The 101,719-nt window shown below is 38.5% G+C and overlaps 9 protein-coding genes and 2 non-coding genes across 22 annotated transcripts; 6 read left to right on the top strand and 5 right to left on the bottom strand.

The window, feature by feature from the left end:
* Positions 1-5,513: 5,513 nt before the first annotated feature.
* Positions 5,514-16,469, top strand: LOC112566433 (synaptotagmin-like protein 5). 2 transcript variants are annotated; one of them, XM_025242634.1, is made up of 9 exons: positions 5,514-5,763; positions 7,611-7,702; positions 8,842-8,910; positions 11,013-11,197; positions 11,555-11,657; positions 12,413-12,574; positions 13,432-13,658; positions 14,512-14,720; positions 15,388-16,469. In XM_025242634.1, the coding sequence occupies exons 2-9, from the start codon at positions 7,685-7,687 to the stop codon at positions 15,531-15,533; spliced, it is 1,119 nt and encodes a 372-aa protein (XP_025098419.1). In that variant the 5' UTR covers positions 5,514-5,763; positions 7,611-7,684; the 3' UTR covers positions 15,534-16,469. The 2 variants fall into 2 exon arrangements, with proteins under 2 accessions (XP_025098419.1, XP_025098420.1); XM_025242635.1 differs by lacking the exon at positions 8,842-8,910 and having other exon boundaries at positions 5,521-5,763.
* Positions 16,470-21,952: 5,483 nt separating this feature from the next.
* On the bottom strand, positions 21,953-30,146 carry LOC112566431 (protein arginine N-methyltransferase 3-like). The gene is made up of 13 exons (XM_025242633.1): positions 29,994-30,146; positions 28,966-29,255; positions 28,697-28,805; positions 28,208-28,438; positions 27,650-27,890; positions 26,865-27,030; positions 26,011-26,198; positions 25,400-25,478; positions 24,940-25,045; positions 24,473-24,660; positions 23,994-24,131; positions 23,541-23,628; positions 21,953-22,158 (listed from the first exon to the last, which is right to left on the bottom strand). Exons 1-13 carry the CDS (start codon positions 30,004-30,006, stop codon positions 22,049-22,051), a joined length of 1,947 nt encoding a protein of 648 aa, XP_025098418.1. The 5' UTR covers positions 30,007-30,146; the 3' UTR covers positions 21,953-22,048.
* Positions 30,147-30,269: 123 nt separating this feature from the next.
* On the top strand, positions 30,270-36,889 carry LOC112567031. 4 transcript variants are annotated; one of them, XM_025243488.1, is made up of 2 exons: positions 30,270-30,288; positions 34,265-36,889. In XM_025243488.1, exon 2 carries the CDS (start codon positions 34,266-34,268, stop codon positions 35,487-35,489), a length of 1,224 nt encoding a protein of 407 aa, XP_025099273.1. In that variant the 5' UTR covers positions 30,270-30,288; position 34,265; the 3' UTR covers positions 35,490-36,889. The 4 variants fall into 4 exon arrangements, with proteins under 4 accessions (XP_025099273.1, XP_025099270.1, XP_025099271.1 ...); XM_025243485.1 differs by lacking the exon at positions 30,270-30,288 and adding an exon at positions 30,295-30,592; XM_025243486.1 differs by lacking the exon at positions 30,270-30,288 and adding an exon at positions 30,295-30,654.
* On the bottom strand, positions 36,644-52,720 carry LOC112567030 (cold shock domain-containing protein E1-like). Its single transcript, XM_025243484.1, is given in 19 exon segments — positions 36,644-41,118; positions 41,542-41,705; positions 42,411-42,598; positions 42,868-42,976; positions 43,472-43,598; positions 43,995-44,167; positions 44,662-44,706; positions 44,708-44,784; positions 45,322-45,457; positions 45,823-45,966; positions 46,058-46,229; positions 46,452-46,621; positions 46,878-47,088; positions 47,688-47,845; positions 49,414-49,574; positions 50,184-50,280; positions 50,677-50,817; positions 51,155-51,497; positions 52,587-52,720. Coding segments are annotated over 18 exon segments (2,460 nt in total). The 5' UTR covers positions 51,191-51,497; positions 52,587-52,720; the 3' UTR covers positions 36,644-40,967.
* Positions 52,721-52,802: 82 nt separating this feature from the next.
* LOC112567034 (charged multivesicular body protein 2a) lies at positions 52,803-59,290 on the top strand. Of its 4 annotated transcripts, XR_003099723.1 has the most exons (8): positions 52,818-52,910; positions 53,678-53,778; positions 54,538-54,717; positions 55,045-55,224; positions 55,362-55,492; positions 56,139-56,200; positions 56,464-56,647; positions 57,271-59,290. XR_003099723.1 is itself a non-coding variant. In XM_025243493.1 (7 exons), the coding sequence occupies exons 3-7, from the start codon at positions 54,550-54,552 to the stop codon at positions 56,586-56,588; spliced, it is 666 nt and encodes a 221-aa protein (XP_025099278.1). In that variant the 5' UTR covers positions 53,049-53,257; positions 53,678-53,778; positions 54,538-54,549; the 3' UTR covers positions 56,589-59,290. The 4 variants fall into 4 exon arrangements, 3 of the variants coding, with proteins under 3 accessions (XP_025099279.1, XP_025099280.1, XP_025099278.1); XM_025243493.1 differs by lacking the exon at positions 52,818-52,910 and adding an exon at positions 53,049-53,257 and having other exon boundaries at positions 56,464-59,290; XM_025243494.1 differs by lacking the exon at positions 53,678-53,778 and having other exon boundaries at positions 52,803-52,910; positions 56,464-59,290.
* A 449-nt stretch (positions 59,291-59,739) lies between these two features.
* Positions 59,740-72,732, top strand: LOC112567035. Its single transcript, XM_025243496.1, is given in 20 exon segments — positions 59,740-60,323; positions 60,616-60,683; positions 61,322-61,468; positions 61,792-61,883; positions 62,261-62,429; positions 62,790-63,161; positions 63,164-63,295; positions 63,640-63,855; positions 64,184-64,259; positions 64,508-64,547; positions 64,808-64,973; positions 65,263-65,581; positions 66,243-66,376; positions 67,304-67,383; positions 67,672-67,962; positions 68,329-68,416; positions 68,861-69,020; positions 69,397-69,480; positions 69,854-69,921; positions 70,802-72,732. Coding segments are annotated over 20 exon segments (2,970 nt in total). The 5' UTR covers positions 59,740-60,313; the 3' UTR covers positions 71,060-72,732.
* Positions 72,733-73,738: 1,006 nt separating this feature from the next.
* Positions 73,739-79,175, top strand: LOC112567033 (autophagy protein 5-like). 3 transcript variants are annotated; one of them, XM_025243491.1, is made up of 8 exons: positions 73,739-73,843; positions 74,710-74,881; positions 75,601-75,734; positions 76,236-76,314; positions 76,528-76,690; positions 77,256-77,347; positions 77,664-77,772; positions 78,121-79,175. In XM_025243491.1, the coding sequence occupies exons 2-8, from the start codon at positions 74,771-74,773 to the stop codon at positions 78,261-78,263; spliced, it is 831 nt and encodes a 276-aa protein (XP_025099276.1). In that variant the 5' UTR covers positions 73,739-73,843; positions 74,710-74,770; the 3' UTR covers positions 78,264-79,175. The 3 variants fall into 3 exon arrangements, with proteins under 3 accessions (XP_025099276.1, XP_025099274.1, XP_025099277.1); XM_025243489.1 differs by having other exon boundaries at positions 73,792-73,946; XM_025243492.1 differs by lacking the exon at positions 73,739-73,843 and adding an exon at positions 73,961-74,196.
* Positions 79,176-80,678: 1,503 nt separating this feature from the next.
* Positions 80,679-82,969, bottom strand: LOC112566610. Its single transcript, XM_025242871.1, has 3 exons — positions 82,765-82,969; positions 81,711-81,856; positions 80,679-81,399 (listed from the first exon to the last, which is right to left on the bottom strand). The coding sequence occupies exons 1-3, from the start codon at positions 82,815-82,817 to the stop codon at positions 81,173-81,175; spliced, it is 426 nt and encodes a 141-aa protein (XP_025098656.1). The 5' UTR covers positions 82,818-82,969; the 3' UTR covers positions 80,679-81,172.
* Positions 82,970-84,083: 1,114 nt separating this feature from the next.
* On the bottom strand, positions 84,084-84,284 carry LOC112567382. The gene has a single exon (XR_003099815.1). It is a non-coding gene; the product is annotated as a U2 spliceosomal RNA (small nuclear RNA).
* A 2,846-nt stretch (positions 84,285-87,130) lies between these two features.
* LOC112567390 lies at positions 87,131-87,249 on the top strand. The gene has a single exon (XR_003099821.1). It is a non-coding gene; the product is annotated as a 5S ribosomal RNA (ribosomal RNA).
* Positions 87,250-90,062: 2,813 nt separating this feature from the next.
* On the bottom strand, positions 90,063-93,383 carry LOC112567294. 3 transcript variants are annotated; one of them, XM_025243933.1, is made up of 5 exons: positions 92,450-93,383; positions 91,417-91,547; positions 90,974-91,042; positions 90,681-90,844; positions 90,063-90,409 (listed from the first exon to the last, which is right to left on the bottom strand). In XM_025243933.1, the coding sequence occupies exons 2-5, from the start codon at positions 91,545-91,547 to the stop codon at positions 90,267-90,269; spliced, it is 507 nt and encodes a 168-aa protein (XP_025099718.1). In that variant the 5' UTR covers positions 92,450-93,383; the 3' UTR covers positions 90,063-90,266. The 3 variants fall into 3 exon arrangements, with proteins under 3 accessions (XP_025099718.1, XP_025099717.1, XP_025099716.1); XM_025243932.1 differs by lacking the exon at positions 92,450-93,383 and adding an exon at positions 91,791-92,414; XM_025243931.1 differs by lacking the exon at positions 92,450-93,383 and having other exon boundaries at positions 91,417-91,765.
* Positions 93,384-101,719: the final 8,336 nt, after the last annotated feature.

Raw genomic sequence — 101,719 nt, 5'->3', positions numbered from 1 at the left:
CGTGCAGAAGATAATCGTGCCAGCACAAAGCTTTGTCTCCCCTCAGGTGCTGCAATGCATCAGCAGATTTCGTGCAACAGGCAGGTGTGGTTTCTCCCTCTGATGTACATGCGCGGGTTTGGTCTGGCCCCAGTGTACACGAGGGGCGTTACTATGTATTCTTTGATCAGGAATTTCATGAGAAAAGGAGATAAAGATACTAAAAAATTGGGGATGAAGCATGTGTGTCGAACAGAAATGAGTATTAGTTATAGCCATGGTTATACATCTTGAGGCTTGAAGGAAAAGTCTCAAAGGAGCGAACAAAAAGTCAAGATAAAATGACAATAACATGCCATGAAATACAAGTTTGTTCTATACTGAAGGTGGCCAGGATGTGTAAGAGTTGCTATTGTAGACGTGCTCACAGGCAGGAAATCAGAGAATCATAAGAATCAGAAGTGTGAGGCTCATAGTGGAAACAATCAGTCAGCATCATGGGCAGGCGAGAGCAGTTTGAGGGAGAGTCATTTTTCTCTTGGTACGCAGATGGTGAATCACAGAGACCCTTTGGCGCTCTGGGGTCCGAAGAACGAGTTGCGACACGCTGCAACTGTTCTTTGCGGTGTACGTACAACATCGATACATTTAATGCAATTTCGTAATCTCTAACTCCATGAAAGTGCAATGAAGATTATCTAGAGATAGAAAGAGACAGGATTGTTAGATGATGACGAGGACAGTGATGATACTAGATTTGCAATGAGCCCAGGTTGTTCGGGTCAGATTGCAAGCACATGCAGTTTAAATGTATGAAAAGCAGAAGACAAGAACGCTATTTTGCATGAGAAGGGTTTGTGCGAGGCAAATAGGAAGCAGAGTACGAAGTCACCAAGTGAGGGAGGTTATGCATCGAGTCATGGTGTGAGGTGTATCAGCTCTGGAAGCATTAGCAGAAGGTATTTTGCGGTAGGGATGTCCGGGAAGTGGAGGAAGGACAAGGCGGAGACGTTAGCAGTAAGGTGAGGAACATCCAGGCTCAGTACAGACGAAGCCAATACATGGAACTAGTCGGCTTAAGAATGGAGGTGAAACATTAAATTTCCTTCACAGAGAAGGAGGATGAAATAGCTCGTCTCAGCGGAGTGAGGCTTAATGATAAATTGCGGAATGAGCGAAATGAAAACAGTGATCGAGAGAGATATTTTTAAAGGTTCTGTGCAGGCAGGGCGCCCGTGAAGCAAAAAATGCTTTGATGATGAAGATAAAACCTTTTGTTTGCTAAGCAGTTATCTACGTTACTTGTCGAGAAGAATATTTTACACGACACAATAGAAAATCAACCGGCTGTCATTATCACACTCGTATGAGAGGAATTAATTGATCACCCTGTCATTATCGATACTATCTGTTGAAGAAGAGACAATGAGCGTGAGTGACACAGCCTATTGAAATGATATATGTGTTAAAACTGGTACGGAGCCAGAACTAAACTTAATTAGTATCTTCATAGAAAGAGAAGTCTAATGACAGATGACGCAAAGAAGTTCTTGTAGTCTGTGGATACGACAATGGTCACATACCAGAGAAGATAAAACCCCTTGTCACAGGTTAAAGATGGCTACAACATCCATTGCCAAAACATGGTGACAGGAGTGCAAGGATTAAGTACTATGTGTGGCAGAATGTCACAGCAGCTTTACAGGCAGGGTGACAGAATACGACTAGGGTGCCACAGAACATTTGCTGGAAGAAGTCGGTGCAGCAGCAGGAACTTTAGGCTGATCATTATACATACAATATGCAGAAAAATGAGCAGACTAAGGACATCGCGACAGATTCACAGGAGCTGCCTGCATTTGCTCCCTAAACTCCGCTTGACTCAGGTGATTTTGACAATGAACCTTTTGCTGCTAAAATTGCTCCATTGGTAACTGACTGTATCTCAACGGCATTTACTACATAGAGACACCTGCAAACTAACAATACGCTGCATGACGTAGATCATGCCTATATGGAGATGAGAATGGAAACACATAACTCAGGCCTGCGGTTGCATAGTATCAGTCGCTTTAGAAGTACAAATAGACTTCAACTACCAAGTAAAAATGCGAAAACTTTCCAACATCTTAAGCAAAGTACTGCACAAAAGCTTGTGCAAATACAGCTAGCGATTTCAGTGATGCAGACCCAAACCATCCAACTAGAAGGTGTGCTGAATGCAAATTGCATGTCAGGTGGGAAGGTTCTGCGTCTGTGCTAAAGCAGGCCTCAAGGTGCATTTGACTCTGTCAACCAGACATCTGTTCCATTCTAACCAAAACCCGCAGAGCAAAACCTCCACGCTGCTGGAGTGTAGTTCTTGCTACAGAAAAGCTAACAGTGTCTTGTGAGTTTGTACAGATACTGTCTCTTCCTCGTTTTGATTCATCGCTTTAGTATCATATTGTCTTATCTTTTATGTTTTCGTATGCACTTTTCTGTAATGTCTGTTGGCATTGACAAGGGCAGCCAGTTGGAGATCTTTATGCAGAGTACTTTGTAATAAGTCTCACCTCATAGGGACAACTTTTCACATTGAAGTTTCCTTGCTAAACGTCTCTCCTTGCTTCTGCTGATTGCTCTTAATGTTACGTAAGATATTGTCTAACCTTTGAAAAAAGGTGTACTGTCCTTAAGCAGGGTAAGTTATCTTGTAAAGGTAAACTATAGTTCTGTCCAGTGCGTGGAGTACAGCTTCTTGATTTGCGGGTAACATGTTGAATGACCCAGAGGGTTGATTTGACTCTGCATTGAATGACAATCAGGAATGCCAGCCATCACTACATAATAAAGTGACAGACTTATTACTCGTCCTGATGGTGGAATAATATTTGTTTTCATGGTGAGACTAAATGGAAAGGATCTCGAAAATATGTTAAAGATAGAAAGAGAAGATATCAGTCAGACAGATCCCAGCAACCACATATGTTTATTGATGCCGAGTTTGGCTAGAGTAAATTTCTCCCATGTCATGGTCGGTCACTTTGGAAGGCTAAGATGAGGTAAGTCCATGAAAGGAAAACAATCTACAGCTGAAGTCTGTCTAGTAGAAGCTTTAGGACAGTAACACTGGACCCTACAATCCTTTTGTTTTCAGGTATTATTAGAGTATTGATAATTCATCTGATCCCAGTTGTTTTTTGTGGGTAAGAGGGGTAGTATTAAAAGTTGCACCTGACTCCTGTCTAAGCAGAAACCTAAACATCTGTTAGTAAGCATTTGTCAACTGAGAGAATTGCATAGAGATTCTGGGAGAGGTTTACTACACATGACAAGGTTTGCTCTAATCCACTGCAGAGGCTGTCTGTGCTCACTATTTTATTAGTAGAAAGGTCATATTTAGATGCGTTGAAACTAGAACTAGTAATTTTTTAAAGAGATAGCCATCTAACAACAATATACTTGTTGAAGACTGCTTGAACTATATTTCGCCCCGCAAACCACACCCTCCCGGCGCGCTAACACCCCCACCCCAACCCCCCGACGCTACACCCACCACCGGCATTCCGCAGTGCAAATGACATAGTATGCTTGCTGAACAAAGGATAATAAGCAAAGCTTTTAAACTTCATATCAGATAGAGTATATAACAATACAAACTATTAACAACATCTTCTTAAAAATAACATGTAGCATTCTACATGTCCTTCCATTGTTGTCTTTATTGTAGAACAATGATAAACAGCCTTGAATTGTACGATCTGCATGCAGAAAGAAAAGAAGGAGTTAGAAGTTTAAAAATGCCATAGAGAGAGCTAAGAGAGGATTAAAACTGTTACTTTAGGTTTAGTCATAGAATTTCAAAACGGGGGTTAAAAAACTTAAGTGTACAGCAAGGTGAAATTGCACAACTGAGTAACAAGAAATCATAACATAGAAATAAAATATATGCTTGCAAGGCGAAAAAACCCAAACACAAAATAAATCAGGATAAAGACAGAGAGGCAGAAGAACGGGGAGACAAATGTTGTGAGAATTGAATCTTGGTACTCTGCAAGCATGAAGACAGAAGTAAGCCAGGAAAACAGAGAGAGAGAAGAGAGAGCATGGTACTGAGCTGTATTTTTGAGCGTTAGGTCAGTCAGAGATATATATATATGAGTGGAGCAGAGAAAATGAGAGGGGAGCGAGAAGGTATCTGGATATAGCTTCATGTGATCAGAGCAGATAGACGAGTGGTTTAGAGACTAGCATCTAATGAAAGGCACACCAGTTCACGTTTGTGTAGTGCAGATCACTTCCCTGGTTTGACCCAGCTGGAATGCGGTACCTGACTCCAAAGAGGGTTGGGAAGGTAGGGCAGTGAGGAGAGGGGAAATGGGCCACCCTCAGGTAAAGCTGGCTCGAGAACAGTGAAGTCTTGAACACCTCACTCTCTAACAACCGAAAAAATCATGGGACAACCTTTACCTATTTTTTCATGTGATTAAAGATATAAACAGAGACAAACTCAGGCACTGCCTTTATTATCAAAACCAAAGTCCAGAAACTCAGTGTAGTATTCTTAGCACAATATATTTGAAATCTGAAGACCAGAGACTCCGAAACAAGGCAAATAATTGGTTAAGACTAAGGCAGACTCAGGGTAAGAGGATGTACAGATACATGTAGATGTAAATGGTTGCATGAGTTTTTATTTGTATAAGTGGACGGTGGGGAAATGCTAGTTTGCTTAAGGTAGTTTGAAAAAAACAGCTGAGGATAGTTTATAGAGTAAATATGTAGAAAAATGTTTTTTCTAGAAATAGTACATATAGATTCCTCTGTGGTGTGTGTAATATATTATATGTCTGGTGTGTATGTTTTCAAACTTTTTTTTTTGGAAAGTAGCTTTTACCTATTTGGTAGTAGTGAGGGCTTAGGCTTATATTTGTAGATTTGCATGCAGTTCTAACATTTTTATTCTTTCTGATTTTGCATTATATCTTATCAGTCCCTCTTGATTTATGTTATAACTTTTAGTTCTTTAATTGGGAAAGGCATTTAAAAAGTCTACTTATGCATGACTTTGTATCATATATATTATTATAGTTTGGAGACCATGCATGTGGAATTCTGAAATCTTTTTGTCCATCATTGAGTGAGCTGGTATGGGGTCTAGCATGATCTATTTTTAGGGTTGAGCTTGTACTTGTGAAACCATGCAGTGCAGTACAGATTCTCTTCAAATGGTCACATAATTCTGACACTTGCTTGATTCACAACCTGTATATAGAGTGTTGTTGAAAAAGTAAAGTATCTCTTTGTAACCTTCTATAACAGATGAAATGAAGTGAAATGTAAATAACACACTTTTTGTCATATTTAACGAACTTATCAACCATAAACATAATGATTATGCATTATTGTTTTGATTTCATGTATTTTATGAAAGATGAGTCTAGTCACCAGCCATCAGTAGTAAGAAATCAAGAAATACTCTTGGAATAAAAAATAATAGTAATAATGGCCGCTTGAGCAAAAGAACAGTCCTGTTCAGTAAAATTGGACTAGTTTGCTTGTTTGGTTTGTTACTTTATGTGCATCATTTACTGATTCCTTTTGTGCTGGTCAGATGTTCCTGATGGAGCAGAGTCACAGCAAAAATTACCTCCAGATATCAGCATCTCAAGACCGGTGGATGCAGACAGTGCAGGGAGTGAACACTCTGGTTCACCAGAAAAGAGAAGCTCCCCACACCGCAACAGTCACTTGTCCATCCCATCTGCGGCTACAGGTTCACAGTCAGGATCTCATGATGAGGTATGTGAGGTGTGGTGTGTCAAGCAGATGTTTCAAAACTGTTCGGGATTGTCTCTGACCATGCTGTGAAAGTTCTTTGTAACAGGTGCCGTACTTCTGTATCTGCGTGTGCGTTTAGTATATGGCTGGTATGTTGCCATATGTTAGCATTCAGTGGACTGCAATCTAGAGCCATTCTTGCAGCTTCTGTGTGATACTCAGTAACAGGAGCAGATAGAGAGAGAGCAAGATTTGTTAGGGCTGTGGATTGTCCTTCCATGCAAGTGCATCTTACACGCACTTTTGCTCTTATACACTGACACATCCACTGACTAAATATTCACATACTGTTAACAAGAATATTTTTTCTGAAATAATTTAAAAATCAATTTAGTTTATTATGGCTAACAGAGAGGATCAATAATGCTATTGTATTTATTACTCAAACTTAAATGTGGTCATTATAATAATTGCTCAACAATTTAAAATAGTTTGTCGCAGGCTTTAATCTTCTGATCAGTCTTAAAACACATTCCAGTTAATGATTTGGTGTGCAGGTTTCCCAACCATAAAATTCAAAGGGTTTGCAGAACCCCTTGTGGAAAGTTGTTAGTTTTCAGAATATTGCTGAGTGGTTTTATCCATTTTCTTTCCACCTCTACCACCGCCTCAAAAACAGAAATATTGGATGTATTTTTTACCAGTAGCCAGAAAAAAAGTGCACAGCATGTATTTTTTATTTGTTAAAATTGTTATGACTTTTTATACTGATGTCATGTCTGATGCATGTAAAAAATTATCACTGATGTTTTATAAGTAGCGGCAAAATATCGCAGTTCATTTGTGGTCGATAACACATCTTCAGATGGAAAACACTGTGTGTGTGTGCATTTTGCTATGCATGTTTGTATGCATGCACTCCTATAAATTAGGTGTGTGCATGCCTGTATGTATATTCTCATATTAGATTGACCAGCTTTAAACAGGAAAGGAATTAGACTTCAGATCGCAAAGTAGTGTTGAAGCATGGTAAAGAATAATATCTTTAACAATCTGGTTACTAGTAGTAATGAACACAGAATCCAGGTAAAATGTGCGATAGAGGTGGTATTGTGTCAGTGGGCAGTGTGCTGTTTGTCATGGCACGACATACCAGAAGATTAGTGTGGGATGATCTGTTCAAAGTATGACAGCTTAATGGTTTTGTCTAGTGCAAGCAAAACATTAGCGATGGCAATATCTTTAGCTGGCAAGTTATAATGTATACGATTTATGATGTTACATAATACCTTGCTAAAATATTTGCAATCAGAATGAAACAATTATACTGTTAGATCCCCATTCAATTTTGATAACAGATATACACATTAAGTCCTAATGGTGAAGTATTTATGCATTTGTAGTCACTGTTATGCAATGCAACAAAGTAGTAGTACAATTCTTTGTAGGTGCAATAAGCATATACAGCATTTTGTTTGTCAGCATATGGTGTGCTGTGCAGTCTCATTTCAGCTTTGTAACGTAGTGAGTGTACAGTGCATGCTTTTAGCCTAGATTATGCCTCAAAGCAGCTGTTTCTCAGTCTCATGGGTCTGCATAAAGGCTAATATGTGTCAAAAATATTCTTAAATCACCTGATATGCTAATCCATTTTGTCATAAAGTGTTGAAAAGAGTCGAAGGACAGTATAGAGCCCGTAATTTGCATACAATATTTTGTCTTTAGTTCTGGACAAAGTGAGACTGACAAGCTGCTGCTGCTGTGCATTTTTTAAATATATATTTTATGCATTTTGAATGTTTCTGCTGTCATGAGATTGTGTGTTGTAAGCACTTTGTTGTCACACTGAATGCATCCATGATTCACAGAGGTCTTTCGATGATGATGATAATAATTGATGAGCTGATTTGCCAACCATCGGTCGGGTAGCAGATTGAGTGCCATGCGTAACAACATTGGTGTAAGTCTTTGAATTGAACTAATTATTTTTGTTTATGCTTGCTTTTAGAGCTACTAATGTTCTTTAGAGCAGAAAGTTACAGTGATGAATAACGATAAGACTATCAAAGTAAGTGATTGTCTTCTGAAAGGATACTTTGATATGATACCACTAGATATAAGTTATGGAGTATTTGTGCTTCAACTTCATGAGTTGACTGGTAAAAATAATCACATGAAGATTGCTAGAAATACTGGATTTTATGGGTTTCACAGAACAGTAATGGTTATGAATATGTGGGGAATGTAGCAGCATTATCTGACTCTATCATATTACAAAAGAACCAAACAAGTGGATAATTCAATAGTGTACTCTTCACAAATTCTCTCCAGAGTTAATTTCCAATAATAGTAGCCATTATTTTTACTTATTTGTGTTGTCCCAGGAAAAGCTCTCCTTATGTTGGGTTCTACAAATCAAGCTTGGCTTCATTTACAAAGATATCTTGCATAACTTCTGTCCTTTGCTTCCAACTACAGAAAAAAATTATATTTTTTCACTTATTTTCACCCCACAAAAAAATGATCAGTTATAAATGTTAATTCTCAAAAATACATGTTGAGCCTTTCTTCAAATAATTTTTTATCAACACTCGTTTCTAATTTTCATAGTTCATTCACAAATGTTGGCCATTCTGTCTTTCTGTAGCATACTGAAAGGAAAAGTCATTCAAGAAAACAAATAACTTGTCGTAAAATTTGTAATTCCTCCTTTGTTTTGATGTGCTTATGGTTTGTAGGATGTAAATATTAAAATGATCAAGGTATGTTCCTAGACCTTCATTTGTAGTTATTATTGGAATGCCTGTATGAAGAATTTGTGTTCAGGTAGCAGGCTATCTTCAGTTGGACTACAGTATATGTTTTTGCTTATCACTGGTGTCGTTCCTAGTTTAGTGCATCACTGGAATACCCAGTGGTGTTTGCAAAAGAAGTTAGACCAGAAACAAATAATTTTTAATGCTTCTGAAGGTAAAGCCCTTGAGCTGGGATGAAGAAATGACAAATGCAGCTTTACTTGGCAGGCCTTTAGTTCCTCCATTTGTCTAAGCATTCAGATGTATAAAATGTTTCTGTGGTTTTTATCCTCTTTGAGTACAGTTTGGAGACAGTCCCTATATGCATGGTTGTTTCCTTTCACTTGGGTTTCCACCTAGAGACAAGGATGTGGCAAGTACTCGCATGATGTTGATGGTAGCTGTAGGAAGCTGTTGTACTTTGGCATTTGTGCCTTCATTTGAGTATACTATACTACCTCCCATATCCCAGCATGCAGTATTCAACATGGAAATATTTAGATTTGCAGAGATAGATGTCTTGTTTAGGTCCCTGCATGCTTCATGTTTTTAGTAACTGCATGATATTTACATTTGTTGCATGAAAATTAGAGCAGCACAAGAACGATTCCCATGAAAGTGCATTTAGCCACAGACTGCCATTCCTGAAACATGTAAAACTAGAAAACCTGACCTTAATGTGGTGTTTTAGTCTCTACAGTTTAGCATTTCTTGCTCGTCAGCCATGTGGAAGGATTTTTGGAAGAGAAGTGTAAACAGTGAATGCTGCATTGGGCTGAATTTTGCCTTGATGTATCTTATTTGCTGATTAATTTCATGGATAGAATTTAAATAAGTTTGTGCATTGTAGAGTAATAGACACTTTTCCATGGCTGAAACTAAAATGAAAACAACTGCCAGAGCTGGAGAGCGCGCTAAGTGGTCAACAGGTTTTGTAGAAGGCATTATAAACCACAACCCATAAGCTGTTGGTCATCCTGGCACATCCTGTCTCTGAGACTTTGAAGCACATCACGTTTGACGTTGGCCACAAAATATCACTTGTAAGGCTTCACTTGCCACATTTAATGGTAGGTGTGTATCATCCCTCTATAGCCCATATAAAAGCCAGCATTCAGAAAAATGAATGACCTGTCTATACAAGTTCTGTCTGGTGTGTAATCTGATGCCAGGTGTTTTTTCCGGATTATTAGACTTTGTAGTGGATACATTTACTGTGCATTCCTCAACAAAGCATAGTCAGCCATCTTCACCAGTCATTTTTTTGTCTTCTGTTCTTCCATGTTTCACTTCCAAGAGAGGAATGAGAAGAGATACTTGCACAGGTAAAATCTGAGGAGCAGCTTAGACTGCCAACTGTCTTCTTGATCAGTTACTGCTACGGTTTCTACAGCAAACTTGTGTTTGTGGAACAAAGGGCTGCATCCAGCTATTTGAGATTGTCTCTTTCCCTTTGACTATAATGTTGGTACATAAAGCAATAAAAATATTATTAACTCTTAGGGAAGTTTATTGCTTTTGACTCTTTGTGTATCTAACAGCTATATTAACCATTTTCACTAATGTTTATTGGCTTTCTGTGTTAACTAGCTATAATAATTTGAAGCTTCCATAGCATCATGGATCCATTTTAGTTGCCGGTAGTTTGCTGAATTTTCAGAGGCTCTTTTGTGCTATTTATGGACACAGTCTGATCTGTCGGAGTGTTTACAGCACTTTTCATGGCTAGCAAGGGATTGTATGTTTCGTGTGGTGTACGTGGCTGTTGGCAGGAAACTCTGTTGGAAATAGCACATCACTTTTGACTTTGTGCACAAATGCAGCAGGTTAAAGCTTTAATGCCTGGGCAATTCTATTTATAATGCCTTTGGAGTCACAAAGGTATGCTGATGAAATTAAAGTTTGTTGTCTAAAATTATTTTCATGATAAAGGTTAGTTTGGATTAAAGGGAAAATCTCGGTGAGCTTTGAGGGAAAAGTGAGAACTTTGAAATTCAAATGTACTCCTGCTGAAACACATTAATAAGAAATTATATTTTGTAATTTAAAAATGTATGATGACAGCAAAGGTCCTTATTACTTCTTCCAACTTACATTTTTTAAAATTATTATTTTGGAACTGTTTCATAGGATTTTCTAGGAGCAAAAAGGGGAATAATTTATTGTCCCCACTTGGTTGGATGCAGTCAGTATAATAAATTGACAGATAATTTGGTCATCATGAGTACATCGGAAAGAACATTCCTCCGAGTGTAAATGCTGGGAAAAAAATCAGTGAGAGATTAGTAGTTACATTAATTCATTCAAATGCAATAAATGTTCGGCAGTGATTCGTGAAAGTCCTTCCCCTTAAAATTTTTTGCAAAACAGAGAGAGATAAACAGATAGAAATGTAGAGAAGTGGATAGGTATGGCAGGTCAACAATCAACACAGGTATACATGACATCCAGCTGTCTGATCTGCACCTTCTACAGGACAGCCGTGAAAGTCTGGCAAGTGTTTACAGCAATGCTGGGGAGATCAACTATGGGCGCATTCCAGTAACAGGAGACATTGTCTTTGGCCTGGACTATGACCATCGTCACTCTGTGCTGAAGATTGACGTGAGGAACTGCCAGAACATTGCGCCTGTGGACACAAAACACAACCGCTCAGATCCGTAAGTGTGGCAGTGCTCGTCATAGTTGCTTTCAGTTGTATTCCTGAGTGATGGATTAAAGCATACAGTTCGCTGTCATGCTGACAGTGTCATGACTGGGCAAAGCTTAGTAGATATCATACATTGTTATATTGAAAGTTAAAGATATGTTGTATAGGTATGTTGATATTTATGTTCAGGTTCTTTATTTATCATTACTGACTGCCCCTTGTATCAGGCTGAATTGAACTTGCCTTAGAGTGAGGAAATGTACCATATAAATCCTATTATTATTATTTATGTGTGAGTGTGTGTGTGACGGATAAGTTTTTACCCAGAAGCTACTCACAAAGCGTTATGTTTTCTGTCCTTTTTCAGCTATGTGAAAGTGTACCTACTACCAGACAAAACTCGCTCTGGAAAACGGAAAACAAAAATCAAGAAGCATACCCTGAACCCTGTGTTCAATGAAGTGCTTACAGTCAGTATAAAACCATTTCTGTGCTTAACAGATTAATTTTAAAAACATATTCACTGTGTCATTAGTAAGGTGACCAGACGTTTCGGGGGCGAAAGCGGGACACGTGCCGATGATGGTGTCGTCACCGTCAAAGAACACCGAATCAGCGTACGGTATTCCGATTTTTAAAGACAACCGGGACATTTGATGGACTTGCCAGAAAGCCAGAAAGCGGGACATTGGGCATCCGCCCGATGAGCAGGCGGGACACGAGGTCAAAAGCGGGACTGTCCCGCCTAATGAAGGACGTCTGGTCACCTTAGTCATTAGCAGTTTTTGTAATATCACACCTTCCTTTGTAAGTTCAGTTGGACTAGCCTGATTTTTAATCTGACATAAATTAAAATTGTGAGGAAATTTTGTATTAAAACTGGCAGAAATTTCGTGTGAAAAATTTAGTCTTTTTTAAAAAAAAAATTGCTGCATATTTACAGGTATAATGGTTGATGTACGCTCTATTTAACCACAAAGCTATCTTGTCATTCACTGCAAGCATGTTTTATTGGATCAAAGACTTTAAAAAAAAAATTTCTGTTACGTTTTGTAGTGTCTTTTTGAAAATCCATGTTACTTTATTTCTGTGAAAGAATTCAGTGGTGTAGTTAACAGTTGTACTAAAAAAAGAATCATGTCTACATAAAAGGCTTACAAACATGCACTCTGCCACTGTTTAGATTTGGCTGCCTACTTTACAGAAGTGACTTGCTATTTTACAGTACAACATTTCTAGAGGAGAGTTGGAAAATCGAACTCTGTGGGTGACAGTATGGCATAGTGATCGATTTGGACGGAATGATTTCCTGGGAGAAGTTCTGATTGCTATGGACACTTACCGATTTGACGATCCATCCCCTTGCGCATACTCTCTGCAGTCACGGGTAAGATTTGGAAGAAAATATGCCATTCACTTAGGTTAGCATTAAAACACCATCTTTTACGATCTTTGTACCAGTGCAAACAGTGCCTCCCCATCCATGACACATGGGAGGTGATTGTACAATCAATTCCACTCCTGTCAACAATGTGTCGTGTGGTCCAAGTATTTTATTCCTTCACCAGTTGATGGTAACGGCTTGGGTGAAACATACTATAGCTGATCTTTGCTCAGAGGATGGGATGTTGCTCTCACATATATGTCTCTCTCTTTTTTCTAACTGTTCACATTTTTTCCATCCTCTGGCCCTGTTATATTCCCCTAAACCATGTGTGTGTGTGTGTGTGCATGTGTTGGGCTGTAATACTATACACATGTTGGGCCATGCTATTACACACATGTGAACACAGGTTTTTCCCCCAATAGCTGTATCTTTGAACAAATGTATGACAGAGGTTACTGAGTGTAAATCTTTTTTTGTGAGCGCCATTATGAGGGGGAGATGTGGTATGTACATATAAATCTTCATTATTATTAGCCCCTGGGTCCTAACTGCTAGGCTGGACCTGGGGTATTGTGCACCTTAGGGGAAAGTTATATTTGTATCCTTAGAGCTGCCCTCCTCACCCACCCCTTTTCTGCCAAACCACTGATAACACATTCAACTAACAATAACTCTGTTTGTATCATCAAATTTAAAATGAAAATAACTGTTAAACACTACATACACAATTATATCTTTAAGAGATCTTATGTATATTTCACCTATAATTTCAATAATTTATTGAACTATAGCTGTATTTGTTTTCATTGGTGTGATATGACAATGGCAGTCACAGATCTACAATTTCTACATTACAGGCACAAGAGTCGGTGGGGGAAGCAATGCAATACAAGGGGGAACTCTCTCTGTCATTAATGTATGTCACACCGGAGAAGGTTGCAGCAGCCTCTCAGAAGTCCAAGTCCAAACTAAAGAAATCAAAATCTGCAGCGGAACCTATGGGAGAGATTCACGTCATGATCAAATCTGCCTCCAATCTCACTGCTGTGCGATCCAATGGCACTTCAGATCCCTTTGTGAAGGGGTAAGCTAATATTACTAAGTTTATGAAGAGGTAAGCTATTTCTCTTAGATTCTCTTCCTTTACGTCCCAGCAAGACAACTCCACTCCTTGTCTGATGACCGTCTCCTAACTATTCCTATCACCAGAATAACAACACAGTTACTGTGCAGCAAAACTATAGAATTCATATCCACCACCTAACCGCTGTTGAATCCTTTAAATGTGGACTGTAAACACAACTCTTCCTTAAGCATTACTCCTAACAACAGTCCACATAATGCTAGTCCTTTGCTACACACTTCCCCCTCTTTCCCACTTATTACTACTTCCCTGCTCGTCTTCCTTTGCAAAGTCAGGACACTCTCAGTCCTTGTTACTTGGATCTTCTTTATTTTAGATTTATCATCAGTACTGTTGTTGATCCTTTCATCGTTCATATGTTGTTTGCTTGTTCTTCTGTCCCTTAAATGTTGCCCATGTATTGTTCTTGTTCTTAAGCCCTAAAAGCATTTATTATCATTACTAAGTTTGTGAAGGGGCTAGCTGCTATTACTGAGTTTATTAGGGGATAAACTATTATTACTAAGTTTCTAAAAGGTTAAGTTAATTTTGCTTGTCTTGAGAGAGTATGCTAGTATTGCTAAGTTTGTGAGGGTGTAAGCAATAGTACAGTATATTGCTAAGCTTGTGAGGGGGGTGGTGTTAGTAAGTTTTGCTAATACATAAGCTGTTACCTCTGTTACTGTTGCTTCTAAATGACTGTTTAATTAGAGCAGCTTAATATGATGGAAATGTGTGCTTATCTGACTATTTTAGTTTTTCTCTTTCAATTTCTGAGGGTCATTTTTTTCAAGCAATTTAAATATTTGTCCAGATATCTGTTGCCTGATCGTGCACGAAATGGTAAACAGAAGACACCAGTAGTGAAGAACACTGTCAACCCAAGCTGGAGCCACATCCTAGTCTTTGATGGTATCACACCAGAAGAAATTCCAGAACGCAGTCTGGAGTTGACAGTCTGGGACCATGAGAAGCTTGGTACCAATGAATTTCTGGGTGGCGTTCGACTCAACACTGGTCTTGGTTAGTTTGACATCCACAGCTTTGAGACATCCGATTTTAATTTTTCAATTAACGTTCAAGTCTTGCTTATTGTGGTGTGAATGCTGTATTAGAGAAAAATCTGTCTATGCTGCTCTGTTCAGAATTCTTTAGTTGGTCAAGCATTTCATGGCACATGCACAAGCAGTAGCAAATCTGCATGACAGTGTAAGTTTAATAAAATAAATATACAAGTGACAGAAATTTAAAGAAAACAGATTATGTTGAAAAAATATGTTTCACCAGAATTCAACAAACAGAATTTGAATAAATCAGCCATAACACTAGCATAAATGAAAACAGATGTGCTTTTTGCACTGAATCGTGCCGTCATGTTTATAAAAATAAGGCTGGTTCAAAACCAAATGCTGGGGGTGTATACTGTTTTTACTCTGTGCAAAAGTAAGTAGGTTTTGTGAGGGATTCAGATCAGCTGCACTGATCTGAGGCTGTGCTAATTTTATTTCTGGTCAGTTTTGAAGTAAGATAAAGATTTTCTTTGTATTTATTTTAAGCTCAGTTAAATTAAAGATTAAAAAATAAGTTAAAACAGCCCCTATACAGAAAGGAAGTGGAAAGAAGGGTTGCATTGTTTAAAAGTGATGGGATGAGATTGCTCATTTCTAAAGTGATGAATGTGATGATGCAGGTGTGGCAAAAGGTCTGCAGGTGGACTGGATGGATGCCCGGGGAGAAGAAGCCATGGCGTGGCAAGCCATTATGGAGCGTCACAATGTTTGGATCGATGCACGTCTTCCACTTCGTGCCTCTATGGGTAAACCTTCCAAAAAATGATTGGCTTTGCTTGCTCTGGCCTTCTTGGATCTTAGTGGTGACCTACAAATAGTTTTGATTCCACAAGAACTTCTGCTGTTGAAGTCAGGGACAATTTGTGTGCAAGAAGGCATCTTGATGATGAAGGGATTTGTTTAGGCATGTGGATTGGAATCAGCATGCCTTTAATTAATTTTACATTTATGCAAGACAATTCTTTTGTCACAAGCATTTATAACAACACACCTGATAACACTTTTATTTTAATCAAAGTAAGGTTCATGTGCTGAAATTTTTGTGCTGAGTTTTGCAGTATGAGAGATGCTGCCTGGCAGAAACAAAACCAACCAAACAAAAAGTATCAGGCTCCAAGATCTGAAATGTTAATGCATTTAGTAGTATACTTTGAAAAAATTCAAATCGAATTTAATCCAAAAACTTCTTCTGACTTATCAAAGTATTCAGAGCAATTAAACACTTCTAAATATGTTCAGCAGCATTATCCCACTGTATTACTGGTCCAGAGATCATTCATCTTTTGATTTCTGGGCCACAGAGCTATTTGACTTTATATCAAAAGAAAGGCCACAGATGGAACGGGAGTGGTACAGAACAGTTGAGTATCATCGAGTGGTTGTACCTTGCCACAATGCAGATCTCATGCCAGGACTTGGTTTTGTAGAGTGCCAGTGCATGTGTGTACAGAGATATCAGCCTTACTATATAGAGCTCATGAGACTAAATAGCAGACTCAGTTTTTGATGCATAGTTTTGCTCAACCTTGTCATTGTCTATCCTGTGTGCATGACACTCCTTACATTTCCAGAATAATATTAGTGATCCTTGTAAAACTGGCTTACGTATTAACAGTAACATTGCTAACATTATCTTTGTACTGATTCTGGTGTGAAAAAGTGCTGTAAATAAAGTTTTCCACACCATTAGAAGCGAACATTACATTTTTGTTGGTCGAAATACCTTTGGAGAGACTATAGCTGCACAAATATTAAGACTGGAATCACTTTTTCTTTATTTCTCGTCATGCACTAGTTCAGCATGGTGCAATACCATAGATGTCTTTGACCTGACTAACCCTAAAGCGGATAAGGGTAAGGGGAAAGAGACAATAGAAAATCAGGAGAATCTCTGGGCCAGTGTAATAATATCTCACTTTAGTAGCAGTAATAGTCGTCATTTATGAAAATAAGCATTAATGCCTGGTCTGTTACCAGACTACCATGTTTATTCTTTGCTGTTATGTGATATATTTCTTGGTTGTGATCAGTGGAAATAGACCGAGTTGAAATGATACATTCCAAAGATTAGGAACCAATTTGAATGTTTTTCTTAGTGCAGTTTTGAAAAGAATGTTGGCTTCTTAGGTCATGAGGAAGCTGCTGGGCATGCGTGCATGTGCTTGAACATGTCTCTGTATGAGAGAGAGGAGGGTTGGGGGAAAACATTGATGCATGGGCATGTTTAAGATCAGATTCATGCAGTGAGACTTCTGTATTCAAAAAGAAATAGGCGCATGATACAAGCACTCATTTTGACTTCAGTTGTCAAAATCTACTCTACTGATGTAAAGACTGCATTCTGTTTTCAATTATCCCCCACCACTCCCCAAAAGTCTGAAAAATATGTTGTGTGGCGTGCCTGTACACAATGAGTGGGCAGACAGGGATGCTGCATAATTGGCAGTCTAATCAGAGGAAATAAGAAGCAAGTATATTTGTTGCATGTCGTACTAAAGCATACTGTGCTAGATCATTTGTTTTTGCAATGTTTATGCATTTATTATACTTTTCAATATTTACATAGAATGCAGAGCAGATACCTCACAAGTACCTGCTCCATGAAGTATTGTTCTGACACGCAGCATGCAGTAAGGCCATTCATCTTTCTTGTCTACTTTTCAAATGAAGGGACTTGTGCATAGTCTCAGGCCAATGATAATGTTGTAAATGATGGGGTATTCACAAGAGACATGTGTTAAAGTTGGCCGTTAAAGCTTCAAAAGTGATAACTAATCCTAGGGCTTATTCTTTTGAAATCCATGAGAAATTTGGCTGCTGTAAGCACTAAAATCATTGCCTGAAGATTAGTGAGCCTGACGAACCTAGAGCCTTTGTTGGCACGGTGAACGTGCAGCTAATTTACTTTTGCTGACTGTCCGGTTGAGCGTTGGACAGATTGTACAGACATCATTTGAGACTAGTCTCACAGTCAAACTGTTTGCGTCATTGGGGATAGTAGTGTTTCGACTGATGTTTGTAGTTTCTGCCTTTCCAACTGGTGGAATAATTATCAGAATCTTCACCCGAAGAAATCTTTTGTGTGGAAAAAATCCAGTTTTGTCACTGTTGTTTTCTTGCTACCTTGTCACAATCTTATACCAGAATGGGCAGTAGACCATAATAATAAATCTGAAGAACCAATCTCCTACTCTTTACTTTTTAACACCCCACATCCTTAGTTGCTTCAGCATCCCATTCGGCTGTTTGCATGATTTAGCATGGTCTTGCTTAAACCTATTCTTAATGTCAGCATACTTTGAGATCTGTGAGGCATTGCCATACACATTTTCATAAGTTGTAGTGTGCACAGCATGCCAGTTGTACACACTTCCTAATTATCTTTTGAATCCTCATTTTGTTAGAACATCATTTTACTTATCTTATTTTCGCTAGGATGTTGGATATGGAAATAAATCATCTGATTAATTTTAAGAATGTGATAAGCAGCAAGACAGGAGAAGATGAGAGTAAATATTCCATTCTCTAAAATATTTGATTCACTGAAAAGAAAGAGAACATGATCATTGTGAAATTTGAAAGCTGAATTCAGCATTACAGCAGCAAAACAGCATGTCACTAACCATGTTTTATGAATAAATCCTTGTTCAGAAATTCACTCCTGATGGCTACTGACTTCTGAAATCCATCAACATCTTGGTGTCAAGAACCCCTTCATTGCTACTTAAAATGATGTTCTGTAAATCTTCTTTAGTAATTGGAAAACACAAGCTTTGCTGTGCTATTGTCAGTGGCTTTTTTCCTAGCTTTCAGTGTCATCAGTTTGTCTGCTCCATGCAAACTTTATTGCTCTAGAAGAGCTATCATTTTTACCTATAACACTGGTTATTTTAGGGAACATTTTCAGGTTCATGTAGGTGTATAGAGGGGAGGTTATTTACAGTACTGTGCACAGTTTAAGATTTACCCTTCCTGGATTTTTTAAAAATTTGCACATAAAATCCTGATCATAAAATAGATTTTTTCTTTATAAATACACGCTCTTCTTTTATGTAAACTAAATACTTATACATGTACAAAATAAATTATGGCATATATTCATTATCTTTATTTCCATTCCTTCTCTGAATTTCAGAAATGCTTAACTGCAAAATCTGTTCAGAGTAATTCTTTATCATAAGGTTGGTCTGTCCCCCTGTTTTATGTTAAAAGAATTTTTTTGAAAGCTCTTGCTTGGCTATGGTGATCTTTGTGTAAACATCATTTATTCTGCTGGGAAATTATTGTACAGTTTGTGTATTCCTAAAATTCCCTAGGGGAGTATTTATTTTTGGACAGATTCCTTTATTAACTATGTTTCAGGAAAGTAATCTTGCACGTGGTCTCACATTTTCTTTTGAAATCTCCAGTGATTATATCCTAAGCCATGAGATTTGCCATATATACATATACAGGCAAACTAGCTGGCGCCTTCATTGCTGTGCAAGATATATAACATGCAATATGTCACAGTGATTACATATCTCTGTGCCCAGGATGATGAAATGAACTTTTGCATGGGTATTTGTAATAATCCTTTTTTTCCCCTTTTCTGCATTTCTTGCTGAAGGATCAAAAGAGGGTCGGTGTAAATACTAATTTCATTTTTATTGTACTTGTATATTCCATTTATATATACATAGGATGTAATGTGTTGGCACATTTGACTAGAAAGCCCATGGGAAAACACTTGTTTTTGTCAACTGCAAAATTTCCTTTACTGATAAAAGCAGCATACCTGCTAATGGGTGAAATCAGAGTACCAAAAAAAAAAAACAAACTTTCAACAAATATATGCCTCTTCTCGTCACTTAAATCCCTATAACACACACTGTATACAGTTGAGGACTTGTAAAATCTACTCTTAATTGCCTTGGTAGTTTGCCATAAAGTAGCTAGACCATGTTGGCCGAGCACTAAAAGTGAGGTAGATGTCATTTATTGTTCCAATGAATGCAGCTAAAGGACTGTAATATTATGATAGCTACTCTGAACTGCATGAAGTTGGGACTTCTTTAAGAATTCTGTCATAAAATATAGAAAGCTGAGCTTGCACTTGGCAGTCTCAATCATTAGCAAATGATTAGCCTATAGAAAGATTATGGAGAAGAAAAAGAACCAGCAAAAGTTTGATGCTGTTTGGCAGTCACAAAGATAACCATGACTCTGTTACATTGACTGCCACTTTATAAATTTCCACCTGCCTGACAACCTCTCTGCGTGCTTAAGTTCATGAATGCTTCCCATTTGTAAACCGTGGAAAAGTGTTTGGAGAGTGTGTGGCCAGCCCCACATATTGTCTAGTTTTAAAGTTCACTACATTTCTATGACATCACAAAAGTTTGTCCATCTTTTGCAATGCACCAAGTGTGCTTGGCTTGTGGAGAAGCTTGACTGAAGAATGTTAGGCAACTTGATTTACCAATGAGATAAAATGTTTTGAGCGTCAAGGTGCGAGTGAATTGAGCTGTTTTTCCACAAGAGGAAAAATTCGTGTTGGGTAGCAGAATACTTAAGCTTTTGCATTTTCTGTGCCTTGCTGTTTAAGTTTGTGTATGTTGCATAGTTTTAAAATTAATCTGGAAGTTTGAATTATGCAGCAGAATAGCTTTTCCACACAGCATCATGGTTGTCAGGCTAATTGTAATTTTAAGCAGTGAAGACTGAAACATAACAGATAATCCTTTGAAATGCATATGGTTTTGAATGGAATTCCATAAGTAATTCTGCATTTGGCATCTGTTAACGGGGCTGACTGCTTTGTTGTGATGTAGCCTTAATTGCTGGCTAGGCGTAAAACACCTATTACCCCCCCCCCCCCATCTCCGTGAGTAGTAACTATACAAGCTTCAAAATGTTGTAATCCTGTTAACTGTTTATATCTTTCATTTAATCCTGCAAACACACTGATAAGGAGGTAGCCTGGTTACCCCAGTAAAAGACTGTACAGATATAGTAAAGTCTGAAACCCCTGCAAATCAGGACCACGCAAATTGACAACTTTGAATGCCAATATTTGCTCCCTATTGTGACCTTTGCAATGCATTCTTTCATGCCATCTTTGAGAGCTTAACACTGACAAATGTGCCGCCTATCCATGGGCCTGCCCTGCAGGTGTCACCTTCCTTAGTCTGCGAGGCGACATTTCTTCCCATCATGCAGTGGACTCCAGATTCCTAATGGGTATTATGAACAGAGAAACTGCTCGTTTCCTTCTAATTACTCTGTATATATGTAAACGACCATTAACTGAAACCAATTTTGGTAATTGTCTCATTGTGGGATCTCTGGTTTTACAAGACTGGCATTGATTTTTAAAAAAACAAAACAAAAAAAAACCACACCTTTTCTTCCTTCATTTCTTCAGATCTTTATCATCTTGAAAAGGACTTCATGGAAAATGATGGAACGTGGTGTATGGAAAATGAAGCGTATTATGTGAAAAGTATTGTATGGTGGGTGTCTCATTCACTATTCTGTTACTATGACGTTTTTGATGTACAAGATCTCTGTATGCTCTATCCTTAGTTGTAGGTCTTGCCACCTTTTCTCACTCATTTGAGCAGATATTTTAAAATGCCAATTACACTGTGCCTTGATGCACTTGCAAAGTAGTGGGACTTGCAGGAGGGAAGTGGTCATTGGTGAGAGAGGTATATCTGTGCATTGGCTGTTTTCTTTTTTAAAAACATGTACTTTTGATGCTTTTTCAGTCTTGATGCTGAAACTATAAATGTATACATACAATAGAAACATTGTAAAAAGTCTTTTCTTAAAACGGACTATTAAACTTCTAAGAATCATCTGACTTTGGGGTGCATTATGGTATGTTTCAAACATCAATACAGCTACAATATTGCTAGATCATTAATACATCTGCTTACCTGAATTTATGAATGTCAATATGCATTCTCCCTCTGTCAGAATAAGCCTGTATATCTGTGCACCTTGCTTCAATAATTAGAAGGTGTAGTGAATAGTTCTTCCATGTTTCCAACAAGCTCCTTTCCCAAACATTACTTAAAATAAGATAGTTTTCTCCTGCTCAAGAAATTAAAAAAAAATTAGATAATGTACCCAAAACTGCAGCTTATTAAAAGGGTGATCACATTAAAAGTCTTAAAATAACCAATAATAGTCAAAAAGTACAGGCAAAATTGTTTATTATTACATACAGTCGAGACATTAATTTAGAGGGTAAATATTTAGATGCACATCATCAAAGTTCATTCTTTAAAAAAGTCACTCCATGAAGTATTCTCTAGCCTTGCCATTGAGTGTAAGAAGAATCACAAGACTACGTGGATCCCGGCGATTTTTCTTTAGACGTATGGAGCCCTCCACTTTTGTTCCTGGCAGCAAAATAAAGAGCAGAATGTTTAGTCACCAATGCAAAACACAGAAGTGTTTGGGAGTTAGACACAGTCTCATGGTGAAGCAACACAGGAAGTGTTGCGGTAGATAATAGGAAAACAATTCAGTATACTGTTAAAAGATAGTTATATGAAAGACTGCCCTGAAGACAAAAAGCAACGAATAGAACCACGGACGTGTAGAGGTGGACTGCTGTCTGCGAAGACCACCGCTTAGCCCTTTTCGAAGTTCTCCGCTGTTAGTCTCAGCAAGACTAAACAATGAATGTGACTAAACCGGAAGCTTAGTATACACCAGCCTTGTACTAGTAGTAAACTGGAAATAAATCGTCTGCAAACAGTCTATGAATACAAGTTCGTGATAGAACTCTGAGGATTTAACCAAGTACAAAATGCAGTCTGCTGTGTTGGTTTTACCCAATCTCAATGTCACCCAGGACTTGCATTTATTCTTTCTTGTTCTCTATGACAGTGGTTCTCAAAGTACTTCAGACTAGGGACCACTTTACTGAAGTAAAAAATACTCTGTACCATGAATTTGAAATTTAAATTGCCGCCTTTGTTTCATTACAATTCAAAACTAAATGTACTTTTCTGACAGTATTATAGTAATAATGTTTACACAAATTACACATTTTGCAAAGTACACATAAAAAGTAAAAATACGGAGGTGCACTGTGTTACTAAGGGTAACAGATGACGCAGTTAAATGATGCAATGCTCGCGCTGTGACATCGAGACTTGGTAGTCAAGCGCTTTATGGGAAACAAGCAGATGGGCATTGATAAAATTAAAACTAATGTGAAATCGATACTGGACTAATTAACATATCTGGTGATTTAAACATCACGTGGACCACCTGATTTGTAAGCGGCCCACAAGTACCACACTTTGAGAACCCCTACTCTATGGTGTCTGCAACTCTCATACTGTGAATTCAATAATAATGTGAAACGAAACTAATCATGATATTTAACCTACATAAAAAGTTACTGAAAACGGCTCTATGCACTAAAATATTGACTGGTAAAATAATTTGGGCAGGCCTTCCCTGAGGCCTGTACATGGGGTCTTTGTCACCATCTGGAAACAGCAGATTTACTCAACCCAGACTGACAACGGTGCTTCATGAACATGAATTTATACCAAGATATGAACACAATTTATAAATAAAGACTGTACTTTCCTACCTTAACTTGAAAATTTAGAATGTTACACATGCATAAGAAATGTGATAAGTCTGAAGTGGGCACCCTAAAACAGTAAGCACACCTAACTTGCTTGGCAATTCTGAATGAAAATATCTCTATGAAGGCATGAGATGTAAAAACGATGACAGTTCAAATACAAAGACAACAAACCTTTTGTCACAGGCAGTGGCTGGGGTAAGAGAAAAATAGTCTGTTTCCAGTGTGTTGGAGTACTGGCTGGCCCTGTGCTAAAATGTATCTGTAAAAGAAATAACTGAACTAAAAGTCGCCCAAACTAGCAAAGGGATTCCTAATAAACATGTTCTTCATTCTCCTCAAGCTACATCCAGCCCAAGCTTCAACAAATTTTTCATGTTCTTTGCAAAACTGACATATGCAGATTTAGAAGTCTTAACTATGATATAAAAATGAACAATCTTACAACATCTAATAGACTGTGGGAAAAAAGTGTGTGTAGGGGGCAGAGTTTGTGGGGTGGTAACTCGCTCCAGATTCACTAAGAATCCAGCTCTAAGCTCTCTACATACACAGCAGAAATACTAGTGAGAAAAAAAAGGAATGCTATTCTAGACTATAAGAGATGAAAGTTAAGAATAGTTTTACCTTCTGGCTGCATTCTGATTCAAAACCAATGTCAAAATAACCAATAACTGCTGTCATCTGTCCTTCACGATGACATTCAAGAGAAAAACTGGCACTGAACTGCAGGTCATCTAGTGAACAGGTGTTAACATCGATCCCCTTTGGAGGTGAAAAAAATAAAACAAAAAATATATATACCATAACACAGTTTTTAATTACATTTGTGATTTCATCATGTAAAGTCATGTTTGCCAATTGATTCCATAAAGATCTTGCCTATTTTGGCAAAGCACGTAAAGACTGTTTAAAGGTTGTAGAAGGTGAAGTTCTATGAGCGCCTGTTGGCTTTCTTTACTCAAAACAATGAGGTAACACACACACTAACCCACAAATCTAAATATCTGGACACAGTTACCCCCAAAAAGAATCTTCACTTCTGCTGTATTGCATTAGCCTGTGACTATGCTAACATAAGAACTATACACCAACACCTGACTCACTTTGATGCAGCAGGGGTCTGTTAACAACTTGCTGCTTGAAACAACTTCTACGTCTGCTTCACAGTAGACCTTAGTCTTCAAGCAGGTCATACGGAATCCATAAACGTCATTCCAACGCCCAAGACGTCTCTGGTGCATCTCTTGATCATCAATGCCCACCAGTGACAATGTGCACTTGTCTGGGTACACTGCATACAATAATCGCCATTGTTTAGGCATTTTATGTCAAATGTATTTAGTAATGGTCTAGGACTTCACTTTGCAAACAGATGGACACTAGAAGCGGGGGCAAAAAAAATTAAACCATCTTAATTGATGAAAAGTGTGTACACCAAACCCAGCAAATCTTTAGGGCAAAACAGAGAACTGTCCTTGTAAAAATAAGAAATTGCACAACAATAGGTCAACAATGGCTAGCAGCATCACTTTGCAACCCTTTTCTCACAACATAGTATGAACTGACTTACCACAACCCCCTGGTTTCAGAAAACGATCCCTGGCAACCAAAACAGTATCCAACATGGACTCAAAAAGCAGAAAATAGCCCATCCACTCAGACACAATAATATCCACCTGTAAAACCAATCAAAATACTTCGTTTGCTCAAGTACACTAATGTCAAGGTCAGCAATCAGAAAAAGCAAAGAAGAAACACAACTATGACAGCACTGAAAGTAGTACCAGCAAACACAGCTGACAGAATGGTCATCTAGCTGCAAATGCAATGGACTGTAAGGGGTTACTGTATTAAGAATGGGATGAGGAAGGTGGACCCCAACCCTCTTTCTGTCTTAATAACCACTGCAAATGGTGAGTATGGAGAGTTCTCTTACTGACTTCCATGTAAGCTGAAGAAAAGCTTCAAATGTTTTTAGAACACTAAAGATCTATTAACTGCTTTATGGAATTAAAAACACACTTATATACCTTCTCAAATTCTACAGGAAGTGTGATATCTTCAAGCCTTCCTTTCAGAAATGTTATTTTGTCTTGTAAGCCGTTCTCCCTTAAAGACAAGAGAAACACTTAATTCTATAGTCATGCATCACTTAATGGCAGAGGTACATTCTGAGACATGCCTCCCTATGTACCTTCATTGTTATGCAAACATCATAGATCATGCTTACACAAACAGCAGTGTTTATTATCATTGCCAAGTATTATGCATGTACATAATAGTATATACATATACTAAACTTTTCTTTGACAGGAGGATTTCTACACCAGCATAATCACAAACACGAGAAATGTATCATACTACAATGCTGCATCCGCTACAACAGGAATCTTTTTTAGCTCCATCATAATCATATGTAATCACAATCATATACGTGTACCATTATTGACAGAAATGCCATTATGTAGGGCCTGACTGTAAATAAAGTATTTCCCTGTGGATAGAGGAAAAGATAGACTCCAAGACTTATTAAGCAAAGTAATAACAAGCAGGATAGCTGGTAAAAAGAAAACAATGTACATGTACAATGTGACTTAGCATTATTCAGCTTTTTGTTTAAAACAAATCACAAATACGTTACCTTGCAATATCCATAGCTTGATATATGATTTCTGATTGGTCCACACCAATCACATGACGTGCACCTGCTTTGACAGCAAACATAGACAGAATGCCAGTTCCGCATCCTACATCTAAAACTACTTTGTCTTTCAATATGTCTGAATTCTTTAGCATGAAGTCTCTGTAACTCTCTGTTCTCACTTTGTCCTGCCAGAAAAAGACAAATGGCAGCATAAGGTACTAGCATATTAAAAACAAAATCTGGTCAAATTGTGTAAATGTCTGTAAACTAAAAGAAGAGTTAAGTGATAATTTGAGACAGACAGCAGGCAAAATCAGTTTAACATTTTCTTTTTTCAAACTAGGTCTGCAGGTAAATGTTTTCACAACTGATTGAAAGAGTTTGTCAGTTACAATAAGCAAGAATTTTAGGCTAAGCAATGCACTGACATAGCACTGTCAAGTTCAATTTCTGTTTCTTTTGAGAACTCAAAGTTTCCTTTGTACCAGCTACTTTTTTCACTTCCTTAACACCCATAACAGGTCCTTGTCTCTTTACTTACATCATTAACAGAAAAATGCATTCAGTTTATGCACGGATGGCACAAAAGTAAAAAATAAAAAATCAACAATTTCCCATCCATAGCATAGTACGAGACCAATTGTTTTTCAAATTCTTTCAAGTGCAACAAAACACACCACTGGATGCTTAATTTAGTTGTTGAAGAGAAGTAGTTTACAGCAAACTTAATTCCTGAAAAAAGGGTCAATGGTTCTTCCTTAAGAATCAATTTCTCGCATATAAAAGCTCAAACTGACTGAGGAAGATTTAGATGAAACCGAGACAGGCATAACTTGCAGAACAATATCTACCTCAAGCATTTCTGTGTGTATGCTGATACGAGCATACGATGAAAAGTATGCATCATCTTCATCCACTGTCAGTTGCTCAATGGCTCCAAGCTGTGTTTTGCCTTCATCCCTTTCTGCATCCCCAGCTCCCCCTGATCCGGACAACACCAGGTCTCTAGCCACAGCCCTGCAGAACACAATATGAAATGACTCCCTGTTATTTCTCTAACGACCAATCTTGGTGCAGACTCACCCAAGTGGAGAAAATTCAGATGTGATCTGTGTTTTGTTTTATATTCCCACCTAAAAAAATCTGAAAATAATAAACCAACTTAAAAAAAGTATTTTATCTTTTGATCGGTAGATGATTCATAAAGTGAGAATCATTGATAACTGCTGATATATCAAACAAAATCACCCCGAATCATAAAATAATGCCACAGATTGCTGTTTGCTCAAAATATAAATTTGTACCAGTAAGTGCTAGAGTTTGGTTTGAGACATTATATACTAGTCTGAGAGCTATTTAGCTGTTTTTCTTACCCACTCAATACTTTTTTTTGATGAAGACCAGCTATGACCACATGCTTCATTTACAGGCATGGACCTCTTTAACACCATGCCTTAAAGTCACAACACATAAAACAGAATCACTTAAAGGGGTGCATTTTGGATAGGGATTGGGTGATAAAATATATCATCTAATTAACCTGTTACTCAAGTCTGCCGTCTCATCAGTATCACCATAAATCTGCACACACCTTTATGAAAGCATGTAAGCGCACACACACACACACACGTTATACCTTAAATGCTCTACATCACACAACAACCGTTGCAGCTCTGCTTCTGCTTGTACTGCTCTGGTTTCTGCTTGTACTGCTCTGGTTTCTGAAGCATGAAGTCTCTGTATGAGTTCATCTGTAACTGCTTGTGCACGCAAGCTCAGTTCTTCTGTTGTACTTGCTGATGTACAGGAATGGGTGCCAGAAAAAGATTCCGGTTGCTGTGCAACATTCTGATGTCCAATATCTTCAGATTCTCTGTCTAGATAAAAAAGAACCACCAAAAAAAAAAAATTAAATAAACCAAACAAAAGATTAGGTTGTATCCAAATAGTATATCCAAATGAGATCATGTTATCAAAACAGAATGCAGATCTCGGATGATCTCTCTCTTGCTCTCTTCACTCCATCTGTGTGAGGGATTATAAACCTCCTGAAACATCTGTGACTCCTCTTAAGAAAGAATCTACAATCAACAACATCTGGGGACAGCATTTTTCACAAATTTAGATTTGATCACATGAACATAACTTCTATGTCTCAAAGCTTTCACAAACTTCAGCTAGTAAAAGAGCTTACTGGAATGTTCAATGATTAACTCTTTATCACACAGCAACCGTTGCAACTCTGCTTCTGCTTGTACTACTCTGGTTTCTGAAGCACGAAGTCTCTGTATAAGTTCATCTATAACTGCTTGTGCTTGCAAGCTCAGTTCTTCTGTTGTACTTGCTGATGTACAGGAAAGTGTGCCAGAAAAAGATTCTGGTTGTTGTGCAACATTCTGATGTCCAACATCTTCAGATTCTATGTCTAGATAAAAAAGAACAACAACAAAAATTAATCAAACTAAACAAAAGATTGGATTGTATCCAAATAGTATATCTAAGTCATAGCATCAAGGCAATGCAAAAAGAATTTTTATAAATATGAATGAGATCATGTTATGAAAACAGAATGCAGATCTTGGAAGTTACTTTATTGCCAATTTTATGGTGTCCCTAATCCAATCAGAATGTGAAAATAGAACAATATAAAAATTGACTGCTGTACCTAACAGAAACGACTCACCATACTGAAGAAGAAGATCATCTGGATCAACAGGTTTCATGTACATATCATTCTCCCATGGTGGCTTGATGCCAGGCTGAAGTTGGTTCAAAAAGTCAGCAGATGGTGTCTTCAAAAATAAATAACAAAACATTAAAAATTCAAAAGTTATTGCTTCTATTATCCCCCATCCCTCCAACACTATCACTCTTCTCTACTGACACAGTAACATGTGCAATAATATGTTTGTATTGCTCATGGTGCAAGGTATCTCAGAAAATGTAGCTTACCTTAGAGCGGATAAAATTTATGAGTTTGATATAGCCTATGCAGTCCAGCTGCCAGTGTTGGCAAATTGTAAACAGATTGAAGTTGTGCAGCTTCTGGCAGTGAAAGAAAACATCCTCTGCTGATTCCATGATGTTGCTGCAGAACAAACATTTGACTGGCCCTTTTGTCAAATCTTCCCCATCACAATCATCATCCTGGTCATCTTCGTCATCATCTTCCCAATCAACATCCTGAGTGTTCATGGGCTCACCATCCTCTAGAGGAGGCATATCAAGCTCCAGTGTTTCATCTGTTAAAAGTTAACAAGCTACGAAATAAAACCAACAAAGTAAAATCTGTCAAGTTTTTTTTTTATGACAAAGCTGCACACTAGACACAATGTGTGACAATACTATGATGACAATGTCAACATATGAATTTAAAATGTCGCTCCAAAAGCAAACATAAGACAAGAAGGATTTCTAAAATACATACTTAACATATTGTCTATATAGCATATAACCATAAAGATTCAGTTAACTTCACACTCAAAATAAACAGGGCACCCTTGAAATTAATAGGGAATTGGTGCAAAAAAACAAGGTGTCTTTAATCAACCCATATCCAGTATATTCAACAGGTCCCACCGCTAAAAATAAATATAAAATAATGTATTAAAAAAATACGGGTTTAAATCACCTTTGTGCGGAATCTTTGAGTATGAAACTTGTCCTAAAACTTAATACCGCTGTGCTGTTAAGTGCATTCCCACCTTCATATCATAGGTGTATTCAGACTGATTTAAACAGTAACTAAATTTTCGGTATTTGTGCGTTTCGCGTAAACTGCAATCGTACGTGAAGCAGTGTATTTGTTTTTGTCACAGGGGAGCGAGCGACACTATCGTCGGCACGCTTCTAATTTTGTCGTTTGACGTCCAGGACCATTTATTTTGCAATGATACTGATGTTTATTTCATATCTACGTCTGCAATACAAAAGCTGCTAGAAAAAAACTATAATGTAATCAACAACACGTGGAGTCTTACCCGAAGAAGCCATGTTTTCTTCACGAGGTCAAGGTTAGAGTTCAAGCTTTCGGTTCTACCAAGGCCGTTTATACGTGGACTGCTGTCTGTCTGCCGAGACCAACGCTTAGCCTTTTGCGAAGTTCTCCGCTGCTAGTCTCGGCGTGCCTCAATAAAGAATGTGAATAAACCGGAAGCTTTGTGCAAACCTGCCTCGTTTGAGCAGTTAATCTGAAATGTGAATAAACCGGAAGCTTTTTGTTAGATGCCTCGTTCTAGTAGAAAAAATTCGTCTGCCAGCAGTTCAGTAATGCAAGTTCGTGGTTCTCATAACTCGCAGCATAAATATTCGTTATAAATGAGATCTTCTGCAGTAAACTAGGAGTTAAAGACAGAACATGTAAATAACACCGTGCACATTAAAATTTGGCATAAAACTACGAATAAAGCAATCATTATGATAACGAGACACATAAATATAATAGTGCAGGTCAAATGAAATCTTCCTGAGATCATAACTAGGTCCCTGCGACCCTATTAGTGGACCAGCGACCACGACAGAAGTATATATCTGGTAGTCAACAGATAAAATTCGTCTGCAAGTGTGCCCGTGGTACCACGTAAGCAACTTGTAATAGCAAAGGGTATCGGCAGGTTCCAGAAATGAGGGTGGATGTGATGTGTACGATTTGAAGTTTCCAGTGATCAGAAAACACTTTCTTAAGCTACTGTTCGTTAAAAATATTTAAAAAAAATTGAATTTATTCCGTTAATGATATTTAAATAATTTTGTAAACGATATACAGAGCTGAAAGGGGTTTGCATGCTAGCTTTCTGTGGGACCACGAACTATATAATTACACGTCCATGCAGGCCCGGTTCTACCTATTAGGCGAACTAGGCAATCGCCTAGGGCGCAGCGACCGAGGGGGGCGGAAAAAATGGCCTGCTTTTTTTTTTTTTTTTTTAAATAAATAATTTTAAGGAAATATGTCATTTTCACAAAATGATATTAGCAGGACACTTTTCCTCTGCTTGTAGACTGACCACCACGCTAGTTTCTCAGTACATGTATGACAGGAAAACCCCATTATCGCATTATCCCAGGGCGCACCTGCAGTGACCACAGCTAACCGGCAGGCAGAGGGGCGGGAGAGGGGCGGGGAAGGGGCCCGAAGGGCGGTGAGAGGGGCTGCGTTGGTGGAAGGCACCGTTTCCTCAGCTTGTAGGTTGACTTCACCACCGAGTTTCTCAGATCATGTAGTGATGTAGTACAGGAAAACCCATTATTACAGGGCGCACTTGAAGTGACCAGCTAACCAGCGGGGAAGAAGAGGGCGGAGAATAGACAGCGGAGGGGCGGGTTGATGGATGGGGCCTGGTACCATGGAGTGGACCACATTCCACTAATACCAAGCTCACCTTTCTTTCCTCTATCTTACTATTGAAGAGGTTCCACACTTATGCATTGAAAACACTGCAGCTGAGATCAGGGACAACAACACTGACTTGAGTTTGCTACGCGAGTTTCTCTGTGGTTATGACAACTAAACAGTTGCTCAATATTGTTTACACTTACGAACTTTCAACCCGAAGGAACTTAGCTAATGTCACGAACGCGTTCTTAGTTAATAAGAGTATTAAAGTCTTTAGCAGACAAACATCAAGGTAGAGCCATTTGAAGTTTATAGCATATCTATTTACTGACACTGATGGCCTATAGTCTTGTACTTACTGTTGTGACTCATGGTCGTGAATATTTAACTTTCTTATTAATTATTAAATTTCTGTTCGATTGGTGTATTACGCTTAATTTAGTTGTCAACTTGTAATGTTTATTTTTATTATCTAAGAGTGCATCTGTTTGTCTACAGTTTGAATGGCTAGCTTGTTGTTATGCTCCATTGACAGAATATTTGAAATTGGTTATTAAGAGATAATGCGTACTAAGACCTACAGTCTATATACTTCTCTTGTTTTCAACAAACCCTATGCTGGACACCACGAAGTGTTGATCACTGGACTGTGTTTGGGGAGCTGACACCATGATTTACAACTTTGCATTGTTAGTATCTAGAAGTCTCTCTCTTGACAGACTCTCTCATTGCCCGCCCACCTGTGAGGTGTGACTTTGGATGGGAACAAAGTAGCTGCTATGAGGGTGGTCTAGAGGCTGGAAGCTGTGATAGCTTGAGTTTTAGACCACACAGCAAAATAAGACCAGAGCAAGGTGCTACACATTTCTTGTCTCCATCAGTGTGCACTCCATAAAACCTTTTACACGAGTGTTTGAAATCCCCTACTCATAAGTGTAGGTCTGATTTGGGAGGCATGCAAGCATCCATGTGTGTATGATGCACGCCTGCAATTGAAAAACAGACGTACTTTTTCTTGACAAAAAGTAGTTCTTACTTATAAGTTATTAATCAAATCTGCAGCAAATTCTCGAAAAAGATTTAATTTTAGTAAGCCATTCTTTGACACTTCTGGGTTCTAACGCCTCTGGTCGTAATGAGTTCTTGTAGAAAACCACTTTTCTACTATTTTTAAGCAGCAAACATGTAGTCAGTTCGGTTTTACTCGTTAGTTCGTCTGTAAGATGAGAAAGAAGAGAACCATTGAAAGCACTTGCCGATCGAGGTGCTAGGTGGACAAGCCCACAGGTAGCAATAAATCTGTCACAGTTAATGACCAGTCGGATCAGACTAGAAGACTGGACAAAGAAGGTGGTGCGATGTTACTTGATAGTTGTCCGTGAGATGAGAAAGAGAGAAGAGAGAAAGATTGAAAGGACCTCAGTGGGGTGGCTTAGTGGAGAAGGGTAGAGATAAATCTCTACCACTGTAAAGAAAGTCAGATCACATTACCAGGGCTGGACAGCAAGAGTGGGGAAGAGGTAGTTTGAACTTTGAACTTAAAACCCACAAGACGATGTCAAAACCTCACTTGTCTGAGTGGCTGCAGACATCTCGTGCTGCTGTTTGAATTTACTTTGTAATCGTCTGTTCGGGTGCCTGGAGCTATCATCCTTCCACAGCTGAGTCAGTAAAGGTTGTGAACTGCATTTAGCTGTGCCAGACTGAACAGAGCTACTGTCTACAGCCACTTCATGAGAGTTTGTAAAGATAAGTTCGCATGAATTTTATACACTGTGACATAGCTGTATATAGTTTATTAACACGATTTATGTCTTTCTTTACATTAATTTCATTTCCTTATTATAGTGCTTATTTTGATTGTGTGGATGCAACGGGTTGCGATAGCGGTGGTGTAACTTTTTGCAAAACTTTTCATTGCACAAACGGGTCCGTGACAGTCTGGTGGTCTTTAGCACATCACAGTCGCGCTGAATTCTGAGACAGACCGCCGCAATCATTACTGGTGATATTTAAGCCTATAGCTTTCTTGTTTGAACTGCATCCATTGAAGACAGATTTAAACAGATTCAGGAGCACAGTGCATTATTTGGATTTCTTTATGATATCCAAAGCATTTCTGAAAAACCAAGGAAGGACATTCTACTATCTTGCGAGGTCTTGGCAAAGGCACTAATGCACAGAGACAGCAAAGACATCGACGCGGAGGAACTCTGTTCTGAATTACAGGTTGTGGCTACAAGACTTCCCAAGCCTAAAATGAACCCCAAAGAAGTCTTAACATTCATAATCCAACATAAGCTATTTGATATTGTGCCGAATGTTGTAGTGTCTCTCAGAATTTTATTGATTCTTCCAATTTCTGTTGCCAGTGCAGAACGGAGTTTCCCAAAATTAAAATTAATTAAAAACTATATGAGATCAACAATGTTGCAAGAGAGACTGACTGGGCTGGCCACCATATCTATTGAGCATGACTTGGCAAATGCACTCAATCTGAAGGAACTGATAACTCGTTTTGCACAGCAAAAAGCAAGAAAAGTGAGGTTTTAAGCATCAATTTCATGACCAGGACTAAATAAATTGCAAAATAAATGATATAACATGGTTCACTTTTTGTGAGGTGTGTGTGTGTGTGGGGGGGGGGGGCGCATAATTTTTCTTTCGCCTAGGGCGCAACACAGCCTAGCGCCGGCCCTGCGTCCATGGTATACTGATCTCGAACTGTCAGCAGGTAGATTTCCAACTCTCAAAGCTTTGCATCACTTTTTAAATTTTAATAAAGTATTTAAACAATTCTGATTACAAATGATGGGACATGGATTACATGGAATTTAGAAATGTAAGGTTAACCGTTTGCTTGTGTTTGCAGCTTTTCCGCATATACCTTATTCATGTACGTATTTCTGTTTTCAGGATGTCTTTACAGAGGAAGATCAACTTTTGTGGGGGACGTTACATTTCAGCAGAAATTGATCTCCCTGACTGTGCTCTCATCACAGAATATGTACCTCAATCTCATGGGGAATTAAAACCGTTAAGAACTGACAGAATTACAGGTGGTAGATTACCACATCCTATAATTGGTTTCCCACAAATAATTTGTTACGAAGGGAATTTGGTAGTTGTCCAGCTTCTAGTTGGAAGAGAAATTTATCTACATTTCCTTGTCATTGATTTGTCAGCAAAGCAGTATTTTGTATTCAAAGATGACGTCAAGCATTTTAAGCCTGACATGCTTCTGAAAGGAAGCATCCAGTGCCATTTAAGTCCAGATGGTCACTGTCTGTTACTCCGATTACCAGTGTCGGTGCTCAGGCCTCGTGCTGCCTCACTTTCTTTGACAGCTAAGAAACTTCATGGAGATGAACCTATCTCAGCAGAAAATCCTGTTCTGAGCACCAGTAAACTACATAAGTTTCAAGATCGCAAGTTCAAGATGATAGCATTTGATCCTCGATTTCCAAGGAGACTTTTGAGCATGAAGCCAAATGAGTACTGCACCAGGTGTGAAATCCTTGTTCAAGATCTAAACACCAGAAGCATAATTTTTAACAAAACAGTGCCACTACCTGATCCTGTTGACTTGCTTCACAGACACTCAGCTCAACAGAGGACAAGATGCAGTGCAGCAGATGAAGAAGTCAATAGCAACTGTGACTCTGATGAAGAGCATGAGGGACAGTATTATTTGGACTTGGTTTCCTGTACCACGGAATACTCTCGTGCAGGCGATCGTATCGTCATGTGCTGCCATGTAGCAGCAGGTCAAAACCTTCAGTATTTGAGAGTTCTGATCTTTGACTCGGACTTGTTTATGTGCATTGACCAACATACCCATAAACTCCCTTCAAGTATGGATCTAAAAACAACTAAACCTTTCCTGATCAGTTTTACACCTTGTGATTCCAAATCAACGTGTTTCAGTTTATTGGGAACTGTGGCAAAATTAGATATACATTACCTGGCATTACAATCCCAAGAAATATTACTCTGCAAGCAATCTGCCGCATTGCAGTACTGCGTAACCTTCAACCTGGAAGGGATTTATCTTTCTTGCCAATGCCTTGCTTTTTTGTCCATTACCTTCACTTTAACACCTACAGGCACCATCTTGCACAGCAACAAAAATAGAGCATAGATGTATATCTTGGTCTTGATATTTACGTTTTGAGATGTTAAAAAATGAAACATCTGTAAACATACAGTTTGGGAAGTGGCTGCTATAGGCAATGCTTATAATGCTGTTTTGATCTTAGTGGTGCCTGGGAAATGAAATTGTGCAGTTCGCAATCTTCCCCCATAGTGTTAAAATATTGTGCAACTGTGATGTGCAGATAAGGTGCATGACACTTGGTACAGGGCAAAGTACCAGTCCAGACTGCTCCATGTGATGTGCAGACTAGCACATGACGCAGGCAGGAAATGAGTTTAAATTTGCTTTTTAATTTCTTTACCAATACATATTTGAGGAAAGCCCCATCAGGGAATTACATGACATGGCCAAGACCGATTCAAGTGCAGTAGAATGCAGCATGACCCAAACAAGTATGCTAAGATCTGAGTTTTTCCTCCAAGCTGTACTGAATTTGTGGTGTTACATAATAAGGGTGAGGGGAGGGGGAAGGAATAGATGTTTTACAAGCCAGTAACTAAGGCTATATCAAGACAAAGCAGCCAGCCCTGTAAACAGATGCCATGTAGTGTTAAAGAATAAACTACTGAATTTGCAGTTATATTTATGTTTGAAAGATTCTAGGTCAGACAATTTTTTGGTCTGAATGTTATTGTACATTAATAGTGTGCATGCTGACAAATATCCCTTACATATGAAACATGCAATCTGTATCAGTTTGGGTTATTTACATTGTAACATCCTCTGTTGCAGCTTGAGACAAATCCCATATGCAGTCTTTTTGATCAATGAATGTGATGGAAAGCTTTACAGTTAAAATTAAAACTTCCTGATTGTCTTATATTGGACTGATTGCAAGAGGTTAAAGCAGTCTTAGCAGCTCGCCACTCCCCAAAACTTAAAGGGGGAGAGAGAGGGTGAGGAATTGTTTTATGCTGAGCCAGAAACTAAAGCTATTAGCTTAGCAAGGCAGCCAGGCCAGTAAACAGATGAAAGATGCAGAGAAAGAACAGTGTGCTTTAGACAAGAGCTGAACCCAGGACAGCCAACCCTCACTGACTGTCCAACAGCCCCCCCCCCCCCCCCCAAAAAGAGAAAAATTGTCACAACTTTCTGCTCTCATATGTTCACTCAAGGCACATAATCACAGAAGTCTTACCTGTGCTACAGCTTGTCCTTTATTGTTTGTTCAGGCAAAATGTAGCCAAAATTTCACTTCAAATTGTAAAATGTTTGTTGCATTTCAGGAAGTAACCTTGATATATATTTTTTTTAACAAGTCTGTCAGTATCGCTGTCTTTCCATCAGATCCTCATTGCACAAAAGAGCTCCCAAAACTTCAGTGACCTTATTTTGATGATCATCTGCAGCATGTCTGGCAGTAGTGACCGGGGCACTACCACGATGCTGAACAGCTGCCTGAAGTCCTTTTCGATTTTTTTTTTTTATTAGCTCCTGCTTCATTCATGACTATGACCACCTCAAGCCACTGGGTACTTCAGTGCCAATTCACCAAGTGCAGTCTTTTTTTTTGATCTCAATATTATCCCACACAGAAAGTGTCTCAAGACCCAAGGGTTGGCAGGAGGGTGGATGGGCTTTGTGGTCAGTTTATTTACAATCCCGAATTCTCCCTGCTTACTATATAGTTAACACCTGCAGCAGAGAAATGCTTGCTATCTCCATAGGCATGACCGCTATATAAACCATATGGCAGCGATGTTATCAGCTGGGGGTCAGGCTTCACCATTTATGTGCTTGATTAAAAAAAAAACCACAAGAGGTTGCATTGGCAAAAGCCTCAAAATATTCAAGTTCGCATAAGTGCATACCAACGGCAGCATACGCTTGTAATTCATACAAACCAGAACTGTGGTAACATTTTTTTTTAAAAAGGCATTTTCATACTTAAAAAAGCACCAAAGAGGAACGTCAAATGGTTAACTTGAATTGTCTGGAACTATGCACTAAACAGTTCCAACAACAGATGTAACTGCTGATATGCACCTCTTTGATTTTTCACCCCGATTTCAGCATGAACTGAGTATGTTGAATAATAATTCTCTCACAGCCACAGTACACATACCTTGCAAAGCTCTGCAGATGCTGATTTACAGAAACTATGACCTGTGCAATTTATTACACAGTCTTCTTTGCTGCATTCCACTTCAGTCTACCAACAATACATCTTGTACCATGAATCTGGTACCTTCGTAAAAACAGAACAAAAATGCATGCTACAAAGTCTCAAGACAAGTTGACTTAGGATCCATTCTTCAAGCATGCACTTCTTCATTCAAAAAAAAAAAAAAGTTCACAGCTAAAATGTCAATGCAACCACCAGGCACAGCACTTGCACTAAGTTGATCCGACAAGCATTGCACATACTCTAAATTTAGGATTATGACACACAGTTAAGTACAGTCCCTGTATGTTGTAATGCACTGTAGAGAAGATGAACTTTGCAGCTGAATAAGAAAAATATTTCTGAACAACAGTTTCGAAGAGTGTTCTCTGCATGAGGCACTCACATATAACATCTTAAAGAAAAAGTAACTACAGACAGAAAAAAAAAAAGCCAACGAATCTGGCGCAAGGTTTTTTTTAAACTGGCTTCAAAATCATACATGTTGTGTGCATTTACAGCACATGGCTCACACATACGCATGCAAAAATTCACTGGAATCAACTGTCATGCCCTCCTTTTCCCCTCCCCCAAAACACTGGATCAACCTGAGAAAATCATGCCTTTTCCCAAGTTTGTTTTTTAAATACCAGAATCTGAAGATATTTAGCAAAATGTGCAGTTTATTATTATATACATATGAATTTTTCTTAATGTGTTCTTTAAGTCAAGGTTCAGCTAAATGTAAAGCTGACTAGGAAGAGTTAAAATATAAAAAACTGTGTACAGGAAAGCTTGAACTAAGCACCATGTAACCAACTTTATCTATTCCCAACCCCACCCCAAACTTTGCTGCTACCACTTCTTCCAATCTGTCCCAAAACTAAAAAAATGTACTTTTATAAATGACTAAAGAAACAATGAGTGTCCCATACAATCCAACAATGTTAACCAGCTGCATATCGAAGCAAAACTCTTGTTTCCACCTTTCAAGTAGCTCTTTCAAACAAGTACTACTAAACATGACCAGCAATCTGGTGGCTAAAAAATGAACAAAAATCACTGTAACTCTTACTCTTGATGCATGTTAATCAAACAAGGCACACAACAGAGAACAAAGCTGTACCTTAAATATACAGAATCATTTTGAACAAAGATATGAAGTGTAGCGTCTGACTGCACAAATCCTTTCCAATTTAGTGTGACTACATGTTTTCCATAGTTACAGAGTAGGAATGGATGTTTCTACTAACAGTACCCCTTCTTCCTCAGCCACCATGAAGAGACAAAAATCAAGGCACAAACTGCTATTTTTTCCATTTTCATTCTGCACAAGTTTTACCAGAGAGCAAACTGATTCTAAAGCCCTGATAATGACAGCTGTCATAGGCACACAGAAAATATTGTTTTAATATGCAATGTCCTATCATTCACATACTGTGGGTATGGGGAAAGCTTTGTTTAGACATCTTAGTAACAATAAAATTGCATAACAGCCAGCTGAAAAGCCTCTTCCAGAAGCAAACTACTGCCTTGCAAGATAAGACTTTCACCACCCCAACTCCCCCACCCTCTCAAAAAAAAAAAAAAAAAAAATCCTAAACGAAAATTTAAAAAAGAAAAAAATGCTCTGAAAGTTTTCTTGTAGAATTATGGCATCAACCCTCTCCTGTAGGATGCAAACTTTTATCTGGAACCAAAATTTGAGCAAGACTTTGCCTCCACTAACATTTCTTTCTCTGCATTTTTTTTAAACGACTTGTCTTCTATCAGCACATGGACAAGTGTTAATACTGTTCACCTCTGTCAACAGACAGATCACGTAACAACAGCATCAGTGTTAAGTTTTAGTGGAGAAAGAGGAAGTTCCAGGTCAATGCTCTGAAATATCCTAAAAGTAGTAAAAAATATACATTAGAGTTCAAGAACATACTTTTACACTGTGATGAATTCTGTTTTGTAATGTCAAATCATAGCTTTTTACAGGATGTCTAAAATTTCAAGCTTTACAATAAATTCTATTTAGATAATGTAGGGAAAGAGAATCAACCTTTGCTGCAGGTATAAACAAAAAAAAAAAAAAAAAAAAGCAACAATCAAAAGTCATGTCTTTTATGTCTGGTCTGCCCTTTCCTCAAAGCCATCCACTTTCCTAGTTGAATGCAGTATTATGCACAAAGTTTTCTTTTAATAGTTTTAATCAGAAATCATAGCTACAAAGTGACTGACTACTCAATGTGATCAATGTGAAAGCTTTGCATAGTAGTTGAAACTCCACACGAAGAGCACAGGGTGGGTGGGGTGGTAGGTCACCTTTTTGCTGGTTGACAGTTAAGTCTTGTTAATATTGCAAACTGTGAATTTGCACAAAACACATAGGAAGTGTGTGTGTGTGGGGGGACAAATTACACACTAATTAAAAAAAAACTACTCATTATACGTAAAAACAATGGAATTCATACTTTTAAATGCTCATGCTGGCTTCTGATGTCAGATAGAACTGTCATGTGATCTTTGGTCACGGATGCAAAAGCAGTCAAAATTAAGCAATAAAAACTCAAAGCACAGTGTGTTCAGGAATGATGGAAGCCTTGCACTTTACTTTTCTGTTATACTCTTACATTAACCTGATGTCTACTATTCTGGATTTTTAAAACTTTTATTTTGGGTCTCTTTTAACTTTATACTTCATTATCTGACAGTTTTCTACTTCTCCTAAGCAGAGAAACAAAAAGGAGGGGGAAAAGAAATCGATCAAAAACCCTTCAGATTTTTTAAACAAGTAGCACATTTCTTAAAGCTGATCAAGTCTATGTCTGTTCTCTACCAAAAGCCTATCATACAGTTTTAGCACCCCCCTCACTCAGTGCAAGCAGAAATATTCTACCAACAGATAAATCTGCATCAACAAATCCAAGGTCTTTTTTTCATTTATTTTAATTGTGTTGTCTTTGCCTGAAAACACCTTATTATCTCTGTCTCCATCACAATGGAGAAAAACTTGTGCATGGCATATAATGTAGACATGAAATTTTGCCAAGATTTGGCAGAACAAAGTTTACCAAAGCTTGTTTCTGTGACCCAAAATCCTGTCTTTAAAACATAAAGAGGCCATCAACTTGGCACCACAAGCACTCCAAAAATAAGACCCTGATGGACTCTCATTTGCACCTTTATACACCTACCCCATCACATTTTATGTAAATGTAGCTATTTTTACCCAACCACACCCTCCCTAGCTGTCCCCTTGCAGAATACTGCAGAGAGCAGAACCGGTTTCAACTACAGAATTTGGAGTTGAAGAGGAAAAAAAAAACCCAAAAACAATCTGCTTATATAATGCCTCATAAATGCTGCCTTCAAGCAGGAGGTTTCCACAGTGTGCGTGGAATGCTAAAACCCTTTGTGCTGTCTGGCCCACGGGGTTGGCGTTCCACGATGATGCGGGGAGCAGTTTCATCGGACAAACTCTTCAGGCGGCTGATGAGGCGCTCTGGTCGTTGTGTCTCTCTGCATATAAAGGACTCAAAGTTTGGAGCATCTTACACGATATCTGATGTGTAGCAACATAACGTTTGCAATTTCCAGGTCTGATCATGCAAGACTAATAAAGGGAGATAAAGCAAAAAAAAACAAAAAACAAAAATGCAGGATTTTTTTTTTAACCATAATTAGGGTGTTAATAAATAAAGCTCTTCTAATTTGTCAAGGAAATATATCCTGCCACAAAAGCTGGAGAAAACATCTACTTTAACTCCATACTTATAAACAAAATGTGATATTGTAGCTTTTCTATCTCTCTCTCACATGCGTAAGTGTGCACCAAATAAACATCTTGTGCCACATCATCAGATAATTCCAATAGGATCACAGAGACAATCAACGATGCAGCACACCAACAATAGATAAGACAAAAAGAATACTATTACTCACGAGATTTTACGCAGACTGCATGCAGCATACTTGCCATTGCGCTGATTCTGAACAACTACAAACTCGACCTCATCACCGGGGGTGATCTGTGCACTGTCATGAACCTCTGTCATGTGGAAGAATAGTTTCTTGCCTTCTTCAGCCTCGTAGTTCAGGAAGCCAAACTACAGCAAACAGTGAGAAAGAATAACTATGCTCCGTCAGGTTGGTACAAGCTGAAATTAATTCTGATATTACGAATAATAATCAGCATTTTTACCGCACCTACTTAACAGGTTTTAGGAGCTTTATCGCAAAAGGAGTGCAAGATTGATGGTGATCATTTGCTTGATTATAAAATAGTGAAATAGGCAATATTCATTTTAAAGATTTACCAGTTGCTACTTTTGCAACTCAAAATTTTTACAGCACAACTAGAGTGGTCTAGGAGGACCAGGTTAAAGCCAAGTGGTTGACCGGCCAGGTCAAGCACAAGGTTACATACCCACTAGGGTGTTGCTGGCCACCAGGTGGCACACCTCAAAACTGGCTTCAACATTGAATTCATAACACCTGGTGCTAGCAATATGGTAACAATGCACTAACTGCAAAATTCATTAGATAACCCTTAAAAAGTTTCCTTGCTCTGAACAGACATCTCACCCATTTAGTAATAAGTTTTCAATTTATTCTAGAATGAAGCTGCTTGGTTCTGCATTAGAAAATACAAGTACACTCAAAAGTCTATCATAATTTTTTGTGTAACTCTGAACACAGAAACTGGAGACAACAGACACTCATGCCCCATAATGAGAAGTACGTGCTTACAAACTAAAAATTTCTCATCAAACAACAATTCAAAAACAAGTAGTTGCTGGCTTTTCACTCACCTGGCCTTTAACTGAGTCCACTCTGGCACGAATATATTTACGGAGAGCTGCTATATTTGTGGCACGCACAGCACCTGCTGGTTTGACTTTGGCCACCTGGAACTTCACAATATCACCCTTCTGCAGAAAGTCACGTTTATCTGCCAGGCTGGTAATGCCATATGGAAAGGTTTCTACCTCCTCATCATCTGTGGACACCAAAGCAGGCCAATCTGAACTTGCTGACAAGCATAATTGGTGTTAGCATGATCCTAACTATCATAAAGGATGATAAACAGAAATGTCATTATAAAAAAAAAAAAAGAAAAAAAAGAAAGAAAAGCACCTATGCTAAAGCAAACCATTTAACAGGAAACTCTAGGATTTTCAAATATAGATTCCGAATCTTTTTTTCTTTTTAACCCACTAAGCTATATAAGAACACAGTAAATATGCTGCCTTAAAATAAGTCCCTCACCTTCATCTCCGACTTGCACAAGACCACAATACTCGTCTTGCTCTGGATCTACAATGCGCATAGGTCGAATGATTTTGCCTTGTAGTATCCCTCTGTCCCATAGCATTTCCTAAACAAGCAACATTTTTGTGTTATTGCAAAAAAAAAAAAAAAAAAACCAACAACAAAAGAGGAAAAAACAAACCTAGACCATATTATTCTTCTGCTACATTTCCTTATAGCTAACACTTCTCACTGACAGGGTTTACAGACTGCTAACCTCAATATTCATGTTTCATAACTTGAAAATAGAGGAGGAATCAAAAAGAAAATGAAGAATCTTAACAAGAACATAAACCAAACTCCAAATAGATTATATGCAATTCATTTTCATACCACAAGAAACACTTTACAATAAGGTTTTTCTGTCACAAAAATTAATGATGGTTGAGAGAGGATGAGACAAAGCAAAGCAAGCTTGCACATAATTGCTGGTATATGGACACAACTGCACATGCATCTAACACACACACTGCATGCAATTATGCATCCTTGTTCATACACCCTTTCTCCCCTTTTCCACTTCCCTCTCTCATAACAATGAACAAAGTGATTTGGTCCTCACTTCAGGTGCCACTGTTCCTTTGTTCAGTTTGCGGATATTCTCTGCACTTAGTTTGGAGCTCTTTCGTGCTAGCGTGTACTCAACTTCATCCCCTAAATCGAGATCTGCTGCATTCCCATCATATGCACTGAAATATATACACACACTATGTCAACATCATGCCAAGCAGAAGAACATGTTTATAAATGTAGGAAAATATCAACAAAGACTTACAAGAAAATGTCACTATTCACTTTTGACATTAGATTCTTTGAGGAGAGCAAATGCTATTTCTTTCTTTTGTAATTTGGTTCCTAGCGGCAAGGGGAAAAAAGTGTTATTTCTTACATACTTCAGGGCTTCTGCTAAGGCTAAATTCTTTGGGGTCCCAGGGACCCCTTCTTCAGATTTTTAAGGGGTCCCTGTTCTTCGCCCAAATGTGAAGGGGACCCCATTGACGAAAACTGAAGGGGTCCTCCAAACTTTTAATGTATACTGTACGCAATTTTTTGCGTAAGCAGAAGCCCTGATACTTGCTTCTTACCTGTAATGGAAGAAAACCTCTCTGTCATGGTCACTGTTTTCAATAAACCCATAGTTCTCCTTTAGGGTAGCTACAAACCCTTGACATCGACCTGTGATGTTACGGATTACCACACGAACATTGACTGCCACCTTCTTGCTGTTGTTCTTTTGCTCGCCAATCTGGAACTCCACCTGTTACACAGAATTTTCCAAAACAAAATTCTCAGAAAAAACTGACATAAATTAAGAGCTTTTCTACTCACACTTTACTCCAACACAAAGATATAAAGGCACACACAAAAAATAAACAACTAAATCACTAACCAGTGTTTTTCTTATTTCTAAGAAAGCAAAACACAGATGGATTAATAAAAGTAACTCTGTCTTCACAGCCTCTGTGAATGGGGAATGATGGAAAGTTGGGTGTTTGAGGCTCCATAGCCTTATGGTTAAGTTATCAATTCAGTCCATTAGCTTTTTTTCATCTTAATAGTTAAGAGTCCCATAGCCAGAGTTAGGGTTAGTGGCCTTTGAGGAAGCTAATTTCTAGTTCACAATGTCTAGGGTAAAGCATGTAGAATGTGGAGTTTTTTGGTCACTGACCCAAGTGTTCTTCACAATCAAATGCACTAAAATAAAACAGCGAGTCAGATTCTAAGTATTCTGTGGAATTTTAAATATAGTACCTTGTCACCATAGCGTGGAGCACCTTTGAGATCCAGAACTTCCTTTTATAGAGTAAGAGATGTGCTGAATGGCACCTTCATAGTCAAACACAATATTGCCTGTCTCTGTGTCCTTGTTTTTGTCTGCAGCACACAAGTTAAGCATGTATCACAAGAGTGAAATAGTAAGAGGAAAGTTCCTTTTCAAAATTACATCTTTATTTAGATCGGGAAACTGGGGGAGGGGGGAATTGGTGTTTTACGCCGTGCCAGCAACTTAGGCTATATTACGGCAAGGCAGCCAGCCCTGTAAACAGATGCCACTTGCAGAGGGATTGGTGTTTTACGCCGTGTCAGCAACTAAGACTATATACGGCAAGCAGCCAGCCCTGTAAACAGATGCCACGTGCAGAGAAAGAACAGCGTGCGAGACGAGAAATGAACTCTGGGCAGCCAACCTTCACTGTATTGGTGACAGTCGCTAAGCCATGTGCCACTTGCGAACAGCGTGCCCGAGACGAGAAATGAACTCAGGGCAGCCAACCTTCACTATATTGGTGACAGGTGCTAACCGCTGCGCCACCGGACCGCTGATCGGGAAACAGCCCTGACTGAATATGCTGTTTTAGCAAATATGTCTATAACCACTCCAGATGCTGCTGGTTATAAAAGGCAACTCACTTTGGTTTTTGTGTGTGGCAGGTTCTTTGTCTATGGTTCCAATATACATGGCTGGGTGAATGGTAAGAAAAGAAACAGATCCTTTTGGAAGAGGTTTGATTCGTGTGGCAACCAATCGATTGGTAGAGGACGGATCCTGCAACAGACAACAAATGAAATAAGTCGCAACCTGTTGTAAGAGTCAGCAATTTGATTTTCCACCTTCAGCTATGAACAACTTTTGCTACTTTCCTTCAAATCAAACTTACTACCAAGAGACATTTCTGGCATTTTTTCATTTTTCAAAATAATAACAACTATAATTAAAAAGCAATTATGTTTTCTTCCAGAGTAATATCTTAAAACTTCTGCTAGCTTTTTCATGTAAAACATTTAAACAGTGCTGCTATTTGGGAAGAGTAAGAGGAGGAAATAAGAATGAGTTAATACAGGGTCTAGCAATCGGGTATGTGACATCTACAAAGCCTACAAAACTGGTTTGTTACAACCAAGTACTAGTACCTGCAAGACAGTAAAGGCAACTTCATCTTGTACTTTGGGAGTAAACAGAGGATCCATAAATTCACTGAAGTGGAAAAACATGCGGGCATCTCGATCTGCACATTGGATGAAGCCATACCCTTCCTTCAGGCTGACAATCAGACCCTGTGTGTGCACAGATACAAAAGGGATTACTGACTTATATATCTTTAAATGAAAACTAGTCAATGGTAATCAATACAAAATGGTCTTTTACCGTTTCTCTCTTTTCGCCCAACTTAATAAAAGATTCTTCAAGGAGGGTAATGTTTGTGGCACGCTGAAGTTTATCTCGCCTGTCTGTAGCGATGTTGAAGCTGACTACATCTCCTTGATGAAGAGTGCAATCCCCTTGTTGATCCTTGTCACCCCATGGCAGCTCAACCGTTCTAAAGATGAAAAAAAAAAACCAATGAAAATTCTGACCAGATAATTTCCCTACATTCACAAAAATAAAAGGACTTGCAGCACTCTGTTTCTGTAAAATGGAATTAAAATGTGGCAAGCTTAACTAAACCTGGGTCTTTCTGGTTCTCTCACCTCCTCTAAATATTTTAACTATCCATTGTAGGGATGAAGTATATCTTGACTGCAAGTGCCCAAATACTTACCCCAAAGGTGTTTCATACATGATTTTGCCTCCAAGAAGATCACTCTGACGACGATTATTAGGCCCCTTTAGAGTTTTCAAGATCTTGCCAATAACCTTGTCAATGGCAACGTCTTCAAAAATGACTGTTCCTGGGGAAAGTTTCTCTATCTCAACTGCCACTTCTTTGCTCTATAAAAGGGAAAATTAAGACAGAATGCAATAGAAATTATGCATCAAGCTACATATTTGTTTACCCTTATATAACAATGATCCAGTCAAACTGCAATGAATTGTTTTATAGTATGCTCACTAAAAAAAAAAAAACCCCACACAGAATGACTTTTTCACAAATAAATCTAGCACAACCAATCTGTCATCTATCTCCCAAGCGTTAAGCAAACGTTCACAGAGTAGTATTGAAAGTAATTTTGTACAGCAAACTTACATTTCTCATTTGAATGCTGAACTCTACATCATCGCCTAAATGAATATCATTGATGTTATCTCGCACTTCACTGTAATGGAAAAAAATTTCTCGCACAACATCAGCACGCTCAATGAAGCCAAAAGATTCCTTCATAGAGCATACTACACCCTGATAGCGCTGACTGGGTGGTATGACAAGTTCTAGATTTCGAGCACGAATCGTCTGTGTCCTGAAAAGTAAAATACCGATAAGTAAAAAATAATGCTTCCAGATGTCATGGGGTAGGGTGAGCCAGGTTAGGATGACAGTAAGTGGTGTCTTTTTGTGAACAGAAATTTTTTAAAAATAATAATAGGATTGGTTTAGTGCATTTTCCCACATGGAAGTGAGCTTGATACACTTCACAAAAGACCAGTGGAAAAGGAGAAAGAGGCTATGTTATGTAGACGTCATAAACAAACAAAACATAAATGCATCAGTTAGCAATACAAGAACATGTATAGGATAGTGTGATAGGACACACACAGAGATAGGAGTGTGTGGGAGAAAGGACAACAGGATGGATGACTTATAGCACATGTTTCCAAAGATATGGATGACTTCAGTTTTCTTCCTATTGAGTTTTAATTTGTTTGCCAACATCCAGTGAGGCCGAAGATAGTGTGAAGCTGCTGGAGGAGAATGTGACGATCTAAAAGTGTCGAAAGCAGTGGACAGCTTAAGTATAGACAGGATCCTGTACAATTATTGTGGCCCTGTGCTCCTTGAGGAGTAACAAGGAATAAACTAACCCTGAACAAGAATGGTTTTACATGGCAAAATACTTACTGTGGATCTGTAGAAATAGAGAACATAACCTGGTCACCAGTTTTGATTTTGATATTTGGTTCCTGAACATCTTCCATGGCATATGGTAGGAAAAAGCACTCTCCACTGTGTTCATAGGTCACTCGCCCAAACCCATCCTGGCTCCCTAGTACTGTGCCCTGAACCATAAAATTGGGAGTACTCATCAAAGTGTCCATAAAGTCTGTGTAATTTAAAATAGTTGTAACCACTAAGTCAGTGTAGCACTCTAGTAGTGTACTCAGTTATGTCCTTGGTTGTAGAAAGTCGGCGTCTAACAGCGCCAGGACTGTCCCTTTCTCACGCCAGCTGTGTAATAGCTGGCCTTGAGCTGTCCACCTGCGGCTTCTGGGTCTATTGTTACACTCAAAGTTGCAAAGTTGCCTGAGCCACTTGGGGAGACAATGACTAGACAAGGCGGGGTGGGGGTGAGCAGTGGCACCAAATGGACTGGGAAAGGACGTGACAAAACCTTGGGAGAGGGGCTAAATGGTTCTGGAATGTTCAACAGGGATAAAATAAGTAGCGTAGTTTTACAGCTGAGGGAGGCTTTTTGGATTTGGAAGGGAGAGTGGAGAAACAGCAGGACAGCCACCAAGTAAAACTCTGAATAAACTCTACAGTTGTGCGGCAAGTTCGATCTTTGTTTTTTTCTTGTACAACTAGCCCACCCCTATGTAGCCATCAGGGACTGACATGTTGGTTACATCCGCAATTAAGACTTTATTATGGCAAGGCAGTCAGCCCTGTAAACAGATGCCACAGGCAGAGAAAGAACAGTGTATCCGAGACAAGAGCTCAACCCTGGACAGCCAACTTTCACTGTATTAGTAACAAGTGCCAACAGACAGGAAATTCCGTATCAAAGTGAAAGAAAAAATTTAAAGAAACAGGTTCTGTCAATGATAATCCAGTCTGGTAAGCCATGTGTTAGTGAAGAAACTGCAGCATCTGTAAAAAAAACCTTTTAGGTAACTCTTTTATACTGTGCCAGCAACTAAGGCTATATAACGGAGAGGAAAGTTTTCTAGAGCTGGGGACATGAAAACATGTCTACTCATCCAAACTTCAATTTTTATAAGACTTGCAAGCTAGGATAACAGACGTGATTGCTGGTATTACTGCAAATCAGCTTGAAAATGTTTTTCTAGAACTACAGAATCGTATTATCCTTTGTATTAGTAATGATGGTGAATATGTTCAGAATTAACAACAAAAAATGTATTTATTATTTCTAGTGCTTTTTACAGATTCTATCAAATACACTTACATTTTAAATTGCACATGGACTTTATGGACACCCTGTTTATTTTAATCAATTAGCTAGACACCTGTGATGCAACTGGAATGCAATTTGACAAAAAAATAAAAGCTTAAAATGTAACTAAGTCTCAATACATTTTCACGTTATGTAGCATTATGCTTTCCAGATAATGCTGCAATTTTTCTCTAAATGAAGGACCGGAGACCTTAAATCTCAATTTTAAAAATATCTGGTTTTGTTCACTTATTTTTCATCTTTAGATATTCTTGATTGCAATCTAACAAAAACATCAGTGGTGCAGGAATAATTATACTAATTTAACTTGAATGCATCTTTCCTGCTATTAAAATCAACAAACTTGAAAATGGTAAAATCAATATAATTATAAACTTTGATGACACTTTAATCTTGAACATAGCAAGAAGAGAACAAGCATTTACTCACATTCTTCCCTTTCACAGGTTTAGCCTCCTGTATGACTGTCCCAACAAATCGTTCATCACTGATCACCTCTGGCATCACTGTCTGCAGATCTAACCGTACAACAGACACAGCTATTGGCTTGCCTGTCCGCCGATCGTTTGACACGCTGAACTCAACTGGATCTGATTCCAAATTTCCAAGGCATTTATTTACAATCTGGTTATCAATGTTTTACTGTTTTTATTTGAATATTTTATTTCTGTGATGTCATAACAATGGACAGTAAACTCTAGAAGAAAATAGAAGGACATCATACACATCAACTTGCTTTTAACATATTACCATTATAAATAAAGAAGAAGGAAAAGGGAGGAAGAGGGAGCTAGAAGAACGAATGATCCATGAAATCTGATTATAATAGAAAATGGAAACACCATGATATAACTGACAGTTAAAAAGACTGGATTGTCTAGACACAGATTGTCACAATCAAACTAATGACCAACATTGATTACGGTAGGGAAAACAATTTGAATATACTGTAAGCTGAATTCTGTTCTCGTAAGGAAGTATGGTTATCAAAGTTATAAGGCTGCTTTAATGACAAACAAGATAAACTTTTTATGACATATATATATGCTAGGAAAAAAGCAAATAATATTGTTTTGCTTTGATCCTTCACACATAAATCTAAGTTGCAACAGTCTGCACAAAAGCAAGACAGAAAATTCTGAATGCTTACGAAGCTTTCCTAGGTATGCTAAAAAAAAAAAAAAAAAAAAAATACTTACCACCAACTTTCATAGTGTCCAGATTGCCACCATATTCACTGTAATGGAAGAACAGTCTGTCCTCTTTGTCGCAACATTGGATAAATCCGTAGGAATGCTGTAAGATTGGGCAAGGTTAGGAGAGTCAGTGCATGAATCTATTCAGTATACAAGTAAACCTAAACACATTTACATTCAAATGCTTAGACCAGTGTTCTGCCTTTTTAAAATGCAACAATTGAAACCTATTTCCACTAATATAAATAATGCATTTTTCTTCTGTCAATGTTTAACCTGCAAATGAGCAATTTTTTCCAAGATTTACCTTTTCATACATTTACATATTAATGGACTTCTTTTATAAAGAGGGAATGACAACAGTCAGGTAAAGAATCCTATCCTTGTCAGTAGATTCATTTCTTTCTTGCCAGATAATCCAGTTCTTACTTTAGGATTGTAAAGGCAATAGGCAACCACACATCATCTGTATACTTGACACACACTAACTGCTCACCTGACACTTGTCAATAAAGCCCTTTTCCCTCGCACCTGGAGAGGTGGTTGTAGCTGGGGGGGTAGGGGAACCATTTGTGTTACTGGGGCTCTGGTGGAAAGACAAGATGGCGGAATCTTGTACTGTAGGCGGCTGGATTTTCTGCAATGTGCAATTCTGGATAACACTAAATCATGTATAATCTGTAGATGTAACACAAGATATTTCAAACATTAGTTATATAAAGTTTAAAGAATACATTTTAATATGAACTTCAGTTCAAATACAAATCATCAAGCTTAACCTACCCCAGAAATAAGGTGAATCTAAATGAATATTACATATTAACCCTATATAAGAGTTTTATGCAAAACAAACTACTGAATTATTGGAACCTCTGTCCAAATAATCCTACATGCAAGAATAAAACTGTTAAAGGTAGGGAACAACTTTTTACATGAATGAAAAAAAAAAAAAAAAGAAGAAAATAATAGCTAACCTTCCACTGAGGACTATTCATCTTCTTGACTGACATGGCGCAACAGTCGAAAGAATGCAACAAAAGCAATCACAACACCAAAACAAATATCTGTCCTCAACAAGTCGCTTGAAGTCCAAACTTCTTTTTCTTTTTCTCAAAAATATCGACTTGAATGCCTCGTGATTCAGTCGCTTGCCTGTCGCCTGGCGTAGTCTTGCTGAATAGAACCTCAGAAATGCAGTGTGTGCTAGCTTGTGATAATTGGGCACAGGTTGTTCGGCTTAGTGGGTATGTTCTCGTTGTCTTGGTAAAAAAAAATACCTGTTGTTCTTGGCAGTCCTTTTAAGAGTCTAAATAAGTGCTGCAAAAAAAAAAAAAAAAAATTATAACCAAGATTTAGTGAAGAGTGAATAATTAATACAATAAGCCCTTCTTTATCGCGGGAGATGTGTTCCAGAACCACCCACAATAACTGAAAATCCGCAAAATTGAAATGGTATATTTATGTATTTATACACTACACTAAGGCTTTATAAACCCTCCCCCATACTTTAACACTACATAAAGTGATGAGGGATTAATATAAACATGAAAGAGAAAAATTCAAAAGAAATGTCATCATCCTTAACCTACAAAACACTATTCTATAAAGAGAAAGAAAATGGAAAAAGTAGAAGTTATTCAAGTGCACGGGCTCTGCAGAAATTTTACCTAGTAGCAAAAAATTTATTCCACATTAGGGGAACAAACAAACTTTTTACAAAATCCTTCTAAAAATTGAGTGTTTTCATTGATACATGATAGCAAAAGTGTATTAAGCAGTTAAGCAAATAACCTTAAACTTGGCTTAAAATTTAGCTTGCATATAAGGAAAGAAATTGTATAGTAACACTTAACTTCCCACTAAAACATTTTCCTGCCTACCTAGTAGCAAATGACAATTGTTTTGCACTAAACGTTCTACAATAAATTTGATGCATCAAAATTATGTAAACAAAAACGCAAGAAAGTATTCTGTAAATTTTTGACATATTAATCTCAAGGAATGTGGGGGGAAGCGTCTGGAATGACACTTTTCACTGCTGTGTTGCATACCACAGCCGTTATCATTTGTAAAGAAATGCACTCAAATGGTCTCGTTCACTCAGTATATATTTAGTGGTGTTACTTAGCTATTGTTTAATATAATCTTAAATCAGAAACCTTGAAATTCAATGTAGCAATGGGGCTTCATCATAACCAACTAAAAGCAGAACTTCTGGAACAAAAATAACTCGAGCAACTACGGCACTGTGCCAACTCAGCGTCCTAACTTTCGTGGAAACATAAGAAATAAGTTATAAACATGGTAGAAAGTTCGCTCATTAAACCTTCAATAATGAACCCATTCCTCAACTTTAAAACCTCAATAAAAACGATAAAATAGCCAAACGTAAAAAAAATTACGCACCCCAATCATACACACACAGCACTGCAGATGCCGCCATCTTAGGATACTTCTTCATGTTAGTCTGTAAACAAAAGACTCGACAAAAAGATAGTTCTTTATGAAATTCTCAAACATCCTTATGAAATATATTAAATAGTAATATGTTCCAATTAATAACAAAAAGTAAGGTTTTTATGGCTTTTGATCAAAGTATTTTTTTCTAATAAGGAACGGAGGCTACCACCCCTATTTTTATGACGTCACTCGTGAGCCACTACAAACAGTTCCTGATGCACCCATCTGCACTGTAAACAGAAAATTGTATTTGGCTGTATTGTTTTTGAGGTATGATTTCACTGTTTATTAGAAACTTTTATGGTTTTCGCAAAAAATGCATTGATCAGTTATCAAAATGATGATTATATAGAAATGGGGATTTCACAACAATTTATAATTGGGGCTACTCGTGACTTGACTCTTGAGTCTGAGGAATCCGCTCATGAAAATTACTCATCGTTATCGTGTAGCACATAAAACCAGATACGGCTGTTCATATGTGCTCTCTGTAGTCCTAAGCAGAATATATGGTTCCTCATTCATTGACATTTGTTATTTCAAAATTCAGTTGTTACTAAGAGGACTATTATTTTTAACCTATAGTGGGATACGAAGGATATTGGCAACGTCTTACAGTAAGTGTGAGAGAGAGAAAAAAAAAAAAACCGCAGACAAAGGCAGTTTTACATAATTTTCAGTGTTTTTAATTTATTACCCAGTAATTTCATAGAATATGTTTATACACTATGTTCTTTTTAACTGTAAAATTCCGTTTTAATTTACACCTACAATATATTGTTTATTCTGAGATTATACCGGAATTTTTAAACTTTGAAGAGAGTTTAAACCAGGAACATGTAAAGGGTTTGTAAAATAGAATAATGTTTAGAAAAATTAGAAATATCAAAGAAAACACTATATTGGTGATTGAAAGAAAAGCACAAGACTGTGCCTTAAGCTGGCAAATACTTAAAATGTTTTGTGTTTAACAGTGTTTGTGGATTAGATTTAAGCAAAACTGATTTATCTGATTTATAAATCCTGTATATTTATAGTTGCTGCTTAAGTGGAATTGTACACAGGCAGTCAAAAGGAAGCAGTGCAGTTTGGCTGGAATTATTCAATATACACCACTTTTATTACAAGTGTTGTTGAGGTGATTGTATGCTTATCCTTAACTGTTAGAAAATATCAGTTGAACTGAATGGAAGATACCTGTCAATACCCTGTACATGTAGCGAGGAGAATTTTGTATTTGATTTAAAAAAATTGTTGCTTTTAGTATTACTAATAGTTTTTGCAAAGTCTTTGTAAATCGTATTTCTCACATGAGCATTTGAGTACTTATGTAAGGAGGGAGCTTGTGAAACCTTGTGTTTAAAATTCTTGACTTTAGAGCACAGTCTCACTACTTAGGTGGGCAGATGACTGAGTAAACTCTTTCTGCCCACCTAGCAGAGATGGGTGCCTGGTTTATCAGGGAAGTTAACAGCCATGAAAAGAAGGGGGTTGGGCACTTCCTTCCCTATGCTAAGGTTTATAACTTATGTGGTACCTATTTCTATTGTATATTTTAACCTTATTTTGATTAATAGTCATTGTAACTTATATTGCATTCTGACTGGTATGATTGAGGAGCTTGTTTAATAAAGGGGCACAAAATAAGGGCAAAATAAAAGAACACAACACCCTTAAAGGGCACCAAAGATAAGCAGAGACAGGACCAAGTTATTGTCTGCTTTAATGATCCTAATATTTGTCCAGTGATAATTTTATTATGCACAAGTCACTATTTCAAGTTGCATTCTGGTTATATTTCAAATGTATGTCATATATGTGTCAGTTATTTGTAGCAGTTAGGTGGTCTATATCAATCGCATTATATTTTTCTTATTATATTCTCATATTGTTTTAGCAATCTCTCATCATGGAGTGGCTGTTTGGTCGCAAGAAGACACCAGAAGAAATGCTACGCCAAAATCAGAGAGCTCTGAACAAAGCCATGCGGGACCTTGATCGTGAACGCCAAAAAATGGAGCAGCAGGAAAAGAAAGTTATTGCAGATATTAAAAAAATGGCAAAGCAAGGGCAGATGGTAAGCCTTTTTTTACCCCTTAGCCTTAATTCTCATAATAAGATGTTAGCAAAGTGTATAATTTATATATATAATTTTTTTTATTGGGTTTATTGACCATGAGACCTCTTTCGCAGTTCTGCATGCAGTAAAGGCACAGTATAGCATGCAGTATCATAAAGACTTGGAACGTTTTCTTTACAACCACGAAATTCAATGTTTGAAATGTAAGATCCAGTTCAGCTTGAAGGCAAAGGGAAAACATTTGTAAATCTTTGTCATTGTCTTTGCTAACAGACAATAAATGACTTGTACATGAATAATATTAATAGTTGCTTTTTCTGGCAGGATGCAGTAAAGATAATGGCCAAAGACCTGGTTCGCACTCGTCGCTATGTAAAGAAGTTCATTGCCCTTCGAGCAAATATTCAGGCAGTATCACTGAAGATCCAGACCCTTAAAGCTAATAATACGATGGCCCAGGCTATGAAGGGTGTCACGAAAGCTATGGCAACAATGAACAGACAGGTTTGGATTTATAAACTTTTTTTAATAGATTGGTAGTGCTAGTGAAATAGAAATAAAGAAAGACGCTTGTCCGAAAAAACATCCAGATTTTATTTAGGTTACAATTTTTTATTGATATGAACTGACTTCATTTACAGCTCAAGCTACCACAGATTCAGAAGATTATGATGGAGTTTGAAAAGCAGTCTGAGATGATGGACATGAAGGAAGAAATGATGAGTGATGCCATTGATGATGCATTGGGCGATGAGGATGATGAGGAGGAAAGGTAATAATTGAAGTTTAACATTGCTGAACATGAGAAACTGAGTTTGCTGATAAAAATACTAGAGAATTTTACCAGGGAACAAGCTGTTTGATGCTGATAACTATTTTTGACGAATCACATCCTCTGTTGGAATAGAATGACTTTATTTCTTCATAACCACACTTTTCACAGGTCTTTTGTGCTTGTCCAATCCTCCATTTGCTTGTGCACATTCTATGTACTTTAGAGATGTGAGGTTATTGTTGCTAGTGGAGATACAAACTGGAAAGTCACCATGCCACCTGAGTTTGCTATACTTTTATGGGAAAGGTTCAAATTTGGAATTTTTGAATATAGAAATATCTCCATTTAAAAAAAGTGCAATCTAGCCATTTCTCAAAATTCTTGCAGGCAGTATATAAATTGTGCACAGTAAAATTTTGAGTATGTAAACATGTAATTCTCCAGAACCAGTGTTCATAAAGAACTGATTTTTTGAAAATCTGGAGATCTGGTGCATGCTTTTGTGTTCGCACCTGAAGCTCATGAAACAAAGTACTACCCAAATACTACTTGTAAAGCTTTATTTACAATCAAAACAAATTTAATGAAAAAAATACACCATACTGTGATCATGGTCCTTTACATTTTTGTGGTTGTCTTTCAGTGATGCCATCGTTGCTCAGGTGCTGGATGAATTAGGACTTCAGATGGCTGATGAGTTGTCAGGTAAACTTGGATGAAGTCATGTGTATTCTTATAAATTTCTATACCAGTATCTTCTTTTATAACAATGATAATAAAATACCCTCCCCCATCATCATCCCCCCTGAGTCCTTTGTGAACGCTAGTGGCTGGTTAAACACCCTCATACAATCTAATTTTCTGGCAGGCTGATCTTAGTTGCTCCATATTCATGACAGTGGAATATTATCTGGTTAATATGGAAGTGAAAAGCAGTTTGTGTTATGATCTCCATGTCTTGTTTGCAGGTTTGCCAGGAACTGGATCATCACTGTCTGCAAAAGCAGGTCCTGCCAAAGCTCCACAGGCAGCTGCTGTTGGAGATGCTGATGCTGATCTTGAAGCTCGATTGGACAATTTAAGGCGGCAGTGATAACATTTGCCAGTCCTTTACAACATTTTCCTTTGTCCATTTTTTTAAAAATATGTCTGGTAAGAGCATCAGTGGCATAAAAATAAGACATAGTATAAGATCTAAAGAAAATAACTAAAATAAGATAATAAAAATAAAACAAGAAAATGATGGCATTTCACACGAAATATTTAATTACCGTAGCACTTTTCTGTGTAGTCCACAATGATTTTTCCTGTAAATGTTTAATAAATGTCTTGTGAATAGAGTTGTGAAGCAACATCAAGTATATATTGGTCTGCCTAGAACTTCAACACATTATGCATAACCCTGCTGTATTTTATAGATTTATTATTTACTATTATTAAAAACTGTTACTAAAGGAGTTAAAGAGAATAACATAAAAATACCTGTAACCTAAAATCTGAAATAATATTGCTGGATTAAAGCATCCTATTTAACAAGGAAAGTGAAAAACAACACAAAGGAGTGACATTGCTTCTATGTAAAATATTTATTTTTGATTGAGAAGTGTTTTCTGCGTGGTTGATTTTTTTTTTTTTCCTTGGAACATTTGATAGGTGTACTGTTTGGTCATAACTATATGTATGGTGATTGTATAGTATGATGGTGAAGAGAGGAAGTCAAAGTTAATGAGTATGTGCCGTAGGGTATATCGACTGATGTTTTGTTGTTTTTTCAGTTTTTGGAAAATGCAGACATGCTGTTTGAGATTATGGGGCTATTACCATGAATGGTAATTAACTTTTATATAACTGTGTTTATAAACTTTCAGCCACTTTTATATAACTTAAGCAGTATGGTACATTTTGATAATTTCCTTTTGGATTGAAGTTTAGGAGAAACTGTAATACATGTATGATGTTCAAATTGTTTGAGCTGCTTTAGTTCTGTGCCTCATGCTTGTAAATAGTCAACAAATAGTGTGAAAGACTCATTTACATTTAACAAAAGTAGCAATATTTAAGTGACAATTTTGGTCTTTTGTGAATTCTTTCTCAAATCATTTGACTGTAACTGTAAATATTTGTATATGCCATAAACAGAATTTAAATTTTTTTTTTTTCTTTTGGGGGGGATTGAATTTGGGGTGTATGGGGAAACATGAATGACCTGCTATGACCAATAGCTCTCTTAGTAGGGAGTATATAATATCCTTGTTCCTTGAAATAAGCTTTTCACAGATAAGCTCTACTAGTGATCAGTCCGCCACCCCACCCATCTCCTCTTGCAGAAAAAAAAAACCTCTGAGAAACTTGCAGACTAACCGACAAGAGGTTACAAGTTTAATGCTTTCGTTAGCTTGTTTTTATGTAAACTGCACTGAGATAAACTCCCATGCTTTCATCTCGCCATAAAAATACAAATCACTGTTGTATACCTGGTGGGTTTTTTTCACTACTCTTCTCTGCTACTTTTGAAGTAGCTTAATAACCTTGTTTCCCACCACAGAATGTGGTCTGAATAGGACATTAATAATAACCATTTTAGAAAACTAAAGATGTGTATAGATCATGTAATATTTATATATGTGTGTGTTAAGGTGGGCCATTCTCAGATCGCTTCATAAAACTGACATTAAACAAATGAGCATTGCTTTACTTTTTTTTATGGTGGGAATAATGGTATTTGGGTATTATCCATGGCCATATACAGAATGGACTACTAGCTGATGAATTGTCATGCAAACTCCAAGAATGGGTCTTTTGCATATGAGCTTTAACATAAAAATGGAAAGCACATAGTGTAAACTCTTGTGTTGATGGAAATGCAACATCTCATACTTGTACGCTCTGTTTTTGGTTAATTGGCTCTAAGCCAGGGGGAGTGGAGGCTGAAGACTTGCTGGAAAAGGGAGAAAAACCCCCAAAGCTAAGTAACAAACATACTGGCATATAAAATTTAAAAAATTTGGCACTCTCTATTCCCCATCTAACCGGGTCCGATGGCGGGGTGTGGTTGCGGCCCTATGCTCCACGGGGTGAATAGGAACAAGAAGAGAAGAAGAATTCCCCATCTGCTGTGGTTCTGGACATTGTTTTTTTTTTAAGAGCTTACCGAGACTGGTCAGCTTAAGACTTGAGGAGAGGCTAAACTTTCCAAAAAACTGCCAGCAATCCAGTTTGTGTTGGGTCCATGGTATGAATCTAAAGTCTACCTTTTGGGTTGTCTGTTTTTGTGAGTGGCAGAGGAAATAACTAGAAAATAAGGTGATAGAAAATATTAATTAAGGACAAAATCTATACTGGGAAGATCAGGAATAGTAGAAAAATGCACATCTTAAATGAACATCCCGTGAGTGGGAACTTTGTTATAGCCATGTACATTGTATGCTTTCACAATGCAAAATAATATCCATCAGTCCCCACGTGTATGTGGGATCATAAAAATATGTATGTTGCAAATGTGCAGATTCTTCCATTGCCAATGAATAAAAATCACAATTTCATATTTGTTAAAGCTGTGCTTATATTTCATGTTTCTGCTACCAGACTTTTGTCTTGGATAGCAAAATTCTGTAAGATGTTGGCAGTAAAAGAAATGTATAAATGTTCTGTCACTGTACATGTTTATTGTACATCTTTTTTACCTTGAGTTGTACAAGTCATGTGCAGCTTATGAGCATGTAAAAAGCCTACGTGCTTATGCAAGCACTACATACTGTGTTGTATATAACATAAACAATAAATTTTAAATGTTTATATTTGCTGTTGTTTGTGTGTTGGGTGAAGGGGATTTATTTGTTCATGTGTGTTCCAGGGATCATGCTTTTTAGACTTTCTGTAGCTATGAAGAAGGTGCATGGGCCCATCTCCCCCCCCCCAACCAATGTTTTCTTTGGTTCCTATCAGTTTTTCCTTCCAGAGGCTGCTCTGTCCGTGTCTGAGTAGTGAGCAAAGCTGCAGGACATGGGATGTTCCAGGATCTATGAGCCCGTCACACATGGGCAGTTTTTATTGTATGACAGAGGTGGTGGATGAAAATAATTTGTAACCTTTTTTTTAAGTCTGTTGCTGAAACAACTTAATAGCTACTTGAAAGAATGCAATGTAAGACGTAGGCGTCTAGGCATCAGATACCACACAAAGTGAACTTCCCCGAGACACCATAAAAATATATCCTCGACGGTCGACCTATGCACGAAAGGAGCGAGGCACCCACCACAACTACCGAATCTTAGGAAAAGGCATGACTAGACATATTTGATACAAACCCATTTATTAACTTGCAATGCCATGACCATGTTAAAACCCTTTTCTCATCTTGTTCTTATTTTGGACTAGTCGATCCGTCGGGTTGTTCAATTTACTTTTGTGTAGGCTATCATCTTTCTTTTGTCCTCTACCTAATCTTGTAAGCCGCTTTACTGATTTGTTTGCATCTCCTTGTTGTTTTAACTTACATCACTATAATGTCTACATTAGCGTAGGAACCTGGGAGTGGAGGACAGCTGGCCTGTCGAAAAAGATAGTGAGGAGGCAAGAATGTGAACGTCGTTCACTGTCAGCATGGAGTTCACATCCCCAAGGCAAGCTGAACATATTCCTACGCACTAGACTCCCTCGGCCTTTGACCGCGAACTTGTACACGTCCGTGACGCAATGAGCCATCACGTGACCTATCATGACAACAAAGTTGGCGTCCTGCAATGGCGGTGATGGTGAATGAGTCGGTGCTCTGACCGAGTGCTTTCGGTTGTGTGAGACCAAGAACTACATAAAAGAATGGATCGAGGTATATTTAATCATACAATTAAAACATTAATCTACATATGCTATTTACGTTATAAAAATATTCATACTATAACATAAGTAAGTACCGCTGTATAGAGTTTGTTGACGAAACGTATTATAGTCTCTCCTGGGACACTATTCAAAGTCATCAAGCTTAAAAGATCTCAAGAGTTTTCTGAATATTTTAGAAACGCATGCGCATTTTATTTCAGTTTCTGTACCGTAAAAGCTGTTTTAATTCTCTAATGTGTCACACGGAAAGCATCGGTCATATTTAACTTTTATACTTCTAGGGAACAATCGAAAAAATTTGGAGGCTTTGACAGAAGAAGAGGATGAAGATGACCGACCCGAAAAAGAGGTGTAGTATGCTTTAAGACTACTTAAAAAACATATACACAACCCTCAACACACATCTATAGTCATATATATATACATGAATGTAAGTACACACATCAACATATGTACATTGATACACATATACAAGCATGCTTAAGGCTTACTGCTGTGGTGAAACTTTTTGTGGTAATTGCCTATATTAAAATGTCTGTTTTAGAGATGTTTTTGTCATGTATGAAAAACAAATATAAGGCATATATATATATTATAATTATAATATAAATTATAATTGTTATGAATGTTTATAATATGAATATTTTCAAAGTTCATTTTAAACATTATTTTATAGTACAGTATTTTCAGCTATTAGCATCTCATACTAAATTACATCATTTTACCATGAATTTGTAAAATATTGACAAAGTCAAACTTGCTCAAGTTGTAATTACCTCATGTTTATATATATATTCTCTAACTATACTGGCTGTGCAATTATAAGCTAGCTCGCAAATATATGCACACAAGAGATACAGGAGTTTATTATATAACCTATCTGTTTGTTGCAGAGCGTCTGTGTTTTAAAGTATAATGCATCTCTCAATCATTGTTACTAGTATAGTAGATTTTTATCATTTCATATTTTAATTTTGAATTTATCAGGGTGATGAAGACAGTGAAAGTGAATCTGAAGATGATGATGATGAGGAGGATGAGTTTTTGACACAACATGGAGAACCTAACAAATTTGATGGGCTGTGTGATGGTGTACTAAATGCTATTGCCCTTGTGCACAATTCTTTTAAAGAGGCAAGTGAAATTTGTCAAATTAAGCCTAAATACATTTGCATTGTTTGAAGACTATATTCTCTGGGTAGACTACAACAAATAAAAGTCATCCCACTGTTGCATCCTGTACCAAAAGTGAAGTAAACCAGCAAATAAGTATTCAAATAGAAGACAGAACAATAGATTCCCTTTACAGTCTGTCACAAAAAAATTTAGACTAGATGGCAGATGAAATGGAAATATATTGTCGCTTTACTCAAGAAAAGCACACTTCCTCTAAAATGATTGTAACTTTGTACATTACAATCAGAAAGTGAAAATAGTGTTTACTGATTCTTGTGCAGATGCTGGATCTGAAGGATAAGTTGCTAAACCATGCTCTGCCCCCTCCAGTTCTCATTCAGCTGGCAATGACCAGTAGCAGGCTTTTTCGCAGGTTCTGTATAGCACTTCAAACTTTTGTTTTAATGTTGGTACAGCAGTTTTACCAAACAGCTGATACAAATCATCTTGGCAAACTTATAAAAACTATATTTTTTATTTGTTTGTATTAAAAAGTATTTCATTATAAACAAATACAAGTAAGATGGGCTGCAGATTGATGTCTTAGTTTTGGTCTATACATTTGGCGGCCCAAGACTCCTTGTCCATTGACTTACACAGATCTTTTTAAGTTTGTGCATGCACACACACACATTCCTGACATGACACACATAAACTTGCTCTCAGAGGTCGTCATAATGTAAAGGATTAAAGTTGTTATGAGTTTGCTTAATGACTGACCTTATGCTCTGATGTGATTATGCTCTTCAGCATAAGTGATCTGAACATGACAGTCAATGAATTAGTGCGACTGGTGCGACTCTTCTCCACGCCATGGGAAGAAAAGAGTGCAGCTCTCAAAAAGCTTCATGAAGATTATGAAAGTAAACAACGGCAGCTGAACATTGCTATAAAACGACTTCAGCTCGTGGATGCTCATGTACAGATTTCTTTCCTTTTTAGCATTTTAATGATGTGTTATGGCTATAATTTGTTTGTTTAAATTAAGAAACATTTTAATGCTATATCATGTTTATGATTTGTCATGTATGCTACATTTTATTAGCCACAATTTAACGACATACATATTTGAGAAAATTGAAGTGAAGATAAAGCAAATTTTAAGAAGCCAAATCCAAACACTGTAAAATTTTATCATGGACATACATAGGGATTTCATCTTATGCAATGTACTTATTGGCACACACACATATATATATATACACATCTTTGGAAGCATTTATAGCCAATTTTTGCCTGGTGTGAATGCATATGCTTGTTGATTTCATTTTTTTAACAGTCTAAGCGCATTGCTCGAGAAAAACGTATCATGAACTGGGAGAAACTATTTACAAAAGTCACCTCTAGCAAAGGTCATGGTCGTCGTTGGAAGTTTCTGATTGAGACCATCAAACAGAAAGCTAGAATGGGGCTGGAGCATGTCCAGGCTTACACTCAAGCTCTTGAAGAATCAAGTGAGTCTGAAGATGAAGATGTGGCAGATAAGGCACCAATTGCTAGAGCTGAATCTGGACTAAAGGGCAGCAAAGACACTGATGAACAAGGTGAAGAGAATAAACATAGAGATGAGGAAAATAATGCAGATGAAGATGATGAAGAAGACAATGAAAAGAGGATAGTGATGATACTGATAATGAAGAAGCAGATGAAGAATCAGGCTTTGAAGGATCAGAAATAAAACTCAATGGCTTTGAAGCTACTCATATCCCTATAGTCATACATGTCACTGCAGAAGATGAGGAAGAAAATCTGGATGATACTTTCAGTCGTGTTGGCTCACCAAAGGTAAAATAGCTTCGTTATGATAGTACAACTTTTTCTGAAGAATATTTTCAAGTTTTGTGTTTAACGTTTCTTAGATACATAGTGTTATAAATCTGAATGTCCAACAGGATGAATAATAGTAATAATAATTGGTGCAGTTATATATATAGAGGAACAAATATATAAGTGATGAAATTATAACATGATAATAAAGTGTCCATCTTTTTTCGTGTTGGATAATATCAGAATTAATTTTACAGGCCGCATTTTTTTGTCCTTTTCTCAGATTTACCAGACGAGTGTTACTGTGCTGGGAAAGTTTTTAATCTTATGAATATTAACCATGCATATCATTTGCTTCACAGAAAGTTCGTTTTAATGAGGAGACAGTGGTGACCCAAGCTGTCAAGCCACCAGTGGCAGAGTCTGCTGTATGGACAGGAGAGCCTGAGTATGACAGATCTTTGTTTGTGCGGGTATATTGCCCTGATGGCCTGCAGCAGACACAGTTGAGGTGTACACTCACCTGCAATGATCAGATCTTCAAAACTGGGATCTTGGACCCAGCAGATGATGAAGAAGTAGAAATCCCATGCATTATAGAAAGCATTTTTAAAAGAATGTTTCTGTCTTTATTTCTTTGTAAAATGCTTACAGTATCTCATTTTAAAAGCTCTGTTTTTGAGGATTTTGATTTCTTGCATGTTTTTGCAAGGATTCAGCACAACACAAGGGTGCAGTTGTGAAAACTTCTCAAGTCATATAGATATAAATATAACTTTCAATAATTTTCTTGATAACCGGTCAAGGAGAGTAAAAATGCATAAAATACAGTGATATAAAATCTGGAATAGTTGAAGCTTAGAGAATGGTAGAGATCATTAAATGGGACTTTTGTTTAAAATGCAGTCTGAAGTGGAACAGCCTGCCAAGCGGCCCAAGGCTGCAGTACATGGGATGAGTACAACAAGACCATCTCCTGAAGGTTAGTGTCAGAATTGTTTGTACATGTTTTAAGTAAGAATACAAAAGAATGGCCAGATACTACACTATAGCCTGTTCTTTCATTGTGAAAAATAGAGGATGTACATTTAATTTAAATAGTTATTAAAAACATCTGTCTTTAGACTTTTCTCTGATGTATTTGTGTGTTTACATGTGAAGATACACACACACGTGCATGTGTATGCCATTTTTTTTAATCACAGCTAATTGTATGAATTGATTTTATAGTCTCGCTGACAAACTATGGTGGTGTCAAGAAACATAAAAAGTAAGTTAACTTTCAAGTCTTTGATATTAAGTATAATTTGTAAGCATTTTTAGCTATCTTTACTCTCTAGTGACTGAAACTTTCCTTAAAGTGACAAAATCTATAATAGGTGTTTAGTAGTCTATTTACTTTTATATATGGCTTTTAGTAAATAGAATATAAGTTTATGTTATAGAGAAAATTGATACACTACGTACGTACTTAAACAATTGTGTTCCAGTCTTAGGTGCTCTTGTTTAGGTTAGTTTTATTTCATCAAGGTTTAAAGAATTTGAGATTCTGGTACCTGAGGAAGTACCAAAAGGAGCTTTACAACTGAACAAACAAGTAGCAGAACCTGCAAACATTCAAGTGGCAGTGCATCATGGTCAGTATGAAGAGCTCTTTGCAATGGCATCAATAAACTTTCAAGACATTAAAGAATCGGTAAGCACTTTGTGTCTTCATTATTTTAATAAGAAATCATTTAAGTAATCATTTTTCCAGGTGAAAAAACTTGGAGTATTCACTTCTGTATTAGAAAAATATTTGATACCACAACATCTTTAAGATGCAAATGTGCTGATACTAACAACATTAAGAACATCCATGAAAAAATCCATTATAAATAATGTGAAGTTAATTGTTCTACAAGTATTTTATCTTTATAGACCAGTAGATATAAAAACTGGATCCCTATTACTAAACTGTTTATCCATACACTTTTTTGCAACAGAATCTCCAAACAGTTTACCTGCAGCCAGTATATGGTAATGACACGAGTCTACAACTAGAATTGGGATCTTCATCGGACCTAGCAGACTTCGACTCTGTTTCAGACTCTGTTGAACTCATGCTGCCTGATGACAATTCAGACAATAAAATGCACACAGTGCTTCAGGAAGATCAAGCAAGAGATATTAACATTCTGCCATTTCCGCTTTACCCTCTTCATGCTGGAAGGTCTGATGCTTTACATAAGCCATGTGGAACAGTGCCTCTCATGCTATTCTGGGGGAAACGAGAACGTCCACGCATGTACACCAGACAGACCGGTGAGTATAGCATGTGACAAAATGGTGAGTAGAGCACATCTAATAGATTAGTGGGTACAGATTTTCTGACAGTAAGGTGTGCTTTATTCTGAGGTTGTTTTTTTTTTTCCTTTCTCTGAGTTTTTAAACCTGCCAGTCTATTTGTTTCAGAACTGTATTTCCACCAAACACTTTTGTGAGACTTTGCACCCATGCAACATCATCTATTATATGCATTCCCTTTATTTTAACTAATTGGAAATAAATACAAAGAGCATGGAGGGGAGGGGTGGTTGTAGTAAAAGCAAACGTGAACACTTTCTTGCATCACACTTTTGAGATTGAAAATAATTTACATCATAAATTATTATGCAGAATAATTATAAGCACTGTGATATCTGCACATTTCCCATTTAGATGAAGTTAGAACAGTAATAATGTTCTGCTGTTGATGTGTCATGGATTTATACTTTGCATGAAGAAATATTGCATAGCAATCTCCGAATGGACAATTCTAGAATTAATAGCTACATAGTATGCTAGCAATGCGGTGGGGAAAGAGAAAAAAATGAAGATTAAATTTAATTAATAATTACAATACATTAAGCACATGGCCTTCTTCTGTTTTATCTGTAATTTATGTCAAGAAGACTGGATTGTTTATGAACATCAATGTCAACAGGGACACTTGGTTTGAATGATCTTGTGTTTGAACTGACTGGAATTGATCTCAGCACCACCACTAAAGAGGATCTGCACAAAGAGGCAATGGATCGTTCGACTTCTGCAGTAATCTTCACCCCAGACGTTCAAGAGGTAAATTTATTTCCCAAAGACATAATCATTATATAGGATGTGATAATCTCCTGCTACACATTCTGCCACAGAAAATGAACTTTATCTAAAAATAAAATCATTTTCTGTCATGTCTCAAAATGTTAATGATATTAAACGGTGCATATCTTGAGAGTCAAGTTTAATAAGGAAAAAAAAAACCATGATTCATTTCGGACATAAATCAGCAGTATTTTTTGCATTGCATGCCTTCAAAATTATTGAATGATCCATAGCTTGACCTCCTAGTCTTTACCTGTCCATGTTGTTTATGTTCATCATGTTTTCAATGCACCTATATTTACATCCTTAGTCTAAATCTCTGCCACATAATTGACAAAAATAAGCACATGAAGAGGTTATAATTTCATCTTTCTAGCCCTACCATGGAAATATCCAACATAGCACTTCTGAATTTCTACCCTTTCTACAGCCTGCCCCTTTCTCTTTGACCTTTGTCTACATTTAAAGCTTTTCTGGCCTGACCCCAGTACCCACATCATTCAGAAATATCTTTTATAGTCAGCAATCTCTCCTTCTCACTCCTCATTTTCATCCACACACTTTGTTCATGTTTTCCGCTATGTTGTCTATATTCAGTTGTATGCATTTCTTTGTTGGTTCTCTGCACGTGGCATCTGTTTACAGGGCTGACTGCTTGCCGTAATATAGCCTTAGCTGCTGACACGGCGTAAAACAACAATTCCCCCACCCCTCTTTGTTGGTTCATTTTGTAATTTTTTTGTGCACAGCATATTGAGCTCACCTCCATACAGGGAAATGAGCCCTACAAATTCAATATTATTATGCTACATTCTTACTCTGCTCCTCTGATTTATTCTCATGCTTTCCATCTGTGCAGTCATCTGTTTTTTTAAAATCCATTGGTTATGTCACATTTTGATGCAGGAAACTGTGACAAAGTTGGAATATGACCAGCTGGTGTATCGGCATCAAGAAGAGCTGCAGTATATTCAAGAAGAATATGAGTGAGTTGATTTGGTTGAGACTTGATTAGAGCTGTCAAAACATTTGGGAAAAACATTTTAATTTAGGGAGAGGGGTAACTTATATAATGGTTACAACATAGAATGAAAAAGATGTTTTGGGCCAGTTACAGTCTGTCTGTCTGCCAAATAGGCAAGTAGCATCATAGGCATTTCTATTTCAATATGAGCAGTGTGCATTTCCTGTGGTTGACAGACTTACCCAGTCATTATTTTATCTATGATGCTTCTTTAATTCTTAATTCAATTTCTGGAACTTTCTGCCTGCAGAAGGAGGCTTCAGGAGCTCATGCAGAGCTTGGAAGCTATGCAGGAGGAGAACTTGGCTCTGTCACAACAGCAGCAGCAGCAGCAACAGATTCTGCGACCACTGTCTACAAGCAGCCACAACAGTCGCATCAGCCGTGGCAGTGCATCCTCACCAGGACCAGTCCACTTCATCCCTATGCCACCAAAGAAGACCATGACACCAAGATCAAGTTCTGCAGAAAAAACTATGTCCCGTCTTACTACTCCAGTTGAAGTAAAATCAATGCTTGAATCAGGAGGCACAAAGTCAAGGTAATCAGAAAGATATAGATGCAAATGTAAAGTCGATCCTTCTATGTGGATCTGAGACCTGGGTTTTCTTACAAAAAGAGATCAAGATCCAGATTATTAAAGAAGCACGCATGTGGATCCTATTGATCTGATGGTACCATACAGGCCTGCTTACTGCCACTCAAGACAAGCTTCTGCTGTGAGCCCGTCAGCTGATGCATTCATTCAGCATCCCCTTCCCACTTAATGACCAGTGTCAGGACAAATAAAGAAAATAAATGACAATGAGGCTAACAAACAAGCAGCCAAAGAATTAAAATATAATGAACAATATGTGTAGTAGTCCTTAATTGAATCCCAACAATTTGTTGTGCTTTTACTTAACAGATCTGAGCCCCCCAGGACAGCAAAGAGTCAGCGAAAAGTTAAAGTTGGTCATGCTTTGCCCAAGTGGGGGGAAAGTCTACCTCAAGATGTAAGCAAATGTTGATCTTATTTGCAAGAACAGCCAGCTGTGCAAATTTATATATTTATGCCTTCCTTTCTAAATACACAGTGATTGATGCAGCTACTAAAACGCTACTAAGCTTACTTACAGGCTGCTGAGTTTTTTTGGTATAACAGAACCAGGCTTACATAGCCTTCTTATTATTTGATTAATATATTATCCATCTCTAGCAGATGTTTAAATGTTAGGCAGATTGAAATTGTCTTTTTCTTGCTTCCAGACTTAGAAAAGTTTCTGGGGATGTAACAACAGTAATTCTATGTGTAATAAAAGAGGTGAAAAGAAGTAGGCCATTATAAAAAAAACCCCATAATTTGCTCATAACTAAATTGAGCATTTTCCTTTATAAAGGTTACTGTCAAAAACAACAAGTCTAAAGATCTCTCTCTTATTTAACATTTGTCCTGGCAGTTCTTTGAGCGGTTACGGCTGTTTCAAGAAGAATCGAAGATACACAAGCAGGAGCTGAGTGAACGTACACTTAAAGAGCTAAAAGATAGTTTGGAAAAGAAACTGGCTGGCCAACACAAGCTCAGCAAACAAGAAGAGCTTGTGTATGATGCACTTAAAGGTGGTTCCTTTTTTTTAATTTTTTAGCTGTATTGATAGAGTCCGAAACTAATATGTTTGGGTTTTATTCTCAATGTAGTCTCACAAGGTAAAAACAAAAGTATAATTTTTGTATGTTGGTATGCTATTATGCTATGCTCTTTCCTGATCACCTCATCATAGTTCATCAGCAACATGCAAAGAACTTTTACCTTCGCTCAGCAAAAATGAAAGAAAATATGTGTGAAGAAGTGAAATTTTTTTTTTAATGTGAAAACCTCCCATTAAATAGCTATCTCTTTTAGGTATTGTCAGAAAGTGTTTAAACACACTAAACTGCCTTTCTAAGTGCTTTTTAGATGAGACGATTAATTGTTACTATCCTATCTTTGACACAGATGTGAGTCTTCCTGCATTATTCATGCCACTAAAAACTGGAAATATATTTAATCCTCGTGCACATCAATACTTCCATCCTACAGGTGAGTTGCAAAAGCACATCTCAAAATAGTTAAATGATGTTCCTACTAGTTTAATTGCCTTGATTTTAATACAGCAAGAAAGAAAAACTGCAAGCTAAAGCCCTTTTTTTAAATTTTGTATTTTCTCCACACCATCATTGCACAAAATTTCACGTTCTTCCTTTAAGGCCATCTTCCCCCACTAACAAGTTTCTTCAACCTTATTAAGATGCCAAAACATCAGCAAACTGATCTGTTTGCACTTTGTTTTATTAACAATGCTTATGGGAGACCACTGATATAGTTCAAGTTGTAAATAGAAGAAATTAATCAGAGTATACATTGCATCTCTGGCATTGAAGTTCTAACTTGTCTGTACTTCTTTCCCATTTAGGTACTACTGATGTGAGACTGACACAGCCACCTTCTGTCTTCCAGCTGCCACCACTGCCATCCAATAATGTATCCTTTCCTTATCACAGAAATGTTTAACTTTCTTTGAAGTTCTATCATAGTGTTTGTGTTTTTCTTTTTAAGTGACCAGATTAAGTTCAGCACAAGATTTAACTTCCCAAATTCTGACCGAATACACCCCACCCATTCCCAAGATACAAACTACCATCCACAAAAAGATGTCAAAATCATGACATCATGAAAGGCTACAAATAATGTCTGTTCTAGCTCTTGCATTAACCTTGACAATTTGCATGAGAAAAATGGAAGGGAGTTAATTCACATTTTAGAAGTATCTAGCAAAGAGCATATCCCAGTTTTATAATTCCTATAAAACTTTATTTTGGGGGACAGTCTAGTAGGCCTTTGACGTTCTTTGACCCCCTTTAACCCCAGACTATTGAAATCCACATCTTTTTTTATGCTGTACTGACTACATACAAATTACCTCTGTTACCTTCATTTGAATGTTATATTTTGTAAACAGAACTAAAAAAAGAAAAATGAATGCAAAACAAAACCATAACACATGCAATATTTAAAATTTTTAAACATTGATGAAAATCTCAAGACCATTTTTAGCCATTTTAGTAAGGTGTTATGCTATCATAATACATGGAATACGATTGTTTTGTTTGGTAAGGGCAAGGCCCCTCCCCCCTTCTTTCTCTATGCCCTTCATTCCCCAACCTTTTTAAGGCCACAGATACCCATTCAACCACTGAGTCAACTGGAGGAAGTATGTTGAGCCACATGGTTATCAATAAGCTATGGTGCTTGTCTTCATCCTCAGATATCAGCGTTTTAACCATTTGGTTATCTGCTTTCCCTTAGTATTGATGCAAAGACTGAAAATTTTCATAGAATCTTTTCTTTGACACAGAGACAGAAATTGCCTGTGGTCAACCTGTTTGAGCTCAGCAAAAATTTCCACAGGCAGGGTGCTCAGTGGTTGGTTGAGCGTTACATACAACAGCAACAACCACTGGGCACCAGCCCAGAAACCCCTTTGTCTACAGCCAACCAGCCCCATGATTCTGCAGACCAGTTATCTCCCATGGAACAGGAACAGCAGTTGACAAGTTTTGGTCTTGAGGGCTCTCACAGTGCACATGCTAGCTTGCCAGAACAAGAAGTTGAAGCGTAAACAGTTGACTACAAAATTATTTGCATCCGTTTTTGATTGAGCGCTGGGACTATGTGATGGTGTACTATCTAGGCTCCGCTGAATAGACTGAGAAAGCAAGGTCCAAGTTTTTTGAAAGGGTATGGGACTTCTGATTCTTTGGAGTTTGAAGTGTTATAAAGTATCTGCAAAATACTTTGGTTTTTGATCTAAAAGAAGGACTACTTTTGTGTACTATCACTGCCTAACCATCAGGCTTTGATATACTGGTTCAGAGAACAAAGTTTGAGCAAAGTGTGGTATTTCTGATTTTGAGAATGTGACAGTTAAACAAAAACAATTAATATATCCCAGAAAATGGAATGTCTATTGTCTTATATATTTATATTTCTGTGTTATATCATAATACACATGTCACTTTCTCCATGCCTCTACAAGAAGATGATGATGACTTTGCAGTAAAACAAGCAATATAACTGCATGTTTCTATACATACCAAACATCAGACACATTGAACAGAAAAATATGCCTTTCAGATAAACATATACCAAACAAAAATATTAAACTTCCTGTAGTCTTTTTATATTCTGTAACAAACATAAACTAATGGGGCTTTTGGGACCTAAAAAGCCCAGAACTGGACATCATGGAAAGATTCAATATTTCATAATGTTAAAAAAATTCTGATGGCTGCTTATGACAATGACAATTTCAGCATGCTAAAATGCTATCATTATGTGGATTACCATTATCTTCAATTCCTATTTGTGAACTGAACATGTGACAATAATGAGTCTTCAAAATGATTAGTCCACGAACATACTTTTAATGCAAAAAAATGAATTGTCTTCTTTTATTTGTTTCTATCGAAAAAAAAGATCAACGAAGATGCATGTTTATTACTTTCTGCCTGGGCCAGCTGCACTTTAAGAATAATCATATGCTGTTTGCATTTTTATTTTTGATACAAGCTTTGGTTCAGTATTTTTCTTTTGTATGATTTGTTAAATTTTTGGTTACTTTCACAGCTCCACAGGATTAATTTCAGCCTATGAGTATCTAATGCAACAATCTCTGTGGATTACTTTCCAGCACAGCATCAACACGTGTAGAAATAAGTCGTTTCTTTACACTAAATTTGCCTCAGATTGATAATAAAATCTTCAGGGAAAAGTCCTGTTCATTCATCTTGACTCATTTAAATTTTTTGCATGTTGCATAAGCAAACTTTAGCTTAAGAATCATAAGATGTTTTTTCCAGATTTTTACCCCCTCATTATTTGTGTTTAAATGTTATAATGCAGTGCAATCATATTTTTGTGTGTAATGTTTAAGTGATTGGTGCACTCTCATTTTAATGAGTGCAAACTAATCACAAAGTTTGTTGTTTTCATGCCACAAATAAAGGAAGGGTTTCAAAGAAAGTGTAATTGCATCTCCCTATCTGCAATACTTAATATATTACTGCTTGTGACTATCAAAAAATGTAGAATGCAGCATATCCGATGCATTCTTTTGTTCCACATTTCAAATACTTTGTTTCTATGTACACATTTCTAATGATTAAAATTTTTGTAGATGCCATTTATTTGTTTCCAAATGATTATGAACCTATGATATGAATTCATTATATATGATGGATGAAACTTATTATTTTTGCAGGTCCATGTAACAAATAAATTTCAGGCCATATGTAACTCTACAGATAATTCTTTCAGCTTTTGAATGCAGCACTTCCTTCCTTAGAATAACAGTGCTTAAATAGAACATTTTTAGGTCCAGCTGTTGGTCAGCAGGATTTGCTAAAATATGCATTTCTGTGTGTGCCATTTATGCTAATAAGTAGATATCCAATCCTAAAATGCAAATGAAGATGGATTTTTCATCGTGGGGGTTTGTTACAGCTTATTACCTATGTAACAAATGCGCTTGCATCCACTTAAAAAGTATTCACTACTGCAGGTCAAGGTTTCACTACAGATGCTGCTGATTAACTTGTTGTTCTGCTCTGGGCATTTAGAATAGAACAAATTTTATATCTTTGCAGTACACGCTGCCTGGCCATGAGTTTTATTAATACCCCGCACATGTATCATGAGAAAATCTTTTACCTTTTTAAAAACAAGACGAAGAATGCAATGCAGTATATCACAAATCTTGGCAGTGAAGCATATATGTTTGTTATGAAGCAACTTCGGAAAGTCGATTTGACATAATGCTGTAAAAGGGATCAACACTCATTACTACTATAAGAGGTTTGTAAATACACAACAGATTTTTCAGTTTAAAAAAATTTCAACTGTTGCTTCCAGTCTTGAGACATATGCTAGCTACCACTCAATGTTTTTATTTACGTCAAGTTTGATTTGGAGAAAGTTTGCCAACAGATCAAGCATACTATCTGGCTCTTACTAGGAAATATAAAAAAAAAAGATCGACTTCGATAATGTAATGTTTAATATGTCAGTTTTGTTGCTGACAAAATCGCAGACTAAGGGGAACTAAAAACAGACGACAGCTATAGCATGTCTCTCTCAAATTGGTACGCGCGCGTATGCATGGACATTTTTTTTTTTAATGTAATCGCATCATGATCGTGTTCCTTCACTTTGAAACGCACCGTGCGTTAGGCGCTTACCTGTGCCCGCGTTGACTACTTCCTTAATATTTTCTGAAAGGTGTTATATTGTAAACCTCAGTGGTTCCCTGCTGGTAATTTGTGCGGCTTGGTTTGCCGCAGTAGTGGAAAGAGAGGTATAGGTGTGGGTGATCCACTGTTTGTTTGGCTTCCGCACAGTCAGCAGGGTACGTGTTGTTGTCTGCAAGTCTTTCTCTTTTATTACCGCGACTTTGATGGAACAAGGGTACATTTTTTCTTGTGCGGCGTGGAAGAGGTCTCGTTCTCAGGGTAATGAGTATAACTTTAATATTTATACCTCGTATTTAAAGATCACTGGCGCTATAAAGATCACGACATCGACGTTTCCAGTGGTGGATTTCTCGTGATTGTGATGCTGCATGTGGTGTGGACACGTTGTCACAAAATATCTGCCAACTGCGGAATGTACTTACAGCTGATTGTGTTTACAAATAAAACTAAATACTGATAAATCTTATTTTGCGTTAGCGAGTGGAGGTTTGAGGAGTAGATGATCGAGGTGTTAAATCTAAAATTCAAGTGTGCATGTAGCACTAACTGTCATGTGATAGGTAACCCATTTCTGTAAAAGAACAGCATGTATAACTCGAATTTCTACAAAGAGAATAAAGATTTTCCAAAAATAAGTGTTGAAATAGTTTATATAAGCAATGGAAACTTTACTTCTAGAGACTCTGCAAGTGGCTAAGTCAAATAAAAACTATAGTTTTGTAAGAAATAAATGATTATGCTCTGTATGGCCTTTTCCAATTTGTTGCTTTTCAAAATGTACTTTAAAAAAATTAAAATGTGAAATTTAGTATTTATTCAGGAAATGTAAAAAAGAACTCAGTACCAAATTTTCTTATCAATTTTCAGTTAAACTCATGAAGTTCAACAATTCAAAACTTGATTAAAAGGCAAATTTTCAGTCTGACAGGGATATGCATCAGATAGCAGGAAAAAGTTTATTGCTGATGGTAGTCAGTTTTTTTTTTCTTTTGTTGGTTGAAAATCATTTCCTGCATTGCAGATTAGTACTGGATGCAGCCGGTCCTGGAAGGAAAAAAGAAACTGATACAAGCAAAGGAGCTATGGCAGAGGACAGAGAAATTTTGCGTGAAGTGTGGGAAGGTCGTATACCAGTCTGCATTAATTTAGCTAAGGAGGAGCTAGACACTGTGGAAGAGCCAGATCCATACTATGTGAGTTGATAGTACACTTTGCAATAAAAGTATCTAGGTGCTCAGCTAAACAGCTATTTACTCAGATTTTGATAGTGTTTTAAATCCAAGGTACAGGCTGTGTGTAGCTGTGCTCTAGTTTTGGAGATGGGCATAAACACTTGGTAAACTTAAAACACCAAATTTAAGAGTACCATCGCTATTTTATTTAAATTGTTATTAGTCAGCTGCCAATCAGTGATTGTTGAGTCAATTTAAATGTATATACAAAATATATAAGCGAGAAATGTATAATTCATTTAAATGGAAAGAAAAACAACAACAAAAACAGAAGAGAAAGAAAGTCTGTGTCTAGTAGTGAATGAGATGAAAGCAAATTTACACTTTGTCAGCATTTCCTGATTGTTTTAAAGTGCTTAAAAAATCTACACTCCTGTTATCATTGCAAATGTCAACAATAATAATAATAAAAAAGTATATACATAATGTTTGGGAGTGAACCCCAATGCTTGTGATCACTGTAAAATCTTAAGTGTAAAATCAACAGTTACAAGATGACATTTTATTTGTAAACATCAAGATCTTTTAATGCTTTTATTGTCCTTGATGTATCCATGTCCTTTGTTATCAGTTACGCTGTTCTTTGCATGAATTCATTTTCTTACCAAGTATTCTGCTCCATGATTTACCTTCTAATATTCCCATAAGATATAACAAGATGCATGTTTCATCTGTTGCAGTTGTTAGTGCCAAGACAAAGTTATTTCCCTTTGGTTATGGACAAGGTGCAGAAACACTTTCTAAAGCACATGAGCACAGAGAACCAGGAACATGGAGAAATGTGGCTAGAGTTTGAAGGGCAGCCTCTCAAATGGTAAGAGTTTACATTTGCTGTAGCATATGTATAGTGAGTGAACCTGATGACTAGATTCATGTTATTCTGCAAGTTATATTTCTGTTGCACTGTAAGTAATTTAACAACTCTGACGGTTACCTTAAAAGTAATAGATCTTTAAAAGATACTGGAATTGATAACTGTGTCTAGATGTCACATATATTGTAACCAGAAACTGCAAGACTGTTCAAGAAATGCCTTAATAGACTTTAAGTTTCAGATGTTTGACCATTGAAGTTAAGAATTGATGGGTCAGCTTATGTTTTTTTTTCTATGTGTGCAAACTATGTATAAATTACATTTTCTTTAATTTTACAATATGCTTATTAAAACCAGTATATTGTATTGGTTTTCCTGAATGTTTATTTTGCATTAGAATGTGTACATTTTTGAGTCTGTTTGTATAAGAGATAAGGCAACAGTTTGCCAATTAACTTGTCAACATACCTAATTAAGAAGAACTAACTACATTTCTTTCAGGCATTACCCTATTGGAGTTTTGTTTGATCTACACAGAAATTCTGCCAGTCTTCCGTGGAACCTCATTGTACACTTTCAGGTTTGGTTTGTTTCTGTATGTTTTTCCTGAAACAAAAGTATGTTTTCCTTACTATGTAATACTCAGTACCAGAGAAAGAGAGAATATACACATTTTTCTTAAGTAAGAACTTCCTGATTTATCCCATTTTAAAAGAGCAGATAGAAACTAGCACCAGTCTGTCAGTGTTTAAAAAAAGTAGCCCTACTTTTTATGGGTTTTTGTATGTTAAAGAACTTTCCAGAAGATGAACTGCTGCACTGTCCTAATAAGGAGGCTGTTGAGGCCCACTTCATGGCTACTGTAAAGGAGGCTGATGTATTAAAACATCGCAGTCAGGTCATCAATGGCATGCAGAAGAAAGATCATAAGCAGCTTTGGACAGGATTTCAGAATGGTAAAGACATGTTATCTGAGCCATTAATGCAGTGGGATACACATTTGACTATTTCTTTTAAACATATTCTGCTTTGATTAAGTCGTATATTGGTTAACAGAAATACTCAAGTTTCTTGAGACAGTGCAGGAAGGGATATTTTCCCGTAGTAATACGTCAGCTGTTTCTTTTATAGAATTCATTTATTGTAGTTTATTCCCTGAGAACTTAGCTAAGAAAGATTGTTTTGAAAGAAAGATTTCTTCTCTAAAATAGATTGTTTTGAAGGGAAGATCTTGAAGATTTCAAGAAGTTGATCAGGTCTCAGTTTTTGAAATTAATAAGATATTATGTCCATCAAATAGTTTGCACTGAGAAGACTAGGAGCAGTTGCTAGTCTTTTTGATACAGTCTGATATCATTGAAAACAAATTTGTAAGAGTTGGTTTCTGAGGAGGGGTGTTCATAAATTAATTTTTTTACCAGTTTAAAAAACTTGTGAAAGAATGTGTTTAGAATTTATTAGACAACATGACGATGATTATCTTGCAAGTCATTATGTAAATGAGGTGTCATTTGTTTTCAGACAAATTTGACCAATTTTGGTCAGTGAACAGAAAACTTATGGAAAGTGAAGGCGAAGATGTTTTCAAGTACATTCCCTTTAGAATACACCAGGTGAGGCTTACTGCATTGATACAGTTTACATTTAATTGTTGTTATACTCATTGGATGCTTATATGTGACGTATAGGGGGCTGTTTAATAACATTTTTTACGTTCATGTCTTTGTATGTTTTATATGCATGAATGGTTACATATCTATCTATAGATGTGTGTGTGTGTGCTTGTATGCATGTGTTGAAGATCCCCTTTTTGGGGGCGGGGATGTGTAGATTCATTCAAGGTCTGATTGATCTTTTAGCGTCAAAATAGATGTGGCTTTCGTGCTAAAAGAAAAAAAAAAAAATTTATCTACATGTTTCTTTCAACAGCCTGATAGTCTACCTGTTCAGAAATTGTTTAAACCTCTGGATGACAGTGGGGAGCCACACACTTTGACTCGTTTACTTAAAACTGCTTTACCTGATTATGACTGGCCAGGTAAAAATGTTGTAAAAGTGTGTTTGAGGCGAATGCATGATAATGAAAGAAAGAGACATAAGATGAACATATCCTAATCACAAGTGCACTACTGGTTAATGAAGGCATGCTGTTTAAGTGTGACACCTTCCTCTGAAAACATAGATATGCTTATGAATCTGTTTTGGCAATGTGAATTTCATATAGAATATCTTGGAGTGCCATTTTTTTATAAGCAACATTTTTATTAAATGGAAAGAATCCCAGTGTTATGCCAAGATGTGTATGTTTTTTTGGCAATGTGAAAACATGTCTAACCTTCCTGGTTACTGAGTAAATTCTTACTTTTGTATCATGATATGGTTTCAGATGAACTGAAGTACAAGGATGTCATCATACAAGGAATCAAGCCTAGGTTAGATACGCCAGTTTTGTGGCTTAGTGAGCACCTTAGCTACCCAGACAACTTTCTGCACATATGCGTCATTCCAAGAATAGACCATGAAGACTGAGAGTGACTATAAAAGAGAAGCTATGCTTAAAATAAAGAGGTGAACACTCAGGTTATGAAGCCCGATTCAAAGGACAGGATGTTTCTGAAAAATGTGCTCCATTTTGTGTGAGTGTAGGAGAAAGAAAAACAATGTGAGTTTATGTGAATATGCAAGATGGAGAAAAAATGTATTACATGATTGTGCATGTTATGCCTTTACCTGTGCATATTTTTGTTATTGTGTGTGCCTAGACTTTTAATTCGTTAGTCCTCAAACTTCTATGGGCTATATCTGATATTTTACAACCTCCTCTTGTGTGTTAATATATGAGGAGGAAAGGGTAATTGATTCAACTGAATTCCAGATTACCTGTGTTGAATGAAATTATCATATTCATGTTTTTGTGAAGAAGGTGATAAGTTGTCAGTATTATTTGTGCAGTTGGTGAGTTAGGCATAAAATTATGAAGAAAACTGTATGGATGGAGATGGCGACTATAACTGTTCTCTTATCAAAATCTTCCTTGCACTTGTCCTTGAGTCTTTGTGTAATGACTTTTTTTTAAAATATCTAATGGTGAAAGTTGGGGTGGTAGAATTTCATGTTAACTGTGCTTTTGTGTTTTTTAATGATGGTTAGTAAAGTCTCATGGTCATGCAGGTTTTTCATTAGCATGTCTCATGATTAAAGTGATGTATTATGGTTTATATGGCACACCGGTGAACATATAAACATTTAACTTATTTTTTTTTTTTTTTTTTAGCTTTTTCTTGATTTACTTACTAAAAATAAAGAACACAAATACAGCAGTGTGATGAATAATACAAAATATTAGGTTAATAATTTGCTTTCTTTAGACTTACCTTTTTGTTGCGTATCTTGCACTTCTTGCCATGTATTACTATAATAAATATTAATGTTTATCCATTCTCAAGTCTTCTGCTTTAGTGTTATTATTATGAAAGTATTTTAAATCATGACTTTAAATCATGAGCTCGTCAGCCACATTTGTGTTGATTTTGTCAGCCACGCTTTTAAGAAATGGTTTTCACGACAGCCGATGTGTGAGATGTCGGGATTTCGACACAAGTTGTTTGGCACTTTGTTGAGTGATCCTTCCACCTTTAGGTGAAAAGTGATAAAGCTCTATCGGTGTTGACACACAGAGTGGCGTGAGCAGATGTGAGAAATTGTAGCGGGAAATGACGCTGATGGCTTTTCCTTGCTGACCATGACTGTCCAGCTCTCACTGCAATCGTGGGTGGAGGCCCTCCCTTCCTACCGCTCCTTATACGCTAACCCGAGTTTTCATCGTCATGGTAATTTTCATTGTCGTCGTAACTGGTCGCTTTTCTCTACAGACTTTAGTGTCACCCCTCTGGTGGGTGGCTAAGCGGGGATGAGCAGGGTGACAGGTAGGTGTGAAATGGGTCCGGCAAGAGGATGAACTCCGCACTCGGGTGAATGTGCCAAGTGCCAACACCTTCGGAGAACACATTGAACACTTCCACGCCATTCTGTTTACACTAAGAAACGGTGTCATTCTCCCCTCCCTCCAGGGTGGCCTTAGGTATGTACAAACTGTACCTACACAGACCCGTCATATCACATCGGCCGCCGCGCTATTTTATATTGAATATAAAACAGAAAGAGAAAATAATGACACACATAACGGTAATTATAATGTGGCCGAAAAAAATTGTTTCTTTGTTAATTAGTGCGTTGTATTTACTAATGTTGCTAAAGTAGGAGCAGTAAGCTATATGTATAGTATTATATCCTTCTACCGTCATGACAGTTTCATGGACCGCCACTGTGTTTTATTGACATTGGCGGGCGAAGGGGCCACCGATTCTTTCTCTTCCCAGGGCGCTGGTGGTGTTTTTTTCCCCCCACTAAATGTCTCAGGGGAGGTAAAAACTTTGGAAGCATGACATCAGCGCCATAACAAGGTTTCATAGCTTGCAGTGATTGAAATCGAGGTTTCGCTGTCAAGGTCGATGACATCATGCTTCCGAAGTATTGGCCTTCACTGAAGCGTTTAGGGAAGAAGGAAAAAAAAAAAAAGGCAGCGCCCAGGGCCACCACGAGCCGAGATCGAGCCCCCCCTGCTTCCTCCCCGCCACGCTCCGCGGCCCTCAGGGAGGTTCGGTGGCGCAACGGTGAGCGCCTGTCACCAAAACGGCTTTCTCACCTGCGGAAAGCAGAAGAAACTGTGCCACGCGGCAGACGGGACAAAGCCGGCCTCAAAAGTCACCATACCTTTCTTAATCAAGAACAGTTTCCCTCACTCGTCAGTTCTTCCTGCATGTATTCATGGTGTTGTCTATTTGTTGACCCTAATGTTTTCAGAGTGGCTGACTTCCTTTGTAGTCTTTTGTGTGCAGAGCATCGAGCTGGTGGTATTCACAAAAGAAAATGTGCTTAACAAATTTTTGAGTCAAAAGTGGTTGATTGCAAAAATTGAAGACAAAGAACTCAATAGCAATTCTGGATTTAGCATATTTATTAATTCGAATTTCTTCTCATGGCATTGAAAAATGTACAGTAGAAAAAAGTTGGCACAGGCTGTCACGCCGCTTTGGAATTATTTACAATTATTGGATATAGCATTTGGAGAATGGCTGACCGAATCTATTATCAGAGATGACGACCTAAAAAAGGGAGGAAAACAATGGGATGAAGTGTGTTGCCAACAATAGCAAGTGAGACAGGAAAGTAAGGGAGGAGAAAACTATTTTCAAATTAAAAAAAAATCCCGTTTCTCTCTTCTCTCTCAAACACTTGTCTGCAGGCTGTACATAATACTGTTACATTTTGAGCGGAAAAAGGCACACTAAAGTAAATAATTTAAATATACATACCAATAGTGATACCAATATACTTGCAGATTTAAATACAAAGTTGAAATGAATCGTAGCATGCACCTACTGCCACAGTGGACTTCTACAGAATCTACACTGACATCTTGAGTATAAATTGATCATGAATATGCCTTGTGAGAAATTATTGTCCCATATTTCAATCAGGGTGACAGGAAGCTTTTTACTGGTCCCGTCCTGCTGATTAGTCTGAAGTCGTTTATTTGTGTTTTTTCTTCGTCTTTTTCTTCCCACAGTTATTTTCTCCCAACTCTCCATTTCACCTTGCTCCGCTGTGGAAAAAAAGTCACATTTAATCTTGGCAGACATGAGTGTTTTCAAAAGAGATTATGAAATGTTCATGCATGCGTACGTCTGAGGGTATGCAGGCATGCAAAAGAGACACAAACACAATAAACTGCCAGACGGACGAACAGGTTAAAGTAAATTATAGTGGGAGAGAAAAGAAAGAAAGGAAGAGAATAAAGGTTGAAGAGAAGGACAAAGGGAGGAGAGAAAACGGTAGATTTTATTTCAGAAATTAAAAAAATGACAAGTGGTTTTTTTGTTTTTTGTTTTTTCAATCAAAATCGTGGCTGCTTACTGCTGGAATCCCCCGAGCTGTTCTGTCTGAAGACACTGACCCGACTCATGATGTCCGTTGTTGTTCCTTTTGAAGGGCTGATCACCGTGAAGCTCGACAGGAATTTTTCCAGTGTCTCTTGCTCCTGAAGTTGTATGCTTCTCGATCTGCACACAGTAATCAAGATTAGAATTCGTGCAGTTACAGTAACAATTCAGAACTGTGCAGGACAAACAAACAATCAAACAAACAAACAATATTATTCTATAATCCTGACAAACATTATTACAAGCTGCAAATATTGCATAAAATCCTTAGTGAGTCCTTGGGTGAGTAGCAGTAGAGATTTACACTGTGTCCGGTGACTTGACAAAGGTGCACACAGCTACACACGTGACCACAGGTACGGAGAAGTCGTACTGACCACAGATGACAACAATAGTGGATAAGGGGCGGAATTCGTCCTACGTGGTTTATTCTGATGTTTGTAAACAGTGTAGACAATGCAGCGCCACGACTACTTCTATTTACTAATTAAATAAAACCTCATTATCAAGATTGATTTAAATACAGTTAAATACAAGACAGTCCTGGTTAATATAAGTTTCAAATCCTCCATCTGCCTCGTTTTTTTTTATTGAATTCAATCGTACTATCATTCAGTATACATACAAAATAAACATCACATCACCCTTTAGATTATTAATGAAATACGGGGTCTTTGTAATTATGTATTTTTTTATTTGCATCGACACATCCCCCCATCCCCCACCCTCCACTTTGATTTCTCCAGGGTCGTGTTGATTTTCACGCACAGAATAAGCGAGCCACTGACCACAACTCATCCTTTTGATGACATGAAGTTTTGGAGCTCACTAACAGTTACAGTTGGTGTGAAGTAGGCGTACCAGCAGCTATTTGTATTTCACAAGTGAATTACAATTACGTGGGGTGCAAGGAAGACAAAAACAAACCAACAAACACACAAACCATGGATGGTGCGCTCGAATCTCCAGAGTAAAAAGTTATAAAATGTTTGGACTTACAAAAGCCAAGCACATCAAAACACACTCACCTAGTCACAACACCGATTTCTCCGAAATTAAGTCGCCGACGAGTTGGTGGCATGGTCTCGATTTTATTTCCGGTTCTTAGTGGGAAGGCAAATATAAGTTGCTCGCTGCTGTTCTCTCGCACACAACTTTCTCTGAAGAGATCTTTCACCTGCACCAGGTGATAGGAGCGATAGACCTGTTTGTGAAAGACAACAAAAAAATGAACCACCTTTGCTTATCTCTTTTTTTTCTGTGACGTCACAGGCACGTGCATTTTGAGTTGAATATGCTGCCTGGTCACAACCGGCTGAATCCAAGACTGAAAAAAAAAACCCTCCTTAGTCCCACAAAGTGCATGTAATGGACGGTGACGTGGGCCCTGCTGCGCAATGGATACTCTTTCGTTCATACATTCGCCCACACACCTAATTACAACAATTCACTGTAGCTTGTGATTATATTAAAGAATATAATTTCAGAAATACATGGGTAAATTTATACACATCTCACATCTGGTTACTAAATGACTTATTAACCCTTATCTCGCTGATGGTCCTTAGTATTCCACAGATTACACATCCGCATGTAAGAGTTCACAGGTCCTAGTGAAGTTTAAGTTCAATAAAATGCAGGTCCCTACTAAACCTCACGTTGGAGTTCACACACTCACTACCGAAGATGATAAAACTCAAAGTCCTCGGACCTTCACACTCACTACAGAGGATGATAAAACTCAAGGTCCCTTGGACCCTTTAACGTCTGCTGTCGTGGCCACTCTCTAGCCCACTGCCTGGAAAAGTGAAGCTTCTTTCTTTGCTCCCTACTTTGTTCGTTTTTCGGTGGGTTTTTTCCCCGCCGAGGAGGGTGGCCCACAACCACTACCAAAAGCCGTGGAACAATTCTCTCCCCTTGCCGTACGTCCACGTTAGGTGCTCGGATGAAGTTGACACCGACACCGGACACCGGCAGCGAGGTGGGTGTCGCGCCAGCCAGAGGAGATGTGCCGGCTTGGCCCGCACACGATGTTTTGTCCAACCAACCAATTTAACCATTCTAATCAAACATTACAAAGTAACTAAACACAGTAAACACACTACACCTTAAAAAAAAAGACAATCTGTAGAAAATGTTTCTACAGTGCATAGAACGGTTGGTCAGTTCCCACGAAAATACTTTGACCAGGTATAATTTTTTTGAAAGGTAGTTGATTAAGTAGGAAAATTCTTCCACCTTTCGGTGATTCCAAGCACTAGTACTAGAGGGGCGGGGGAGGAAAGAGAATACTCTCATCCTAGTTCAAGGCTGACATTTTGACATTGATTTAATTTTCTCTCCAGGAGGAGAGTGGGCCAATCCTGGAGGTACTGCAATTCCAGGCCGACCCGTGACAGAGGTGGAGCAAGCCCCTAACACTCCGTCATGTTTCAAAAAATCAGTTTAATATCGAAGTCCCCAATGAGGACGTATCAGATATTAAGCTGATAAGAACAGATTTTTTTTTTTTTTTTCCATGTTTGTTTATTCAAACATTAAAAACAAGGGTAAACAAATATTACAAGAATGTAAAGTGTTAAAAACAAGAGTCCTTTCACTTATTCGAAATCTGAGTTACGAAAAGTCATTGTTCATTCGTTGCTTTCAACTATTTTCTTTTTTCGAGGTGCGTGGGGTGTGGAGGGGAGGATTTCCTCCTCTCGCACTGTTGCTGCTGTCGTTCCATCAGGTCGCTCCGAGGTGCGTGGTGTTCTGGTAATGGTGTGGAGGGTACTCACTGCGAGGTTGGAGGTTGTAGCATCAGTCATCGAAGGCAGGGGTCGTAGTTGGCGTCTAGGCCAAAAAGAGTTATTGTCCACAGGTGCGGTGGCGGCATTATCCAAAGTGAAGAACACACAGGTTGTAGCGTCAGTCATCGAAGGCAGGGGTCGTTGTTGGCGTCTAGGCCAAATAGAGTTATTGTCCACAGGTGCGTTGGCGGCATTATCCAAGGTGAGGAACACTCAGGTGCGCAGGTCATCCTATGAAATCTCCCTCGTTGTTTTCGTGCTGAAAGAGGGGCACTTTCGGCACAGGTAACACATGTTATTGCCACATAGTGTCGTCGTCGTCGGTCAAAAAGGCGTTGTCATCCGGGCGGTGACGCGTCTCCTTGCTGCGTTTGCTAGGTTCTGTGTCTGTCGTTACGTTGTCGATGTAAGTCCTTTTAGGCACAGAGCCCCTCGGGAGCTGCGTTGATGGCGCTTCTTGGGGGCGTGCGGTGGGGCTCTCCTGGCTGTAGCTTGTCTTGCTTGGGGTCAAGGGTGGAGGGGAGGTGGGGTGCTGCCTGCTTGCCGGCGGGGTCGGAGGCCCGGCGTAGACTCCACGGCTGGTCCACTGGGCTCTGCGTCCTCGGGGGCAGCCTTGCCTTAACCCTGCCGAGGACCGTGAGTGTCGGCGCTGTGCTTGGCTCTTTGTCGTCTCGCCTGGGGGTGGTTTTGCTGTGGCCAGTGGGTCCGGTCGCCGGTCTGTATTGTTTTCTGACGTCGGGGCAGTCTCGCCTGGTGTGTCCCGGCCGTCCGCAAACCAGACAGGTTGACGCTCTGCCTTTAACTGTCACTAACATTTTGAGAGAAAGTTCTGGTACAGTGAATGTGGTGGGATTTTCCCATGTTCTTTCTCTGTATCTCAAGCTTCAGGTATCTTGTACTTTGTCGCTGCCGTCGTCCTCTCGTTCTGTCTGAATTTCCTTCACTCTCCCTATTTGTTCGAAGCTCCTAGTGATGAGAGAGTTCTGGATATATAGTGGGACCCAATGGATCCTTATCTCCACAACTGCGCATCCGCGTGTTCAACATGTGCCGTGACGCCTTGTGGAAGTGTCATGGGGCTGGCCTCAAGGACTGTCGGTACGAACTCTGGTCTTGTAAAGGTGACATTGACTAGGCGGGGGTTTTCACCCTTCCACAGGCCGATTATCTCGGCCTTTGGTACTCCGGACGCTATCAAGACGGCGACGATGGCCTCCCTTCTAGTGAGGAGGGCGTGTCGGCCTGACAGATGCAGCTGGATCGTTGATCTTCTTAGGAGATCATCGCAGTCTTCGTCGATGAGGGTGAGGGAGACTTCTCCCACCTCCGAGAGAGGGATGAAACCGCCTGGTGGTCTTGCTGCTGAGGTGGTGTCCTTGCCGCCGGTGACGATCTCCGAGTACAGGGAAGGCATGTCTGGAAGATGTCGGTGCTGAGCCGTTGAGCCTTCTCTGGGTCGCTGCTGTGTAGCTGACTCCTCTTGCTGTGTCGTGGAGTCGCCGCTGCAGTTGCCGCTCGGAGTATCCGGCCTTAAAAGGCCACGATCTTGCAAAACTTACGGAAACTACACTTTGATCTTAGCCAAAAGGCCGAGAAGCGATGCCGATTCTTGGGAGATAATTATTACAGTATTGTCTGGCTTTCCGTGATATTCAGGTTTAGCAATATTGCATGCCGTTTAAGTAGCTTTCAATGCCGAATATCGACATGCTTGCAAGGGTTTGCTTGATATCGTGACTGCAAATATTATCTTCAACGTTTTACCGTATTTTTACATCTATATTGTCACCAAGAAATAGCCAAGATTTGTTACGTGGTTAAAACGGTAGCTATCTTCTCCCAGCGCGCAAGGGAAACAACCCGAGTCTCTCACTGGATTTTGATGCAAACAAGCTCTCGTTGCTTTACCCTCACCCACCCCATCCCCACCCATCCCCCTTCAATTTCTAGAGCAAGTTCACTGTAGCGTCACAACTAAGTGACGTGTCACCGTGTTACGGTGTTACGAGATTACAGGTTTTTTATTTATTTATTTTTTATTTACGCTCGCTCAGGGACGGCCACTCTTCCTTGCTGCTTGGTTGGTTTATTTAGTAGGACTTTAAAGTCCTTTCACCTGGAGGTTAGGGGAGAGGGACGGGAGAGGAATTCGGAGTACCCGGAGAAAATCCACGACGCCAAGCACTGCGGACGGGTCTCACAAAGTGTCCCGAGACGAAATCTGAACCCAGAGCTATGGGCTTCTTGCCCCATATGCAAATGAGCCCGTCTCGTTCCGTGTACATTTCAATTAAAGTTAAAGAACTCATTCTATTATAAGTATACAAGTATAAGTATACAATTTAAATGTTTAGCTAGAAAGCATGCATTATGCAGAATGGAATTTATATGCGGGTTGCTGTCTCCATTGAGCGTATATACGTGATCGTGTTGGTTGTGGTCTGCGTTGGTTGTACCGGCTCACCTAACCCTGATCAGTATCTTAGCTCTGAGGGTTTTTTCCTGGAGTTGGTGCACATGAAGTTCTATAGACACAGAGCTTTCATTAGTCTGTTAGTGAGTGTGCGATTCTTTTATAAACTTTTCCTTACACTGGGTACATGTCTACGGCCATACCACGTTGAACACACCGGTTCTCGTCCGATCACCGAAGTTAAGCAACGTCGGGCCCGGTTAGCACTTGGATGGGTGACCGCCTGGGAACACCGGGTGCTGTAGGCAAGCTTTTTGCTATTGATTTCATAGTTTTCTTGTAAAGTGTCGTGAACTTTAACATCTTGCCCCCATCTTTATTGCCAAGCAGTTTTTGGGGTGGGGGGGGTTGTGGACAAACTGTTTTCTTATTCTCTTCATCCTTTCTTTGATATGATTTTCCCCCCTCTTATTGTTACAATCATGGTAGTGTATTGAAATTATTATCATCGACCACTTTAGGTTCGGCAGACAACTGCACACGTGTTTAGAGATTGTTTGCAGGTGGTGCAGGTAGGAAGCGGAAAGAGCATCTTTTTCTTCTTTTCCGGCAGCACGGCGTCAAAGGGGTGGATGAGGGGTTGTCATGTGATAACTAGTATAGGGCTATAGTGTTGGTGTCTCACTTCTGCACCCCCACCCACGAAACAGGCGGACGCGCTGGTAAGCAGACTATCAGGTGAAACGGGTAAGTGAGGAGACGTGTTAGCGGCGAGGTGTCACGACGGGCATAGATCAAGGTCAGGTTGGAATGCGGAATGGTAGGGGATCTCTCAGAGAAGGGAAGAGTGTCAGTCACCCTACGCCGTTAGTCCCGCGGCATCCCTGAAACAGGATAACAGCGTTACCTACTAGTGCCCCCCGTTGGACGAAGGTATTGAATGGGAAATCAGACAAGAGGGCGCCATTGTCGAAGATTGCTTTACTAGTGAGAGGGGGTAAAGTGAGGGGGTGTAATGTGGGCTGGAATAAGCCAAAATGACCACCTGTCCATCACGTGTTAGCTGAGTGTGATTGGATAAACCTAGATAGTGGAATAGTTAAGGTGACCAGACGTTTCGGGGGCGAAAGCGGGACACGTGCCGATGATGGTGTCGTCACCGTCAAAGAACGCCGAAAAAAGTGATTTTTAAAGACAACCGGGACATTTGATGGACTTGCCATAAAGCCAGAAAGCGGGACATTGGGCGTTCCGCCCGATGAGCAGGCGGGACACGAGGTCTAAAGCGGGACGTCTGGTCACCTTAGGAATAGTCCAAGTGAGTCTGTGGAATGTTGGACCAATCACGAGAGAGAAGAACCCGCGCAGATGAGAATTTAACATCACGATCGGCGAAGGATCGGGGTCTTTTCGCACTGGTGCTCGAGGAGGAAGGTTGTAGCCGAAATCTGTTCAAGGCTGTTCAGATTCTCTGCTGTGAGTTTGTCTGGGAATCGTGACAACTCCAGCACAACCGACTCAGAGGCGTGGAAGACCCACTCTGTCGCAGAGTGTACGACGCTTCATCACCAGTATCTGTTTGGTCGCAAACAGTAGAGAGAGGCTGGTAGATAAGTGTCGGTCCTGTTAGGCGCTGTTAAGTTTGAGACAGCAGTCCGGCCTAAAGGACGAGGTACAGGTAGGCACGCGGTGGTGCCAGAAGCTCTGCGCGTGAAGAAGGCCGACACGAACGACATCAGGAGATTCCAGGACGTCGATCAAGGAGGGCCGTCACGTGACTAGAGACTTGTGTGTAAAGATAAGTGGCGTGTGGTGTGTGCAGTGTGTAGTTTGATTAAGATTCGTTGAGTCGTGGCTCATTAGATATCTGGACTAGAAGAAGAACAATTAGAATAACGGGACACCCTAGATAACGACCATATGATTATATTTGAAATTGTATCATTTTGCCATAATTTGTATAACCCTCTCGATGATTAATAACTTTCTTTTATACACTAAATTGCCTTGAGTTGTTCATTGGGGTTATGCGTGCTGGGGGCTCGAGCTAATTAAAAGTGTTAATTGATAAGCAATTTAGTGTGAGAGCACGCGGTAAATGTCGACGTGATTTGGTAGAGGTATCGAGAGAGTGATAGACCGAAGGACGGAATCACAACCTCTACCATCTACACGGGCTCTTCCCCGGGAGTTTCGCGACAGGGGTGTACATTTTTATTTTTCAGGACTACCACTTGACAGTGGGTTGAGCATACTGCTCTTTAGGATAAGAGGAGAAACATATTTTAGCATAAGTATGCATATTTGACACGTCTCTCTCTCTCACACACACAAAGCACGCTTTCTCAAACACACTAAAGGAAAAAATTGTAATGAGTCTTGAAATATTTTTTAATTGTATTATTCTGTGATGAATATCTGCAATATATCTAAGAAAAAAAGCATAAAATATTATGCTCTCCAAACGTTAATTCTTATTTCTTTCTAGCAACTCAACGGTTTCATTTACATCTTCTTCTCTCACAGAATGCTCTGATCATGACCGAGCCTATTATATTTTGGATTGCGCTGACTGCTTCCCTTGCAGGAACTCAATCAAAAACTCAGATTTAAAAATCAAATAGGCTGTGAAGTGAAACGCCAGGGTGAATTGTGAACTGACACAAAGACAGTTGGAGTTATTAAATACACAACATTCCCTGACAAACCTATTTGTTTATGTTTACACTTTTAAATACATTGGCACAGTCAATAACGACGACAAAAATGATGGTGACGACGATGTTGTTGTGACAGTTTTAAAAGTAAGAGTGTAAACGAATGTCATAGCTTTGAACAGTTTCCCATAAAGAGACTTCCTGTCCATCTCTGAAGGGATCAACCGAAGCCTGTATGACACACAAGACGACTCATCGTCTGATGAAATGGCAAGATACGAGCCTCGATGGTGACCTCATCGACCGTATCGCGAGAAAGGAGATGAGGGATCCTGCGCGGTGACCCGTTGACGGCGCGTGCCTGACGTCAGCCTCGCGCAGTGGTAGGGCCACGTATCTAGTCATCGCCCCTCCGAGTCACCCGACTGACCCCGGGTCGCACGACGAGCGCGATGCATCACGTGGTGCACATGAGTCATCATAGACAAGATGCACACTTTTCAGGTCAGCGGCGCGTGCTGGACTGTTCACATGAAGTTTTGACGAACGTTAGTGTTCACAGACGCAACACTCTTTCGCAGAGTTCAGAAGCAAAGCCAGATCAACGCATGGTTCAAAGACGAGGTAGTGGTCGTGGTTGAAAACTGAACATCCAGGTGTTTGTGCGTTCACGTGAGATCAAAGTGAACTTTGTTGTTGTCGCTGTCCTCTTTGGGTACCCAGGTTATGGACATCATGGTGGCGGAGAAATGAAACACGTCATCATCATCATCGACCACTGCCTTCTGCTGTTTGTCACCTAAGGACATTTCTGCGAATGAAAATAAAGATGTTTAGGTCGGTCAAAATAAACCCGACAAGATTAAGATAATTAAGATAATGTCTAACTATCCACAAACACACACTATTGTAAAGTTATGCAAGGAAGAATTGCTCTTGCTATGACCAACCTCTGAACAAATTGAAAAGAAAAGAAAAAAAAGAGTATGAGAGCGAGCATCCGTTTTCTTTTTTTTTTTTTTTTTTTTGCGCTTTTGTTTACTGAACTCAAGATTTGCCCGTGTTTGACGATGAGTTCCTACCTTCAAAAGACAATGACACGTTTCGATTTATCACTTCCTTGCGCTGTATCAAGGGCTGCTTATGTTTGTGCATCTTCTTTGCTGATGGCTTGAAAATAGGTTTGGCCTTATGAAGCTCTAATGGTTTGATCATCGGGTTGCCCTTGTGAGGCTCTGTCATTCTTCTAAAAAAAAACAAACCCAAGTGTAAAGCTTGATTTTATATAAAAGAAAAAACCTTGGGGTAACATGCCAATAAGAATAATTTATTTACGCACTTACACGTGTGTCGAGCAATAAATATAAATATTTACCTTTTCGAGGAAGGTAAGAAGTCCCCAACCATTTCCATCCTGCTTGTTTTTTCGGGGCTTGGATAAAAACTGAAAAATACAAACAGTCAGTATTACATCGGCATAGAAGCTGGCACACACACGACAGCACGTGTATCCAATGTGGTAACTGTACCTTATGTAAGCATATATATATATTAAAATAAACAAAATAAAATGACATTTAACCATTAAATAAATGTGAATTTCGATTTTTTAAAAATACTTTGAACACGATGGGATGTTCAGTGCAAACAGGATTATGCAGTCACCAAGCTGCAGATGAACATGGATAGCTCACTGTTCAAAAGACCAGAATATTCTAGCAAAAACAGGTCTAAGACTAGAGTAAACTAGATAGCATAGTAGATGAAAGTGTGTAGGCCGGTCTGTGACAATTGTGGAGGACACAGGAGGGCACTTACTATGCCAGGCAACGGCGCGTTTTCCTGAAGACAGGTTGCGATGGCGACCGCTGTCTCTTTCGTGACGTCACGGGCATCGGGGGCACCTCGTCGTAGTAATGGATAGATCGCTCTGGAGTGGCACAGCTCATCTGTCGGAACAAGATGAAACAGAAACAGTTACAACCAAGTTCTGCTCGGGTGCATTTACAACCAAATTCTTCTGACATCCACGTACGGATGAGTGGACAGAAAAAAAGTCACAACCGCGCTTCCAATAGCAGAAGTCAATTCATCATCGACAAAGCGAACACTGAACACGAGAAACTAGTGCAGACGCCACGTCACGCTTTTGCTCGTGGATCTTACGTAACAACGATCCACAACGACCTTACGCAGTCAGAGACCATCTGCGTCATCACACTCAGCGAGTCCGTGTCACTCGTCAGTCTGTCTCCGCCAGCCTGTCAGCCGCTGGGAGGTCAGAGGTTACGTGTACTGCACCTAATAAACTTTGAGTTACTTATCTACCTTTGCCATTTACAAAGCCCTCCCTCTTCCCATCCCCACCGCCATCTTGAAAACAGAAACCGCCTGAGGTGTGTAGGTGGGTCACTCTTGGTCAAGCGTGTGGTGACGGCAAACATACTTATCTTTATTGTTCGACAGAAAAGGTTTAAAATAGCCGAGAGGTGAAAGTACTTTCCCGTCATATACACGACTTAACAAACACACAATACTTACATAAGCACTAAAACTATAAAAGGCTCAGATTCTTGCCAGGAAACAAATTACATATTTTTAAAATACATTTTCTCTACCCAAAAATGTCAACTTCGCACCTTACCAAAAAAAAAAAAAAAAAAAAGCAGGGTCAAGGGTCGAGAGAGCGTGGTACCGCGAAATTACGGAAAGATATTCTCTGACTTCAGAAATAATAACAATAATCAAAATATACTGTACTAACTCGCATAGTCACCAGACAACATCAATGCAATCTATAAAATTCGGTGAACTAAGAAGACACGACAGTGAGAGTAAATACAAAGCTTACCTTTGGTGATCTTTGCTGAAGATGCTTTTTGGTTCGAATCGAAATTTCCGGTAATGTAACAGAAGTGGAAACTGACTACACATGCGCAGTGAAACCACACGAAAAAAACAATCACTATTATAGAAATAATCCGCAATATCAACAAAGCAATAATAAAACTCTGAGCCTGTCGATGGAAGACAAGACCTGCTGACTGATGCACACAAGAACAAGCTACCTGCTTGATACCCGAGATTTGTGAATGTCGACGAAAACTGATGCTCAGCTACTACACAGGTAGATGGCGCTGCTGATGAAGTCAGATGACCAATAACAAGCAGCGCTCTAATGACAGCGATGATTACGAGAAAACAAAGGACCAATGGCACACGAGGGTGGGGTACGGGTGGTGGAGGTCGGGGCTGACCAGCGAGCGGCGCGCGACGAAGGGAGGCAAGGGAGGGAAAGGGGTGGGGTTACTGGTGTAGCAGCAGGGTGCGTGGCAACAGGGGATGGGGAACCACGGTACACTCGTTGCGTCACGCTTGACGAGTCGCCACCTGTTGTGGCGGTGAAGTTGCTCGAGGCGATGATTGACTCGTCACTCGACACTGAGAGTGGCAGGCCCCTACAATTAGTTACAGTGTCAAGATGTTCATCTCCTAGTTGTCATCCCTCAACACCTTTACTTTTCTGTTGAGTGATCTGTTAGCACGAGCACAGTGTCATTCACGTCTCCTTCTGACAGGTATTTGTTTACTTGTCACTTGCCCCCCTTGACATTTGTCCATGTCTTTGTCAACAGTCCAGCTGTACAGTCCCGTTGTTCATTCCACTCTAGCCGCTTTCTTAGTTTTCTTTTTTTGCACCATCCAGCTTGGAACAGAAGAGGAGGTACAAGAGGAAACTGTCCTCAAAGCTGCAATTTTATTTGAACTTTCTCTGTATCATTGTATTGCTTCCATCCCTAAATCCATACAGAAGAATAGGTTTCATTCTTGTTAATAAAGATTATGTCAAAGATGTGTCTTTATGTGTCAAAGATGATTTACACATCATTTCATAGACGACTGCAGGTATTACTAACCTAAATGTAGCATGAATGAGATTCCTTGACTCAGAAAATCTCTCTTTCTGTTTACTTTAATTGTTAATTACTTTCTTGTTTCATTTTCTTTGCTTCTTTTATCCGTCTTTTTCTATTCCTTTCTTCCCTTCATTGAGTTCTTCAATTCTTTCCTTTACACCACCATATGTGCTCTAATAGGGCTGTAAACTATGTAACAAGGATAATGCGCAGTTAACAAAGTTTTAGCTTATTTCTGTCTTTCATTTAACTGTCGTTCATTCTCCACAAGAGCCCGGGTCGTTAAAAGATTTGAAAGACATACATAGCAGATTGTCTCATCAACAGGCTTCCGGGGGATTAATTTGTCATTGACCCCCGAGAACGCCATGCACGCTCTGCTGGTCACTCAACTGACACCCCTCTTCTCCCCCCTCTCCCCCACACCACATCAGGTTTGAACAATGTGAGGCTGCTGTAAACCTGTGGCAACAGTTGCTTTCAGTCTCTCATGAGTCACCAGAGCGAGACAGCCTTGCCTAAGTTCATTGAGCATGAAAGACTGTTAATCCTTTCTCAGTAAATCACAACGAGAGCTAATTGATGTGGTCACTGGTAGGGTTTCCGGTCTGTGTTGGATAATGCGGTACCGGCGAGAACAATCAACAGTTAATGTCTACTCTCACCAACCCCTAATTCCCACCTCCACCCGTAGTACAGTTCTCAAAACGATCAACTGCTCTTCAGAATCGTCGCAAAGGTCGCCACATCAAAGGGCAGCCCTGGACGGCACGAGCCTGTATTGTACCAATAGGACCCCAGGGGTCAGCCGTCCTATATACTGAGGAGGTAAGAAAAGGTTTCCCCCTCCCGGTCCAAAGCTTCTTGATTCTTGACAAAGTACAAATAAGAGAGAGAGAGACGAATGAAAATTTACGAGAGTAACAAAATAAGCAAAATTTATTATTTTTTTTTCTTACATCTAGCACTCGATTTAAAGAAAGGAAAAAGAAACTCCACTTTCCTACAAAACAAAGGCATTGATAAAAAAAATAAAAATAAAAAAAAGACGCAGGGATTTTTCTCTTGGTATACTTTCAAACTGGCACACTGGCTTGCGAACCTTAACTTTGATCAGTATGTTTATAAAGTTTATCTTAGTCTGAATATTACATAACCAGGTGAGTCATTTTTCAATGAGTTTTATTTCTGGTAAGTGTTGCTTTGTCGAGATAAATTATTACAAGGGTTAGTGTGTCATCCCCATCCAATTTTGTTTTTATTCTCTGTAACGTTCAAAAGTAAATTTGTTAGTTGTTAATTGATTATTCATTTCCCAGCTTTCCTACTGTGGCTAGCGTTAAAAAAAAAAATAAAATAAAGTTTCTAATTCGACGGACTTAAGTGGAATTCGATCCTACCCATCGCTGCCCTCAGCCGCAACGATTTCAGAGCAGATAGAGATTAAACTAGATTGGTGGTAAATTCGCCATAACATCTCTGTTTATTTTGTTGTTGAAGTATTAATTTATTTCTTCTTTCGCCCTTGTGAGATGACGCACAGGGGGACATAATCTAGGTAAGGCAGTAAAAGGATAACGCATGGCTGGTTAACTCCCATGAAAAGGCGGTTCCAGATGACGGAGCACATTTCATGGGCTCTTGCTGTGAATTAAACACTCAGGCAAACAGCTAACAAAAATAAATAAATAAAAACCTTGATTAATTATTTATTCTACTGATTTGTTAGCTGCCGTGCGTGGTCATATTTTGTGTGTGTGTGAGCGACATCAAGCCAGAAGAACAGATTGTCGCACCCAGCGACAGAAGCTAATGGCGAGGGAGATCAATGCTACCCCATCAACTCTGAGTTACTGGAGAAGCCACAAGCATAAATTAATCTCACACTCCCCGTCTTCTTCGGACACGAAGGAAAATTAACAAATATAATATCACCATCATCATCATCCTCCCTTAACTGCCACTAGCCAGTCAGGTAGAATCGATGAAACGCAGCAGCGGCAAAGGAGCGCCAGGTGCACCCGCTAGAAGGCCTCTCACTGGACAGCCTGTCCACCCTGTTATTTCCACAACCGGTTCTTTTCCCTTTTGCTTCGGTGTCAGCAGCCTTCGATGTAGCCTTGGAGGACTGTCTTCGGTAAGGTGTCATGTGGAGATGACAGTCTTTTCCGCTTGGCGAACTGAGGTACCTGGGACCTACCAGGGTGGCGACTGCACTGAATACGAACACTTTCGTTTTGTGTCCTTGTAAAAAGAAAAAAAAAAATCGAAAAAAAGGTTACGAAGCTTTTGATTTCGAATAACTTGGATTTGTTAAGGCGAGCAATCCGCGTAGACACACTGCATGACGGAAACGACTAGCGACCCTGCATGAATAATATTTTAATACTAAAGGTTTTATAATAAAAAGGAAATAATATTTTATTTATTAATTACTTATATATGATCAACATATGTTAACACGTACGAGCTGTACCCTCTGGTAGAGGAGGTATTGAGGTCGGGTGGAAGCTACATTCGCTAAACACTTGCTCTACCAGGTTTCAAAAAGCAAGAAGTCAGCCAAGCGTGGTAGAAACACGAGCTTCCCAAAGAAGGGATCAATTAAGCGGCCTCTAGGAGTTAATTGCGGCTTCCTTAATTTGTTGTTGTTTCCCTGACAACTAAACAACAGGAGGAGGTCACATAGTTGTTGCGGCTTTCTACCTGCACTTTATTGGCTTATGTACGATGTCCCTAAGTCCCTGTCTTCTCGACAACTACAGAGGTGGTCATTGTGCTGATTACACTGGCTGCAATTTGGTCGACAGACATTTCTTTCTTTCTCCCTCTCTCTATTTCTTTTTTTTTATCTCTTACATTTTCCTTTGTGTTTTTCGTTATTGTTGTTTTTTTCTGTTATTTTGTTCCGTCAGTTTTTGTTTATTCCTTTTATTTTTTGCTATTATGCATCTTTTGTTTTTTTTCTAATTTTTTTCGTGTTTTTTAACTTTCTGTTTTGTGGTTAGTTTTTTTTTTCGTTCTTGTTTTTTTTTGTTTGTTTCACTTTTCTTTTTTTTTGTGTTGCTTTTTAGTTATTTTTTGGCATGGTTCTTTCTTTTTTTCCCATGGTATTGTTCTTTTTGCTTTGTTTGTTATTTTTCCTGATCGTTTGCTTTTGTGTTCTCTGTCTGTCTTTCTTGATTTGTTTGTTCTCTTTAGTTACCTATTTGCTTTTTTCTTTATATCTTTTATTATCTTTGTTTTGCTGGCTCCTTTTTTATTTTATTCTTTCTTTCTTTTCTTTCTTTCTTCTTTCTTTCTTCTGTTTGTTTGTTTTACTTTTAGTCCTCTTTCTCTTTCTTGACGTGTTTCACCCTAGTCTCCCAGAAGTAGTAGCTACAAGACCAGACCTGGGCAAAGGCCGGCCCTCGGGCCGGATCCGGCCCGCCTCCTGTCTCTGACCGGCCCGCCCACCCGCCCGCCAGTATATATACTATATATACAGTATTGGGTAAAACTGAGTTAACTGTATTAGTTCGGCCCTCTGAAACCATCCTGATATCTCATGCGGCCCCTTGGGAAAATTAATTGCCCACCCCTGTACAAGACAAATACCTGTATTTGTTGCAAACGCGATAAGAAAGCCCAGTCTGTGTTTACTCGAAGGTGTGCAAATGTCAGCCTCTCTGTTTATTTTCTGGCCGTCAGCCTGAGACCGGCAAGATGACCCTACACTGCGTGGCGCGTGCAGCAGCTCGTAGGGACACGCACCCACCCAGGGACACGCACCCACCCACCCAGGTACGAAGTCCGCCACCATGGGGGCGTAGACCGTCAGGTGGTCAGGCCTGCTACTGACCGGTCTTACCTTTGGTCACGCGCCATTACGCAAAGCTGTGCCGACACCTACGCCACGTATCTTCACCCTGTAGTCCAGTGCCACGTGTGTTCGCAAACAACACTTCAGATAAGTTTACCTCAACAGCCCGGCACTTACCTAACCTCCCTCCTGTACCTGTACCTGTACGAACCACGACTTCCAGCGACGAGCGGCTAAAAGAATCTGTTTGAAGCCCTTGATATATACAGTGGACAAAGACTAAACAAATATCGTAAGTACACGTGTCTTTTTGTATGTTAGCGGTAATGTTTACTGTTTGTTTCAACTGCTTCCATTCTCAGGCCGTCAGGAAAGTTTATGAGAAGATTGTCGTACAGTTTCCATATTGTCTTCATAAAACAGCGCTCGGTTGTGTTCTTTCATCTCTATTCTTGTAATGCAAGAAAAGGAAATTTATTTAAATAAATATCTTACTATATATTTAATTCTAATTTGATATAATCGTGTATTGAGGTAGCAGTATAGATGTAGGGCAAAAGTCGAGGGTTAAATGTTTACTTCTTGGTGTGTGTTATAGAGAGGTAGCATGTATATTACCTGACTGTTGAGTAGTGAGGGTTGGCCACTCATTACTCTGTCGATGGTCAGTCTTTATGCTAAACACATTTTTAAAAAAAAAGCTGGTAACCCAAGAGAGTATTGTTTAATTCTGTCTTACCCGGGAAACGATCGGGTTAGTGTTAAGATAAACAGCTGGGAGGGTCACCCGATAAACAAGCACACACGACTTCACACACACACAGAGCTAGATTACAAATACAAGTGGATGTTATCTAGTTTATATTTTTCTATTATATATAAACATTATGATCAGACATTAAGTGTTAGATATATTGAAGCGTGTCAGATGTACGGACAAGGAGAGAATTGTCGAGTCAATAAATCATTGCGGACTCTACAGAGCCACAAGAAGAATTAGTTTGTACGGCCTAGTGGGCGGAACACAACCAGCGGGAGGTGGAAGACGAATGAATAAGCGACAAGTGTGTTGAGTTGGAGCAGAACCACGTGGTTGAGAGCAACAGAAAGAAAAACTCGACTGGCACGCTTCTTCTTTGTTCCTGAACGCCATGTGGGGTCACGAGGGATGTTTGAACTTACAAACCCAACTGGCTGAAAACTTCAATATTTCAATATACAAGGATCTTCAGTACACATTATTTGCACCCCCCCACACACACACCTCTCCTCCCTCCAGTATACACAGTTAAAACGACACATGTTGTACACACACACACACGGATGATCAATGCACACCCTGTCATCCACTGTGCACCCACACCTATACAAACACCTTAAGGGGTGATCCTATACGCTAGTCAGGTGCTCTTTGCTATCTGAGAACCGATATTTAGATCGCACACAAGGGCCTATAGGCCTTCATAACAGTGTCAATGGACACGAACTCTCTGCTGTTCACCTCGTCAAAGTGGTTGGCACACGCAGCAGAGTGTGCAAACACATTTCTGCCGGCCTAGGGAACGCCTGATACCCGGGGCGCAGATGAGCTCACCATTGCCAGGGATCAGTGAGTTCAATATGAGTTATAAATATTTGTGCCACAGCCTTATCGAGCTTATGTATTGCACTACAAGCGGGGGCTTTATTGTTGGCTTCTTCATGGCTGTTTAATCATTTGAAAAGAGAGTTGGTATTGGAGAGGGGTGGGTAGATCATGGGGTGGTGGAAGTGAAGAAAAAAAAAAAACACCAACTTGTGATTATCTTGGATGTATACTGTATACAGCACATCGAGAAAGATCTCACATAAGGATCGAGGGAGGCTTGTGTTGTGTATTGCCTGTGGGGAGAAGGTAGACATAGAAGATTAGTGGGCATGCTTTCAATATCACATTCAAGTCTAACACTCTGCATAAATGTTTAATGCAAAAACCCACATTATAGCACTTTCCAGAAATTAAGACCTGTAAATGCACTCAATATTCATATCAGTATGAGAATTTTTTTCTAATCATTTTCATCGAAACATATTTTGTAAAGTAGACAATTATTTTTCTGTTTTCTTGGTTGCAGATGGACACCACACCACCACAACAAATGTCTCGCTCATGGGTCATTCCACCTTGTCCGGGAGCACCAGTTGGTCCAAAAAGGAGAAGATCAAGTCAAAATTTTAGACATCGCTCAAAAGCTCGCAAATGCCTTGCCTTGTCAGTAATCTTTTAAGAGCTATCTTGCCTTTTCTTATTTTAACCTCTATTCTTTGCTGCCAGTAGTCTGTCCTTAACAGTGAACATAAGATGGTATTATGTGATGTAATACAATTCATAGTATTATTACATAAAAGATGTTTTTGTATTTTAAGATGATGATGTGGTAGAGACACTGTCATGCATCATGCTACTTCAATTAACAAGCAGAGTCTGCTGTAACCCACTAATCTGACAATTTAAAGTCAGTGGGTGATAACCCACTACTATGAGCAGGAATAGAATTTCACAGTTCATCTCACTTCATTCTCTGCTGACACTTTTAGGGTGTTCAAGTCATTTTGTATAAAGTCATTTCAACTTCACAGCCATTTTTTACCAAAGTTCTATATGCAGTAGAAGTGGTGACTACTCTTAACTGAATGAGTGTTCAAATTACAGCCCAGTGCTCAGTTTTGATAGGTTTATTTTGTCTGTTTTTAGACTGTATCCAGATCCTGACTGTGAGGAAAAGATTCCAGCTGGAGTAAATGAAGTTAACACCTCAACAGTAAGTAGGGCATCCTACATTATTTCTGTCAGGAAAACTCTACAGAGCATCTGTTGGCATAATGTTATTCAGCCCTGCAAATTTACATCTGCATTTGGCACAACTACATGTACACAACTAGAGTATACATTGTAGGTTTGTGGAATGTTTTGTTCCTATAGTGTTGTCTGTAATAGTATCTGTATAAAATAGTTTTTCAACCACACATCTTACCAAAGAATCAAGAAAGTTGATGAGTTAAGCCTAATGCCAGACCAGCATAGTTTCCCTTATCACTGTTAACTTCAGACTCACTCTTATCTAGATAAAAAGCTATTGCAAACTCCTTTTATGAACATTAAATCTTCGATTTTTAAATGTTCCAGTCTAACCTTTAGAAACAAACATTTAGTTTTCTTTTTCAGTTGGATCAAAATAATGAACAGTATCTAAGAAAGTCTATGCTACAGCAATGTGTACATATACATTAATAATAATTAAAATAATATTTACATAAATGCCATGTGCAAGTACTTTTCATTAATTTTTTTGTTATTTTTATTTTACAGTGATAGTTGCTGTTGGTGCTTAAATGTGGACATACTCACCCCTGGATGTATGAAGATCAGGAAGTGTAACATTCCTTGTCGATGAGCTGCTTTGGGAGAGAAAAATTCAAGATCCCAAACTTTCTGATATCTGCTTCCCTCCTGATGGTTCATGCATTCATCCCTGTGACAAGGCAAATAACCGACAAAATTATATCACCAGGTTGCACATGGCATTTCTACAGATAGATCAGTAGATCATTGCAGTGAGCAGTTCAGTAAAGGGTGAGGCTCTTGCAAATGAAGAGTACAATTTGTGCCCAGACTCATGAGTTTAGGTGAAGCTGGCAGTTTAAGTGAACCTATGTGCTCTCTGTAAATTCAGGCAGCATGCTCGTACACCATAGCATCCCAGTCCAGCTGCAAGATTGCTGATTAGACAGACCTGTTTGTATGTCACACCCTACTACTGTTTGAAAATACTCATAGATATCGAAAATGAGGAAGAGGCACCCTTTGGTTGTGTGTGTGATAATTGACTTTGAGGACTGGACTACTCTCATTTTTGCTGGTCACTGGATGTACATTGACTTAAATTATTTTATCTAATTTATTATTAAATTATTTCATTATATTAAATTATGTGGTTGTTGTAGTGATATATATACCTGTGTTTTTTGTTTGTTCTGTGACTGCGCCAAGTCATTTCCACCTGTTGCCCACTTCTTCCACTGACGGTCTGATGCCTTTTGATCATGAGGGCCATCGTGTCATCATCGTCGGCGTATTGATTTGTGTATGGGTGATGGGTGTGTTTATACATAAACTGTTACTAAAGCTTTTAAACAGAAATTAACTTGATGACCTTCAATAAAGGGAATAGCTAGGTGATAACGTTTGTGTATATTGTTTTGTGTGTTTGCTAGTATATATGCGCGTGTCTGTGAGAGTGGTTTAATTCTTCATACATACTTGCCAGTGCATTTGTCTTTGCGTAACACAACATAAAAGAATTTGTTGTTTAATTAGTACTAATTTTTTTAGTGCTTATATAAATAATTAGTACATCAATAA

The sequence above is a fragment of the Pomacea canaliculata genome, linkage group LG6 (genome assembly GCF_003073045.1).
Source record: "Pomacea canaliculata isolate SZHN2017 linkage group LG6, ASM307304v1, whole genome shotgun sequence".
In the NCBI taxonomy this organism is placed as follows: Eukaryota; Metazoa; Mollusca; class Gastropoda; order Architaenioglossa; family Ampullariidae; genus Pomacea; species Pomacea canaliculata.
The sequence above is the reverse complement of the archived record's forward strand: the minus strand, read 5'-3'. Positions and strand labels throughout refer to the sequence as shown.

What these genes read in the sequence shown, in the direction of transcription:
- LOC112566433 (XM_025242634.1), top strand. An exon ending in CACCTAGAGACAAGGATGTG is followed by an intron (nt 8,911 to 11,012) that starts GCAAGTACTCGC and finishes CACCTTCTACAG; the next exon opens with GACAGCCGTGAAAGTCTGGC. An exon ending in TGTTCAATGAAGTGCTTACA is followed by an intron (nt 11,658 to 12,412) that starts GTCAGTATAAAA and finishes GCTATTTTACAG; the next exon opens with TACAACATTTCTAGAGGAGA.
- LOC112566431 (XM_025242633.1), bottom strand. An exon ending in TAAATTTTATCCGCTCTAAG is followed by an intron (nt 28,806 to 28,965) that starts GTAAGCTACATT and finishes TTATTTTTGAAG; the next exon opens with ACACCATCTGCTGACTTTTT. An exon ending in TGTGATGTAGAGCATTTAAG is followed by an intron (nt 27,031 to 27,649) that starts GTATAACGTGTG and finishes TGTGTTCTGCAG; the next exon opens with GGCTGTGGCTAGAGACCTGG.
- LOC112567031 (XM_025243488.1), top strand. Translation starts at nt 34,266, where the DNA reads ATGTCTTTACAGAGGAAGATCAACTTTTGTGGGGGACGTTACATTTCA.
- LOC112567034 (XM_025243494.1), top strand. Translation starts at nt 54,550, where the DNA reads ATGGAGTGGCTGTTTGGTCGCAAGAAGACACCAGAAGAAATGCTACGC. An exon ending in TGGCAACAATGAACAGACAG is followed by an intron (nt 55,225 to 55,361) that starts GTTTGGATTTAT and finishes CTTCATTTACAG; the next exon opens with CTCAAGCTACCACAGATTCA. An exon ending in GAGGATGATGAGGAGGAAAG is followed by an intron (nt 55,493 to 56,138) that starts GTAATAATTGAA and finishes GTTGTCTTTCAG; the next exon opens with TGATGCCATCGTTGCTCAGG.
- LOC112567033 (XM_025243491.1), top strand. Translation starts at nt 74,771, where the DNA reads ATGGCAGAGGACAGAGAAATTTTGCGTGAAGTGTGGGAAGGTCGTATA. An exon ending in GAAGGGCAGCCTCTCAAATG is followed by an intron (nt 75,735 to 76,235) that starts GTAAGAGTTTAC and finishes CATTTCTTTCAG; the next exon opens with GCATTACCCTATTGGAGTTT. An exon ending in ACCTCATTGTACACTTTCAG is followed by an intron (nt 76,315 to 76,527) that starts GTTTGGTTTGTT and finishes TGTATGTTAAAG; the next exon opens with AACTTTCCAGAAGATGAACT.
- LOC112566610 (XM_025242871.1), bottom strand. Translation starts at nt 82,817, where the DNA reads ATGCCACCAACTCGTCGGCGACTTAATTTCGGAGAAATCGGTGTTGTG. An exon ending in GAAATCGGTGTTGTGACTAG is followed by an intron (nt 81,857 to 82,764) that starts GTGAGTGTGTTT and finishes TACTGTGTGCAG; the next exon opens with ATCGAGAAGCATACAACTTC. An exon ending in CAGCTCGGGGGATTCCAGCA is followed by an intron (nt 81,400 to 81,710) that starts GTAAGCAGCCAC and finishes TTTTTTCCACAG; the next exon opens with CGGAGCAAGGTGAAATGGAG.
- LOC112567294 (XM_025243931.1), bottom strand. Translation starts at nt 91,625, where the DNA reads ATGTCAGAAGAATTTGGTTGTAAATGCACCCGAGCAGAACTTGGTTGT. An exon ending in ACGCGCCGTTGCCTGGCATA is followed by an intron (nt 91,043 to 91,416) that starts GTAAGTGCCCTC and finishes TGTATTTTTCAG; the next exon opens with TTTTTATCCAAGCCCCGAAA. An exon ending in CGTGTCATTGTCTTTTGAAG is followed by an intron (nt 90,410 to 90,680) that starts GTAGGAACTCAT and finishes TTTCATTCGCAG; the next exon opens with AAATGTCCTTAGGTGACAAA.